This window comes from Leuresthes tenuis, unplaced genomic scaffold, assembly GCF_036924035.1.
Source record: "Leuresthes tenuis unplaced genomic scaffold, fLeuTen1.0.hap1 SCAF_20, whole genome shotgun sequence".
Lineage (NCBI taxonomy): Eukaryota > Metazoa > Chordata > Actinopteri > Atheriniformes > Atherinopsidae > Leuresthes > Leuresthes tenuis.
This window is the reverse complement of record NW_027325374.1, coordinates 23,230,052-23,370,284: the sequence shown is the minus strand read 5'-3', so window position 1 is coordinate 23,370,284 and position 140,233 is coordinate 23,230,052. Positions and strand designations below refer to the sequence as shown.

Below are 140,233 nucleotides of genomic sequence, written 5' to 3'. Positions count from 1 at the left end.
AAAGGGATCTGATTCAGACCATCAGGGGTGGAGCAAGAAGTGGTGATGGTGTAGCTGCAGCTTTCAGACCATCAGGGGTGGAGCAAAAAGTGGTGATGGTGTAGCTGCAGCTTTCAGACCATGAGGGATGGAGCAAGAAGTGGTGATGGTGTAGCTGCAGCTTTCAGACCATGAGGGGTGGAGCAAGAAGTGGTGATGGTGTAGCTGCAGCTTTCAGACCATGAGGGGTGGAGCAAGAAGTGGTGATGGTGTAGCTGCAGCTTTCAGACCATCAGGGGTGGAGCCGAAGCAGCGATGGTGTAGCTGCAGCTTTCAGACCATGAGGGGTGGAGCAAGAAGAGGCGATGGTGTAGCTGCAGCTTTCAGACCATGAGGGGTGGAGCAAAAACTGGTGATGGTGTAGCTGCAGTTTTCAGACCATCAGGGGTGGAGCAAAAACTGGTGATGGTGTAGCTGCAGCTTTCAGACCATGAGGGGTGGAGCAAAAAGTGGTGATGGTGTAGCTGCAGCTTTCAGACCATGAGGGGTGGAGCAAGAAGTGGTGATGGTGTAGCTGCAGCACCATAACAATTTGAATTATTTAAAACAGCAATCAAATATACATTCCTGCAAGTTTAAAATGATTATCTGCAGATAGCAGCTCAGTTTCAAAGGTATATTTTAAAACTCCTCCATATAGCCCACAACAGGCTGAAATGTCCAAAAGAGTCCAAAAGCATGAAATGTCCTCATTTTGGGTGTAAATTAGTTGAGGTAAGTAAAACCTCAGGGTCAGCTCCATTTAAAGAAACACTAGAAAAGTTTGTGAACTTTAAAACTATGTAATCTGCCCAGGAGCCACTGTGTTTTAGATTTCCTCAGACATCATCTGTTTTTGACCTTACCAGAGAACACCCTGACCTTACTCAGGATGGACTGTACATGGTGGGGATATGATATCAATTACATATTGTTTAGGGTCGGAATGTTTTCTGTCCAGACAATGATGGAGAAGATGTTGCAGCAATCTCAGACACAGTGGTGCTGGACAGAGATTGGGTTTTGGCCACGTACGCACAGAATGACATCAGGAAGTAGAAGAGGATCTCACAAACTGTTGTTGTTGGGGATTCTTAGAAGTATGTGTAAAATGTTTCTGTTGTGTCTGTTAATGAATTCCTCATAAGAGGCTGAAAAGGTGAGTCCGACTACTCTTTTCTCCCCAACATAATGGTGACCCTGACAAGTGAATTTGACTGCTGAACTCAGCTGAGTGAGTCCTCTGTGCCATGGCAGCTGAGATCAGTCGTGAAAAGCTGGCCAGCAGGTATGTTTTCTTTAAAGTGGCAGATGTTTGCTGTAGAGGTTCAGTGTGACAGCTTCTGGGCTTTCTGTAAGATGTTGTGAGTGCACTGTGAACTGCGAATGAAGGACTAGTCGCTTGGCCCCGGCCGGATTGTGTTAAGACAATGAGCTTATAACTGGTATTGTGGATAGCTTTAGGAGCGAGTAGAGTGTAGTTAGAGGACGTGAAGCATCCGCTCATGCTGATGTCTTGGTGCCAAAGGCCAACCTTTAGTGCACAGAAGGGTGATAATCCACAGATCAAGGCGCACACCAGTTATTATTTATATGTGGAAACTATTTTCTCTAGTCAAGGAGGAGACGGGTACTGATGATTGATTGACCTGAGAACAAAAAAGCTTGAAGGTGGAATCAATAAGTATCTCAAGAAAACTGAAAATACAGCACAGTTCTATAGGGTTGTGTTTTAATATGTGTGTTAATATACATTTTGTATCTGCTCATAACTTTTTGGAGTTATCTTTGACCTCAGTATAGAAAATATTTTAAGAAGAAAACTCAAATTTGATCATGAATTGGCTACAGGAGATATTATAGGAGGTCACAGGTGAGGCTGATAAATTGCACGCCATCTTCTTCTGATTCCCTGAATAAACCACAAGGCTTATAAAAAGAAATATTTCAAATTTCATATGTTGTCTATGACAATATCTCCTGAAAAGTAAAAGAATAAAATCAAGGAACTAAACAATTTAAAATTGCAAAGAATTGAGGAAGGACTGACTACTGACTGACTGCTGACTTGGTGTGTGTGTAAACTAAATTTGTGCTGCTGTGTGTGGATCTGAAAAAGGTATTTTGTGTGAAATGGGGGTCTTTCCTGACAATCCCTACTGGAAGTAGTACATTCCATGCAGGGGATTTGAACCCAGGTCTCCCACATGGAAGGCGGTACTCATACCACTACACTATCCAGTCCCTTATGTCTTTATGTCAGTTACTGTAAATTACAGATAGGAGAAGCACTTTTTCAGAGTTGTTGTGAGACAAGAGTGCAGGACTCTAAAAGAAGGATTTTGTAAGTGGAAATTGGTTTAACAAAGCTGTGAAGCAAAAATTTGAAATAGTGTGGTCATAGTGATGGTCTATGTGCTTTTGAATTGTATTAGACTGAATAGATTTCTTTGAAAACTGTAAAGCTTTGCTGTTCTTCCTCTGTTCTTCAAACAGGGAAAAAGGCTGGAAGGTCTTGCATAGGCACAGCAAAGACAATCTGACAAGGAGTGAATGAACTGGGGAAGCTTAGATACTGGTTTGCTTAGAGAGTAGAAGACGAATGATGCACAGGTGAGCTGAGTTGGCTGAAGAGGTAGGCGTGGTTGGCAGTACTGGAAGATGAGTAGTACTGTGAAAAATGCCAAGCATTACATATTAGTTATTCAATATAAGGACTGAAAACCTTTAGAGCCTACATACACTAATAGCCCCTTTCTTTAAAAAATATAGATGCATGTGCATTTAGAAAAAAAATTAAAATGGTGAGTGTACCTGAAGTATTGATCTAATATCCTGTGCAAAAGTGATTTACGTGTGTTCCTCAAATGTCCACTGAACATGAGCACAGCTGTCTAAGTCTTCAACACTGATCTGTGTCATGAGTTTTGTGTTGTAGTTATTTCCTGTTTTCCTGTTTTTTGGTAAATCCTGTTCCTTTGTTGGTTTCCTTCCTTTCCTGTGTTGCACAAGGTTTCCATTAATGATTATTCTTACCTGTTTTCAATCCTATCATTTGCTCCCTCTGTCTATATTCTCCTGTTCCCCTGTGACTCTCTCCTGATTCGTTATCTTAAATTTTGGATGCCATTTTGTAGAAAGTCTTTTGGACTTCTGTTTGGACTTTTTGGATTTTCTTTTACACTGTGCCTGTTTTTGGAAGGTGTTGTACCCTTTAAGTTCAGTTCCTGCCTGGCTCCTGTCTACTACTGGGTCCACTTGTTCCATGAATCCTGATAAACTGTACCTCGGTTGTGATAAAGCATTTTGATAATTAAACTGTTTTAGGCAAGGCAAATCAAGTTTATTTGTATAGCACAATTCAATGACGAGGTGATTCAAAGTGCTTTACAGAGACATTAAAACATTAGAGATGAGCAGCATGATTTAAATAAGAACAATAGATAAAATCAGAACAATATCAGTAGTTAAAATATGATTCCGTTTTGAAACTCAAGATTATTTGGAGCTTTATTCAAATGCAGCTGAAAATAGATGTGTCTTCAACCTGGACTTAAATACACTGAGTGTTTCAGCTGATCTGAGGCTTTCTGGTAGTTTGTTCCAGACATGTGGAGCATAGAAGCTGAATGCAGCTTCTCCATATCTGGTTCTGACTCTGGGAACTGATAAAAAAACGGATCCAGATGACCTGAGGGATCTGGAAGGTTCAAAATGGGTCAGGAGGTCACTGATGTATTTTGGTCCTTGACCATTCAGAGCTTTATAGACCAGCATCAGAACTATCAGAAGTTTATCCTCTGATGGACAGGCAGCCAGTGTAAAGACTTCAGAGCTGGACTGATGTGCTCCATTTTTTTGGTCTTAGTGAGGACTCGGGCAGCTGAGTTCTGAATGAGCTGCAGTTGTCTAACTGACTATTTAGGTAAGCCTGTAAAGATGCTATTACAATAATCAAGCCTACTAAAGATGAATGCATGGACTAGTTTTTTCAGGTCCTGCTGAGACATCAGATCTTTTAACCTTGATATATTCTTAAGGTGATCGTAGGCTGACTTTGTTATTGCCTTAATGTGTTTTTCCAAATTTAGGTCTGAGTCCATCACTACACCCAGATTTCTGGCCTGGTTGGTAGTTTTTAGGTGTATTGATTGAAGCTCTGTGGTGACCTGTAATCATTTCTCTTTGGCTCCAAAGACAATTACCTCAGTTTTGTTTTTGTTTAACCGGAGAAAGTTGTGGCACATCCAGTCATTAAGCGCTTTTTATTGTTTTTTATAACCTGTGCCAGTGGGAGCGTGTAGATGTTAAACAGAAGAGGTCCCAGGATGGAACTCCACATGTGATTCTTGTCTGCTCAGATGTAAAGTTACCTACTGACACAAAGTACTTCCTGTTCTCTAAATATGATTTGAACCAGTTTAGTACAATTCTAGAAAGACCCGCCTGTTTCTTCAGTCATTTGAGTAATATATTTTGGTCAACTGTATCAAAAGAGATCCAATAAAACTATGACTGACAAATTTCCACCGTCTGTATTCAGACATGTCATTAAACACTTTGGTCAGAGCAGTCTCAGTGCTGTGGTGCTGTCTAAAACCTGACTGGAAGGTATCATAACAGTTATTTTATGTTAAAAAGTAATTCAGCTGTTGAAAAACCGCTTTTTAAATGATCTTACTTAAAAATGGGAGATTTGAGATGGGCCTGTAGTGGTTCATCTATGTCTTGTCAAGATTGTTCTTTTTCAGCAGAGGTTTAATTACAGCTGTTTTTAGTGGCTCTGGAAACACACCTGACATTAAGGACAAGTTCACGATCAGTAACAGGTCTGACTCCAAAGTCTTTGAGACCCCTTTGTAAAAACCTGTTGGCAGGATGTCTAAACAGCAAGAGGAGGAGTTCAGGTGACGTAAGATGCCCTCCAGGTCTTTACTGTTAATGGGTTGAAACAGTATCATGGTGTTTAAACCGGTTTTCGGTGGACACAGTACATATGCTGAACCTGCTGCTGATGTACCAACTGTTTGTCTAATATTTTGGACTTTGAAGAATTTAGCAAAGTCATTGCAGGCCATGGTGGAATGGAGTTCAGTTGCCACTGACACAGGAGGGTTTGTTAGCCTGTCAACTGTAGCAAATACGGCCCGAGCATTATGACTGTTTTTGGTGATGATGTCAGAGAAGTAGGATTTCCTTGCATTCCTCAATTGTAAATTATAAGAGTGAAGTTTCTCTTTATAGATGTCATAATGAACCTGGAGATGTTTTTCTCCATCTGCGCTCAGCTTTCCGACACTCTCTTTTCCCATTTTTCACCAGTGTGGAATTTCGCCATGGAGACTTCTTCCTTCCAGAGATAACCTTCATCTTAATGGGAGCAATAGTATCCATAACATTTAACATTTTAGTATTGAAGCTACTGACGAGCTCACTGACTGAACCCCTGGACAGGGCAGCTGTTAAAGAGAAGACCTGGTTAAAGGTCTCACAACTGTTTTCAGTTATACACCGTTTTGAGATCACTGCTGTTGACACATTTGTGTGCACTGAAATCGTACTCTCAAAGAAAACACAGGAATGGTCAGACAGGTCCACATCAGACACAGTAATCTTTGAAATGCTCAGACCCTTAGAGATCACTAAGTCTAGAGTGTGCCCCCTATTGTGCATGGCCTCTGTTACATGCTGAGTCAGCCCAAAGTTGTCCAGAGTGTTACTCAGGTCTTTAGTCCCTCTGTCCTGAGGGTTGTCCATATGGATGTTAAAATCACAAACAACAATTACACAGTCAAAATCAGCACAGATCATAGACACCAGTTCACTGAGGTCATCAAAAAAGTCTGCACAGTTGATTTAATTGATTACTAACCTGAAAAAACAAATGACTGTCATGAATACTGACATTATGAATTTCAGTTTTCATATAGTCAAATACATATTTATATATTAATAAGATAATAAAGAATAATATAATATAAGTACAAAAAGACAACAGAAATAAATTTTTATTTTAAATCAACAGACGAACGTTTTGTCATGTGAGAAACTGACATACAAAACATGATTGTCTATACTTTTGTCACAACTTGGGCAAAGTTGAGTAGATTAGGACGTATGTTTTTTTTTCTTCTGCTTTTTCAGACCAGCAGACATTATTGTGTGAAAAATAAAGGACACCCTCGCTATTTAAGGTTTTCCAAATTAGGACATACAAAAATTAACAAATTAGTCAAAATTCCAAGGCAGTGCATGAAAAAGTCAGCACACCCTCATTGCTGCCTTTGGAATTAAGGGGATAAGTAGCTAATCTAGGACTTTGGGAGGGAAGCAACTTCTTCCTAAATGGAACATGGGAGTATACATATGTTTGCACAATTGCATCTGAACAAACCACAATACTTTTGGAACAATGTCCTTGGGACAGTCGAGTGTCTGGGTATCTTTTGTGTCTGGGAAAGAATCCAAATATAGGACCTAAAGACTGAAGACAGGCAGGTGAGGAAAACTGTGACTAAAACTAACTGAAGGCACTGCCAAGGAAGGAAAAGCACTGAGCTAATTGTCAAGAAGTAACTCAAAAACTAAACTTTTAGCAGTGCTGACAATCTCGTAAAGAAACAACGGAAACCAAGGAGTATTTACACAGAGGTAATAAACAACGGCAAAACGAATACAGGTGAAACAAGAACAGGAAATAAGCTTTGCAGAAAACACAAGGGGGCAGACTCTACAAAACAAAACAGGAAGCAAAATTAACTCAAATCTTAACTAAACTATGACATGAGACAAATCAGAGCAACAAAATGCAGAACCAAAAACGCAGCCCATGGAAACTGTTATAACCTGACCATTTCAGGTGAATGATGCATGCAGTAGGACGACTGAAAACACTGGTTTTCAGATTTCGACAAAGTTGCGAATCCTGATCAGGACTGTCGTGGTCGCTGGTTTGGTCCCGGCTTTGAAGCTCGGGTGTGGTGCGTTCTTTCAATTTGAACGTGGCCGGCTTTCGTCTCCATCTGGAGCAGGTCGGGTAACCAGCTCTCAAAAAACTTTGTTGGGTTACTTCCCTCCACGTCTTCTGGTAGACCAATAACCCGGGCATTTTTCCTCCTTCCTCTGTTCTCGAGGTCGTCGATATGCTCAGCCATGCTTTGTATTTGGTTTTCCAGCACTTGAACCTGCGTGTCCACTGTCTCACAGGTGTGTTCAGCCGCAGCAATCCTATTCTTTGCCTCGATGGCTCTCTGCTCGATCTCTTTCAGCTGCTGGGTGTGGGCCTGTACAGTTTGGGATAATGGCCCCAGTTTTTCATCAATCACCCTGGTTATATTTGCCGTTATTTCCTGAATAGTTAGGTGAAAAGCGGGGTCAAGGACAAACTCGTTGTCAGCTTGTATCGGTCATTGCTCTTCCTCCCCTGGGGGAGTCAGTCTGACTGCTTTGTTTAGCCTAGCTCTTGTTGTTCTCAGGGCAGCTGTGTCTCCAGATTTGAAAGTGGGATCTCTTGATCTCAGCAGGTCTCGCACCTCCGTAGTCATTCACGGTTTCTCATTTGCCCTTAGTGTGATGTGTCTTGTTGCATGGACATCTTCAGTGCATATCTTTTTTTTATTAACTTTTCTTATTGGAAGTAATTTCACTAAATACAATAGAACAATATAACTGGGAATACTTACATCCTTCCATTTTTCCCCATCTTTTTATCCCTCTGTTGGAAAAATTATATAGTTATACTATGACAGAAGAGTCCCTCCATCTTTTCCTCTTTTATGATTCAAGCAAAAGTGTTTTGACTCTGGTACTAGTCTTTCCCATAATATTAACTGGTGAGAAGCACCTTTTATGTTCCTTCCCATAACAAGGAATGGGGAGAGAAGCACCTTTTCCCATAACATTGAATGTTCCTTCCCATAATAATGAATGGTGAGAAAAGCGCCTTTTCTCATAACATTGTGTGATCAGCAAGCATAAGCAACATAAATAGCTGCAGCACCATTTTGTCGGGAAGACAACTCTGAGCCATCTTCCCGTCAGGTTGTGTGGATTTGTGCGGACTTGTCTCTTTCTTGCAAGAAATAAATGTTTTGTGTTAATCGTATCCAGTGACTCTGAGCCTAATTTTACAGAGAATTTTTCTAACATAATGGTCCTTCAAGCCAGATTCTAAGTCCTTTCCACCTTCCAGGATCGGAGCTGAAACCGTGCACGGGGGAGTCCAGGATTCCTAACTGAAGTCCTCTCAGCAGAGTTTCTGATAGAGGCCGGCTGCCACTGGCTGGAGGAAAGGTGACAGAATCTATTTTTGAATCAGTGGACAGACTCGCTGGATTCTTCGTTGTTTAACTTACCAGTGGATTTATGGTAAGGAACCCTTTGTGTTACTATTGTTGGCGAGAAATAGTGTGATTATTAGGGAAAATTTTGATTAATTAACTAACAATTGGTGGAAACTGGAGGCCTTTAAATAAATTGGGGCGTTGCTATTTTCCTAAGAATATTACTATTTCGAAAGCAACCTAGTAAAGAAGCCTTTTAACTGGTAACTGTGTATAAGTTATGTTGGAACACTCACAATTGAAGCAGTCAGAAAAGTCATCTTTTTAACTGGTAACTGTGTATAGGATTAACCCATAAAAACCTCATAACAGTCAGAAAAGGTCAGCCTTTTAACTGGTAACTGTGTGTAGGTTTTGCTGGATTAACCCATAAAAGAAGCAGTCAGAAAAGGTCAGCTTTTTAACTGGTAACTGTGTATAGGATTAACCCATGAAAACATAATAGCAGTCAGAAAAGGTGAGGCAAAGGAAAAAAGCCTTTTAACTGGTAACTGTGTATAGGATTAACCCATGAAAACATAATAGCAGTCAGAAAAGGTGAGGCAAAGGAAATAAGCCTTTTAACTGGTAACTGTGTGGAAGTTGTGCTGGATTAACCCAAAAATGCAGTCAGAAAAGGTCAGCTTTTTAACTGGTAACTGTGTATAGGATTGACCAAGGACAAAAAAAAATGCAGTCAGAAAAGGTTAGTCCATAGTCTGTGTGAGAAGACTACAGGAATAAATAACTCTGCGCTGCGCGTTAAAAACAGAATCTTTCTTAAGAGAGTTTGCGATGAAATATCGTAAAAATTAAATCCATTTTAGTTTTGTTTGTGTCATACGTTTGATAGTTTGTTTGTTGAACGTCTGGTTGTTAAAACATTTGTTTGCTAAATGGGCTGGTTGTTGAATTGTTGCCCCCCATCTATGGTGATTTGTTAAAATTGTTTATCAAATTGTTTGTTAAAGTCTTTGCTGCAGTGTTGTTTTATTTGCTATGTATGTATGGGAGTAAAACAGCTGTGTGTGTGTGTTGTTGCTGATGGTAAAGGGCCTGGTTTTTTAATTGTTTGTTTGTTAAATTGTTTGTTTCATTGTTGAATTGTTGCTTTGTGACAGAATTGTTTGTTTTGCTAAGAGGGCTGGTTGCTGAATTATTTGTTTGTTAAATTGTTTTTCCTTCTTTGCTGCAGTGTTGGTTTATTTGCTATGTATGTATAAGAGTGAAACAGCTGCTGGTGTGTGATGTTGCTGATGGTGACGACAGAAAAATGTATTACTGACTAATTGAGTTGAAGTGAACATTGGAATCTGGTTGTTGCTCGTGACATAACGACAGAAGTAGTGTTTCATTAATTAGTACTCAAAATAACTCCACTGAAAATTGATTAGCTGCAAGAGTACAGTATGGGAAATAACTGTTTTAAAGCTAACCGGGAGTTAAGTGGGAGTGCTAAAATCGTGTTTAAAAAAAACCCTGAAAATATTAAATATTTAGACAGATGGGAGAAAAAATTTGGGTTTGAAGAGAATTTCAACGTTGAAAAGTGCACAGAATTAGTAAAAGATATAGAGAGAGCAGGCCGTAGAAATAAAGATAAAAATAAAAAGAACGGCCTTGTGCAAGCTAAGGCCTGGCTCGCTGAGGCACAGAGGAGAAAATCAGAGAGAGAGAAAAAGGAGAAAGATAAGCAACAAAAAGAGGTGTTGACGCTGATAGATGAAGAGGCTGTGTATGCAGTTTATCAGAGTAAGCATCCAAAACTCCACTTAAAACTCCACACAGGCCAATACAGGAGAAAGGAGACAGGAGAGAGAAAGGGAAATAAAAGAAGAGGGGCATGTCGGCTGTGTGGAAGTAGGGGGCATTGGGCAAGAGACTGCAGGAGCAAGAGTAAGATAGAGGAAGAGTTTAGGAGTCAGTTATGACTAGATAAGAAAAAAACAGGAGCTGTAACCAGGATAGAAGCAGAAAAGCCAGAAAAAGTGTTAAACTTAGAGGGAATTGAACTTATCTTATAGTATGACATCAAACTGAGATTACATTGAATGTTTCCGGGACGGAGGTAACTTTTCTATGCGACACAGGTGCAACACGAACTGTAATCCATCCTGATGACATTCCGGGAGTTGAGGAATCCAAAGAAATTATTTGGGTCAAATCAGCAAATGGTAAGAGCCATCCTGAGCGTTTATCAAAACTCTTGACAGTAACAGATACACGGACTGGAGTGAGTGCTGATTGTCAAGTTGTCTTGTCCACTCTGTGTCCCTGTAACTTACTGGGAAGGGATTTACTCCATTTATTCCAGCTAAGAATAGTTCCACAAGAAAAAGGGTTAGCTGTAGTTCGAATGAAGTCCGCTCAAACAATGATTCAGCATGAGACCACCTTCATACTGGTATAGTTTGGATCTTGTGTCTACAGGCCCCAGAGCTATCACGCTTCCTCTCCTTAAGAAGGCAAAAGAACACGTCTCAGGAGAGCTCACCCTCAGGTCACCACATGAATTACACTGCACTATGTATTACAAATATACTCAAGGGGAGGACATATTTTTTTGTTTTAAACAAATGAGAAACGTTTTTTTCAGAGAAAAACAGACCATGTTAAAGTTAAAACACTTATACTGGAATAAAGAGTGGTGTTGTGCAGTCAGCTGCTTACTCTCCCACAGCATGAGAAAGTTTTTAAGATCATGTTATGCACCCCATGTGTCACTCTCCAAACCCACAGATGACCACTGGAGGCGTTTAGGGGTGTTTGTGACTGCATGTGAAGGAGGAGGTGGAGCCAGGAATAGAGTATTCTGAGAAACTGGATGCATATACTAGTCCATTCAATTGGACCATGGATGCAAAACCAAATGTACACTTACAAGGACAGATCTGGAAGAATAAAGGTGCCATTTACTATGAAATGTAGAACTTACACTGCCAAAGACTTTGTTTAAATATGCTGCAGTATTGAGCCATGGACCACGTCATGTCTCTACAGGAGGGATGGTAGCAACAATGAACAAGGTTTTTGCAGCGTATGGTTTTATCTATAATAAATGATAATATCATAATATGATAATAAAGAATTTTTGTCTAACATGTCAAATATGTGCAAAATATGATCCATACATATGGCCTAGGACCGGGGTGAGGACAGTTCCCGAGGCCGGAGGACCCTTTTCAACACGTTTGTATGGATTTCATTGAATTAAATAAAGGCGTCTCCCTGGTGATTATTGATGTTTTACCAAATGAGTTGAAGTATTTCCATGTGCACAGGCAGATGCACTCTCAACACTGGTGAATTAAATGTTACTTAGATTTGGAATTCCTGAAAAAATCTACAGTGATAATGGGACGCACTTTGTAAACAACATTATGATGGAAAAAACTTAAAAAAAAGGATCTCAGAAACCACTGTGCATATCATCCACAATCAGCAGCAGGTTTGCTGGAGAGACACAATTGAATAATTAGGTCAAGACTGAAGAAACTCCAGTTGAGATAATGTATAATATATGACCATTTTTACTACCACAGAACTATTCACCGGACATGATGAAGAAAGAGAAGAAACCTTAGCAGGATACATGGTGAAAATGTTAACAAGTAGAGAGATCTCTTCTGTCTAGTGTCTGTTCCAGGTGACCCTGTGGAGGAATCTCTAAAACCCGGAGACTGGATCCTCATCAAAGTGATAAAGAAAGAGAACTGGTCCAAGGTGGGAAGGTTCATAGCAGGTACTGCTTACAGCACCCACAGCAGCTAAAATAATATATCCTGGATTCACTTATCACACTGTAAACTAGTAAGGCCACGACCTGCAGAAGTAGGGAAAGATTAGGTACCCACCACCGTTCTCTGAGGCATGAGTCTGACTACAAAGGGGAATTCTCTCAAAAGGAGGGGGTTCGTCTCAACCTCAGTGAAGAAAACAACGGCTAAAACAAGAACATAGGGTGTGGCTAAAATAAGACAGGGATAGACAGACAGCAGCCGTGGCATCCATTTAAATTACCAGGATTTGTAGGTTAAAAGGAACCAGTTGTGTATTGTTAATCATTATTCTTATTATCGTATTCCTAATTCTATGGGATTAAGCACAGATTAATAAAAAACTAAAAGATAATGCATTACAATGAATCACCCTCAGACCCATGACACAGACTCTGACCACAGAGATAGGAGGTCCCTCAGGTCCAACAGACAACTTGTCAACCTATTTTTTGTTGCAGGAATATATGGGGTGGCTGACATTGACTTATGCTCAATTATTTTATGTAAAGACAACCAAAAAGCCCATGTGTATTCTGAAAAGTATATATGTGAAATGTATATTAATACAAGATTTCTGAAGAGTCGTCGGTGTATCAGTTGGAATTTTGTTAGAATGTATACAGCATGACAAAATAACCAATCTAATTGTATTGAATATGCTAAAGCCAGAATATAAATCTAGAAATGAAGCATTACAATTGCATTACAATTGTATAATGAATCTTTTGTACCTAACACAGAGCAATGTAAAACTCTCTTTATTGTTCCCAGCAGTTAAGAAAAGAGACAACTGCCCTCAGCGTTGGCTTATAAGGGTAATTATACATGTTTCATCCACAGGGGTACAGGTAAGAATGTGGGTACACTCATATCAGATTATTGTCAAGAATCCATCAATATCACTCAGGACGCAGGTAACTACTCAGCATCTTGGTTTCGGAACCAGACTTCCATGAGAGCAGACCTCTGGTGGCTGTGTGGGGAGATGAAACTGAGGTCCATCCTTCCGCCTAACTGGCAGCTGCACAATAGCCCAACTACTGATGCCTTTCCATTTGTTCCCTGTGGGGGACTTTAAGGCCTTGGGTGAGAAGCTGCAACGTCTCAAGCGTTCAAATGCGTCTGGAGGTTCATTTGACAACAGAGTGTACCTGGATAGCATTGGAGTTCTGAGTCCCAGATGAATTTAAAGCTAGAAATCAAGTAACTTCAGTTTGAATCTTTTCTTTTCTGGTGGGCAACAATAAATAAAAATGTTTATTGGATAAATTACATCTACAAGGCATTGCTGAACAATTAAAATGTTTGGAACTTTTTCCTGTTCCTTTATTCCTAACAATACTTCCGCAGATGGCAGAATCACCAAGACGGACTCACATCACTCCCTGCAGAGCTGACATGACCCTTCACTGATATGATGGAGAAGTGGTTTGGTCTCTGTCTATTGTAAGAGCCATAGTAGCCACCTGTGCTTGATGTTGAATCACATGCTTGAGAGGACTGTCCCAAAGACTGATTGAAACCACCCTTACTGCATAATGTATCAACAGGTAGAGATGATGACAACAAGCTACATGTGGATGATGGAGACGAGGATACAGATAACATTTAAAGTTCAAAGTACTTTGAATGACCCCGAGTGAATTCTCAATGATTTGTTTAATGATTATTTTTGCGTTCATATGAAAGACCAATGAACATGGGAATTGGACCTATTAAAAGACAATTCCTGAATGTAGAGCATTGTAAAGATGATATGTTGCTTTTTCCTGCTAACATTTGTCCACAGGTTAAATTAACTGCATCAGCAGCAGAACCACTACAGGACATGCCAAGATGATGGCGGAACAATCACAAATTTTTATCCACATGTGTACAAAAGGGTGGACGGCGAAGCTAAGCGCTCCACCCCAACTGAATGAAAAGCTGATTTGAAGAGTTCATTCCACCAAGTAACGTCTAACAATCTACAGCCTCCAACCACTGTATGGCTGAATTATATCCTGAAGTGTCCTAAAAGAGGATTAGTTAGGGAATAAGAGGTGGTAAAGACCTCTTCCTGGAAGTGAAGTGCTAGTAACCTCTCCTTCCAAGATAGCTTAGCAGTTCCAGACCCAGCCGGACTGATGTTCGGCCAGAAGCAGACGATTGCAGAGTGGACTGAATAAACTGCATTGTATTATTATTATTATTGTTTGACTATTCTTGATTTTCATTTATTATTATTTTTCATTTTATTAATTTTTTCATTTTATTAATTTTTCCATTTAATATCAATTTCATATTATTTATTAATTGCATATAATCATATTTTCATTTATTATTCATTATTCTTATTTTCATTTCATTAATTTTTTGTTTGTGTCATATTTACATTTTTATTATTCCATTGTATTAATTTTGTTCATTAATCATTTAGTCATAGTTTTATTGATTTTTGTCCATTCATTAATCATTTAGTCATAGTTTAATCATTTAGTCATAGTTTTAGTGATTTCCATTTTTATTGATTTTTGTCCTTATTTCCATGTATTTTTGGTGGTGTATTCGTTTTGTGTTTGCTGGTCACACCTAGGTCCATCCCCATTCATTGAAATTAACGGTTCGGACTGCAACCTTTGATACTGAGTGAGTGACTAAGCGGTCGGTCGCCAAGGAGAGAATGGGGCCATAGGAGAATTTTCCCGTAAATAAAGCAAATGGGTTTTTCGCTCCTATGCACTGCGAACGGTAGAAATACATTCAATGTTAATTGTACGGGGTGCAGGAGTTTTAATACTTCATAGCATAAACAGGAGGGAATGTTGGAAAAATTATATACTTATACTATGACAGAAGAGTCCCTCCATCTTTTCCTCTTTTATGATTCAAGCAAAAGTGTTTTGACTCTGGTACTAGTCTTTCCCATAATATTAACTGGTGAGAAGCACCTTTTATGTTCCTTCCCATAACAAGGAATGGGGAGAGAAGCACCTTTTCCCATAACATTAAATGTTCCTTCCCATAATAATGAATGGTGAGAAAAGCACCTTTTCTCATAACATTGTGTGATCAGCAAGCATAAACAACATAAATAGCTGGAGCACCATTTTGTCGGGAAGACAACTCTGAGCCATCTTCCCGTCAGGTTGTGTGGATTTGTGCGTACTTGTCTCTTTCTTGCAAGAAATAAATGTTTTGTGTTAATCGTATCCAGCGACTCTGAGCCTAATTTTACAGAGAATTTTTCTAACACCCTCCCACATTTCCATCCCATCCCAAGCATACACAACAAACCCATAAACAAGAAAAACAATCAAAAAACAACCAAACAACAACAACAAAAAAATTAAGCTTAGGCACATAGAGATATGAAAAGAATATTACCATCATAATCAGAACAAAAAAGATGGTGATAACTTAACATATGGCATACACTCTGTACACTTGGAAGTAAACGGAGTCCCCAACATGGCAAAGCAAAATACGAAAAGTCCACATCTCTCCTACAAGATAAGGGTAAACCATAAACCGTAAATACATCTCACGCGCCTACCCGTTTCCATGGTTACCATGACTCTGGTTGAAGAAGACCGCAGGACAGCAAGTCCACAGGGTAGCACACAGTGATATCTAAACAGGTGGGGGTGAAACCCACCAGTGTGGGCGGCAGCCAGAAATATCCTGATGTGCTGTACTTTCTGTCCATCACTCGCTCCTTGTAAAATGCGTACGCGTCCTCCAGTCTCGAAAGTGAACATTTCATCTTCATATGATACTTGCAGGTGAAGTCTGAACTTCACGCCTTTCTGGTAAAGGGCTTGCTTGGTTTTGTTGAAAGCCACTCGTTTCTTCGCAGTGATGGCGCTGCCATCTGGGTACACCTGTAGCGCTGTACTTAAGCTCGTGTTGTCTGGTCCAGCGAAGCACTATCTCCCTCTCCTGAAAACGATGAAAGCTTATCTCAAAGGGCCTGAGTCTGCCTCCCGGTCCAGGTTTAGGAGCTAGGGAGCGGTGCGCTCTCTCGACCTCCGGGGGTTTGGAAAGGACGTAAAGGCCAAGGTTATCCATCAGCAAATTAGGTATGAACTTGGTCGGGTCCTCCCTTTTCACTGCCCTCAGGAATATTTATACTCCTGAGGTTAACTCTACGGAACCTGTTTTCAAGATCGTCAAAGCGGTCTTTAAGAGACTTGTTCTGGGCCTGTAGTATCTTCACTTTTTTTCCCGTGCTTGTTATGTGCTCAAAGTTGTCCCCGGCCAGGGATTCTGCAGCAGCCAGACCATTATAGTGATTCGCTGTCTTACAAAGTGCATCGACTCAGGTCTGTAAGGATTTAACGGACTCCTGGATTAACACAGACATGTCTTCTCGAAGCGAGACTCGTTGCTTCCCAAGTTCAGAAACGAGCTGGCTCACTGAAAAAAAAATGTCCGGTGCGCTTTTGACGAGACCAGGTGTGTTGCTAGCATCAAAGCTTGCGGTTGCCATTTTAGCAAGTTTGCTATCTACAGTAGCCACACCGCCCCGAGTAACTGGACAGCAGTATTACTTGCTTTAGATTTAGAACCACTAATTTCATGGCTGTGATGAAGTTATTGTCAGTTTACCAGGGGACTCAGGACACAGACGCAGGGTCGTGTGGGATTCAAAGGTTTTTATTATTTAAATGCAGCACACAGAGTACAGCAATGCAGGGCAATCTCCTGGCAGCGCAAAAGTAAAAGGCTATGAAAAAACCTAAGCGCTCTCCTCAGTAACCTAGCGGAGGAAGAGCGCAGCTATGAAAGGTACAAACGGAAAACTCTACAACTGGGAGAAAAACAGAAAAGCTATGAACATTAAAAAAAAAAGTCACGCTCTCAAAACGAGGTGGAATAAAACAAAAGACACACTCTGACCAAACAGAGGCTCTATGAACTTTAACGATAAACTTAAAACTCTCCTTTAACAGAGTCGACAATGAAAAGTTACAACAAAATCACTCCTTACAAGCGGAGGAAAAACAAAGCTATGAAACTTACTGTGTTCAATAAATAAACTAAGTCTATGGATAAGAATAAATTACAAAACAAGAAAGCACTGCAGGAGGATCGCTCACTGCAGGCTTGTGGAACTATGGATCAAGGTTCTAGACAAATGGCTGGTAATGATGCTCATGGGGAGAGACAACATACTGGCACAAGACAAGGGAGACGCAGACTATTTGAACACATGAGGGACCAAGGGGAACAGGTGGAAACACTTGGGAATCAGGGAAGACAATGAGAAGCTTGACACGGGAGGAAGGGCAAGATACCTGAAACGAGAGGAGACAGTGATTTCAAAATAAAACAGGAAATGACGAGACAAGACATGGAACAGAAAATAAACCTTGACAGTTATAACTGTAATCAATCCCTTTCCCAAATCAATTGTGGTATTTACAATTAAATAATAACAAATATTATTATAAATATATTATAAATATGAATAGTTCAACTAGGAGACCTCTTTCGAGCGGCTTTCTCCTACATCGTCACCACCGGAAGTCTTCAGTGCATTTCTGAATGTAGCCCAATACAGTCACAGCATACTCCTCAATATCAACCTGCCCATCCTTGGTGGCAGCCCCTTTGAACACAGACCAGTCAGTGCATTTGAAGCAGCCCTGCAGTGCAATCCTCCCTCTGACCATACATTCATCTGTTTTGAGGAGGGCCTTGTTCTGGTGAGCAGAGGTCTGGATGCCGGCATCAGCATGACAGAGATGTGGTCTGATGAGCCTAGGTGGGGGCGGGGGGCTGCTTTGAGGGCTGCTGGGAGGGGTCTGGCTGCAGACCTCCAGTGTGAGGCTGCTTCCGTTGCAGGCTCCACTCTCAGGCTGCTTCCAGTGTCAGGACCGGAAATAACAAACTTTTTGCATGTCTCTTACAGGACTCCGGCGTATAAATATATTGCGACTAAAAAGAAAAAAAGGGAGGAGAAGAAGAAGATTTTGTTGCCACCGATTGACTACTGTTGGGACAACAGTAAGTAACAACATATGTATATATAGATATAGACATAAACACACACCATATGTTTGCCGTTTTACCAGCAACCTTACGCACGCAAATTACCGAATGCTACTAACGTGGCTGGTTGTAATTTTTTACGCTAACGGTGGCTAACAGTTGACTGACGGTTGACTGACGGTCAGGTTATATGTTATCTAAATGAAAATGACATGAGGATTTTTATTTTTTCAATGCTTCACTCTACTCGTTTTATACTTTTACCAATTGAAATACATATATTTTAACGACACTTTTTCTGTGTTATGTAGATGCATCCTTCAATCCATGAAGAGGGTAGAGGGTTTAAAGTGGAACGCTGCACAGCTTGTTGTAAGCTGTTCCACTGGCCCCTTTGCCCCAAATACAAACCCAGCCAACAAGCCAAACTTCAGCAGCACCTTGATGTTAACATTAAAAAATGCTATTATAGTCATAGGTATGAATTTGTGTGTCTGTGTCTTTGTGTACCCTCATGTCTTGTTATTGGCTCATTTAAACTTTTCTTTACTTGCTCTTAGACAAAAATAATTGAATGAGTTCTCACAATAACAAACTTGCTGACGATGATATAAAGCTGGGTCCTGGAAAAACAGGAATGAACATAGTTGGTTGTGCTTTTTCTTTGAGAATACTACTACAGTGGCATTTTTAAATCAATCTCTCAGTCAGCAATGTTTACAGAATCTGAACTTTAATAATGTTCAGTATTTAGATCTATCTTAGATCCATCAAGATGAATGATCTAAAGAACTAGCCCTGATGGGATCATTGTATTTGACCTTACAAAGGAGGATTTGTGTTTTTTCCTTTTAGGGAGAGGATCAAGTACATCCTGTATTGCAGCCTCCTGAAGTTAGGGATGAAAAAGATGTTGAGATGGTAGGCATGCTCTGTATTAACAACTATGAACAGATTTGACACAATTTTAGCAAATGGTGGTCTATAACTTAAGCTAGTCTCTTAAGAATAAGACAATCATAATTTTCATGTCCCTGATTCCGTTTCTAATGAGAAGTTGCTGGATGATGGTTGACTGTCCGAAGTGGAGGAAGCGACGGGAGCAGGAGAGTGAGACAACGTGTCAAACACAGTACACTCGTTAATTTTTATTCCATGCCGCATGCGAAGCTGTTTTGTCATGTTTGTTGTGCATCCTCCTTTGGCAGTAATAAGTTTATCACAGGTGTTGCACTGTGCAAATTTTTTAATTAAAATAAAGCCAGACTTTCGAGCGGTGTTTGCAGTCCATGTTCAGACAAGTGATGCTTAGCGGAGCACGCCAGGCGGAGTAATAAAAACCTCGAAAAAAAACGGAGCACGGCAGCACGCTGGGTGGAACAAACCCCAAAAACAAACTAGTGCGGGCATTTAGGAACCGAAAAAAGAATCGAAATTCAGATCTTCTTAGCGGTTCTGGAACCGGACGTCAGGAACCGGACGTTAGGAACCGGTTCCTATTTAGAACCGGTCCTCGGTGCCCAACCGTAATTATCATTCCGCAACTCGTGGATTCAGGGTGTTCAGTCATTTAAAAGTTTGTTATTTCTGGTCCTGACATCCGAGGCAGCCTGAGAGTGGAGCCTGCACCGGAAGCAGCCTCACACTGGAGGTCTGCAGCCAGACACTCCAGGTGCTGCTTAGATGTTTGTGTATGCGTGGTCCAGGATGTTGTCACCTCTGGTCGCAAAGTCGACATGTTGGTAAAAATGAGGGAACCTTTCTCATGTTGGCCTGAATGAAGTCCCCAGCAGTAATGAAAACTCCCTCAGGATAGGTGCTTTGCAGATCATTGATGTGGTTATAGAGGGTATACAGGGCAGCTTTAGTGTCTGCGTCAGGGGGACTATAAACAGCAACCTTCCATGGGAAGGTAAAGGAGGCGGCATTTGACTGCTAGAAACCTCAATGTGGGGTGAACATTATGAGAAGGTATTATTTGTGTCCTTGTACCAATCATTATTGATGTAGATGCATAAACCTCTGCCCTGCGTCTTGCCACTGAGAGCTGCTCCGATCAGCCCGGTGTGTTGTTAGCCCCGCTATGCTAATAGCGTCTTCTGTAACTGTGTCGTTCAGCCAGGTCTCAGTGAAAACTAGAATGCTCTACTCTCTGTCCTCCTAGCTGCTTTCTGTCCTTCTGCCTACTCTCTGTCTTCTTGTCCTTCTTCCTGCTCTCTGTCCTCTTGTCCTCCTTCCTGCTCTCTGTCCTCTTGTCCTTCTTCCTGCTCTCTGTCCTCTTGTCCTTCTTCCTGCTCTCTGTCCTCTTGTCCTCCTTCCTGCTCTATGTCCTCTTGTCCTCCTGCCTGCTCTCTGTCCTCTTGTCCTTCTTCCTGCTCTCTGTCCTCTTGTCCTCCTTCCTGCTCTCTGGCCCCTTGTCCCCCTTCCTGCTCTCTGTCCTCTTGTCCTCCTTCCTGCTCTCTGTCCTCTTGTCCTCCTTCCTGCTCTCTGTCCTCTTCTCCTTCTGCCTGCTCTCTGTCCTCTTGTCCTCCTTCCTAGTCTCTGTCCTCTTGTCCTCTTTCTGCTCTTTGTCCTCTTGTCCTCCTTCCTGCTCTCTGTCCTCTTATCCTTCTTCCTGCTCTCTGTCCTCCTTCCTGCTCTCTGTCCTCTTGTCCTTCTTCCTGCTCTCTGTCCTTCTGCCTGCTCTCTGTCCTCTTGTCCTTCTTCCTGCTCTCTGTCCTCTTGTCCTCCTTCCTGCTCTTTGTCCTCTTGTCCTTCTTCCTGCTCTCTTTCCTCTTGTCCTCCTGCCTTCTCTCTGTCCTCCTTCCTGCTCTCTGTCCTTTTGTCGTCTTGCCTGTCCTCCTTCTTCCTGCTCTCTGTCCTCTTGTCCTTCTTCCTGCTCTCTTTCCTCTTGTCCTCCTGCCTTCTCTCTGTCCTCCTTCCAGCTCTCTGTCCTTTTGTCCTCTTGCCTGTTCTCCTTCTTCCTGCTCTCTGTCCTCTTGTTGTCCTTCCTAGTCTCTGTCCTCTTGCCTGCTCTCTGTCGTGGGGTGAGGAGTGCGGTGGCTGGTGTGCTGCTGGCCCCCAGATATGCCCTCTGTTTGTTCAGCTTAGTTAACACTAAGCTATTAATGCATTTACCTAAATGTATGGCACTGGTCTGTGGAAAGAGGGGCTGAGAAACTCCCCCAAAATGCTTTCATGGGCAAAGGTTGTTGTAAATCTGAGGATATCTGGTGCTTACACACAAAAATCTCCACACCGGAATGTGGGAGATTTCCAAAGTCTTAAGTTTGAATTAAATTCCACACTTGAGTTTGCTACAGTAGGGAGATGCCGGGTAGCAGCCACTACTTGAGGGAAGGAGCGAGTATATTATAAGTCCACAATCCAGAGGCAGGGTCAAAGGCAAGAAACGGTTAAAACACAGGTAGGCAGATGTCAGGTACTTAACAAGAAGGCTTGGCGAGGGTCGGTGGTCCAAAGGCAGAGTGTGGGTCGATTCAGTTTTTTATTTATATAGTGCCAAATTACAACAATTGTCAAAGTGCCTTGAGATGACAATTGTCGTAATCTGGCGCTATATAAATAAAATTGGATTGAATCTCAAGGCTCTTAAATAATATAGTCCAATTTAAGACAATTGGAATATATTCATTCTAATCATAATCCAATGAAATCCAATTCATTCATATTGAGCAAATTCAAAAACAATATCCTAGCTAAGGAAACCAACAGATTGCACCGAAACTTGTTGTCAGTCCAATTTCCCGTCCTGAGCGTGCCTGTGGCGACTGTGGAAAGGAACGACTCCCTTTTAACAGGAAGAAACCTCTGGCAGAACCAGACTCAGGAAGAAACCTCTGGCAGAACCAGACTCAGGAAGGGTGGCCATCCGCCTCGACCAGCTGGGGTTTGAGAAGACAGAAAAGAGGGGGGAAAAACACCATAACACCATTCAAAGGATACCTGTTGGAACAGGGAAACACAAGTTAATAACCACAATAATGTCACGTGTACATAATATCATTTGAGAAATTAAACAGGGGGGAAAAGAGAGCAAAGTGAGGAAAGGTGTGACAGATGAGGTCCCCCAGCAGTCTAAGCCTATAGCAGCTTAACTATGGGATGTTTCAGGATTACCTGAGCCATCCCTAACTATAAGCTTTATCAAAAAGGAAAGTTTTAAGCCTAATCTTAAAAGTGGAAAAGGTGTCTGGACATTTACTGGCAGCTTATTCCACAAGAGAGGGGCCTGATAACTGAAGGCTCTGCCTCCCATTCTAATTTTAGAAACTCTGGGAACAACAAGTAAACCTGCAGTTTGGGAGCGAAGTGCTCTGTTAGGAAAATATCTTACAATGAGATCTTTAAGATATGATGGAGCTCGGTCATTAAGAGCTTTATATGTGAGGAGAAGAATCTTAAATTCTATTCTGAATTTAACAGGGAGCCAATGAAGAGAAGCTAAAACTGGAGAAACATGATCTCTCCTGTTAGTTCTCATCAGAACTGGCTGCAGCATTTTGGATCAGCTGGAGGCTTTTCAGAGCATATGTGGGACAGCCCAATAATAAAGAATTACAATGGTCCAATCTTGAAGTAACAAATGCATGGATTAGTTTCTCTGCATCACCCTGAGACAGGATGTTCCTGATTTTAGCAATATTACGAAGGTGAAAGAAGGCAGTCCTAGAAACCAGTTTTATATGCGAATCAAAGGACAGATCCTGGTCAGAAATAACCAAGGTTCCTCACTGTAGAACTAGAAGCCAAGGAAATACCATCCAGAGTAACTATATAACCAGACAATTTCTCGCTGAAGTGCTCAGGTCCAAAGAGAACCACTTCAGTTTTGTCTGAATTTAGAAGCAGACAGTTCTGAGTCATCCAGGTCTTTATGTCTTTAAGACATGCTTGTAGTCTGACCAACCTATTGGTTTCATCTGGTTTCATAGATAAGTACAGCTGAGTATCATCAGCATAGCCATGGAAATTTATGACATGCTGTCTAATAATGTTACCCAATGGAAGCATGTATAAAGTAAAAAGAATTGGTCCAAGCACAGAACCCTGAGGAACTCCATGACTTACTCTGGTGTGTGAGGAAGATTCTTAATTTACAAGAACAAACTGGAATCTATCAGATAAATATGACTTAAACCAGCCAAATGCAGTTCCTTTAATCTCAATAACATGTTCAAGTCTCTGTAACAGAATGCTGTGATCGACTGTATCAAATGCAGCACTGAGATCCAACAGGACAAGCACAGACACAAGTCTGCTATCGGAGGCTAAGAGGAGATCATTGGTAACTTTCACCAGTGCTGTTTCTGTGCTATGATGCACTCTGAATCCTGACTGAAACTTTTCAAACAGATTATTTCTATGTAAATGATCACAAAGTTGAACTGCAACTATTTTTTCAAGAACTTTAGACAGCAGGTGAATTGTTACACACTCCTTAGGTGGAAACACTTTGGAATCAGGGAAGACAATCAGAAACTTGACACAAGAGGAAAAGCAAGTTACCTGAAACGAGAGGGAGGTTAATATTTCAAAATAAAACAGGAAATGACGAGACAAGACATGGATCAAAACGTGACAATTGCTGTTGTTAGCTCAGAGAAATCAAATGGGCAGAAGCCGTATAAATACAAATAAGGTTCTAAAGATACTTCTAAAGCTGCTCTACTTGATGATACATCAGTGATAATAGTGGGAAGGATTCCATTAATCTTCTCTCTTTTATTTTACTGATAAAGAATCTCATGAAATCATCACTGCTGAGAGTTAAAGGAACACATGGCTCAACAGAGCTCGGAGTCTTTGTCAGCCTGGCAACAGTGCTGAAAAGAAACCTGGGATTATTCTTATTCTCTTCTATCAATGATGACTAATAAGCAGTTCTAGCTTTACGAAGGGCTTTCTTATACGTTATTAAACTATCTTTCCAGACTAATTGAGACTCTTCTAAATTAGAAGAACGCCACTGTCTCCCCAGCTTTCTTGCAGTCTGCTTTAACGCACACAGCTGTGAATTATACCAAGGAGCCAACCACTGATTACCTTCCTTTTCAGAGGGGCAACATTGTCCAGTGTTGTACACATTGAAGCTATAGTGCTGTAAACAAGAGAGTCAAGTACTGCTGGAGTAAAGTTTAGGTAGCCGTCCTCTGTCATATCTGCACATGGCATTGAAGAAAAGGATGATGAAATCAACTCTTTAAATCTGGTGAATCTTCTATATGTAAAATTCTTCTCAGAAGCCGTATAGTCAAGTAATGTAAATTCAAAAGTCATTAAAAAATGGTCAGACAAGACAGAGTTATGAGGGAACACTGTTAACTGTTCACTTTCAATGCCATAAGTCAGCACAAGGTCAAGGGTATGATTAAGGCAGTGATGCAATACGTCTTACCGCAAAGTGAACACTTTGAGAAAATCCAATAGAGTCTAATATAGAATTAAAGTTAATATTTAGGCTGTCATTTTCAACATCTACATTAATATTAAAGTCACCCACTACAATGACTTTATCTGTACTCAGCACTAACTGGGATAAAAACTCTGAGAATTCAGACAGAAACTCAGAATAAGGGCCAGGTGGACGATACACAACAACAAACACAAGAGGTTTTTGTGATTTCCACTTTGGGTGGGAAAAACAGAGATTCAAAAGAGCTAAAACTAATCTTGGGTCTAGGACTGATTAGTAACCCTGATCTGAAGATAGCTGCCACTCCTCCTCCTCTGCCTGTGGTTGGAGGAACGTGAACATTTAAATAGTTAGAGGCAGTTGAATCATTAATGCTAACATGATCCTCCTGCTGCAGCCAGGTTTCTGTAAGACAAAATATATCAAACTGATGATCACAGATCAAATCATTCACTAACAGAGACTTCGAAGGGAGAGATCTAATATTCAGCAAACCACATTTAATAGTTTGATGTTTTTGTTCAGTTAAAGTTTTAGTTTTAAATTTTTTTTGCACAAGAGGATTTGCTCCTTTTGTGTTTTTTGATTGGGGGGGAGCAGCATCAGGTGGGAAGCCGCAGAGAAGTGTGTAAGACTACAACTCTGCATCCTGGTCTCAACCCTGGGTTGTCATGTTTTTGGATGACTAATAAATTCGTCCATATTTCTAGAAATGAGAGCCGCTCCTTCCAAAGTGGGATGGATGCCGTCTCTCCTCATCAGACCAGGTTTTCTCCAGAAAGAATGTCAATTATCTATGTAGCCCACGTTGTTTGCTGGACACCATCTAGACAACCAGCGATTAAATGAGGACATACGGCTAAACATGTCATCACTGGTCAGATTTGGCAGGGGTCCAGAGAAAACTACGGAGTCCGACATTGTTTTGGCAAAATTACACACCGATGCAACATTCATTTTAGTGACGTGAATAATTATTTTACCGTATTTACGCTTATCCTTAGCCAGCAATTTTAAATAGGATTCTATGTCGCGCACTCTGGCCCCTGGAATACATTTGACTATGGTCGCTGGTGTCTCTAATGCCACGTTTCTGACTATAGAGCTGCCAATTACCAGGGTTTTGTCCTCAGCGGGTGTGTCGCTGAGTGGGAAAAATATATTTGAAACGTGGACAGGTTGATGGTGAACCACGGTTCACCATCAACCTGTCCACGTTTCAAATATATTTTTTGACTTTAGGACTATGACTCCTCTTTCTGACAGTCACCCAGCCACTCTTAGGTCCCGGCTGCTCGGGATCTGCTAGGGGACGACTAACAGAGCTAACTAGGCTAGTTGGCTCCGCAATGGCTATAGGGGCCTGGCTCGCTATTGGGTGGTTTTCAACGGTGCAGAGCCGAGATTCCAATTCAGATAACCTCGCCTCCAAAACTACAAAAAGACTACATTTGTTACATGTATCATTAACCCTAAAGGAGGCGGAACATCTGACACACGGAGCAGGTGAAAGCAGGAGATGGAGGAAGAGAACTGGTAGCCATGCTAAGCTAGAGAACCAGACACACCGCTAAAAAGTGAAAAATAAAGACTAAAAATCTGTAAGAGTGAGCGTTAGAATATAACAAGTATGTGATAGAGTTAACTCTGCAAAATGTGTAAATTATAGGGAGAAATAAGGTGATTATTAGTAGTTCAAGAGGAGCAAGAAATGTCACAGTACACACACACAAGGCAGTGATGCAATACGTCTTACCGCAAAGCAGTCATGGTCGATATCCAGAAAGGCAAGAAATGTCCGTCATGGGCAAGACAGGTGGAATAATCTGGGGACGTGAACGTGGTCGGCGACAGAGCTGATTGTTGGTATAATGCTGGATTTCACTTGGCAAATGGCTGGTGATAATCTGGTAGGGAAGCAGAGCCTGGAAAGAGCTTAAGTAGAGCTATGAACAGGTAAGCAATTAGGCAATACCCAGATAAGGCTGGATAAGGCTGATAAGAGAGTGCAGGTATGGCAAAGCAGAGAGAAGAGACATGACAGAAAGCCATAGTTAGCATTTGTCTGATGCATTTGTCTGACTTTGACAGACAATGAAATGGTATAGTCCACTTCAGGGGTGTCTGACATTTTACTACAAGCATCTTCCTGACATAATTTATTATTCTATAATATTTCAGAAAGTTACTTATTACTCGCTTACTTATGATCAGATTAGCATTCATGAGGGCTCCAATCTGAACATGAGCTTCCATGCAAATGTCCTCTGGTTTGGCCCCTTTTTGACAGCTTGTCCACTGTTTGGATTAAAGTTTTCTTGTTGATCTTGACAACATTAACAATCTCTGGACTCATCATCTCTTGTTGTATATCTGCAGTCCTGGGTGTTGACTGAAGAGGAGTCATCATTTTCAAGCAGGTCAGGTCTCATCAATTCCAATAACTGAAGGTTTATCCATTGATGGGGTCCTCTTTAATGCTCCACCAATTCTGTGGATGCAGAACAAAAAGCCCATTCCATTATTTTCCACTTATCCAAGGTTGGGTCGCAGAGGCAACAGGTCCAGAATGGAAACCCAGACATCTCTCTCTCCCCCGCGAAACTCTGTTTTCCATATACAATACATCCTATTTAGGGTTGAGGAGGGGCTAGAGCCTGTCCCAGCTGCCACTGCATGAGAGGCAGGGTACACCCTGGGCAGGTCACCTGCCACTAACAGCACAGAAGATGAAAACATGTGAATATCTGTGACAGACCACAAACTAATTACAAAAAATAATAAGTAATAAACTGATAATAAACTCGATACAAATTGGTGGAATATACTTCACATCAAGTATGAAGTGTCCTGCTCTTCATATCTGTTATATGTAAGAAAAAGCCTTCATCTGCCCAATTAGTTCTGTGAGAAATAAAAGAAAATAACTATAAGTAACATTTACTTTTAAAGGGCTCATTGATAGCATGTTCTTCCCCATCATCAGTGCATGTACCATCCAAGCTTAAAAAATAAAACAAAAATAGAAACATAAACAACATGTTTTTATTCATTTTAATTCATTTTAATTATTTTATTTCTTTCTATTTATATTCTTTTACATATTTTTAATGCTTTTTCCGCTCCCCATTGCAATGCTTTTATTCTATGTAAAGCACTTTTAATTGTTTTGTACATGAAATGTGCTATACAAATAATTTTCACTTTGACATGCTCACACTCACTCCGAGGGACATGCATCTTTTTGGGTGGTGGGAGGAAGCTGGAGTACCTGGAGAGAACCCACATGGGGGGTACACAGGGAGAACATGCAAACTCCACACAGAAAGAACCAGCCAGGAATTGAACCTGGAACCCTCTGCTGTGAGGCAATGGTGCTAAGCACCACACCACCATGCAGCCCAAAGTTGAAAATGCATACCTCAAAAACCACTGAATACAATTTCACCTTATTTTGTGCACACGGTGTGGGGGTGAGTGTGCAGCAAAATATGAAATATTATAATGATGGAAGTGGGTCAAATTAAAAGCAGGCTGAGTGGGAACATGTGAACATTACAACTGCAAACTGCTCTCTACATAGAGATGTATTTGAATTTAGAAAAGTCCAGCACACACAACAGTGCAAAACAGGAAGTAACACAATGCAGCTAAAATCAGTAGGGGCCAGTTTAAAAAAAACAACCAGTGGTCTATGAACTGCAAAGCAGATTAACTTATTTCTGTGTCTCTCCCTTCATTCACTTTCTTGCTCATCTGACCACAAAAAAACCTTGCAAATAGCTGCCATGTCACAAAAACAGTGAATACTCAGATCTTTACACTGTAAACACTATTCCTTTAGTAAATTGCCGATATCATTTCAGCGAGCATGACTGAAGTCCCTTTTTAAAAAAATTCAGTTACATCTTACAGGCTTTGTTTCTGAGAGGCACTGATACAGAGGCTCCACAACTATTCAGTTCTAATATTAATATTATAATCATTGTTATTATCATTATTATCATAATTATTGTTGCCACTACTATCATTCAAACAAAGCAGCATCATCCCAACATGCCTAAAATAATGTATTTGTTGATGATTTCAGCTTTTTCATGTCCCTTTTTTATTCTTGGTGCTTTTCATCCAGAATAAATAAAGCCCTGTCTTGCTTTTACTGAACATGCTCTGTGGAGCAGGAAGAAAAGAGTGGAAACAGGAACAGATGCAGCCAAACATTCCTCCTTTGGCTGTGCCTCAGCTTGTACACAACATATTGATGCAGCTCAGCTAACTATTCCAGCCATGCCAATGGGACAAGGCTAGACCTAGGGGGTGTGTCACTGAATCATGGAAGGGCTTAGCCTAGGTGGAGTCTAACTAATGTTTGGCATATGCTGGGAGGAGATAAGGGAGGAGTTTGAGGAGAGGAGAGAGTCTAGTGGAAAAAATCGGGTTGGAGAGAAAATAACCAGTAGACTACAGCTTGATTGCAGGGTTTTCTGACTGGTGTGGCATTCAGAACGCTTATGTGGTCACATCTAGCATCTTTTGTCTTTCCCTGCTAACTGCTCTGTCTCCAGGGACTTGAAGAGAACAGCACAGAAGAAATAAACAGTGTCTATATGCTGGATAACTTTTAAACAGGAGGGGGAGGAACAGAAGTCCAAAGAACAGAAGAAAGGAAGAAGCAGGAGGGAAGGCAAGTACTCAAAAAATTATCTTGAAAAACCAGGTAGTGTAGAAAGATTGATCAGCTGTCAACACACCACAAATCCACTGACATGGCAGCCATGGAAGCACTGGAATCATCAAGTGCCCAGCTGGAGCCTCAAACCCTCACTGAAATCTCAGATGATGAGGTCAACCTCCCACCTTCAGATGATGAAGATAATGCTGTTGGTGCAGCCAAGAAAGATCTTTCCACCATGGGCGCAGAGGGGGACACCAGCGAAGACAAAGATGAGGCAACAAAGCTAGACCCACAGGTGAACGGGGTCATGGTCCTGTCTTTGCTTGACAAGATCATTGGGGCGGTGGACCAGATCCAGCAGACCCAGAGCGGGCTGGAGGCCAGACAGCAGGATATGGAACGTTCAGTAACCAACATCCAAGGCGAGCTGACAAAACTAGCCAAAAGCCACAGCACCACATCCAACAGTGTCAATAAGATGATGGAGAAGGTGCAAAAAGTAAGCGTCAATGTGAAGACAGTTCGGGCCACACTGGAGAAGCAAGGAGGTCAGATCAAGAAGCTGGAGAACAATGAGGCAGAGCTGCTCAAGAGACGCAACTTTAAAGTCATGATTTACCAGGTGAGACTGCTTGAGTGAACTAACACCTGTATCCATGTGTAGATGTTGTTTTTCTGAGGTATGATTTTGCTTCAAGTACGTGACAGTTTATGAGGGATGGGTGTGGCACATGGGTGAATTGAACATGTTGAATTTATGGTTTTAAGTCCAGTCTATACAACACCACCGTTAAAAAAGCTCCACTGACAATAATATAGCAGCAGTTTAGTGAATGGGAAAGTATTGGATTACTAAAGATGTTGTTCACTTTGCTGAGATGCTAAGGATTTCAAGAAGCAGTTCAAAGTTCAAATATTTCTGGCAAGGGATCAGGTGACAGGCTGTGCTGTCTCCAATCACACCAACAACAAACACTTGACATAAAGAAAGCATGCTTAAAAAGGTTCTCTTTCCTCTCAATACTTACCTGCTGCTTTAACATAATCATCATCTAATAAAATCATGAAAGAGTCTCTGGGACAGTTTGGAATTTTGAATCCCTGATGTTCACGTGAAAGACAAAATGCATTTATTAACTTCCTGTCATATAAGATGCAGTTATATCTGGCAAAGCTCTTCAGTAGTGCCTGGTTAAAATGTGAGCAAAATGCACATCATACTCTATTTTTTGCAAATTGTTCAGAAACATTTATACGTATGGAATTAATAACCAAATACTCAAACTTATAATAAGGAAAATGCATTTTCCAGTTTGTGATATGTTATATTATTCCAAGAATTTGTAAATAAAAAAGTAGCATCTGAACAGAAATTATATCAAATTCCAAGCAATGCTGTCTGACTACAGTAACTGTAAATTCTGAAACACACTATGGTACTCTTGGACAAAATGCAGGATAGGTCTGTGTTTGTGACTATTGCTCCTAAATGTAGTTAAACACCACCTCTGTTCCACCTCCAATTCATTATCATATGATTGAATATTCTCTCAGATGGCTTCAAATGTTTTCTTTCATAGCACACTATGTCCAAGCCCAAGAATACAAGCTTTTGTTAGCTTGCTGGCTCCACTCAGAAATCCCATCCTTTCCCCCACTTCCTTGAAAAAGACTTTGAAAATATTACAATAAAAGTCATTGTCTTAATTAAAGCAGAGGTGTGGTATTAAGTAGGATAACTTAGATGGGCAGATATGTTTCCCTTTTGGGTTTTTTGGAGAGAGAACAACCTTTTTTGAAGGGGAACTGAAGAATATGAATGTGCTGCCACAATTCTTTTTTTAGTCTATGAGGTTGTAGTGTGTAATAGCTTTCAGCTTTTTGCACAGTGGCGCAAGAACATTCAGAGTTTCCACCCCTGACTCAGACTTTCATGGCTTGGGCCGAACTCACTCTCTCTGTTTCCCTCACACATATACACATTTGGTCAACCCACACTATCTGTCACTGCATATGAATACTATTGTAAGATGATCATAGGTTAAATTTGGCTTCGCTGTCTTGTCATATCAACTTAATATTCCTTGTATAACAATCTGCAGATGAGCAGAGTAGAGCTCTAAGCAAGAAAAGATGATCTCATCATTGCATCTGAAGGAATTTGGTGACTTAACTGTTTCTCAATCTGAGAAGATCATAAATCTACTTTTTAATTAGTATCTAAGTAATTCTGGAGGCTGTGGGTTGCAAGTTTCCAGTACAATCTACTGGAAACATCACATAGTGAAAAACAAAACAGGCTGAGATCTTGCTAGCGTTGGCCAAGTGCAGACGCCCTGTGGCAAGAAAAACTCCCCCTGAATGCCTGTCTCTGGCTTCCTCACTCACTCTAAACACTGTTTTTATGGTTTCCAAACATGACATAATATCATAATCATCTTCATTAAAAACACACACAATATGTGGTTGTGCTTTTAGTTTCCTGTGCTCTACTGCTGTCCTCTACAAGGGGATTGAGTCTAAATCAGCAGTGGGCAGACGCTTCCAACAGGTCTCACTCTGAACTGTAACATCCTTTATCTGGTTGGACAGAAGACAGAGTGGCAGCACATTCATACTCTGATAGGAATTACCATGACTATATGCTATTCCTTCAAGCATAATCAAAAGTATTCTCATTATATAAATATCGGTGACCAGAGGCTGATATCCAGGGATTGCCCTTCAGAGTTAAAGTAGTTTTTACAGTTTCCATGAAATCCAATCCCATTTTCATGACTTGTATCAATTTATATTTCATAAAGTCAACAAGCAAAAGGGAAGGAGTACTAAACTGTAAAGTGTTACCTTTGTGGCATGTTTTTTTTTTTAAAGTCTCATTAGCTTTCTTTTATTGTTCCATACAGAATCAAAAGAGCATAGTTCAGCTGTAAAATAAATCGATATTAGGAGTGGGTTTACATATGCCTGGGAGCGACAGATTTTAGAATGTTTCTTTGTAGGCTGTGAGCCAGTGTTACAATTTAGGTACCAGTCCATGTCTTCTAATGTTGATGTCCAATCTATTAAAACCCAGATAAATTAATGGTGTAGCTCCAAAGTAGAGCTCTTAAAGATAAGTACATTCACAAAAATAAGGGAGAAAGCGATATGGTTTTTGTTTTATAAGAGGATCATACCACAAAAAATATGCTCTAAGCACATGTGAGAATATACAATATCTTCATGTGGAGCTCTTCTCTTCTTTTTTCAAATTTCATGTCCAGTAGGAAATCAGGGATCTCATCATGCTTTTTTGGCTTTCTAGGAAATATGCTTTCCATGAAATAGCTGAAGATAACCTGATCTGAAGTTTCTCAACTGAGACATTTTTTTTGTGGCAATTATCTAAAAAGTTGGAAGGCTTGAGGAAAAATGTTGTTATATATTATATACATAGGAGTTCATCATCTGAAACCAATCCAATTTGTTTGTTGCACATACACTAATCAGCTACAACATGAAAACTGCTGATGGGTCAGATTAGTAAAGGGCCCAACATAGATCTCTGTATGGTCTCTGTACATGCCTTAAAAATTCCTGCCTACATGTTGCAGCATTTTGCAGTCACTTAAACTCTCATAAATATGTGAAACTGACTGAGCTTTTGGTTACTCTTGATTGTGTTGGTGCTGTTGTTGGTCCCTTATCTTTGTTCTGCTTTTGAAAAGAAAGAAGTCAGCATAGACAAAGATCTGCTGTCTGATTTTTACTTGTGCTGTTGTAACCATAAGAAAAGGCCTGGCCTCATACTCTGCTGATTAGAAAACACACAGTTACAGAATGATGTTTCCTGAAACAGAGAGCCTGCTGGCTCACACAGAGAAGACAAAGCATGAGGGCTTTGTAGAACATATGGGTGCTTCCTCCTGTGAAGGAGCTTTGGTTGACGGCTTTGAGGACTTATTTTATTTTCACGTGAAAGAGGAATGCACAGCACCTTTGGTACAGTAAATTTTGAAAAGCATTTTGATAGAATGTATACCTCTGAAAGCATCGCTGTAGTCTAGGGAAAGACTGTGACATAATTCCACACAGAGATGAAAGAATGTCATCCTGATGGGTGTTTTTTCTTCTATTTTTTCTTTACATAATACATAAATTAAATCATATTATAAAGTGTTGGGTAAAATGATTGGCACCACTAAACCGTAAGTACATGTTCCATGTCATTTAAGACATCTCAGTTTAAAATGCAATGCTCAATTTTGTCATTTTTTTCTTTCCCTTGATAAATACAATGACTCCAAAGTCAACTGGCAGCTAATCAAGGCCACAGCAACAAACCTCTGCCATGTTTTATATTTGGTAGATGGGGTATTCTTATACTTGTACAGTTTATGTAAATGTTCACATTATATATCATGGTGTTTCTGTCTCTGTTACAGTCCTTATACACCAAGCTGATAACTGGCTGTTTGGAATGTTGGGATCATCAGTAAAGCTCTGTCTCCATCCTTTTTTCATCCTTACTATTTTTCAGACTTCAGTTGTTCCTACAAGAGGCTCCTCTTTCTTGTTCATTTCCTGTGTTATTTTGAAATTCTTTCTACATTGTGCATAGTTAATGCAAAAATGTTGTGTCCTAGTTAATTTAGTTCCTATAATATATAATAGTTCCTAGTTCATTTAGCTTTTTGTGCATCACATGTGTTCTGTTGATCACCCCTGCTACTATGTTCCAACCATGCACACCTGGTTGCATCACCTCCTTGACTGTATTCATACTCCTTGGTTTGCCTTCCTGGATGCTGGATCCTTGTCTTTGTTTCACTTGATTCCTTTTGCCTAGTTAGATGCTGTTCCTGCCATACTTTGGTAAGATCTGCCTCAGCATTGACTTTAGTTTTGTTCAAAGGTCGCCTCATTCACACAAACGTTCATTGTGTAATATTAGGACCTGTTAGGATCATGAAACTATTGGGGCTTGGATTATTTAAATATGGTGTTTAGATTTAAAATTTCGTAGTTATTTAAGTGTGAAATTAATGTAAGTTGTGCTTTACCAGACAATTTCACTGATTTGCTTTACAAATTAAACTCAAAATTAAATGTGTGTTGTTTTTTGTCCAGATGCTAGCAATGTAAGGTGACACAACAGGAGGCTCTTCATTGCTGCTGGCTCTTCACATCAATTTGATGTATAAAAGCCCCTCAGTATGAACAGCAGGGCTTCTATTGAAGTGTGTGTTGTGTGTATGTTTGTTTGGCTCAGTCAAGACTGAAAATCCAGTAAGATTTACACCCTTACATCTGTGTTCAGTTCCTTGACAGTTGAGGCCACATGCTGCCAAAGAACAGAGTTTACTGTACTTACTGCATGACTCGGGCCAGGAATATTACTCTAGTACCCCACAGTGTGCGCATGAGAGGCAAAGTTAAAGCTGCACTGATCAGTCTTTGCATACACCCATACCTTTTGTTGATGACTAACCACACTCCACGTGGCAGCAGCTGTCACAGCAGCCTCCCTGAGCAGGACAATGCACCCTGCCCCTAGCCAATGTTTTAAGCCAAAACTCCCAATATTTCCCAGCCTTTTTCCATGATGTGCACTAGAACAAATCAGCCCACTGCAACCCACAAAGCCTAAAGAATCAACATCTCAGTGACAAACACTATCAGATTTTCTGAGAGGTCCAGTGTCCATGTGTAAAAGCTGTTTCACACCAAATATTGTGATGTTGGTTGCGGAACAAGTTGAGAACAGCCAGCTTAAACTGTGTACAAAACTTTGTACCAAAGCCCAGAAGCATGCCTGCTGTCATATCTCTAAATGTGTCTCTGCATGTTATTACCAACAATGGTATAAAGATTGTGTGTTGAGAAAAATACATAATGTTTGGCTAGTATATGTAGTAAAGCTACCTAAAGTGCATCCTCCATCACTATGAGGAAAATTATCCAGTATATGTAAGAATGAGAGCAAAGAATAAACTGAAAAAGAGAAGCTTTCCCTCAGCTTCATGCAGGGAGTAGATGGGTGAGTTATTGTGGGGACCATATTTAGACTGCTGATTCATAGCAAAGGAATCCCCAGCTCTTTTAACCTCCTCCTCCCTCCTTCTTCCCACATGGAACCAGTCACAGCAACGCTCATGCCTCTCCCACACTTCTCCACTCACCATAATAATTTACCTAACATTTTTGTCTTCACCTCTTTCCCTTTTAACCTCCCTCCCTTCAATATACTTTCCTTTCATTCAGCTGTTCCTAACTTGATTAGATTATTTTGACTAATCAGGCCATCTTACAGAGTCTGAAATATTTTGTTCAATCGTTTGAACTCTGTGTTTAATGCTCAGAATGCGTTGATGACCTCGTCTGCCCAAACCGCTGTCTGTAAGTTCACTTTGTGACACTCGTTTTATGCCATGAGTAGTCGTCTATGTGGAAGTAAGAGCGGAGCAACGTTTCATGTTTCTTTACTTTATGTTTCTTGGTATGTCTCCCTTTACAACTATTTGTGGACAACATAGTTTGATACTTTTGATCTCTTCCTCGAGAGATTTTCTGTAAAAGGGTGCTGCTTAAATCATTAAGCCGGACATTAAGCTTGGCCATCGGGTTATGTATGCCAGCATGTTACCAATTAGATTCATTTGTGACTTCAGCCCTCCTTACTTCACATGATTCTGTTACATAACAAAATCCAAAAATAATTATCATCTGTCATCAAGCAATGATTTCAACATTAAAACAGATCATGAATAAAGATAGTTTTTCGTTACTATGCCACTAAACTACTTTAATAGGTTTTGTTAATTTGTTAATCAAGTTAGGGCTAAAATACATGATCTTGACAACACCATAATTATATTAATGGAAACCATTTTGACACTTCACATGCAGTGGATTTCATGACCACTAGAGGTCGCATGTTCTTGAAAAGTGCTCATGGGTTGCTGTGTGCTACCTTGCTGTTGCTGTTGTCTTTTTGGGAGAAGGACTGTCTCTTATAAACAAATTTTTAGAGGGCAAAAAGGTTGAAAACAACATACTGCATTCAACACATTTTTTGTTCAAATACTTAATTAGAAATACAGTCATGCAAAAAAGAACATACTCCCTCTTTCAGTTCTAAGACTTTATGAGATCCAAGATGGCGGCGCATGTACATGCTGCAGCTATTCTCTCTCCCAACGACACAACATTTTTGTATAAGTCCTAGTGTTTTTGTATGTTGACTACAGTCAATCACAGACTACAAGCTCCCACCGTAGACCTGTGACAGCTCCACCTCACTGCTGAATGAGCTGAACGGGTTCTTCGCTCGCTTTGAGGCACAGAATACCACGCCTGCACAGAAATCCCCACCTTCTCCAGGCGACCAGGTGATTACAGTGTACAGACAGTGTAAGAAGAACATTCGGCAGGATCAATGCCCGGAAAGCATCTGGTCCCGACAATATACCTGACTGCGTACTGAGGGACTGCGAGGGAGAAATCACAGATGTCTTCACAGACATCTTATTTTTTATTTTTTTTTTCCCTTGTCCTGTTCAGCATTATGGCAGCAGAATTGTAGTCTGAATACCTTTGATGCCAAACAGATTTGCTTTTCCAAGGGAAGTTTTATAAATGTAAAGCTCCCCTTGATGCCCATTTATTTATTTCTGTTGACAATATATGACATGTAATAGAACTGAACCGGACCGGGGGACAAGGAAAGAAGAAGAGGAAAGAAGAGGAAACAGAACAAAAATAGAAACAAAAACCAGACATCCAGTTGCTACACCTGTAAAAAGCAAAACAGACAACAATCCATGGCCTCTGAGGGGAATCCAGCCTTAGCGCCACCAGGAGCACCTGAAAGCAGACAAGCAGAAAAAAAACAAACACACAAACAAACAAAAACAAGCACAAGAAGCGGCAATCGCATACAACACAGCTGTGGATATAGATGACCTGAGACGACATGATAATACATCAACTACTTAGCGAGCATGCTACTGGGCTAATAAATGTGTGTGTGTGCATGAACATGCAACCCCCATGGCACAGGACCTACATGATAACCGTGCTTAGTTATGAGTGTATAAGTGTACAGAGCCACAATCCACAGCTCCCCCAAGCAATCAGAAGCAGGCAGAGAGGGCCACAAGACCCAGGCCACCAGCAGCCCCCACGGAGCACAGAACCCAGGAAGCCCACCACAGGGGCAACCACGCATCCACCCAGAAGACTGCAGAGGAAGCCCACGGACAGAGCCACCATAAGCATAGGGCAGAGGCCCTCCGGGAGCCAGGGGCAACAGCCCACCGACCCCGCCAGGCCCCAGCCGCCCAGACACGGGCTGTGCACTGGACCCGGGCCCCAGGAGCCCGGGCGCCCCCAAACCCCCCGGCAGAGGCCCCACCCAATACCCAGGAAGGCCAAGCGCCCCAGACAGCCACACAGTGGGTCAGCGCCTGCCCCAGCGCCCCTGGCCAAGTGCCCTGGGAGTCAAGACGTGCCCACAGGTGGGTGAGGTCACGAGCAGCGGGGAGAGGCAACGCCGCCCCCCCATCGGGAGAAGCACAGGCAGGCCAGGCAACAACAAGTCCCAGATCCAAGCCCAATCATTACCACACACACTTTCATGTCCCATACATCCACACGTCCTCCCTCCCTCGACTCCGCTGGGGTGTAGTGCAGCGGGCACACCAGGGGGCCAGCAGCCCCCCAGCCACCACAGACCCCGAACCAGCAGAACAATTAATTAATCCTCTTGGCCCCTCCCGCCCCGAGCAGCAACCAGGAAGCAGGGGTGTGGGAAGAAGACCCCTCCCCTCACCCTTCTGGCTCTTCAATATTTTCTAATAGTGAGCGATTAAAATTGAGGGGCAGCCAAACCTGTAGAACTTGGAGCGCGGCCCTCTGGGCAGCCTACATAGCCAAAGAGCCCCGCCCACCAGATGCCACTCAGTGTAACCACCCCCCAAGACCTAATGTGTGTGTGTGGGTGTGTTTGATAAGTAGTAATGTCTAAGGTGTAATTAAAACAGGGGCAGGGAACTTCAGAGTGCAACCAAAGGGGACCACCTACGTGGCCCCATCCACTACACCCCACCGAACACACACGCCCCCAAAACCCTTCATGTGTGAGTGTGTGCTGTGTACAGGAGCCAGAAGGGAGAGGGGAATGGGGATATACACCGGGGGAGAGAGGGCAGCCAGGGACTGGCTGCAATAGGCATCCCCGCTACCTGGGAGCCAACCCAGGGCAGGAGGGGCTGATATCCACCAGGCTCAGGGCCTGCAGCGACCATAATCCAGGAGCTACTGTACCCCCAGAAGGTACCCATCCCGCCCCACCCCACCCCGGAGGACCTCTACAAAAAACAAACAAACAACAACAAAAAACAAACAAACAAACCACCCGGTCACACCAGTCGCAGCAGCCTGGGCCTGAGACCCACCATCACCCAGGCCCCCCCAGGCCCCCCCCCAACAGGGGAAAAGCACCGCCCCTCCTCACCGCACGCCCCAACACCCTGAAAAAAAAACAACCATCTGCGGACACCTGGGAGGTCCCAGAGCAACAAGTCCGGCACCAGGACCTGCACCAACCCACCCATACTGTGGCGCGTCCAGGGCAACCCAGCCCCCCCAGGCACAGACAGGGCCCCCCCCCCCCCGGGCGCAAGGCAGCGCCCAGCCACCAGGGCCCAGGCCCAGCACCACAACCCACGCCAGAGCGGCCCGGCCACCCGGCATAGAGCCAGCAGCCACCACCCCAAGGCCCCTAAGGGACCCCGCCCCACACCGCAAGACAGCCCCACCCGCAAGCCCCCAAAACTGCCCTCCAAGCCCGACACACAGTCCCCCCCAGCAATGACCAACCCGGTCCCCACGACCCGAGAGACCACCAGACGCCCGAAGCCACACAGCCCCCCCCAGCGCACATCCAACCGCCCAGAACGACGGGACAGCAACCCACTACCACCACTATGTGATAAAGCTAATCAGAGGGGACCAGAAAGAATGAAATTCAGCCAATTGATGTTTTGACGAGGCAGACATTGTTTCCATGCTAATATAATCTAAAAGAAAATTTCTAAACTGGTTAATACACAGATTGTTCTTCGCTTTCCAGTTCATGAGAATAGTTTTCTTTGCGATACATAACACTGTGAGAACCATGTGTGCTGAGTTAATTTGCATGTTGATGTTGTCTAAGTCACCCAGTATGCACAGTGTGGGGCAGGCAGGGATGCTACACTTTAGCCATGTTGATAGGTCCTCACAGACTTCAAGCCAGAACATCTGGACAGGCGCACAGAACCACAAAGCATGTGCATAATCATCAGGTGTGTTATCTGTGCAATGTGAGCAGATGTTTGAGTGTGTTAGACCCATCCTGAACATCCTTTGTCCTGTATAGTGTGTTCTATGAAGGATTTTGTATTGTATGAGCTGTAAATTTGGATTCTGAGTCATCCTGAAGGTGTTCAAACATATTTGTGGCCAGAAGCTATGACTAGAACTGATGGATAAATCTGCCTCCCATTTTGAGGATGGAAGAGACATTGTGTCATCTATTTTAGACAATAATTTATATATTTTTATATAAATTAGTTTTAGTAGTTTTGGGGTGCAGATGCTTAGAAATTCTGCTACCCTAGTCGGGAGTTGTAAGTCTGGTTGGTGGAGGATATATTTCTTTGTTATTATAGACTTAAGTTGTTGATATTCTAGGAATTTATTGCTGCCTATCTCATGTTGTGATATGAGCTCATCAAATGAAATTAAATTTCCATTTTGGATTATATGTTCCAGATGTTTGATTCCTTTGATCTTCCACAGAGTAAAGTTTAGCATTTTTTTGTTTTGCAGTATGTCAGGATTGTTCCAGATGGGTGTAAGCTTACATGGGACAATTGAAGACTTTGTTATTTTAAGAAATTCCCACCAGGCTGTCAGAGAGGTGCTGATGTTAATGCTTTTGAAACATTTGTGATTTTTTACGTTTTGACTAATAAGTGGCAGGTCAGAGATTTCCAGATTATCACACAATGCTTGTTCTATATTTATCCATGGTTCATCTATTGGGCTAGGTTTAAACCATTTTGATATATACTGTAACCTATTGGCTAAGGAATAGTGCTGAAAATTAGGTAAATCTAATCCACCACAGTCTTTGGTCTTCTGTAGGGTTTTTAAACTAATACGTGGTGGTTTGTTTTTCCACAGAAATTTGGAGATGCATGAATCTAGTGACTTAAATCAAGTAGCAGATGGTTTTATGGGGATCATTGAGAACAAATAATTAACTTTTGGTAGTATCATCATTTTAATGGTTGTAACTCTCCTCATAAGTGATATAGGTAAGGACTTCCAACGAGAGAGATCGTCCTCTACGGTCTTTAATAATTGCACATAATTTAGCTTTGTTAGCTCTGAGAGCCTGGAGGAAATGTTTATGCCTAAATATCTAATATTTCCTGTCTGTAAAGTGATCGCAGGTATATTCTGGACTCTGCAGTTAATGGGCAGAACTGTGGTCTTAGACCAATTGATAGAGTAGTCAGAAAGTGTTGAGAATTTATTTATGAGTGTGATCGTGTGAGTGAGAGACGTTTGAGAGTTCTGAAGGAAAAGTAAAACATCATCAGCATAAAGACTTATTTTATGCTCAATATTTTGGGGTTGGATGCCTTTAATATTTCTATCTTGTCTGATAGCAGCTGCTAAAGGTTCAATGAAAATAGCAAAAAGTGAGGGAGAAAGTGGGCAACCCTGTCTTGTACCTCTCTGCAGACTGAAGCTTGGAGAGGTTTGATCATTTGTCCTGACACACGCATTTGGGGAGCTATATAATATCCTTATCCAGTTGATGAAGTGTGACCCAAACCCAAATTTGTTTAATGCTGCGAATAAAAATTTCCAGTTCACTCGATAAATGCTTTTTCTGCATCTACAGAGACTATTGTGGGTTCCAGGTTGTTGTTGTTAGAATAGTCTATGAGATTAATTAGCCTGCGAGTGTTAGTGGATGAGTGTCTACCCTTTATAAAACCTGTCTTACTTTTTGTTTAAAAAGTGGAGTTATTTTTTCCATTCTTTTGGCAAGGGCTTTACAAATTATTTTGAGGTCTGCATTTATTAGAGATATTGGGCGGTAGCTGGATGGAAGTATGGGGTCTTTTCCTGGTTTCTGTAGCAAGATAATGTTAGCAGAGTTCATGTGTGGGGATTCTCTGCCATTCTGCTTAACTTGTAATACCATTTTGTGAAATGCAGGTGCCAAAACAGTCCAAAATTCTTTGTAGAACTCTGCTGGAAAACCATCTGGTCCCGGGGCTTTGTTACTAGGCATATGTTGAAGGGCTTCATGGAGTTCTCCTATTGAAAGAGGTGAATCCAGAGCCATTGCCTGTTCGGTTTGTAATTTTGGAAGGTTGATTCACAGACATCTTCAACACGTCGCTGTGTCAGACAGTCGTCTCCACGTGCCTCCACCATCATTCTAGTACTGAAAAAGTCCTCACTATCCAGCTTCAATGACTACCGTCTGGTTGCACTCACCCCAGTCCTCATGAAGTGCTATGAACGGTTAGCCATGGAGCACATCAGGTCAGTGCTCCCCCCTCCCTGGACCCCTTCCACCTTGCATACCAGTCAAATCGCCCCCTCCACCCAGCCCTTAAACATCTGGAAAATAAAGACTCCCACGTCAGAATGTTGTTCATTGACTTCAGTTCAGCATTCAACACAATCACCTCACAACAGCTGGTCATCAAACTTGATTGGCAAGGACTGAACACCTCCCTGTGCAACTGGTTTCTGGACTTCCTGACAGGCAGACCACAGGCAGTGCAGGTCGGCAGCTGCACATCCAGCACCATCCCCCTAAATAAGGGGGGCCCCCAGGGATGTGTGCTGAGCCCCCTCCTCTTCACCCTGCTGACCCACAACTGCATGCTGCTGAACAACTGCAACTCCATCATCAAGTTTGCGGACGACACAACTGTGGTGGGTCTCATCAGCAACAACGATGACACAAACTACAGGAGTGAGGAGAGCCATCTGACCTCTTGGTGTAGACACAACAATCTCTCCCTGAATGTGGAGAAGAAAAGAGAGATTGTTGTGGACTTCAGAAGAGCGCACAACCAACACTCCCCTCTGACCATCAACGGTGCTGCTGTGGAAAGGGTGAGCAGCACCAAGTTCCTGGGTGTGCATCGTGAGAGCAGCGGAGAAGATCATAGGCACCTTTTAATATTTTCTTATATTAAGCCTTGTTTGTTTTTTTGTTTGTTTTTTTATTCAGTGTTTATTGTTTTACTTTTACTGTGTTGTTAGGGAGACAGAAAGTCACAGAATTTCAATTCCAAATATGTCTGCATATGTATTGCAGAATTGACAATAAAGCTGACTTTGACTTTGAATTTATGTGTCAGCAATGTCATCTGGTTGTTTCCAAGCAGAGAGTGAAAAACTAAGTCCACATGTCCACATTGCTTCCACATGTCTGACGTATACAGAGTGAAGAGAAACAGTAAGAGTACAGTCCCCTGTGGTGCTCCTGTGCTGCTGACCACCTTCTCAGACACACAATCCTTCAGTCTCACAAACTGTGGTCTGTTTGTCAGGTAGTCAATGATCCAGGGGGTTGTGGAGGCATCCACCTGGATTTTCTGCTGCTTCTTACATAATAGCGCAGGCTGTATTATCTGCAGTTTCTTATATAATATTTCAGGCTGAAGTGTATTAAAAGCACTGGGAAAATCAAAGAATGGGATCCTCACTGTGGTAGATACGACAAGGTTGTGAGTTCAGTGTTGCTGGAGGCAGGGAAGGAGTATGTTGATCCGAGCTGAATCTATTGAAATGGATGTTCAGCTCATTGGTTCTATCCAGGCCTCCATCAGTCTGATCCTCTTTCACCTTGAAGCCAGTGATCTTTTTCATCCCTGACCACACATCTCTCACATTGTTTTGCTGGAGCTTTCTTTTCTTGCTTTTTTCTGTACACCTACTTGCACTCTGGTGTCTTCTTATTCAACTGTTTTTGGACAGTCCTCAATAACTTCCTTTCTTTCTTTTCTTTTTATGTTCAGCAGCTTTTTCAGGGTTTGTTATTGTGGAAGAACCCTACTGTCCTTATTATGGGAATAATACTCTCCACACAGAAGTTAATGTAATCTGTCACACACTCAGTCATGGCATTGGTATGTGGCTGACAGAGTGCATTCCAGTCTGTGACCTCAAAGCACTTCTCAAAGTTTTCCAGCACCATCTTCTTCTACGAAGTCATGCTGTTGGAATAGATGCAGGATGTGGTTTAACTTTGCCCTGAAATATGCAAGGCCTTCCCTGAAGAAGATGTCGTCTGGATGGGAGCAGATGTTGCTCTAAAACCTGTATATACCTTTAGCATTGATCCAAATGTACAGGTTACCAGTTCCATAGGCACTAATATCCATTTTCTATTCCCACTATACTGTCCTTGAGGCACAGCACAGCTCAAATCTTGGGATCATCTGCCCACTCAGGACCCCAGTCTCCACTACTGCTGAATCCCTCATCGCGTTCACAGCCCAACAGAGATTTTGCTCATAGCTATTGTTAGACTCATTCTGAATTCAAACCTTTCAACTCTCGTGACTTCAGCTTTCTTTTGATTATCTTGCCTCATCCACATTGCAAAGCAGCTGTTGCTTGTTTACTTGATTGTAGCGTAAAAGGTAACATTTCCATGTCCACATTTTAAGACTCTACAGACACTCCTACAGGTCTTATTCACACTACCTCTTGGTCAGCTGTGCCAACACTTCCCATGCATGGGCATGTCATCTAATTTCCCTGTGGAACTATTAAAGTATTTTTTCATTCAGTTTCATTAATCGCCTATAGTCCATGGTACAGGTGAGGTTGACAGTCAGTGGAGATTAATCTAGTCTACTGTCTAGTTGATCTGCTCAGTCCATACAGGTACAAATGTTCGGAATGCTGTGCAAAAACACGGCCCAGTTCTCTGGACACCAGCTCATCTCAGATGGACAGAAAGACAGTGGACACGTGTTCTGTGGGCAGATGAGTCCACGTTTCAGCTGCTTTTGGGGAAAACTGCCATCTGCTTCTACAAAGATGAGAAAGAGCATCCAGGTTCTTATCAGAGAAAGGTTTAAAACCAGCATCTGTGATGGTCCTTTGCAAGAGTTTTGGAGAGCCATGTGCTACCATCAAGGTGAAGTCTTTTCCCGGGAGGTCCGTGGTTATTTCAGCAGGACGATGCCAGACCTCATTCTGTACGACTTCCAACAGCTTGGCTTCATACACACAGAGTGTGTGCTTGACTGGCCTGCCAGCAGTCCACATCTGTCTCCTACTGAAAATGTATGGAGCATCATGAAGAGGAGAATCAGACAACAACAACAACCACGGACTGCTGAGCAGCTGAAATCTGGGATTCAGCAGGAATGGACACAGATTCCTCTGAAAAACTGCAACAATCAGTGTCCTCAGGTCCCAAAGCATTAAAAAGTGTCAGATTACAGATTTGTTCCATTTTCAAACACAGGGAAGAAGGTCTGTGGAAATTCTTTATTTACATTTACATTTACATTTCTTTATCATGAATAAACAAATTACTGATTTATTTCTTGTTATATTAAAAAAACAAACTTCTTAGCTCCTCTGGAAATGAGGCTTGCACGCAGGTGATGCTTTTGTTACCTTTTTGACTGATTCACTTCTGAAGTAACTCTTTTGGGGGATTCTGTTGATTGTAATATAATTTCTGCTGCTATTGTCACAGTATTCTATACACTGGATTTTTAAGGCTGGCCTTATCTTTAACTGACGTACATTTTTGTGCAAAAAATATGTAGAGGAAACTATGGAGAATCAGTCAATAAATGGTCTTTCTATGTCAACTGTTCACTCAGATGCTAACTTTAGCAACCGGTAAAATCTACAACTTTGTGTATAATACTTGTGAGAAACAAACAGCTACAACAGCACTAATGACTGTATTGTGCTACACTAATAGTATGATTTTTACCCACACATGAATAAAATTTATATTTATGCCAGATCCATACAATTAGAGTAACAAGAGAGAATTAAAACATTTCAGATCCTGAAACAGGAGACATGGGCTTGAGAAGTGAACATTGCACCACAAGCTTTTAAAACAATATAAGATTGATGTATACAAAGCCAGAAGTTGTTATATGAAACATATTTTTGGTTCAGAAACACTGACATTATAGGCATATCTGGGTTTGCACACATGTCAATGCTAATAGTTTATTTAGGAAAATACATGCTAAATGGACTGTTCTTATACAGTACTCTTTAGTCTAGTTGATCACTCAAGGCACTTTTATACTGGAAGCTATTCACACACAAACACACACTCATACAGCTCTTCTTATTCTTTACAGGGTTACATTCTGTTCAGTGCTTTTTCTCAATCACTCACATTCAAGTACAAATGGACATGACAGAGGCAACATCCAGTGTTGACAGCTCAAGTTCCACAGCACCCTTATTAATGACGTGTTCACAGCGCTGTTCATAAAGTCTACCCATTGGGTTCATAGGCCCCCTGAGGCAGGGGGTCCATTTAATGATGGACACCACTCTGTGCAGCTGATGCAAAGACCCGTTAGCATGTAGCTCGAAAGTTATGTCTGACCTAGCTGCGACCTACCACAGGACATGTTTACTACAGAGGGACTAAAACTGGCATAATATTTATAATAATTAATTATTGAATAATAAATATTAATTTGGCCAAATATCAAAATTTCTCTCAACAAATTTTCAGTTCAAGTTTATTATTGCCATTCTGATGGACAGTTAAATCCTTCTATCCATCCATTGTCTATACCCGCTTAATCCTATTCAGGGTTGCGGGGGGGCTGGAGCCTATCCCTGTTGTCATTGGGCAAGAGGCAGGGTATACCCTGGAGGGGTCGCCAATCCATCACAGGGCTGGACAATTAAAATAAACTCCTAATCTCCTAAATTGAGGAGGTAAAACAGGAAAATGATGATAAGAAACCACGATAAAGGGGCAAAAAGTTTCTATTTTCACTGTCTCATGACTCTGCTGCCATATAACATGAGCTGGGTGTGTCTGAGTTGCCTAGAGGGAACAGTGATGTAGGTCATACCCTCTAGACCTCGTGGTCCCACTGCACAGTCCCACAGTTTGAAGAAGTCTGGAGCTAATGTAGTCGTCAGTTCTCACTCTGAAGATCTCCAGAACCTCTCAGGACTCTTGTGCCTGTGTGAAAACAGCTGCACAGAGCAAAAAACTTATGCTCTGTGTTTAATGCTCTTTATCACAAGGACCGTTTTGTATAAACAACCCATGAGTAAAAACACCTGCTGCTGTCCCATCGCTTTCATTTCTGTTAGTTGAATGTTTTCATACATCCATCTCACTTTTGTGTGATATAAAGAGTACATATTGGCTCAGCGACCCAGCTTTATTAACATCTGCCAAGGTACATTTGGCTGCTCATTAATAATTTTGTACATTTTCATATTGAATCAGTAACTCTTTCTGACTCACTCTCACACACACACATACACACACACACACATCAACCCTTTCTCTTCATGCACACACTGAATTAAACATGATCACTGGCAGCAGGCAACGCTTGTTGGGTTACATGGTTGCCAGCTTCAAATTTTTGTTCTTAGATTTGCTTACATTCATTGGTTCAAGTGACCCTGAAACATCCCATAGCTATGCAGCTGTAGGTCAAGACTGTTGGGGGACCTCCCATGATGCACTGAGCATGTCTCTTCATAATGCTCTCTTTACTCACCATGTGTGTAAATGAGATCAGCCAGTCAGTCATTAGTAAGTTGATATATACCCGTCATTTACATCATGGTGGCTGCTGCACATGGAAGTCTTAAAGTTGATACTCTATGATGTGGAAATCACATAGTCAGGTAAACGTAGCACAACCTCCTTTACTCCATCCATCCATTTTCTATACCGTCAATCCGTTAATCGGGTAGCGGGTGGGCTGTAGCCTATCCCAGCAGTCATCGGGCGAAAGGCGGGGTACACCCTGGACAGGTCGCCAGTCACACAACCAGTGTTCCGAGACACACAACCATGCACACACACACTCACTCCTACGGACAATTTGGAGTCACCAATTAACCTAACATGCATGTTTTTGGATGGTGGGAGGAAGCTGGAGAACCCGGAGAGAACCCACACATACACGGGAGAACATGCAAACTCCACACAGAAAGGCCCCAGGCAGGGATCGAACCTGGAACCCTCTTGCTGTGAGGTGACAACCTCCTTTACTCTCACCAAAGATTGCCAAAGATGATAATATGGTTGTGCAATTAAATTGAGGAAGTAGTTATGCCCCCGCCTTGATCACAGTCTGAAGACTGAGTGGCACAAAAGATAAACAGAGCAGCTGACATGGGAGTGGATGTGTGTTAGAAGACGTTCTCTTGTTTCTGCTGCAGATCACAGACACTTCTCACACAGGTCTATCCAGGTCCATATATGAATATCTGAGCCAGAAATGTTTCAGCCTTGTTTAAAAGGCAGATTTCACACTGGGAATGGATGGTGTAAATGTTAGGCTGCATAGAAAACTCCTCATTCAAAATAGCTTATTGAAATAAGAAGAAGATGGAGAAGCAGAGAACAAGGGCAAGAGGGAAAACAATTAAAATAAGGAGAACAGTAGAACAATCTAAAAATAGCAACAATTATATGTTTCATTCTGAGAAGGGAATGACCTTTGAAACACTGTGTTTCTGCTTGGTTTGAAAGAGTTGTGAGGCTGAGTTGTGGTTAAGTTTGTATGAAACATGCAGATATTCATTATCAATTTTCTGCTAGATTCTGATGTCTTCCCCCATAACATAACTGTGTCTCTGGCATGGTCATGCTTCCTTAGACAAACAGTCTTGATAGGCATCAGGGAATTGTAAATCTAGTGAGGTGCTAAAAACACATCGTGTGTGGAAATTGGATTGAGCAAGTATAGAAAATGGATGGATGGATAACCCCACCACAAGAACATTATTTTTTTCCCTCCATAACACAATTCTTACTCAAGGATCAACTTCATGCTGTTAGACTCTAAACTGGTTGCAAATGTTGTAACCTTGCATTACATTTTAATAAGCGACCATGCTACAGTGTACCTTGATATCATATTTAATCACCGCAAATGTGCTTGCATTTGGAGATTTGACAACACAATCCTAAAAGATAAAAGCTTCTTGAAATACATGTCAGACATGTTGCCCGATATTACGGCAATAAATGACGCAGGAGAGGTCAGCGACTCAATATTATAGGAATCTATGAAGGATTATTCACTTCTTCATTCTTCACTTATCTGTCCTTTGTTCAGAGCGATGATCAGATTATAGGTGGGTGCAATTCCATGTCGAAACACTAGTGGCGCTAATGAGCCAAATGAGAATGCCCAGCGTGAATATAGCTTACAGAAGAAGAAGATTTGAACGATCTCGAACTATGTTTGGCAAAGACTTGGCCCCTATATGAATATTGTGGCCCCTTGATGGCCCCTTACCCAGAAAAATCCTAGCTCTGCCACTGATGCCGTCAGAGTCATTAATTGTCTGAATTGTCGACCTGCCTGAAAAGACGAGTTCTGGTCACAGGATCCAAGGTGTGGATGGCTGTGAAACTGCCTGGGGAGGAGAGACAATGCTGCATGGTAGATGCTGGGAAGGTGATACCTGAGACCATCTCCTCTGTTCAGCAATCCTTTTTCAGTTTAACATAGATAGCTTCCTCATCAACTTTTAATATCAGTTCGGCCTTTGACCAGGTTGAATAGCCGTACATGTATGAGACCCTGAAAGCATTCGGCTTTGGGAATGCTTTGGGAATGATTTTACAGACCAGATAGATTTTGCATGCTCATCCTATGGCAAATCAATTTATTGATGCAGCGCAAAATCCAACAAATGTCATCTCAAAGCACTTCAATAATACGGTCCAATTTAAGCCAATTAGAATCCAATTCATTGTATTACAATCATAATCCAATCTAATCCAATTAATTAAATTCAAAATTAGTCCTATCCATACAGAGCCAATTAACAGAAAGTAGACTAGCTACTAAGAAACCTCCATCAGAACCAGGAAGGGCGGCCATCTGCCTCGACCATCTGGGGGCTGAGAGGACAGGAAAGAGGAGATTGAGAGAGAGAAACACAAGTGAATGACAACAATGATGTCCTATGTACATGGAGAGTAAAGAGAGCGGAGGGAAGAGGAGAGGTGCATCATGGGAGCTCCCCCAGCAGTCTGGGCCTATAGCAGCTTAACTGTGGGATGGTTCAGGATCACCTGAGCCTAACTATAAGCTTTATCAAAACGGAAAGTTTTTTAGCCTAATCTTAAAGATAGAGAGGGTGTCTGCTTCCTGAAGCCTAACTAGCACCTGGTTCCACAGAGAGGGGCCTGATAACTGATTTCTACTTTTAGAAACTCTGGGAACTCTGGAAAGTGCTCTGTTGGGAAAATATCCAACTATGAGATCGTTAAGATATGATGGAATCTTACATTCTATTCTGAATACACAAAATACACAACCATGATCACATGTAAGAATTCCTCAGCAGGTGATGTGTCATCCTAACAGCTGGCAGCTCAATGTCCTGGTAGCACAGATGCTCCTTCATTATGATGTATCGAGGGTTACACCACTGATCATTCACATACAATGCCAGACCTCCTCCTCTTACTGCTCTCTGCTGTTCAGTCCACCCAGACAAGCTGGAAACCATCCAGAGCAGCGTCAACATGCAGCCTCGCAGCCTTTAGCCATGTTTCCGTAAGCACACACACACTGTTCTCCCAATATTCCTTCTGGTGCTGGGTTATAGCTGCCACCTCGTTGATCTTGTTTGGGAGCGATCTAACATTTCCCATGACAACCAACAGGAGGACTGGTCTGAATCTTCTCTTCCTGGCACAACGCTGCATTCTGGCTCGACACCCACATCTACACTGCCTGAGCTTGCAGGGAACATCGGCTCTGTCTTTCACAAGCACCTCTGTGTTATAGATCGCTAACAGCTGGTCTCCTGATGTAAACAATGGGGCTGCATGTTGTGTGGTAATAACTAACAGAGAATGTAGATACGAAGGTTAAGTAAGAGTTGATGTGTGAAGCGACAATGCCACCCTGGGAATTTCACTCTGGAATAATTCAGTGGTTACACCAACCACGGCACACAAACTGGTTTACAGAAGGCAGGAGATGTGGTTCCAGTTAAAAGGAAAGATTGATTTTATGAAGAAACCTAATTAAAAACAATAAGAACTAACAGGCACACAGGGATATGGGGGATGTGAACCTATTCAGTGCTAAAGCTTATCAGTTGGGGAAATGGATCCAAAAGAAGGATGGTAGTCCCCAAAAAATACAAAATGAAGGTCACCCCAATTACACCTGGCAGACACACTCAGTGAAGAGAAACCAAAAACCCAGGGGACACCACCACCTTTGATGATCAGCAACTGAAAGGATAGAGAATGGGCATTAGTGCAATTAGGGCATTGCAATCAATGTTAAATAAACCATGGAATTGACTGCGACTGCCACATTACAGGAAGCCAGGAGCGAGACGACCCGGAAGTAGACGGGACCCATGACCAAGGGACGTTGAAATAGGCTCCATCCCTTTTCATAGCGTGTCCCAGGTGTCTCTTGTCACTGTCTATAATGTTTGCGTCTATGGTCATCGGTCAGATTAGTTGAAAACTTTCATATGGTCATTTTAAGTATTTTAATTTCTAATGAAAATATCACATAATGTCATTATTAGAAAGAAACACAGAACATGAACCTGGGCTCAGAGGGACAGAGACCATCAGAGAATCTCAGGTCAGGTTAGCGATTAAAACGTGAACACGTTTTACATTTGGATGTAGGTTTTATATGTCTTGGTTTTATACTTAATCACGTGTTTGGTATTTCTCAGTATGGAAAGCATCCTACATCTCTCACACCGTCCAGATTCAGTGAGAGGATTATGGGACTTTAACAGACAGTACAGGGGACAGAAGCACAGCAGAGGATGATACACCTGCTGAAGGAAGTCATACTCTCAATATGTGCCACAGAATGTTTTTTTTTGTTCACTGAAAGGGAATATCTGCCTGTTGACTGCTTATATATTGTAAAAACATCCCACCATTTTGGTGATTGAGCAGATGGACAGTTTCACCTGGTATGGTGGCATTATCTCCTGTATAATGTTAGCCATTTTCAGTTAGTTTTTTTATGCTTATCTCAAACAAAACCAAATGCATTTTAACAGTTTAACCTAGGTTTTATCCACACAGTTCCTAGTGTAACTGCGACCTAGCTTGGTCAGGGTACGAGAGCGTGCAGGAAAATGCGCTATTTATTTGTAGGGTAAGTGCGTCCGATTCAAAATGATAAATGATTAAGGTAACAAACTGAGCACTGAAATTAATAATCTTTTACTTGAGAAGCCCCAGCATTGTACAGAGTGTTGCTCCAACAAGTTTAAGTATTTCTGAAGACTCCTCTGAGTCTTCAGAGGGTTCAGAGGAATAATAGCAAAGTTCCAAGTTCTCCACAACCCTTTTTCCCAAATAACGGATAAGAACCTGTGAGCTTTTTGTTTGAATTTATTAATTATTAAATCTCCATAGATGTGCACCTTAAAATAAATACATAAAAACAAATGTCAAAAAGGTGATTATATGAATATCACTAATGTTGCTTCTCCTTGTGAAGGGAGTGACTTAAATGTCATCTATAACTCAAACTTTTCCAGTATTATGTTTTTTGTCCTTATGTTTTGAATTATGCTGCATTATATCGTAGACTGCTTGTATATTTTGTTTTATTTTCTTTTTTCAATTAAGCCTAGTCAAAGATCAGTTAACAATGAAAATTATCTATCACAACACCTAAGAATCCAAACTGAGCTAATCATATTGGTTTGGTGCTCAAAAACCTCATAACATTTCTTTGCAAAACATGATGTTCTGGAGAAAATTTGTGTGATTAGTCATTGCAGATTTAATGTAATGCATGTTTCTAGCTTGTTGTTCCACAGTAAATAGCCTCCACAAACCTAAGGCCTGATATAATCTTGTGGTCTAGGAGTAGAATGAGAGTCTATTTCATAGAGTTGACTGTTCCTTGGGAGGAATTAGTGGCAGAAGCATATGAAAGGAAAAAGCTAGGGTATGTGGAGTTGGGAGCAGAAGCAGAGCAGCGAGGATGGAAAGTTAGGATCTGTCCAGTGGAAGTAGGATGTAGAGGATTTCTTGCAAAGTCTGTTGTCTCATTGCTGAGGGATTGGGTGTAAGTGGACAGAGTGTAAGGAAAATAGTTAAGCAAGTGTCAGATGAGGCAATAAAGTCCAGTCAGTGGATTTGGATTAGAAGAAGCAACAGCAGCTGGGGGCACTCAGGGTAAACAGACTCTTGGAAGAAGCAAGGAAGAAATCCAGGATGTATTTAAGTGGAGGGTGTGGCCCACGTGAGCCTTTTGAAACCAGACGGCCATTTTAGGTGTTAGCCGGTATGGCCTTGTTTTTGCTGGCATTTTTAGTGACTTGTAGGACTGTTTAGGTGAGTTTGTCTGCCGAATCTGCTATTGTGTCTTGTCCTGTCTCCATATCTGGCACCCTCTATCATTACCCCCTACCCGAACCAGGGTTTGTATCCCATTCCTACTTATCTTTACCTCTTCTATTTCTACCCCCTACCTGATCCAGGGTTTGTATCCCCACCCCACTATGACTGGTGTGCAGTTGGTGAGAGGCTGGTGTAGCTTGTAGTTGTGGAAGAAAAGATGGTTGCTGTGGTGTGAGGAGCAGTGATGGCTGGCATTAGGGGAGTGACTCTGGGACTCTAGTGATCACTGTCTTGCCTCCTGGAGGTGTTGTGTGCCGAACTCAACGAAACACTAATGTAAGGAGGTTCCCACCTGATGACCCCAATGGCATGTTGGTCAGCACTGCTCACTGGTCTATATGGGGACGATATAGATTATTCACTGAGTCTGGTCCAATTTTTTCTTTTGCATAAGTTTCTTGTGTTTACCTTGAATCTATCAACAGCAGAGGCTGTGAGTGGTAAAACAAAATGGACTAGAGGTTAAGGAAACTTGAAATACATACTTGAAACACACCATTGAGACCAACATGCAGCTGTTTGTGCTCCCATCTGTTTTTTTTTATTTTTATATAATATGCTGTACGTCGTCCTGCATGATAAAAATAGACTAGTGTAACACTGCATAAAATTGGCTCATCACATCTTTTTAGTACCCAACAAACTTGTTGTAATGCTTGTCATTTGACATCAAGTTATCTTTCAGATCCTTGTGTTACACTTTTTTATGATTATTATTTCTAAGCAAAAGCTTTCCTACATGAGTCATACATCAGTGAGTCACAGTCAGAAGATTTGGTTACTTAAAACATTCTCTTTGTTTCCTCATATGATCCTCTACAGCATGTGATCTCAGCTTTGAATGGGAGTTCCTTTATTGACCTTGAACAGGGGAACATTTGTGAAAAGTTACATTCATCTACTTAAAGAAACACACGAAGGTTAAGCTCGCTTTCTTAGACTGAAGAGTTTATTCAGTGTTTAATAACTGCAAATGCCTTATCTGTGAAACTCTGTAGCGATTCTCTCAACAGACTGTCTTTCATTTAATTTAGTCTTTTTTTCTAAACCGTGCTCTTCACAGGAAGCTAACATCTTTAATAAATAGCATTAGATCCGTTGTCCTGTACTCTCACCACAGCAAAACTACTTTATTTAAGGCTTTTTAACCTATTGAAATATTGACTGGTTGGTTCAATGTGACAAAATAGGTTATTGCAAGTCAATCAAATCTTATAACAATCTGTCCAATAACTGATAGAGTAAAACACTAAAAGACTTTTAACACAAAACTACACATATAAACCTCATGGGGTTTCTAAAGTTATGTCGTGAATCTCTGAGTTCATCCAAGATACATACATCCATCCATTTTCTATACCCACTGAATCCGTCAGCTGGGTCGCAGGGGGGCTGGAGCCTATCTCAGGGGTCATTGGGCGAGAGGCGGGGTACACCCTGGACAGGTTCCAAGAGACATCATGAATGTTATTACGCAATTCTACATCAGTTTCTCCAGGATTTTTAAACATTTTTGGGATTCACATATATGTTTACCACTTCCTGAAAACATTTCACTCTGGACAAAAGTGGTGAACTGACTAATAATAAAATACAACCATTATCCGTGTCTGTCCCCTGAATTAAAATCAGATATGTCCAGTTTTCTATCAGTTATCTATGCAATGCAATTTTTAGATCCTTTGATTGTCAGTTTAAATGTGGATTTTAAGAGTTGGCCGCAAAGGCCTTCAGGAAGCAGCGAAACCAGCAACATTTTTGGGAAGTTTGCTGACGCCATTAAATGATATTAAATATTGTTGGCTTATCAATAACCATCTGACAACCACTGTTTTTCTATCAGCCACACATATCGATGCCACTTTTCAAGCTGTTGTAGTTAGTGTCAATTTGTAATGTAAGATTTTAATCAGCAACAGGTATGTTTCTGTTGGAAATAAACCAGTTAACTGTTAACATGAAGCAGAGGATACATTCTCATATGCAGGAGCAAACCTGAGAGGAAGAGGTCACTTATTCTGCAGCTTCATAAATCTCTCAATAAACATCAACCTGCTACATTGTTATTGGAAAGAGTTTTAAAAAAAGGGTTGCCATGGGGATGGCCTCTGTCATTCTCACTGTCTGAATGTCTTTCAGTCAAGCATGGGGAACTGTACATAGACCCTGAGAGGGACAGAGAGGGGGGAGACAAGCATCAGCCGCTTGTCCCATCGTAATTAACTTCCCTTTTTAGTAGAATCCTGCAAACAACTGTGATTGAAACTTCACAGTGTGCAAGTAAATCCTGTGAATTTACGTAATGTTCCTGTGCCCTTGGATACAGCAGTGGAATAGTGCACTCATCGCATCCAAATGAAGGTTTTAGTTAGCACATTGTGTTTTTGGGTTTGCATTTCATCAACTGTGAACATGAAAGTACATGGTCAGAAAAAGCTGAAAATGGCAAGCTGTGTCTTGCTCTGTGCAGCTTTCAGCTGCCTCACACACACATGCCTGCAGCCTTGGAAACACTCGTATCCTAATTTGAGCCTCATGCAAATTCACAGAGCTCTTATGTTAAAAAAGACGAGAGGTTTATGGTCACTGTTGTGATCTAAATTACAATACTTACAATAAACAAAGAGACATGCTGTGCTGCCTTTAAGGACCAAAGGAAATACTGTCATCACGTGTGCAACACAACATAATGAAGCACAGAGAAACGTATAACCAAAATAAGAAATAGATGAAAAATAGAAATAATGGATGTGATAAATAGAATTTAAAAGAATAGTTTGACATTTATTTGCTTTGTTTCTGACAGAGATGTTCAAATTTTATAATCATGGCATGTCTGTCATATTCTGCACTTGGGACACACTTTCCTGAGGTCTTGATGAAATGTCTGTGACATGCTTTGGTCACAATCCAGTGTGAAACTATAAATTGGACACAAAGTGCATTCAATAACTCTGGAATCATGTTGCTCCTATGAGAGCGCACGCTGTACCTAAGCCTGGTAAACACACAGCTCACATTTACACTCAAACTGAATACTTCAGTGGAAGTCTTATTCTCAAATACTTCATTTTCGCATATCTGCAGCACAACCACAGTACTGATCACTCTTTAAGACAGTATCAGCTCATGAGTTACGTGTTGAACTTTTCCAGATGGTTAAAACACAGATAACACAGTTAAAACTACAGATAGTTTGTTATGACACTAGAGGCTGAAAAAGACACCTTCTGAAGCCACCTGAAATGTCAAGACACAATCTAGGGTAATGTTACAGGACCTAACAAGAGTGAGACTGTATACTCTTATAGGGTATTATAGCATATTGGGAAATGGATAGATGGAGTTCCCATGATGCATTGCAAATTGTTGTGCAGTAACTGCCTTTAATTATGTTCTAAAATGCTATAACTTGGTGTTAGTTCAGTACAGTAATCATAGCTGTTCTGTTCTTGTGCCCTTTAGTTCGATAGCCATTCCTTTTTGACATTGTGAGGATAGCACCATGAGCATCATATTCATTTTCATCACTTGCCCGTTCTGCCTGTGTTTGATGATCATTGTGTACTTGTCTGATTTATGCTAGTAAAAGAGCACTTTTCCTTGTTTCTGCCTCGGTGTGACACGTGTGATGAACAAACATGCTCACAAGAAGAAAGAACAACAAAGAAAAATGTCCTTGTTGATCTGAGTTTGCTTTTTCTGAGTTACATTTTTAAAGAATGTGAACGTGTGAAATCAGCACATGTGCAACACAATGAACGTTGTATAAATTACAGTGTCATGTACTGTCAAATAGCAGAGAACATTTGATGAAGTTGTCTTAGTAGAGTGCCTGTGCATAAATCCCTCCGTTAGCTCTCCTATAGCTGCAAGTAGCCACATAACAGCACCTATGAGCTAACAGAGCTATAGTACACGTTCGTTCATTCATTCTTTTTAAAGTATTGGTTAAATAAAGACAGATAATGCTTTATTTAGAGGCTGCATCGTCCCTGCCCTGTTCACTCCACTATATGGATATACCTGATCGCGAGTTTTCTAAATAGCTTCTGAAGGACGCCGACTTTTGCCAAACTGTTCTCAGTGAGTAGATGAACGTATTTCATGCCAGAAATAAGGTCTAGGTTTAAAAATACCAGAGTTCCACTTTAAAGCAAAACGGTGCCATGCCAGTTGAATACCAAAATATAACTGCCTTATCTTAGCCAACAGGCGCTTCAGAGAAATTTAGTCCTGGGAATGAGCATAACTAAGGTTGGAGGCACATCATTTCAAAGCTCACAAACTTCTCGAGTGTTGTGTCACATGACTCTGCAGTAGTCTGAGGTATTTATCAGTTCTAGCTCAGTACTGCACTGATAGGAGCACAACATCCAGGTGTTCAAGCTAATTTTCGAGGATGCTGCAATCGGCTCTGCAATAGTAGGCACAACTTACGTTTTCTTTGTAGAAACACATTTTTTTTTATCTAAAGGCCTGCCCCTTCGAGGGTAGTGGTCGTTATTGGACCAATAAGTTGTAAACCTCAGAGTACTAAGGGTAAACATGTAGCTCCAGGCAATGGGAGCAGATTCTATTGGCTTAATTTAGCAGGCTTATGCCCATGTTAATAAAAAAGGTTTAAAATGCCAGTGTGTAAACATACCGTATTTGCCATTTGGAGGACCCAGAGGTAGAGGTGTGGGCAGAGAGAATAAATGGAAGAAAGTAAGATAATCAGCAGAAAAAAAGATAGAAAGCAATTGACAAAGTGGACAGAAAGATGTTATGATATTGAGGCAGCTACAATGATATAACATACCAAAGAAGCTTATTGAAATGATGCTGTGAACCAAATTAACATAAAGAGGCCACAGTTAATTAGATTCTGGTTTTTTTTGGGTGTTAATGGAAGAATTATTGAGGAGGTGGAACAGAGAGTTGAATGAACTGTCCAGGGAAAGAGCTGTAAAGTATTAATTTTATCGCTTAATGTTTTCATGACTGTTTATTGTGTTCAGTCATGTGAAAAAGAAAAGTAAACCCTAATAAGAAGCACTCTAAGGTTTTACATATTATCTTGTGATGGACTGGCATCTTGTTCAAGGTGTCCTGCCACTTGCCCGATGGTAGCTACGATTGCCTCCAACACCAGCAAACTGCCAAAACTTCTGCTGTTATAGAGGCGCTCACACTTGCTTAATTAACTTGATCGGTTGATTAAGTTAATTTGATTAGTAGCACCTAGTTGCTATTTACCCTCTGAATTTCTGTGGAATCAGTAAGGATGAACTCTTCTGTTGTTGTTCATCTGCAATCATATTAATCTCTTTTCAACACATTTGTAAGGACTAGGTGATTTTCTTTTGTCCTGATATTTGACTACATATGGATTTCATAAAGATAAATAGGCTCCATTTGAACCTTTACCAGTATTCTCAGTTTAAGCAGCAACTGTATGGCTATTGCAGGAATAATGGACTTGGTAAGGACAAATATTGTATTTCACATTTCATACAAACAAAGTCCTTCATTTCATACAAACAAAATTAAAAGATGTGATTCAAGTAGCAGGATACCCTGTGCCTCTGTAGAGCTGAGCATCTAGCACTACTCCTGGTTTCACGTTGTTGACCAAAATTAAGTCAAGCGGAATTAAGTGCTGATATCTGGCACAGAAAAGACACATGAATGTTTGTTCTGTTGCCATGGAGCTGTAACACACTGATGTGGTTCATTCTTCCGAGATTTAACAACCAACATTTACCCTCCTGCTGTAAGGGAACTACAGCAAAAAAAAAAATCCAAAGGAGACTGAGTAAAAAAAGAAATGGAGTGAAAAAAGGAAAAGAAGGGTCAGCTTCATCTTGAGACTCATCTTTCATTCCCCTCCCTCAGGGACCAGCATGCCATGACTTTATATAGAAACCTCTCTCTCTCATTCTCTCCAGTACCGTGTCTCTGATTAAAGGGAACGAATGGAAACAAGAGGAAAGTAGGGAGTTGTTTCCCCAAAGCCTTTTTCTGTGTACAACCCTTACAGTTTTTCCCATGGCACACACATGAGAATGCACTCACATACACAAACAGTCTTTGACTGATTGGATCACTGCATGCCTACACATTCAACATCCAAAGGAGACAGTGTAACAGGGTGGCCATTTGGGTGAGGCTAATATGTGTAGATCATTGGCTGATAGTGACTTTAGTTGTAAATCAATATCAAGCAGTCAATGTAAATAAACCTTTGTATGACACAAGTTAGGATATCATAAAACTAAGAGACAACCTTAAAAGCAATGGTTTATGAAGTTTGCAAGAAATTTCTGTGTGATGAAAAATAATCTAAATGTGATTGTGAAAAGGCAGTTTAAAGTTTCTATATATCACATTAAGTAAGTTGCATACAGAACTCCTATTGGTGCAGAATGGATGCTTTACTTAAGCGAATGCTTAAGGATGAGTGGATGAGGGAGGGAGAGAAAGAGGATAGATGGATAGAAGAGAGGGAGGACAATGAGACAACAATACGGGTGACGCAGGTATGAGTCTTGCCAGGTGATTAGAGGTGTGATTGAGATCAACAAGTTAACTTCATGAGTTTTCACAGAAAACAAAAATATCTTTATTTCTATTACAAGTGATATGATTAAAGGAGACACATTATGCTCTTTTTAAACAATTTTATACAATTTTATACAGGCTTGGATCAAAATACCTGTTGGTTTAAGCACAATGGCCCTTCTCTGACTCCTATTAAAACAGTTCTGCTACAGCACTGTTTGGAGAAGCAAGTGCTCAAACCCCCTCTTTTAGTGAGATCAATAGGTACTTTAGCAAACTAGCTACACCTTGGCTTGCACTGGAATAAAGTTTCTCTAACAAAACCGTGTATTTCTATAAGTTTGAACCAGAATCAAATGCAAACAAGTAGGTGCTCCCAGAAAAGTTCAACCAACAAGGCTTCAACGGGACGTTGGTGAAGTTTACGTATATTTGTACGTTAATTAAGGACAAACTGTCATGCTGCTGTGGAGAGTTACAGTGTGTTTAACCTGGATATCTGCTGTGTGATTTAATGCCGTAAACATGATGAAACTCTTCGTCCAGTCATACGAAAAACACTCCATCTCTATATATAGATATAGATAGTTACTCTATTGATCCCAGAGGGAAATAGTTCAGCAGTGTAGCTGTAAGTTAGCAGCAGATGCTAGCAAACAATGCTTTCTCATCAACAATAATGGACCAAGCCAGATATGTACACAGCGTAACTCGAGTAATGCATGTGTTCCGTTAATTACTGCATTTCAACATTTTCTATATATTAACCTCGTGTTAACCTTAATGTTAACACACCGAGAGCAGTACCCAGCGTTCAGTGTAGCAGCGAGAGTGAGGAGAGGACCGGTGTTGTGTTGGAAACACACCTTATCCACACAGCTGCAGGTTGTCTGAGTTACAGAACGGAACCGTTCAACTCGAAAGCTTCAGTTAACAAAGTAATGTGGGAACAATAATGTTCATCTTTCAGAAAGTAACAAGACAAACAACCACACACATGCTCACACTGGTGGTGTAAAATCATTAATTATCATCATTATGAAATAAAAAACAGGGACAAATACTTTTTCATGTATTTTAACCAGCTTTTATTACACAAAATGTTGCAATCAACCATCCATCCACTGAGGAAGACAAAAATATCAATATAAGTTAGGATGGATTTTTTTGGTCAGAAGGTTCTACTGACAACTGAATACTGAACTGATATTTATTACACAAAAGGTGGCAATCAAAAAAAAGAGTGACATTCCAGTTATCTCCTCATTCATCCACCTCCACCTCAGGATCCTGGGTAGAATAAGAGCAGAGGAGAACATGAGACAAACATGTCATCACCTGGTAATCTCATGCTAATGTTAACGTCACAGCTTCACTAATGACGGATATGAAAACAGTGTCATAATGTTAACGTTCACTGATTTTTATAACGTTACGCTAGGTCTTCAATTCAGATAAACAATCATCAGAGTACCTGGAGAGAAGCCACACATACACGGGGAGAACATGCAAACTCCACACAGAAAGGCCCCAGCCGGGGGTTGACTTGCAGGTGACTTCAGACTATATGCTCCGGAAGAACAGGAAGAAGGGATTTTTTTCTCTTTTTTCAGTTTAAGAAGCTGTTTCAATCCAAAGTTCTATATGAAAATAATAGGGTCCATATTTCTTTGTCAGTCTGCTCTTGTTTTTACATTTGCACCTGTATAAGGAAGATTCCCCTTTTTCCTGAATTTGCTGGAAAACCTCCCCACTGTGAAGGTGAGTAATGGAATGCGAAGTCAAAGTTCATACAGTTTGCATGTTGCACACACTTACACTCACACACACACACACGCACGCACACAAACACACAGAGTTCCATAACAGGGAGTAAACAGAGAGGGGTGTGTTCCAGCAGGATTCCTCTCTGCTTGTGCATCTGCCTGATGAGAGTGTGAGAGTGGAAAGCTTCCATGGTGTCCCACATGCACACGCACATGCATACGCACACACACCTTCATCATCAGTCATCAGTGAACACACAAATTTACACTTCTACAAAAACACATGTGCAGTTACAAGTCAGAACACATAAACATATCTGTATGCCTAACAGCACCCATCACCAGATTCTGCAGACAAACACGCTTTGACTCAACTGTTCAGTAAAACATTTTTGGTTTTCTCGAAACATTGTTGTTCCAGTCAGGCTAACCATTGTTACCATGGTGACAAACAAAACAGATTATTTGGCTTCTAGACATAGGTAATGAATCTGAAAATGGTCCTTTATAACATGATTTTTATTTGTAGATAGTTCACTGGAAAAATTATGACATGAGAAAGAGAACATGTAAAAGTTTTTCAATGTGGGCAAGAAGTGATGCAATTACAACTGGCTGAGATAACTGCTCTGGCTTTGCTCATGAAGCTTCACTGTGCTGGCTGACAGAGTAGTTTACTATTGGCCACACCCAGAAAGTCCAGCAAGGTCTACATGAAACCTGCCAAAGTGCTTGATAGGTGACTCTCTGGAAAAACAAAGAAAATAACATTTTATTTCAACCAATATTGTCAGCAGCACTGCCAGCACTGCTCTAAGGATGGTTCACAACTTACTGCTGAGCAGGTAATACTGTTAAGATTGTGCTCAGTAGGTATTTGTGTTTGAGTGTTCATGCATTAGTGCATACAGATGGAGTGAGGCGTGGGCTGTCAGAGAGGAAATTCAGAGCGAAAGCACTGTAAACACCTCATGAGTTTTTATGGGTCAACCACTGACAGACAGAGGAAACGAACAAACAAAGATTCTATTTTAACATAGCCTTTTTGTTTAAAGTTTATCTGCCCTGTAATCAGAAACACTGTTATGAATTAGAACAGATAAAACAACATGCAGCAAAGAATCTTCACGAACTGAACACAACACATTCTGTACTAACTATAGGTTATAGTTAGGCAAACCTACAAAACACCTTGGAAAAAGTGAGGGACTGAAGAAGAAAAATTTCATTTCACCACCAAACTCCCTGCAAGCAGTTCTAAAGAAAGACAGATCAAGACATTACGTGTGTGTATCTTTTCCGAAGTGATTCACACGGACACTCACTGATCAGGATTAGACATAATAAGACATAGAGATGAGTTGTGCCCCATCAGCCCCATACAGGGATCAAACAAATCATGACACCGCTGACTCTCTCTTTCCCCTGCCTCTCATGCATGCACACGCACACACACACACACACACACACACACACTCACATAGTAAAAGTGTGGTCTACTGTGTTTTGCAACAAAATTCCTTCCCAGCAGTCATTTTGTAATCTAAGTGCAAACTAGATATGGAAATTATCTCCATGTGCATGTTTTGCAAGAGCTGAGGGTAAACCGTTGTGTCACCGCCTTGCCTCAACAACCACATTCACACAAACTTGAAACCATTACATACCTTGTTCCTCTATTTTCCATGGCTCAGTTTACCTTCCTGTCTTTGGAGCAACAGTCTCATAGAGAACAATGTCCCATTAAATTAGGAGGGTCAGGAAGTCAAATCACCAAGGTGGATGTCTGAACTTCCCATAACTCTTTCCATGTACTTTGAACACATACATACAGAGAATGTGCTCTTGTTCCACTCCTTAATTTGCAAATACAGTCACCAATGACCTATTCTCTGTGCTGTCAGACTGGACTCTAGGCACATCAATGATGAAGAAACAGGTATACCTGCAGTAACTTTAAAGACTAGCAATTTTGAGATGCATTGGCCTTTGGGTAGAAGATTCCCTAAAGCCTAAAACAGCTTCAGCTCATTGATGTTTGCAGCATTGGTTTCTGCACAGCTCTCTTAAGGTCCCACCACAGCATTTCAGTCAGGCTGAGGTCTGGACTCTGACTGGACCATTGCAACACCTTGATTCTTTTCTTTTTCACACATTCTGCTGTAGATCTGCTGCTGTGTTTGGGATCATTGTCCTGTTGATGAGCCAGTTTCAGCCCAGCTTTAGCTGTGGGACAGATGGCCTGAAAAATATTTGTAATATGGAATATTTACACGGAAATGTAAACATTCCACTATTAATTCATACACTCACAATGCAGGCGTAATTCTGACTGCCATCACTACGGGTAGGTAGTTTTTTTTTATGGAGGTGCTGCCATGTGTATTTCTAAGTTTGAAGGTGTTTATTGAAGGTGAATATTTCTGAACTCATTACAGAGTTGTGGTTTATTTAAATGTTCAATTTGCCCTTATGTTAAATGTAAGTGCAGATTGTAAACATACTGAATATTCTTTAAGATACAGCTTCACTCCTCGAATGTATCCACGTAGGAGAAAGGCTGCATGCAATCACACAGCATTAAAATCCATCCATCTTCTATACCAACTTAATCCAATTCAGGGTTGCAGAGGGGGTGGAGCCTATCCCTGCTGACATTGAGCGAGAGGCAGGGTACACCCCGGACAGGTCACCAATCCATCACAGGGCCACACAGAGACCACTCACACTCACTCCTAGGGTCAGTTTAGACTCACAAATTAAAACGGAGTACCTGGAGAGATCCAATACATACACAGGGAGAACATGCAAACTCCACACAGAAAGAACCAGCTGAGATTCCAACCAGGAATCCTCTTGGTATGAGGTGACATGCTAACCACCACACCACAGTTCAGCCTCATTAAAATCCACCTTTCACAAAAGCTCATAGTAAGGCCATATCAGAGACTTGGTGAAACAAACCACAACACTAATCTTGTGTTAGACACATTTGAGTTTGGCAGGTACTTCCCTGAACTCCCTCCTGTCAACACAGCTGTTCAGGAAAGCCAAATCTCCTCCAGCAAGGTCACATTTACCCAGGATATTGCTGTACAATACCTCCATAAAATGACCGTCATCACACTGCAAGTGAACACAATAGATATGCCCCCACCCTTAACATTTATTCGCATACCTTCCAGCTAACACTTTGATGCTATCATCTTCCTGTTGGGCAGATGGTTTTCCAAGAGCCTGAAGAATCCTCCCACTTGTACTGTTATTTGATTCATAAAACAGCAGAAAAACACATCCATTTTCCACACTTAACCCCAGCCCCTACCCCCACCTCAGGACTCCTTTGTTCTGGCTCTGTGGTGTTCCTGTTTTGACCATTAAGGCAGTGCAGAGGGAGAGCAAAAGACAATACGTACAAGTAGTATATGTAGACATTCAGGAACCCAACTGGAACCCCTCCCCTTGTCCCTTCTTCATATCTCTTCATTAACAAGAAGAGCATTGTATTTATGTGGTGAAAAGGGAGAGAAAAGGGTGAGAGAGAAGACCTTACAGAAGTAAGGTCATTTGGCAAGAAAATAGGAAAAGTTAAAAAAAAGTGTGAGTGGGAGGCAGAAGAGTCTTGCCTAAGGGCCCCTACTCCAGAGAGTACCTTTCATGCAGGGGATTTGAACCCAGGTTACCCACATGAAAGATAGCAATCTTCTCACTACACTATCTAGACGATGTCATGTATGTTGTCGTTGTTGTAAGGGAGGAGTAAAACCTGGAGTGTGCAAGATATTTATCCATCAAAATGTCCTAATCTGAAAATACTGGCTCTGCAGGCTGAAAAGCTCCTGACATTAAAATTAAAACTAAGAGGCATGAGCTCACTGCATTAAAAAAGAAGTTTATATTGCATGAAATTCTTATGTGGAAGTTAACCTCTGGTCATGTGGGTTGTGCTAAGGGAACATCTATGATAAAGTGGTTCTGTTCTGTGGGAAGGGGGGAGCATGTTTATTAAACTTCATGTGAGTTTCTTATTTCACTCTGAGTATGAGGCTATGTTTGGTGATGGCTGGGCTCTGATGAATAGGTCGCATATTTCTCTCAACCTACAATTACAGATTTTTTTTTCCCATCAACAAGCACTTGTGTTACTTTTGAGCCCAGGCTCCATAAAGTCTTCATTGTACTATCCTCACTGATACTGTGGAGCCTACACCTCTGTTATTTAGCATGTCAATAACAATCAATCTTGTTCAGGAACTTGGAGCCCAGGAGAAGTTCAAATTGAGAGCTGTGCACTGCAAGGTTTAACCTTGTAAGGTCTAAGTGTCAGCTGTATGGCCTTTGTTCTGCTGCTCATCCATTTAGAGCCATACATGGTTCATTAACGTGGCAAAAGCAGCATTTCTGTGATATAAATGGTGTGATGAATGTATAGACAAATTTACTGTATTTACAAAATGAGTCTGTGGCTCTCATGCACTCTGTTTCACTAAATAAAATAAAGTGGGATAAGTATTAAAGAAAATCATGTTTTTAGTCACATTTTGATAAATGTAGAGAAGTGCATACATTTGCTGGGATGGCCACAGTGCTTATGTTCCAGCACTGGACTTTATAACTATGAGTACTATATGAGGAGATTATTTCGGAGGAACAAGATACTGTTTATTTTGGGACTGTGTACTTTATTCAGATTCTCAATCTTCAGATTGTGTACTGAACCAGTTTAGACTCTTGTTAAGCATGAACACTGTGAATATGTACACCGAAATGATTATTTATTAGAACAGTGGTGTGGTGGTTAGCACTGTCGCCTCACAGTGAGAGGGTTCCAGGTGCAAATGTAAAAACAAGAGCAGACTGACAAAGAAATATGGACCCTTTTATTTTCGTCTAGAACTTTGGAATTGAAACAGCTTCTTAAACTGAAAAAAGAGAAAAAAATCCCTTCTTCCTGTTCCTGGGAGCATATAGTCTGAAGTCACCTGCAAGTCAATTCCTGGCTGGGGCCTTTCTGTGTGGAGTTTGCATGTTCTCCCGTGTATGTGTGGCTTCTCTCCAGGTACTCTGGCTTCCTCCCACTGTCCAAAAACATGCATGTTCATTGGTGACTCTAAATTGTCTTTGGGAGTGAGTGTAAGAGTGTGTGTGGTTGTTTGTCTCATTTGTCTCTGGGTGGCCCTGTGATGGACTGGTGACATGTCCAGGGTGTACCCCACCTCTTGCCTGGTGACTGCTGGGATAGGCTTATTCCTCAAGATGAATGTCTGGATTCATATTAAAATAAGCCCTGTCAATCAACACTTTAAATGTTTGTGTTGCATATCTGCAAATGGATGACATTTTTTTTCTTAATGTGTTGTGATGCTGCATGGTGGTGTGGGGGATAGCTCTGTGTCCCTGCAGGACAAAGGTTCCTGGTTTAAATCTCAGACTAAAGGGCATCAAGGTCTTCTTCATTGGTGTGTAAACTTCTAATACCTTTTTGACAAAACTTCATACACATTCTTTATGTTTCATTCTCCACAGGATGAAGTTAAGGTTCCCTCAAAACTCAGCGTCTCGAAATCCATGAAGCTATCTGAGTCTGTGTCAGGAAGCAGAGGTGGTAGTCTGCTGGAGCTCAAAGAAGCTGTGGAGGAACCTGGAGAGGAAGGAGGAGACAGTGAAAAGTCAGACAAACCCCATGTAGACCTTTCATCAGATGAGGAGGGTGAGGATATTGAGGAGAGCATTGAGGAGTCCCGTGCAGAACGCATCAAGCGCAGTAGTCTCCAACGTGTGCAAAACCTGAAGACCGTTTTCTCAAGGGAGAAGATGGATAGGACCAGAGCAAAGACCAAAGAGAACCTGGAGAAGACCAAACAAAAGACCAAGGAGAACCTGGAGAAGACAAAGCAGAGGACAAAGGAGAACCTGGAGAAAACCAGACAAAAAACCAAGGAGAATTTAGAAAAAACCAAGCAGAAGACAAAAGAGAATCTGGAGAAGACACGTCACAACATTGAGAAAAAGATGGGAAAACTTGGTACACGCATGACTGTAAACCCTGAGCGCAAACAAAAGATGAAGACATCCAGTGACAAGATGAAGAAGGCCTTCACACCAGACCATGTTGTTTACGCCAGATCCAAGACTGCCGTGTACAAGGTGCCCCCCTTCACCTTCCACGTCAAGAAAATCCGTGAGGGTGCTATTGAGGTGGTCCAAGGAACCGAGATGGTGGAGGTCTCAGGAGATGCCGAGCCCTTCGGTGGGGTGGATGGAGACGTAGACAACGTTGAAGTGGAGGTTGAGATGGAAATGATGAATGGAGGTGGAGATGAAGAAGAAGTTGAGGAGGATGAAGAGGAAGACAATCATGATGCCTTGCAAGAGAATGAGGATGGAGACAGAGACAGCGACTAAATGTAGAAGGAGGATATGTCAACACCAAATCCTTTGCTTGTACCCTGAGGTTCTTATTAAAACTAAATAACATTACTCCAAAGTAATTCAGGCTGGTTTTACTTTTCCGTTTGGCCATTAGTCCAACTATTAATAGAAATTCACTGACCAAATTATTTTCTGAAAAACATGGAAATGCTGCAAAAGGTTTGATGGATCCGTCAGATGGTGAGCAACATTGGTTCAGTGGTTAATGTACTGCCATGCTGAGGCCTGGAGTTCGGCATTTTGGCCCCACTAAAAGAAAGAAAGACAGAAAAGACCTAAAGATGATTGTGATGTTTCCCTGTACTGGTTTTAGGGATGCACTGGCACAAATGTCAAAGAAGATCATAATCTGGCTAAAGGTTGCTGACTGTCATTTTCTCTATGATACCATGGAGAAAAATTACATATGAAAAAAATGAAACGGTGAAAATATTCCAGCCCTTCATCACAATGTCTTTGAATGTGCAGTGATTCATTCAAACAAATGTCACATGAACGCTGCTTTTGCTTCAGACTGAAAAATCAACAACTGACGGGCGACAAGTTGTTTTTTGTGTCCGCAGTTCACTCAGTTTTACCATTATAGTTGGAATAATGGCCTAAACAAGACAGATAAAAAACCAAGGTGGGATCATTTTACAAGGAATTTCTAAACTACAGGCTGTGTGCTTAAGAATGAATATTTCAATTAATTTAAGACCGTCTTTTCACAGTTGTAAATGCATAAAGAGTCAGGGCTTGTTAAGTTGTGTACATGATCAAGACTTGAAATCAATCTTATTCCCCAAGAGCCACAGTATAGCCACAAGCCTCAAATATCACATATCCTCCATGGAAATCATTCCCTCCACCTTCTATGCTGTTTAAATAAACTACTTCAGTATTATCTTATGTTTATGTTTATGCATTTAGTAGATGCTTTTATCCAAAGCAACTTACAAATGAATCTTACTTTGCTTAATTCACACTATCTAGAGGCACAGTGACACCAGGTATCATTCCAAGGATTTGATGAGCACATGTATTTGTATATGATTCTGCATGTAATCACACCTTCTGATGTCATATCTTTATGATTGCTGTCAGACTGTAGCTTACACATTGTCTCTTTGGCACACCTTCTTTCTTCTATGACATATTATTGCCATTGCTCTTAAGAAATAATCAGTATCCAGTATAATTAAGGTCTGCAAAACAGCTCATTAACTATGTCACTGTTTTCACTAATGACATTTATTTTTATTTCTTGATATTTTCTTCAATAAAACCTTTGATAGATCCTTTAAATATATCTCATTCAAGTAAGCTGTGATAAGGATGGAATGTCTCAAAAACCTTTGCTGTAGACCAACATCGTGCACACCTGTTGATTCAAAGCTGTGGTCTGACACTGACCCCCAGTGTTCACAGATTTCATTAGAATGTTAACTACTCCAGATTAAAGGTGCCCTTCACCACAACTGCCAACTGTTCTTTTTTCATAGTCCATGTCATTCACATATGTCCACCACTGTCCACACACACATAAGTACAGTACATATATTCGTACTTATGTGTGTTTAACAGGAATTAGAAAAGATTTACAAAACTTAAGGTCACCTTAGGAAATAATACTGATAAAGTAAAGTTTCAAACTATTGCCTAGGGTTGCCATAGTAACTGTAATACCTTTGTTTGTTTCCAGGTCAGACCCTTTCATTTGTCTCATTCTTTTACATAATAAAAATAACAGTCCATTCACTGCCTGCACTTGCTCTGCATTTAGTGTGCAGGCTAACTGCGCACCACACAAAACTACATGTAAGAAACACATTAAATGTTCTGTCCTTTTTTATAGACATAGGTGTGTTTAGGACTAGGAGTGCAGTGTTTTCTGAAGAAGAAATATGTCAAAACTAAACAGAACTGTTCCAGACATCCATTGAGGACTAGAAACAACATGAGCTGTTTGCTCAGAAACTCAAGCAGGCTTTGTTTCAGTCTCTCTGTAGTTCTTCCACACAGCATCTGTTTCTCTCCCCTGGCACCTTGCAGAGGGAGAAAGTACACTGTTGGCGGAGGTGGGGAGAGATGCTTATGCAGCTAGTCTGGTTCAGGGCTTTAGTAACAGGACACTCCTTTGGAGACAGTACACCGATCATCCACAGCATGAAACCCACTGACAGGGAACACCCCCTGTAAGACATAAGTGGTCGTATCGTTATGGCTGATGGGTGCATTGTTGAGCAGCTGTACTGATGCAGCTTTGCATTACTAAATGAACATTAACTGTCTCTGTGCTTCATTTTATCTGTAACTGTTTAACCACTAATGACTTCAATAATAAAACCAGTTTGGTTCACAGTTTCTGTGCTTTATTATTGTCTATCCTCAATAAAAACTATGCCAGAGTTCCACTTGAAAAGGCAGGATCTTTTTATTCATTGTTAGTGTGATTTATATTACAAAACCTACATGTAAGCTATCAAAATCAACCGGTAACATTTTGTGTCCAGTACTAATGTCTTGATGACATTGTCAGGAAACAGTTAGATGATCATCCCTATTCCCTCTGACTGCCTCCGTATCACAGATCAGTTCACTGAATCAGAGCAGAAGCAGTTACAGTCCACAGAGCCCAGCTGTTCACGGGAGGCAGGGCGGGACACTGCAGCCCAAACCCGGCTGCAGCTCCACAGCACACCCGGAAATAGATCTTGTTGCCGCAAAATCCGAACGTCGAAAGAGCTGGACGTCAACTCATTCCCTGTCATAATTATAGTTTTGAAGTCATTTTTAAAAAGACATTTTTATCTGCTGAAACCTGAGGTCGGAGGCTGTCTTTAATTATCACTCCTGCTTCTACAACTGGCCGACACCTGAAAGCAGAGGACGAGGATGGCAGCCGAGCTGAAGAGCATTTAAAAGTTGTGTGTGTTGTTCGCTGTTGCTCCGTGGTGTAGCTGGAAGGTGGAGCAGTGTGTGGAAGGGTGAGTTGAAGATGGAGGAGCAGTTCATCACCTGTGGCGTATGAAAGTGAACTTTTGTTCGAGCTCGGCTCCCCCTCTCTGCTAACAAGTCAGATAGCCTTTCAGGCTAACTTGCTAACGTTACGTTTCCGTACATTAAAAGAATGAGAGGAGTCCTAAATTCATCACTTTCCCATTCAACACGGATTAATCTTCTCAACAGTACTGACACATGGCCATTAGCAGGTCCAGTCAGTATGGTGCCAGGGGTAGCTCCGGGTGTCGCTAAGCTAAACTACACCATCTGAAGTTTGAGGAGACCTGTCTGTCGGAGCCCAGCAAAGCGAACAAATATGGCACAAAGCGAACAAATATGGCACAAAGCGATCAAATATGGCACAAAGCGATCAGATATGGCACAAAGCGAACAAATATGGTACAAAGCGAACAAATATGGCACAAAACGATCAAATATGGCACAAAGCGAACAGATATGGCACAAAGCGATCAGATATGGCACAAAGCGAAAAAATATGGCACAAAGCGATCAGATATGGCACAAAGCGAACAAATATGTCACAAAGCGATCAAATATGTCACAAAGCGAACAAATATGGCACAAAGCGAACAAATATGGCACAAAGCGATCAGATATGGCACAAAGCGAACAAATATGGCACAAAGCGAACAATTATGGCACAAAGCGAACAGATATGGCACAAAGCGATCAGATATGGCACAAAGCGAACAAATATGGCACAAAGCGATCAGATATGGCACAAAGCGAACAAATATGGCACAAAGCGAACAAATATGGCACAAAGCGATCAAATATGGCACAAAGCGAACAAATATGGCACAAAGCGATCAAATATGGCACAAAGCGATCAAATATGGCACAAAGCGAACAGATATGGCACAAAGCGAACAAATATGGCACGAAGCGATCAGATATGGCACAATGCGATCAAATATGGCACGAAGCGATCAGATATGGCACGAAGCGAACAGATATGGCACGAAGCGAACAAATATGGCACAAAGCGATCAAATATGGCACAAAGCGAACAAATATGGCACAAAGCGATCAAATATGGCACAAAGCGAACAAATATGGCACAAAGCGATCAAATATGGCACAAAGCGAACGGATATGGCACAAAGCGATCAGATATGGCACAAAGCGATCAAATATGGCACAAAGCGATCAGATATGGCACAAAGCGAACAAATATGGCACAAAGCGATCAAATATGGCACAAAGCGAACAAATATGGCACAAAGCGATCAAATATGGCACAAAGCGAACGGATATGGCACAAAGCGATCAGATATGGCACAAAGCGAACAAATATGGCACAAAGCGAACAAATATGGCACAAAGCGATCAAATATGGCACAAAGCGAACGGATATGGCACAAAGCGATCAGATATGGCACAAAGCGATCAAATATGGCACAAAGCGATCAGATATGGCACAAAGCGAACAGATATGGCACAAAGCGATCAAATATGGCACAAAGCGAACAAATATGGCACAAAGCGATCACACCTCCACTGTTTATCTCTAAAAAGATTTCTGACAAGACAAAAATCCCCAAACTGCATGAGGCTGAAGTTAAAGGGATGGCCATATAGAGCTGAAACACTTTGTCCGACCGACAGTCCCGCTCCATACACGCAGCATGGTTTGTACTGAACATCCTGCTTGTCATTTCAGCTTCCTTGTTAACGGATTTGAGCATCCTCACTGGCTACGTGACATTGAACTTAATTATTGTTTTTCTTGTGTGATGTCATTGTGATGACTGCAGTTTCAGTGTGCAGGCAACGTGTCACCAGCTCTACAAATACAGCCTACCTGTTCTGATGATCATTGATGATATCTTCTGATATCACACCGGGTGCTCATGATCTCTGCCTTCACCAGATTGCAGAACCTTTTACAGGAACATTATCGTTCTAGGTTATGAGAGTTCTTTGGAGTTTAATGGTAGTCGAATGAGACATAATGACAATACTTGGGAACATATTGTTGCCACAAGGCTGGATATTCAGTGATGATTTTTTGCAGCCAAGTTGAATGCTTTCTGTGTGTTCTGCAATGCCTCTTAGAAATGTGAGATTTATTGGATTGTGAATATGTACTATCTCTATCTTAAATACATCATAATATTAGTCTTTTCACTAAAACAGCTAAGTGTTCTTTATCATGGGTGTTGCTAACTGTTGATGAACTCCCCCTATCTCTCCTGTTGCAGAGCAGTACCATGGCGATGTGGATTCAGGCCCAGCAGCTTCAGGGGGAAGCGTTGCATCAGATGCAGGCGCTGTATGGCCAGCACTTCCCCATTGAGGTGCGACACTACTTGGCTCAATGGATTGAAAGCCAACTCTGGTATGCAGTGAACTTCTTTCTGATTTATCAATGGCAGCATATGTGTCTTTAGAGCTTGGATTAAGGTGCGTACTGTCTGATTGGATCACCAGTGCACTGCTCCAAGCACAGGTGTGAATGAACTCCAGAAGCTTTGAGGATGCATTGAAATTCAGTAGCTCAGAACACATTTGGTTGGGGTCTGAGAGGCATGTGGCCACATTCGTATAACAGTGCAAGCGTGTCCATGTCCACATTGAAGGCCCACCTGCTCATCTGATGTGACTGTCCATAAGTGAGACTGGATAATTGCATGTAATCTGTTTTTTTTCCTCTCTTCCAGTTTAGGAGGAAAAAGATTTAGCCGAGAAGCATGCAAAGACATTAGAAGTATCACAGCTAACTGATACTTTTCATTTCTGCGGCAACAGTAAACAAAACAACTATGTCTATGTTTCATCTATGTCTCAACTCCACCACCACTGTTTAGACTGTGGAGGATCCTATTCCTACATCCTCCCTTCATTCGGGATTCCTTTGCTTAAATGTTGCTGCTCATTGGAGTCAAATGTTGTCATTATATATGCCTGCGTTTTGTAAAGCACATAGTCTCTGCAAATGATCTCCTCTTTATTTGAATATGCTTAAATTATGTTGTTCTTTAATTTTTTTCTTCTTCTCAGGGATTCAGTGGAATTGGAAAACCCAGTGGAGGAGACCAAAGCCAAGCGTCTGCTGGACAACCTGGTGGCTGAGCTACAGAGGAAAGCTCTGCTTCAGGGAGGGGAGGACGGTTTTCTGCTCAAGATTAAGCTAGGCCACTATGCCAGCCAGTTTAAGGTATCAGTTACCTACTGCAAGACCAGAAAAAAACTTGTGGTTCAGAAATCGTATCAGTCACTGGGGCATTAGCCAAAGGTTTCCTGTGATAACATTTCTGCTACATTCACAAGGCTGTTTAGCCACTTGTAAAGAGAGCGGGAGGAGTATCAGTACAGAGAGACACTGACAGTGTTCATTTAAACTGCATCTTAGGGCACTTTCATTCTAGGATAGGGCAGGGAATTTCATCTTAATTTAATTCAGTTCACTTTCACACTGCCCTTTTGAAACCCTTTGGATAACATCACGCAGTTACAACAGCTGCTTGTCTGAGGCATTTCTGCTCGAAGTAAGGAAAAAAGCATGAGGAAGAAGAAAACGCTGCTCATTGATTGGCTAGGACCAAAAACAGAAATCCATCCCCTTCAGCCGGTTTTTCACAACAAGCAATAGCTCTAGCCACAACCAACCACGATATATAGTACTCTGACCATATACACACGTGAACAAAATTGTTGGTACCCCTCAGTTAAAGAAGGAAAAATCCACAATTCTCACTGAAATCACTTGAAACCTACAAAAGTAACAAATAAAAATTCATTGAAAATTAAATAATCAAAATCAGCCATTACTTTTGAAATGTTGATTAACATAATTATTAAAAATAACAAAACTAATGAAATAGGGCTGGACAAAAATGATGGTACCTCTATAAAAGATTGAAAACTATTTGACCAGAGTGACATGATTAACTCAGGTGTGTCCTTTAATTGACATCACAGGTGTTTCCAAACTCATAATCAGTCAGTCTGGAGGGAGACAAGTAGTCACTCTGCTGTTTGGTGAAAAGGTGTGTACCACACTGAACATAGACAACAGAATTGTCCCAGGACATCCGAAAAAAAATTATAGACAAACATCTTAAAGGTGAAGGCTATAAGACCATCTCTAAACAGCTTGAAGTTCCTGTGACAACAGTGGCTCATATTATTCAGAAGTTCAAGACCCACGGGACAGTAGTCAACCTCCCTGGACGTGGCCGCAAGAGGAAAATTGATGACAGATTGAAGAGACAGATCGTTCGAATTGTATCCAAAGAGCCCAGGACAACCTCCAAAGAAATTAAAGGTGAACTCCAAGGCCAAGGTACATCAGTGTCAGATCGCACCATTCGTCGTTGTTTGAGCCAACGTGGACTTCATGGGAGATGACCAAGGAGGACACCACTGCTGAAAAGAAATCATAAAAAAGCGAGACTGGAATTTGCAAAAATGCATGTTGACAAGCCACAAAGCTTCTGGGAGAATGTCCTTTGGACAGATGAGACCAAACTGGAGCTTTTTGGTAAGGCACGTCAAATCTCTGTTCATAGACTCAAAAACCAAGCATACGGAGAAAAGAACACTGTCCCTACGGTGAAACATGGAGGAGGCTCAGCAATGTTTTGGGGCTGCTTTGCTGCATCTGGCACAGGGTGTCTTGAATGTGTGAAAGGTAAAATGAAATCTGATGACTATCAAGGCATTCTGGAGAGAAATGTGCTGCCTAGTATCAGAAAGCTTGGTCTCAGTCGCAGGTCATGGGTCTTCCAACAGGACAACGATCCAAAACACACAGCCAAAAACACCCAAGAATGGCTGAGAGAAAAGCGTTGGACTATTCTAAAGTGGCCTTCCATGAGCCCAGATCTGAATCCCATTGAACATCTGTGGAAGGAGCTGAAACATGGCATTTGGAGAAGACACCCATCAAACCTGAGACAACTGGAGCAGTTTGCTCATGAGGAGTGGGCCAAAATACCTGTTGACAGCTGCAGAACGCTCATTGACAAATACAGAAATCGTTACAGAATTGCAGTGATTGCCTCAAAAGGTTGTGCAACAAAATATTAAGTTATAGGTACCATAATTTTTGTCCAGCCCTATTTCATTAGTTTGTTTTTTTTTAAATAATTATGTTAATCAACATTTCAAAAGTAATGGCTGATTTTGATTATTTATTTTTCAATAAATTTTCATTTGTTACTTTTGTAGGTTTCAAGTGATTTCAGTGAGACTTGTGGGTTTTTCCTTCTTTAACTGAGGGGTACCAACAATTTTGTCCATGTGTGTATCAATAAGCGCCTGCACCTCCTTACTACTCCACATTTTCTTTGTCTACCTCTGTTTCTTTGGTTTGTTTTTTTTTTTCTATCCAAAGTGCACTGCACTCTACGTTACTTCCTCTTTTATGTTTGCTGCATAGTCGGTGGGGTTAATTTTCCAGTCTAGCATGAAATTATGAATTCATACAGCGTGAAAAATGATGTTGTATATGAAGATGTATCACTCTGCACGGTTACATGTAATCACATGTAAAAGTGGAGTGGAGGAAAGGTTAGAGCTCAAATGAGCCGTTTAAGTGGGCCACCATCCTTGGTTTAGTATCAATGTACGTGAGGATCCCAATCCTAATCAGCTGCTTTAATGTGCAAACAAATTTGCTATTGCCGTTGTTACGCATAATAACAGATGTAAGGGCCTGAAATAGCAGCAGACATCCTTCCAGCAGCCCAGCATCAAAAACAGTGTAGAAAAAGGGTTTAAGAAACAAGTGTTTTCACTGAAAGCTGCAGCGGGCTGCAGTGGCACCATTCTAAATCTGAATAGAATGACAGTAAACGGTAAGAAACTAAACCTAACTGGACTGATGAATGTATTGTTTGTATCTGTCTCCTCTGTAGAGCACTTACGACCGCTGTCCTCTTGAGCTGGTGCGCTGCATTAAACACATCTTGCACTCAGAGCAGAGGCTGGTTCAAGAAGCAACAAATGTAAGTTTTGAAGGCTTTGATCATTGTACCGGCATTGAAATCGTTGAAAAAGGAATAATGACATTAAACAAGAATAGTATAATTTGATTTAGTTTGAGTTGATTTAGTTTTTGTCTTTATGTTTTAATTGAAGAGGATAAACTAAAGCTTTGATCCCTTTCTATGGTTTATGTGTAGACAAGCTGCAGTAGTGGAGGGCAGGCCATGGACACCCTATCCCAGCGGCATCAGCAGATCAACCAAGCCTTTGAGGAGCTCCGCCTGGCCACACAGGAAACTGAGAATGAACTGAGAAAGCTGCAGCACAACCAGGAATACTTCATCATCCAGTACCAGGAAACTCTGCGCATCCAGGGTGAAAATAAGAGACAGATGCACACAGACGCATCTCAATAATTTAGACAAATACAATCAACATTATAGAAGCTGTGTTAAATTTTTCTAAATGGTTGTTTAAATGTTTCCAGCTAAAAATTATGCGAACTAAAGATGCATGTGTAAAGGCAAACGGCATAGAACTTTGATCACTTATTCAGTGGGGTTACATGGCACTGTAAAGAAACGGATTATTGGCTAAATTACAGTAAAACTGAGTTATTAAGTTCATGTAGACACCTTAGTCTGACTAAAAATTGGACCAGATTGGGTTACTCGTGATCAGATTAAGACCCTGAGATAACTCGATCCAAATGTACACTGAAAGTGCATGTAGACGGCAGAAGCACTTTGTGGATCGGATCGAGCGTTCTGCGCATGCTCCAGATTTTTTCCTGCGATCGTCATCAAAGGAGACGATATTACTGTTGTTGTCACCGCTGTCAGAAACAAACAAACAACACGATTGAGAATGCGCCGTTGTGCATCGTTTGTGCCATAACCAGCTCATCACAGATGTAGAGGGACGCAGCTTCATCTCGCTCTGCGTTCGCCATCTTTCTGAATGCTTGAGTTTGTTGTCGTTGGTGGTGAAGACGTCAACAGGAAGTTGCTCTATTAGGATAGTTGAAATGGGTACAGCGCCACCTATCGTACCGGGGTATGACATGTTTTGTGCCAGTGATTCCATTCATTCACTGCCATATATCCAAGGATAATTACCCTCAGATAAGGAGCAGAACCCAACTGTAGCTGTAATCCAGTTAATCTCATCATGTAGACCCACTGAGTCAGTGCAAGGGTAATTATCCTTTGTTACAGCAGCTACATAGATGCCCGTCTCTAGACAGGTTAGTATCAACAGCAAACAAAGACTCAGTTAGTAACAACATACAGTAGGATGTAAGTGTATTAAAGAAATAAATATGAAAATGTGCTCATGTGCAAACAGTTCTGATATGCTGACATGAGTATGGGTTTAAGCATGATCCTCCCTGGCCACCCAGTGAAGCGTTCTACAGTCTTATGGCCAGGGGGTCTGTTTGTGGAGCAGCTCAGGGACAGCAGCCTGCTGCTGAACCTGCTCTGTCTCATCAGAGTTTGCTGGAGTGGGTGTTGTGTGTTGTCCAGGATGGACAGTCTTCTGCAGAGAGTCCAGCTCTGTGCCCACCCCAGATCCCCAGTCTGTCCAAACGTCCAGCATCCCTCCTTCTAATACTGCCCCCCCAACAAACCACAGCATAAAAGAGAACACTCGACACAACAGACTGATCAAATATGAGCAGCAGGTTTTTTTTACTTATGTTAAAGGACCCCAGTCTTCTCAGGAAGACTCTGTCCTTTACGGTCGATGCTGTCTGTGTTAACAGTCCAGTCCAATTTGTCATCCAGCTGCAGTCCCAGCTGGTACTTATAGGTCCTGACCACCTCTACGTCAGAGCCCTCGATGGAAATGGGCTGGAGATGGAGTCTCTTCCTCCTGAAGTCCACCACCATCTCCCTGGTCTTGGAGGTGTTAAGCTACAGGTGGTTAGACCTGCACCATCCCACAAAGTCCCACCAGTCCCTGTACTCCTTCTCTTGTCCATCTGTAGTACGTCCAACAATCGCATTGTATTTCTGCATGTGGCAGAGCTCTGACTCGTGCTGGAAGTCGGGTGTATGTTAAAAGTTAAAGTTTTAAAGGTAAACTTTTGGACAGAATCAGTAGCAAACGGCAGTCCTTCAAGAAGACTTGAAACGGTCACATTATAAAAGTTGCTTTAAGCTGTTAGCAACGGTCCAAATTTTTAGATTTATATACCAGTTTTTTTATTTTTAATCTATCAATAAAACACTGTTTCTGTTTGTTTTGTCATTGTAGAGTGTGCTGTAGAGCTGGATTAGAGGATAAATGAATCATTTTTAGATGTAACTAACTGTGGAACTTTAAAGGCTTCACCAAATACAGAATATGAAAAAGAAAAAAAATCCCTCCAGTTATGACCAAGGAAAGCTAAATTAATTGCATTTCAAATTTGGAAGAGGACACTCCTCCCTCTGTTATCCACAGAAAGGTCTCTGATGATCTCATCTGTAACCAGTAGCTGGTTGAGAGTTACCACAGCTGCGCTCTTCACATAGAGTGGAAGACGTTTGTGACGGCCGGTGTTTGTAACATCCCACCTGTTTTTCTTAGCCCAGCTGAGCAGCTTGTCCTCACTGCCTGCAGCTGAGCGCACCCAGCGAGAGACCGCCCTCCAGAGCAAGAGAGCCACTGTGGAGGCCTGGCTCACCAGAGAGGCCAGCACACTTCAGAAATACAGGCTTGTATGAAGCCGCAGCACACATGCATCATACAAGGACACCCAACATATGCACAAATATTTGAAACCTCAACTCAATTTCTTGGTTCAGATGAATGTTTAAAGTGGACAAAGCACAATCATTTCCAGTCATTCAATTCTTAATTTTGGGCACACTTCATAACTCCAAACAGTTTGTGATTAGTTTAGAGTAGTGTTGTCATGACACCCACATTTTGGTATCGATACAAACATGATACTTTTCCAAATAAAGAGATAACACAAAAAATATCATTAATGACTTTATTTTAATAGAAAATCTTAGAACTAGAACTATGAATCAGTAAATACGGTGGAAGTTTCCACCCTTGGCCAGACATGTTTTCTAACACCATGGCGCTTCGGTGTTAATGGCTTCACTGTGCTCATTTGTTTTAAAGCCAAAGTAATTCCATATAGCACTTTCGTGCACCTGAATCTGGTCAATGTAGAAAGACTTTTTGCATCAGTGACACTGGCTGAGAATGATGACAGTAGTGCCTGGAGTTTAGTTAGATCTGCAGGATCATTTCCTTTGGGCAGCTCTGAAGCTGGTGCACAGCGATCAGAGAGTATCATTGAGCCAAGGGTGGGACTGGGAGGATGGAAGCCAGTTTAGTGGATAGAGGACACAGACTGTCAGTGTAGAGCAGAGGGACTCTGCTGCCTCCTCAGGGGAGGAGAACCTGTTGGAGGTCGGAAGAGCGGGGGCAGCGAGGGAGGAGAAGTGGGTGGGATGTTCCTAGACTGGAGACACATTCATTTTTAAACCTTTTTGATGGAAGGATGCAATGCTGGAGGCTTTCTCTGAAAAGTATGTAGTGCTGAAAGACAAACTTGACACTTTCTATGCATTCCTTGTGAGATATGTGAATTTGACAGTGAATCACCTTAAAGGTGAGCAAGTTCGCTCTCACAGTCAGTTTTCATGCTGGAATGTTCAGAATTCATTGATAAGCTTCTGTCAGTGTTGTTGAGACTTCCTTTCCTTCCACTGCATGTTCTTATGCTAATTGTTTAGATTGCAGAGAACTTTTTGTAGCTGCTTTTTTTTGCCATTTTCCCACTTTAGTCCTTGGACAGTGTGATTCAGGACCCTGCAGCCACTGTCCACACAGTTGTAGGTTGTGTTCTTTCAAGAATTCTTTTTTTTCCTCCAATGACTCTGAACTGCTGATGCTGTGTTTTTGGACGTCATACTATGAGGGGTGGGTTTGGTTGTGATTGGCTGAAAATGCTGTAAAAGTTGGTCATTTGTGACCTAAAGGGAAATGAAAGTTGAGGAAAGACCAGGTGTATGATTGAATTGCTCCCTTTCATAGCTCCTTTGAGGATTTTTGTTCCATGATTAGTCATTGTCTAGCAGTGAACTGAAAATGGTGGTGAGTCACGAAAGACGCTGCGAGGGCTGGCCAAGCAGCCATTGACAGAAGCAGGGGGCTCGGGCTGGAGGGTGGAGATGACTCTATCATTGCACCTGACAGCCTTGCTCCTCTTATTATATGCATGGTTCTGGATGTTCCTACACCGGCGAAACATTTATTTTTAAACCTATTTGCAGAGCAGGTCAGTGTCCATGACACCTGCAGTTCCATAAAACACAAGGACTTTTCCATGTGACAACCAGCGTATCTGTGTGAGTAGCAGCAGACTTTTGATGATGCAGTTCATTTGCTATCATCATTTAATCCCATGTGAGTCAGCCCCTGGAAACAGTGGTTTTTAAAGTACTTTGATTGGCCAAAGATTTATGTAGAAATGCAGTCCATTCAGTTCATTGCACAAAATAAATTAAAAAAAAAGCCTGATGCAAATATTTGTACTCTAATGGTAAATCAAAGCAGATGTGGTCCATATCCCAGTTTAAATCTACGTGGAGGTTTCCACAGCTGAATAACACAGATGTCACACAAATGATAATTCAACAGATTTAATTTCACTCTGGAAGTGTAATTTGTTAGTATATATTGGCAACACAAATGTTTGTGTGCATGTGACGGCTTGCAGGACCTGTCAGAACAGCACCAGAAGACCCTGGGGCTGCTGAGGAAACAGCAGACTCTGATCCTGGATGAGGAGCTCATTCAGTGGAAGAGGAGACAGCAGCTGGCTGGCAATGGGGGCCCACACGAGGGGGGACTGGATGTTCTTCAGTCCTGGTATCTACTGCATGTATTTATCCGACTGTTAAATTGACATATTATATTCATTTTGATGAGGGGCACAGCAACCTGCTGGTTTTGAATGAGTGGATGTCTGATGGAGGATGGAAGAATCGGACATATTTTTGGCTTCTTCTCCCAGCATTGTCACCCTTTCTATGCCCAATGGAGTTTTTTCTTCCTCCTCTCCCGGATCCCTCCCTGAAGGTGCGAGAAGCTGGCTGACTTGATCTGGCAGAACCGGCAGCAGATTCGGCGCTGTGAACATCTGACCCAGCAGCTTCCTCTTCCAGGCCCCATGGAAGAGCTGCTGAGCAAGCTCAATGCTGACATCACAGACATCATCTCCGCCCTGGTTACCAGGTGGGAAGCACAGTCAACCTTTAAATGTTTACACTCAGTCTCTCTCATCGCTGGTTTTTACTTTTTCAGAGGCTCACGTGTGCATTGGAACAGAAGGCATACCCCTGTCATGTCTTAAGGCCAAGGAAAAATATGTGTTAGGCCTTTTTCAGACATTCCGAACCTTTTGAGTTTCACATTGTTCACACTACGCAGGGTGTTTCTCTTGTGTTTAAGACATTTCAACTTGCAGCGTGCTCATACCACACGGCTGATCTGCTACAGGAGCTTATACGATTCCAAGTTTTTCCCCAGACTGAAGCCCCAACTTATCTGACTGATATCAGCAGTTACGGCTTTTATGTAGTCAAATCTCTCTACAATTACAATACATTACCCACAACACAAGCCGCTTCTGGGTACTCAGTCTGTTCTGTTCACCTGCTTGTGAAGTAGAAAGTGTTTCTTTCTCTCTGAGTTAAGACATCTCACACAGGGAACATCAGGAACTGGCTGCTCTCACCAACATTTACCCAAATTCTGCTGAATTTCCTGAATAGACTGTAGTTTCTGCATCATGATCGCCCTCATATTGCTATATGTTTGCATATTTGCCTTTTCTGTGTTTACCCTTGACCTTGTGTCACCTGACCTGTAGCTGTTCACTTACAGCTCACTCACAACTTCTCCCCTGCAGACTGTTCCAGAATATTAAACATGTTAGATTTCATTCCTGGACTGGAACGAGCCTCACAGATCTGATCTGAAGAGCTTTCGCACACAGCGATCTGTTCGAGCTGCCGAGTTGCCTCAGATCTGGGGCAATTTGCCTGAGACTTCCAACATTTGTCTGGGACATGACAATCAACCTTAAATTCTCGTGGCGTCAACGAGGCTTAAGTTAATTTCTCTGCTGAGTCTGAGCCCTATGCTTGGGTTTTGGGGTGATTTGGGGCTGTAACCAAGGATGTGTAGACACCAAAAAGTATTAGTGATTGGTTTAAATCTGTGTTATACCTTACACACAACAGAAAGTGGACAGCAGCTTATGACTGGTCTCACATCTTTATTGTTATTCTATAATGTAATCGTCAGTTCTGTCTCTCTATCCTGCCTAATTCCTCAAGTGATGGTTGGCTATGTTTTCTTACAGGTAATGTGTTTTTAAACTCGACTCAATCCAAATACAGACTCTGTCTGTATTGGCTGTCCCATTATTAGTCTCTGCATTCTAATGGATACTTCAGCAATAAATGAAAAGATGAAGGTCAGGAACAGAAAAGGATTCTGCTTAACTGGAAAATTAGAACTACTTTCAGTGTCACAGGTCGGAAAAATGTGCTCATAGAACTTATTTATTTGGAAATCCATTATATAACCAATGCTATGGATTCTGTTTGATCACCCATTATTGCCTAAATAGCCACATTCTTCACCTCAAAACCGATCTTTACTGCATATATTTTGAGTCATTATTTAATTAAAAGTAAACACAAGAAACTTGTGCTAAACACAACCAGTATTTGAAGTTTTGTTTATTTAATTTATGGTAGAAAGACTGATGTTATCGTGAATATGAATAATTTAAGACAGTTACAGCAAAACTGTCTATACCTGAGGCAGGGGAGACTAACAACTAACAAAGACTCGCAGCTCTGGGTGCCTGTCTGAGGAGGTACACTGGATAAGCTGAGGCCAGGAGAGTAAACAGGATGTTCTCCACTGAACCATCCAAAGCATACACTCAGTGGCAGGGTGATGGATCACAACAGACCCACTCAGAACTGATCAATTCTAGAGACGCATATTTGTATGCACACCAGGACAGCATGGCCAGTGGATCTGAGAGCTGACTACAACAGTCTCCCAGAACAGGAACCAGTGACCATCACAGTGGCAGACATTAAAGAGAGAGTCTCAAGTATGAAGAGTTGGCTCCAGTTAGGCAACATTGTGGATAAGATAGGTAGTCACATGACTAGCAGCGGAGTATCGGCGGCAACACCAGGGAAGCTACTGATCAACAGAACTGTCATTCAAAATTTAAAAATCAAACCTACAAATCTGTGCACCTCATGGATTGACAACAAGAAAACCTTCGACTCCATGCTGCACACATACATGTTGAAGACCCAGCTCTTCAGAGAGCATCTCCTATCTCCTATCCTAGCACCTGCTCTACGTAGCTTATTGTTAGCTTTGACGTTAGCTGTAATGTCATATCCTCATTAGTAAGTCACTTTGGATAAAAGCGTCTGTTAAATGCATAAACATGACATGCATATAGAACCAAGACATCGGGATGTCATTCGGACTAGATAAATGCAGTCGAATGATCAAAGAGAAGCAAGGTGATCATGACTGAAAGAGTTTAACAACCAGAGGGCAACACAGCAGACGTTTAGGACAGCTGCAAATACTTTGTGATTCCACTGGCAAATAGCAACCATGAAAAGGCTGCAAGGAAGTCAACTACAACCAAGTACCTACAAAGAATGAGGCAGGTCCTGAAAAGTCAGCTGAATGGAAAGAACAAAGTCCAAGCCATCAACACATACCCCCAACTGGTCATCACTACCCTGCTGGCATAATAACATGGCCAAAGGGGGAGAAAGAATCTCCTCACACTGCATGGAGAGTTTCACTCCCAAGTCCAGGACCTTTGCACACATCTCCTCCAAATGATGCATCTTCATTTTCTAATGAAAAGAACAGAGGACACGGTCTCTTTTCTGTAATTGGCTAAATATTTCAAAAGCTTCCAGTATAACTCCCATTGTAACATTATATAGAGAGGCTTTAGTTCCTTGACACAGCTAGCCCAGGTTCGAGTCCTGTGCCCCCACTCTTCCCCCTTTCCTGTCTAGTCACTGTAGAATAAAGACCACCAGTGTCAAAATACCTTTTTTTTAAAAAAAACACCAGAGGCTGAATACAGGGAACCGGTCGACCACCCTGTGGCATGGTGTGGAACAGTCGCCTGAGCAAAAACTCCCTGTGAAGTCTCAAATGACTGACATAGTAAAGCTGCTACTGCCGTCTACTGGCAAACACGAGTATAGTATAAAACAGACCAATTATTTAAGCAGCTGACTGTTATTGTTCACAAGAGAATCTCTAGTTATCACGATTATTATGAAACAATAGTAACAATAATAACCAAAAACAGCACAGCAAACTATTCTGCCACACGTCTCATTTCAAGCTGAATTAAAAAAGATATTCTGATGCAAGCCGTTACTGTTATTCAGAATTTCATATTGCCAATTAACTGTCATATATATTCTGTATTGCCAACAATGCCACAGAGCTGGGCAACACGTTAAATCTGTACATATTATCCAACAGATCCATATTTCTCCCAAATATGGTCAAATTGAAAACACAAGTTATTTCCACAGTGATAAATGAAAGGCTTTAAAAATAGGATCAGTGTGTACCTAACGTGAAGATTTTTTGTTAGACTCGCAATGAAAGGTTATAGGAAACTAATCATAATGTTAAATGTAAAGTATAGTCAAATGTCCTGGCTCTCTTTTTGGTTGTAAAATCAACCTGAAAAAATCCAAAAGTGTAGTATGAACAGTAGAAGTAGACCAAACATAGTGAGACATCTGTATTCTTTTGCCTAAAGTCATATTCGTCTTTCTCTGTAGACCCCCGTGTTTAGATCATGCTTGCATTGATAGTATATTTGAAATTTTCTAAGTAATATTTGCCAAAATATTATCTGCCCATGTTTGTTCAGCATGCTCCTAACTGGGCGGAGCCCAGCTTGACTGGATATCAGGGGGTCTGCAGAATAGGTCGAGTCTTGTTTAGGTACAGCTATAACGTGTATGGTCTGCCATAGTGATTATGTGACCCAAGGAGATCCAAGGTCACCTGGCTGAATCTCTTCTTTACCTGATTAGCTATTTAGGGGCTAGAAATCCACTTCCCATTGACTGGAATCAGCCCTATCCCACAGGTGAACACATTTGGGATCTGTCATGTACAGTCAGCCAGTCTGTCCAGTGTCATGCACTGTTTAAAAGAGCTGCAAGGCTCTTAATTGATGTGTATCTTGGCAGACTGGGTGGTCATGCAGCCTTTGTGAACCACTTTTTCATGACAACAAAAATGTTAGTTACTTTTTCTCTATCAAGAGACCTGGCGTCTGCCTTAAAAACGCTGATGTCAGACTAACAGTGGTATAGTCGACTCATACTGCTCTGTTTCCAACCTCAGTCTGATAGCTTAACACAGACCGAGGCTGAATTTACAGTCGGTAAACACAAATGCAGCCGCTTAATGTATATCTCATTTTAGATTGGTACACAAGTAGCAAACTTGATTTGCAAAAGTGTATCCACTCTAAAACAGAAACGCAAGATAAAACCACAATGTAAAGCGTAGTAAAAACTAGCTGAATATGTAGTATGTATAGTACATACTCCTGTATTTGACGGTTGGAAGCCAAGACTCCGTAAAGCCGCAAAGGTTCAACCTAGAAACCACTGTTTCAAATCACAACACCAGAGGAATCAGCCTTTTAATGAGAAAGATTGAAAAGCCTGGACCCAGCCAAAACATTTCTGCTTGTCTCCCTGGGATCCGATTTAAAAAATTAAATAAATAAATTATATATATATATATATAATTAAAAATAATAATAAAATAAAAAAAGTTTTGAACTGTTTTGAGAGCTATTGAAACCTTATTGCGTTTAAGAGAAAACTAGAAACTTTTAAGATATCATTTAACAGTTCTCCTGTTCAGACCACAATGATTCTGCTTTGAATAAAAAAAGAAAACTTTACAGGAACTTATCAGACCTATACTTTGTGTTCTATAGCTGTGGAACATTAATTAGAACTTTGAGTCTTAATACATGTGTTAGGGTGATCTTAAGTGGACGTTTTATTGATGACTTTCATTGACAGAATCTTTAATCATAACCCACTTCATCATCTCATTACCTCCTTTTATTCCTCAGCACCTTCATCATAGAGAAGCAACCACCCCAGGTGTTAAAGACCCAGACCAAGTTTGCAGCCACAGTCCGCCTTCTGGTGGGCGGGAAGCTCAATGTCCACATGAACCCACCGCAGGTCAAGGCTGTGATTGTTAGTGAGCTGCAAGCCAAAGCTTTGCTGAAGAATGAAAGTACACACAGGTGAGGGACAAAGACTTACAACGGGACATTTGCTGGATATTAAACTGTCTTAAGTGTGGTAAATGTGGATTTGTTTTATGTTGAAAATGTCCCCTTGGGCAGCCGGATTTCACAAATTGGCATTATATACATACAATTGAATAGAATTAAACTGATTTAGTATTAATTGAGTTGGATTAATTTGAATTGAAATTAGCTTGGATTAAACTTGAACTTAAAGTTGGCAGCAAACCACAGTTTTACTTATTATGTTGTTTTTAAAGTGCCTCGAGGTGACTACTCTTATTTTTTCCTGTCTTGGTAGTGAAAGCAGTGGAGAAATCCTCAATAACAATTGTGTAATGGAGTACCATCAGGCCACTGGCACCCTCAGTGCACACTTCAGAAACATGGTAAGCTGTACCATATTTACAGTACCAACTACTGTATTATCAGAGTATGTACAGTGTTTTCCGTCCTGGAGATGTCCTGGATATGTACCCCTCCATACAGTCTCCATTGATGTAAAGAGGAGCAGGAGGAACTTTGTGCCTTCTGAAATCAATGACCACCTCCTTAGTCTTCTTGGTGTTGAGGGACAAGTTGTTAGTGACACACCAGTCTGCCAGCACCTCACTTCTGTAGGCCGACTCATCCCCACCGTTGATGAGCCAGACCAGGGTCGTGTCATCTACATATTTTATTATTGTGGTGGTGGGATAGGTGTGAGTGCAGTCATGGGTGTAGATAGTGTACAGAAGAGGGCTCAGCACGCCGCCGTGTGGAGAGCCTGTGGTGAGGGTGAAGTTGGAGGAGCTGTTGGTGACAGTCTGATAGAAAGCCCTTAATCCAGTAACAGGCGGCAGAGGGGAGGTCCAGAGCAGTTAGCTTGTCGACAAGGATGTCCAGGATAATGGTATTAAAAGTTGAATTGTAATCGATGAAGAGCATCCAGACAGGAGTCCCTGGGTGTTGGTTGTGATACCAGTCTCTCAAAGCATTTGGCTACAACAGCTGTTAAGGGAACTGGCTTGTAGTCACTGAGGTTGCTGATGCATGGATGTTTGGGGATGGGGATTATGGTGGTTGACTTGAGATTTGGAGGAACAGTGGCATATAAAGATCCTGGTGAAAATTTCTGAGAGCTGGTGCGCACACATCTTAAGGACCACGCCAGGTACTCCATTAGGCCCAGCAGCCTTCCTGGTGCTCACAGATCTGAATTCACAACTCACTTGATGTTCCTGGAGTGTGAGAGTGTCTGGGTGAGCAGATATTGGTGAAGCTGTGAGGGGCAAAGAAGTTGTTTAATTCCTCTGGCAGCGATGCATCTTCGATGGTAGTCCGGCAGTTGTCTGTGTAGTTGGTGAGGTCTTTGAGCTCTTGCCACTCTTGATGGGGGTTGTTATTTGCCAGATGGTTCTCCACTTTCTTTTTGTTGGCCTCCTTGCCTCTCTCAATGCAGATTGTAAGTAAGATTTTTCCTTAAGTCTTATAAAACTCCATAAGTTCTGCCTTTATTATTGTTGCTGGGAGACTGAGCGCATTATTCCTGGTGTTTATATGAATCAGCTACACAATAATATTGTGTATTTCTTCTTTTCTTTCATTTTATAGATGAATGGCCTTGAATCAAATCACAGTGACAGAGCATAAACAACGTTCCATTTACAGTTAAAAAAGATGGAATGTTTTCCTGAAACAAAAGAACAGAATGAGTTGTTGCACAGTTGTTCAACATCCTATAGCAGTTTACACCTTCGTACAGCAGCTAGCAACGTGTTGTTATGTGATGATATATTGGTGTATTGATGTCCTTATTAGTGTGTGCAGCATCATATTCCCTGCTCATAAGGTCTTTGTTTTTAAATTCCAGGACTGCCATACATATATGTTCTTGCATATAAGTCTATAGGTTCTCCTTCACCTCACTGAATGACCAACCCTCTGAAAGAAACTGTTAAACTTTGAAATTACAGTCACCAGGGAATCATGCCTCCCTGGGCATTTCTTTCTTTCTTTCCCTGTTGTGGCAGGGACAAATGTTCATGCTTTTCTGCTGGGGTTATCCAAGGACCCCTTCTTGAACCCCTGTTCTTTGCAAAATACACCTTTTCCTTGGGCTTGGTCTTCCACTTCCAATGGCTCCTTGTATCACTGTAATGCAGATTACACTCAACTGTGTATGTCATTCTTGTCTGATTAACCCATATTTTCTCTCCGAGATATCCACGAGGATGAAAGACTAAGCTTTAGGTCATCCCAGCCGGTCAGCCCAACATATTATTAACATAAATTGCCTCTTCAAATCTCTCTCCAAAAAAGTTTGTAAGAAATCTGGATGATTGATGACCAGCTCTCCTTCTTTGGCCATGTTGATCTGTAGCTCAAGAACCCACCTGCTGGTACAGGTCAAGGTGATCTCTCACCACTACTACTACAGTGCTCTTTTAGGAGGGCTTAGAGCAGAACGTGGCTTGTGTATTGTTTTTTGTTGATTTGTTGGCTCTGGTGGCCTTTATTTACACTGGAAAGAGAACAGGAAAGTGGGCAGTTAGAGTTGGAGGACATCCAGCCACTGGCCAGGACTTGAACCCATGCCTACTGTAATGATGACTTTTTCCCTGTGTATGTAATGTGCCTGCTCAACCAGTTGGGGTGCCTTGCATCCCAAACACACTAACCAAAAAGGTCATATGTCCCTCCACTACTCGTTGACTTCCACTGGTTGTCTGAATCAAATTCAAGTTACTAATGCTGCCAACAGAGAGACTTCTGGGTCTGAGCAGATATTTAAGCCATATTAAACTCCCTCTGGACCGCTGTGTTCTGCTCAGGAACATCATCCAGTACTGCCATCCCTACAAACAAGGTAGTCTCAGTCCAGACTGTTGTAATTTGTGACTCCATGATGGTGGAATCAGCTACCAAATGCTATGAGAGCACACCTCTCTACCTTTAAGAACCTCTGAAGCGGTTGATCTTTTCAGAGTAGACCTGTCCTAACAGCTAAGCTGGAGAAGCCTCAAACTAAACAGACTGTTGTTTTGACTCAATGTTAAGAAGAGGGCTATAACTTGTGCAACTTCTTCTTTTTTTAAATCAGCTCCAGAGCAGTCTGCAGCACAGAGCCAGCCTTCTTTATAATTTTCTTTAGTTTCTTTGAGTCTCTGGCTCTAATTGAGTCTCTGGCTCTAATGATGGTCAAAGTAGATTGTACTCTCCGCCACAGACTGATAGAAGATAGAAAACATCTTGGTTCACGTACTGAATGACCTTAAGGCCTTAGGAAGTTTCCTTAAGAAGTACAGTCTGTTCTGTTCCTTCATATAGACGGCCTCAGTTTTGCATATACAGCCCACATTTTCCTCCTAAAATCCACAATCATCTATTTTGTTTTGTTTGTGTTCAAAATGAGGTTATTGTTCTCACACCATGCCACAAAGTGTTGACCAGTTCCATGAACCCAGCCTCTTGTCCATCACTGCAGAGTCATCAGAGTATTTCTGGAGATGACAGGACTTGAGTTATAAGTTAAGTCTGAGGTGTAGAGAGTGAAGAGAAACAGCGAGAGTACAGTCCCCTGTGGTGCTCCTGTGCTGCTGACCACCTTCTCAGACACGCAACTCTCCAGTCTCACAAACTGTGGTCTGTTTGTCAGGTAGTCAATGATCCAGGGGGTTGTGGAGGCATCCACCTGGATTTTCTGCAGCTTCTTACATAACAGTGCAGGCTTATTGCACTTATAAGTACACAGCTTATTTACTCCGGTAAGAACATCCATCTTACTCAAAGTTGTCGTCCACGTCGTCAAAATCTGATAAATATCCTGCCATGTTGCACAAAACTATCAGCAGCAAACTCTGTGTGAAGTTAGCCGACTGTCACAGAGCACGGAGTGAATGAGCTGTGCTGCAGCGGCGGGCGTCGATGACATCATCCCAGTAGACGAGTGTGTAGAAAGCCCTCTATAAGCCCCCCGATAGCCCCCAATAACAACAACACAGCAGCTATGAGCTAACAGAGCAATAGTACACGTTCATTCATTCATTCTTCTTAAAGTATTGGTGAAATAAAGACAGATAATGCCTTATTTAGAGGCGGCATCGTCTAAGCCCCGTTCACTCCGTTATATGGATCTCGAGGAATCTAAATATCTTCCGAAGGACGCCGACTTTCACCAAACTGTTCTCGGTGAGTAGATGAACGTATTCCATGCCAGAAATAAGGTTTAAAAATACCGGAGTTCCCCTTTAAGCAAACTGTAGTGGGTTCTGAATATTTAATTAGATTCAATTCTTTTTATTTATATAGCGCCAAATTACAACAAATGTAATCTCAAGACACTTCAATAATACAGTCCAACTCAAGACAATTGGAGTTCAATTCATTGTAATCATAATCCAATCAAATCCAATTAATTCATTTAAAAATTAATCCAATTAATTTATACAGAGCTGATTCCAAAACAATTTCCTAGCTAAGGAAACCAACAGATTGCACCGAAACTTCTCTTCGGTCCAATCACCTGTTTAATCAATATGGGCTCCATTTTAATGTTTATGCATTAACTTTTATCCAAAGCAGGGGGAGGTCAGGATTTGAACTCCGGTCACCCGCATGAAGAGCAGCAGTCTTACCTTGTATTCTAATATCTGTATTATGTCACTGCTGTTTGTCTGTTTACAGTCACTGAAGCGAATCAAGCGTTCAGATCGTCGAGGTGCAGAGTCGGTGACAGAGGAGAAGTTCACAATTCTGTTTGAGTCACAATTCAGTGTTGGGGGCAACGAGCTGGTTTTCCACGTCAAGGTAAATCAGATGGGGTGATCTTTTGCACTTGTGAATAACAGCTGAACAGCAGTGAGGTTTTTTTGCCTTCTTATTGAGAAGTCTTTGGAATTCAGCTGGAGTTTTATGGCTTTGTCTAAACCTAATACATTTCAGGATTACAACATTGTTAAAAATTGATGACTTGATTTTGCCAGACTCTTCTTCATCTGGTACTGTTCCTCTTGGTTTTTCTGTCACCTGCAGACCCTGTCCCTGCCTGTGGTTGTGATCGTTCACGGCAGTCAGGACAATAATGCCACAGCAACAGTCCTTTGGGACAACGCCTTTGCCGAGCCGGTAAGTCGACTGCTCCGGGACAGTGTGTGTTCACAACAGCTTTTAATGCTTCATCCGGTTTGCCTCCATTATTTCACTGAACACTGTTAGGATCAAGCAGGAGCTGGTTTATTTATTAGCAAATATTAATAAATGCGTGTACAAGTTCAATAAAATTATTAGTTAAATGTACTACTACTCAAAATATTTTGGTCAAAACGTGTCAATCTGGTACAAATATGACATGTACAGGACAGATTTGAAAGCTAAGAATCTGAGCAGTGACATTTGCAACCAGCAGTTATCACAGTGAAGCATACACAATGACCACAAAGCAACTTCTTTAAAATAGTACCGTTTCAAATTGGTTAAGTCAGTGGTACTTTCATTAGTAAACACAATTGTCTTCTAACCTAACACTGTACAAAGAAAACAATGTGGGTGGGTGTGTGGACCTGTGTATGGGAGAAGAGGGAGGGACCATGAGACAAAATGTCAGCCGTGATCATGTGATGGTGAGGGCACAAGATGGCGGTTGTGACCATGTGCTAAATAAGTCATGTGTTAGCCAGAGAAGCTACAACAATGGGGGACATGTAGCCCACATGTTATTTGGAGCTCTCTGCTTTGTCTGTGTGTACCAGCATGTGAACGTGAAAGGCAGCCATGCCACCTCATGACAAATCCACTTCTGGTTAACATCCATCCATCCATTGTCATCCGCTCATCTGAGATCAGGTCACAGAACCAACAGGTCCAGGAGAGAAACCCAGACACCCCTCTCCCTGGCGACACTATCCAGCTCCTCCTGGGGGATCCCGAGATATTCCCAGGCCAGAAGGGATATATAATCCCTCCAGTAAGTCCTGGGTCTGTCCCGGGGCCTCCGTCCAGTGGGACGTGCCCGGAAAACCTCCAAAGTGAGGTGACCTGGAGGCATCCTAACCAGATGCCTGAACCATGTCAGCTTACTCCTTTCTATGTGGAAGAGCAGCGGCTCTACTCCGAGCTCCCTCTGAATGGTGGAGCTCCTCCCCCTATCTCTAAGGCTAAGCCCAGCCCCCCTCTGAAGGAAACTCAGTTCAGCCGCTTGTATCCACGACCTCATTCTTTGGGTCAGAACCCAGATCTGTGACCACAGGTGAGGGTTGGAACAAAGATGGAGCAGTAAATTGAAAGTTTTGTCTTCCAGCTCAGCTCCCTCTGTAGAGGGAGAGCAGAACAGACCGGAGCAGCGCCCTCATTACTGCTGATGAAGCCCCAATCCATCTGTCCATCTCTAACTCCAACTCACCATCACTGAGAACAAGATCCAGAGATACTGAAACTCCACCAGCTGAGGTAGAGACTGAAGCCAACAGAACCACATCCACAGAAAGCAGAGATGTGACCCTGAGGTTCTAAAACCAGACGCCCTCCTCTCCACAACTACGCCTCCAGATCCTGTCCATGAAAACCACAAACAGGATCGGTGATGAGGGGCAGCCCTGATGGAGTCCAACATGCACCAGAAGCCTTTGGTTTTAAGCTTTGGTTATACTGAGACCGGATAGTGACCCCGGTACCCCATACTCCCTCAGCACTCCCCACAGAATCCCTTGGGGACCACGGTTGTAAGCCTTTCCCAAGTCTACAAACACATCTGGACTGGATGGTCAAACTCCCATGATCCCCTCAGTAACTCTGCAGTGATAAAGATCTGGTCCGCTGTTCCCAACCTGGCTGAAAAACACACTGCTCCTCCTGAACCTGAGGTTCAGCAATCCGCTGGAGCCTCCTCTCCAACACCCTGATGTAAACTTTCCCGGGGAGGCGGAGTAGTGCGATTTATTTTTTTCTTGTTACGACGGCCATGGCTCAGTGGTGAGTGTGGGTCGTCCAATAACCTGAAGGTTGGCAGTTCGATTCCCACTCTCACCGCTCAAAGATTGTCCTGTCATGGCTGCCCTTGATCCCCGGGCTCTGTGAATGACTGCTCCAGTGTGACCCTGTGCATGTGTGTGTCAACAGGTGCCAACCTGGATGGGCTAAAAGCGGAGGACAAATTTCATGTGTTTGCATGACAATAAATCTGATCTTAAATTAATTCTTCACTTTTTTTGCCCACCATAGCTTGTGTTGTCGCTCCCCAGTTGGTTGAAGCAGTCATTAAAGTTCCAGTGTACATTGTGGTGATTAGCCCCTGATCCTGTACACCCCCCTTCCAGAAATGACTCAGTACTCACAGGGATTGACACACAGTGTGTACATTGCTCCCTGGTGATGTGGTAAAAATCACCCTGGCATGGAGAGCCACTGCATTCTACAAACGCATCTCTTGTTGATGAAAATGAAGACTTGGGAGCCAACACAGTCTCTACCAGATCCCACTGGTCAAAGAGAACCTCGGTACTGGAGCAGAAGTAAATAAAATACTAAGCTGTGTTGATATTTGGAGGTCTCACTCCTCTCAGAAAAACATTGAACTGAATGGAAGAAGTAACTAAAAGGAGAGGGACATCTGGATAAGAGACTGCAAGAGCACTGACTTTGGGTCTGAGGGAAACGTGTAAAATTGCATTATTGTTGATTTATTTATTTTACACTCTTGTAAATACACTGCAAAACTCATATTGTTGTGTTGAGTGTGATTTCTTGTTATTTCTGATGTGCAAGGATGGGGGAAAATCTTAAATGTACAGAGGGTTTCTGCTTTTAATCTTCTTCCAGAAATGGTCCCCTCACATTTATGATCGATTACATCCTAAAAATATCAGAGGGCAGCTGTTTTAATCCAAATATCTTCAGTAGGAACCTTTATTTACTAACTCATTTAAAGTTGGAGTGCATCCAGTTATTTAGATCAAAGTATTATTTTGTTATTTTCTCCGTTATTAATTTTAATCTCCAAATAGTGAGAATGTTTATTAGAATTTAACACAATTTAACAATTTCTGTTTTGTCCAAGCAATAGTCCCAAACTCTAAATTGTCCCAGAAGAGCATACCTTGGCATTTAAACATCTGTGATCAGCAAAGCTTGACCCACACTTACCTCATCACACTGTCATTCCGCCCCAGGGTCGCGTGCCATTCATTGTGCCTGACAAGGTGCTGTGGCCTCAGCTGTGCGAGGCCCTTGATATGAAGTACAAGGCAGAGATGCACAGTGGGCGGGGCCTAACAGAAGACAACCTGGTTTTCCTGGCACAGAAGGCTTTTACAAACAGCAGCAACAACCCTGAGGATTACCACACCGTGACTATATCCTGGGCCCAGTTCAACCGGGTGAGGCCTGCACATCTACCAGCTAAGTTCCCACACATGTTGTCAGGCTTGAAAATCCGACAGATGGCATCATTAGCCTCATCCTGAGGAAACATCATTTACTGAGTTTTGTTACTTTGTCGTTCATAAAACAGATCATTAAGAGTGAAATATTTTCTGAAATTGTGAACAAACAAAGTATTGGAGTTGGAACTGTAGATACAGCCAGTAGAAACAGTCTGATAGCAAAATGTAGAACAACCTTTGGTTAGTGAGAGGAATAAAATGATGGAATGCATTAACATCTGAACACGCACACAAAGAAATGGTTGAAACTGAAACACTCAAACATACACACACACACACACACACACACACACACACTGTATTTTTCTTTCCAGCTGGTGCTACTTCCTGTCTTTGATGTTTTTACATTTTCTAACAGTCTGTTTTTAATCCTGGAAGTCTAACCTGGGCGGCTGTAGCTCAGGAAGAAGAGACACTGGACAAGACACTGAACCCCACTGAACCCCACGTTGTCTCCCAGTGTATCACTGGGGTATGAATGTGGGTGAATGATTAGAAAGCACGTAGTTATGAATTAAGATGTGCTGTATGAATGTGTGTGAGTGGGGTGAATGTGGCATGTAGTGAAGCGCTTTGAGTAGTCAGTTAGACTAGAAAAGGGCTATACAAGTACAAGTCCATTTACCATTTAACCAGGGAAGGGGGTTCCATATTAGCCTCGACCAGAAACCTGTATGCATTCCTATGCTTTATGCATTTGTCCCTGTTAGACAAACATCTAAATGAATATCTGCACACACACTTTCACTTGTTTAAGACCTTATCTATTTGATGTTATTAGCTGATCTTTTTGTCCTGATTTGTGAAACAGACCACTTTAACCATTTTACTGTTTTTAAAGGATTTTTCTTGTTTTAATGCTTTTAAACATTTTCTCATTACCTGCGATTTTTAACATGTTTTGGTAGATATATGTTGTTGTTTGTCTGGCTGCAAAATTAATAAATTAAAACCTACAGGTACAGATGTACATATTCATCAGAGATTGAAACACAATTTAGAACAATGGATGCACCGATCCTACATTTGGTCCAGATATTGACAAAATATACGAATCGGTTATCGGAAAGTACAGTCGATCCATGGGACCGATCCATTTTTTTCATTTTTTAAAATTTTTTTTACTTACTTCTCAACAAGTACATTAAAAAAATCACAGAGAATCACACAGCTTATATGAGAGACTGCACTAACTATTGCGGGTCCCCGCCCCCCTTGAAGAAACGGACAATCTGGCCTGCTTGTTGTCTGTTTCTCTGCACTCTGTAGGATGCTATTTACATTTTACACCTTTCATTCAAATAAGCTAACATCGCTGCCACAGATGTTTATTTTCATCTATGATATCTACATTTATCTTCCAAAATGAAGCTATCCAGCCCGCGGTTAATCTCCAAAAAGCTGCAGGTAAATTAATTAGTTACGGCGGCGGAGTTACGGGGAGAGGGGGGTTGGGCGGGGGGGTCACTTCCTGTTTAAAAATAAAAGCGCTAATTCTATTCTTATGGTTTTGTTTATAATAAAAAAAACGGGTGTTTTATTTTTGTGACCAGAAGTGCATTATTCACTACGGCTGGCTTGGGTAGCAAAAACTATCAAATCAAACTCTTTTTCAGAAAGCTAAGGAAAATCAAGTGCTCTGACCACAGATGCACAATGTGCCGTTGAGCCCAGTCCAGCCCAAGCAGGTCCTGCCCTTCCCAGCCCAACCTGTCCTGTCCAGCACAACCCCGCACAGCCCAGCCCTTCAATGAGTGTTTCTGTTTTTATTGTTCTGTTGTGTTTTAATTAAATTAAATTGTTCTATTCATTACCTTGAGGTTTACTTTTAGCTCAGTGTACAGAGTTGTTGAATGTACATTTTCAATGTAAAAGCTTTTCTGAAAAAAAAGATATTTATTCTGTTTCAGTGTTCTGTTCTATTTATTCAAATTTATTTCTTTTCTTTTCTTATCAGCTGGTTCACACATTTTATTAACAAATAAACAATGGTTCATTCCTTATATGTAGATCTATTATTTTGTTTCATTTTCGGATTAGTTAGCAAATATTTAAGTCAAACCTGAGGCCTTCCACATAGTGAGGTATACAGTTTGTAAATTCAACAATGGTATCAGGTATTGACCGTTATGTAAGACCCAGATATTGGAATTGGTATCGGAATCAAAAAAGCTGGATCAGTGCATCCCGACTTAGAGCCGTATGATTATCATCTCTGTCTCACAGATGAAGCCTCAGTTAACTCCTCAGTTCTGTTTCACACCAACATGGAAATAAGTTATTATCACATAAAAATGTTTGCTCAGTTTTAGCAAATTTCACAGCAGAATGGAAGTTTGTAGCCTTCCAAAATGTTCTGTTATTTATACAACGTGCATTATGTTGCACCTGTGCTGATTTCACACGTTCACATTCTTTAAAAATGTAACTCTGTGTTACAGATCAACAAGGACATTTTTCTTTGTTGTTCTTTCTTCTTGTGAGCATGTTTGTTCATCACATGTGTCATAGAGTGGAAAAATATGTGGTCTTATTCTTGTTTATTCATTTTTGGTGGCTTCTGAATGAGTTGTCTGTCAGCCTCTACAGCGTGACAACAAGTTCACGTTTACAGCTGTGCACGGTTCAGACTGGGTTTGATGTAATGAAAGGGTTGGTACATACCACAACTGTAGGGGAGCCAAAGAGAACAAGAATTGCCAATTTTCTTTGTAATATTAAATACTTGTGAAGCCCACTGGGCTGCTGGCCTGAATAAACTCTGCAGAGGAATGTTTTTCCTGTCTTGCTTCACACTGAGGCGGTATGAACGTGACCTGTCTAAGTGAGTTGATGTGTGTGTAACACGCTGACAGTGTTTGATGTCTACAGGAAAACTTGCCCGGACGCAGCTTCACTTTCTGGCAGTGGTTTGATGGAGTTGTCGAGCTCATGAAGAAGCATCTTAAACCTCACTGGAATGATGGGTAATGAATCATGTGAACACTGGCAGTATGTTTCATTTATTGAAATAGAATTAGGATGCAGCTTGCACCGTTTTTTCACTGGCTTCATAACTTTTAACGTCTGAAAAGGGTTAAACGTGATTAGAGAAGGTTTGCTGTAGACTTTACCTGTGATTAAAGTGTGTGTTTGTGTGTGTGCTCGTAGGGCCATCCTTGGTTTTGTGAACAAGCAACAGGCACAGGACATGCTCCTGTCTAAACCAAATGGCACCTTCCTACTGAGATTCAGTGACTCAGAGATTGGAGGCATCACTATTGCCTGGGTGGCTGAAAATCCCAACAAACAAGGTGAAAACTGTTCTGCTGTCAGCTCCTTTTCCAGCTGTTGCAGAAGAGCAATCTGCACACGTGTGACTACTGGCCTCTCATTGAACACCCGTCGTCTTTATTGATCTCTTCAAACGTGTGCACAGCAGAGAACAGACTAGGGCTGCATGGTGTATCAGTTGGGTTTTGATGGTGACAGCAGCAGACTTTGTGGTGGATGAGAACTGCTGGCAATATAAGAGGCAGAGTGTCTGTAGGACACACGAGTGCGCTCAGAACAAGCTGACCTCACAGGAACATCTCAGAAAGGAAGAGTGGTCCACTACCAATCGGCTTCCCCGACCCACATGTTGAAGTGTCTTTGGTTAAGACACTGAACCCCACATTATCTCGAATGTGCCCATCAGTGTGGGAATGTGCACAGCCTGGAATGCTTTCTTTCAGTCAGTAACTCCTGAACTAGACGGATCTCACAGCTTTGCTGCTGCAGAGCTCAGTCATGTCAGGGAACTGTGTGCGAGTTGCCTGCAGCTACATCACCAGCAGGTCTCACCCAGCACAAAGTCTGCTGCTGGTGTAAGACTGAATTCACCACTGATGTCATCATGCTGCATTTCTGCTACTAACATGGAAGTAAACTGGTTGTCATTTTCCATCACAATCTCGGAGGGAAGTCTATTCATTTCCTGTTTTTTTAGGCCTCTTTTTTTAATACGGAGATGTTTAAAACTTCCTTTTTAAAACAGACACTGTTGCTAATGAGTGACATGCATCCTCTGCATATTTGGTTGCATGAAGAAAGGCAGATGACTGGAAATATGACTTAGTTTGTTTTTCTGAGCGATAGCAGAGCCACCTGCTGCATCAGACTAGTCTCACTCGGTCTGAGTCAGAGGAAGTCTTCTCAGCCCTCTTGCTGTCCCCATCTGTTCAAGGGTTCATCATCAACCTTCATCTTTCCCTTCATTTACTGACCATTACCCCGAGTCTGTGCATCTCTGCCACCTCTCCCGTCTCATGTTTGACACAACACTGAGAGTGAGCCACAGTTGGGCCATTAGGCTGCAGTTTTGTCCCCAGTGGGGAAAGATTCTGAGGATGCCTCCATCAGAGGCACGGACGGGGCTTCTCCTCCAGTGTTCAGTGAGTTAAAACCACCTGTACAGAATTTTGATTTATAAGTATTTTTGTAGTGTTAATTTTAATGCGGCTGCACCACACTATGCAGATGATATTCAGTTATATATTTCTTTTAAACCCAATGATGTTTTAAAGGTAAAGTTCTTGCTTAGGTGCTTAGATTCTGTCAGAAGTTGGATGGCTGACATTTTTCTTCAACTTAATGCAGAGAAAACTGAAGTCCTGATAGGTTTTTACCTAAAATAATGCAGACTCTCGGCCCTCTCGCTTCATTTGTTAAACCCTCAGTTCGGAACCTCGAGGTAACTCTTGACCCAGCATTGACTTTGGATGCTCATGTTAAATCACTGATTCGCTGTTGTTTTTATCATTTAGAAAATATTGCCAAGCTAAGTCACACTGTGTCACGCTCTGAGATGGAAATGATCATATTTTGTCACATCTAGATTATTGTAATTTTATATTCACTTGCCTGAGTAAAAAAATCACTGGAACGTCTTCAGGTTGTACAGAACACTGCTGCCAGGCTTGTAACAAAATCTTCCAAGTATTCTCATGTCACTCCGTTGCTAACTCAGCTTCACGGGCTTCTGCCCACTACAGAGTACATTTCAACATGTTGGTTTTAACATTTAGAACTCTCCATGGACAAGCACCAATCAGAGACCTTTAACAGCCTTATGTCCCCAGCAGGTCCCTGAGGTCATGTGATCAGGGTCTGCTGGCTGATTGTGGAACTCCCCTCCACTGAGCCTGAGGTCCGTGGACTCTGTGATCTCTCTCAAAAAGCAGCTGAAAAGCCATCTTTTTAACTGGCTTTTGTTGTTGTTTTGATATTTTTCATGTTTCCTGTATTTCATTGTCAAACACTTTGTGATTTTTGTTTTGAAAGGTGCTGTATGAATAAAACTTGACTTTACTTTCCAACATAAATCCAGTCAGTGAAAACGGTGACATTCTGTGCATATAAACATGTTACTCAGTTTTATGTCACAGGAGTATTTGTGAGCTGTGAGGAGCTCTAAGTCAGACATCTTACTGTATTGCTCCATTGTTCATAGATAATTGTTTGTTTAAGGTGAGAGGCTAGTCTGGAATCTGCTGCCCTATACAACCAAGGACTTCTCTATTCGCTCTCTGGCTGACCGCATCAGTGACTTGAACCATCTTCTGTTTCTCTACCCCGACCGGCACAAAGATGAGGTCTTTGCCAAGTACTACACTCCTCCACTTTGTATGTATTAACTTTCCTCTCAGCCTTTCATTTCCATCTGTAAATAAGATGCTTTGTCGCCCCTCATGGAAGTGAATAATGACTTTTTCTATGAAATGCAGGGACACCTCTAAAGGCTACTGAGATAAGCTTGTTAGATGAGTGGCACTGTAAAGCTGAAGGTTCTCTAACTAAAGCCACTATTTCTCTCTGACAGCAAAAGCAGTGGATGGATACGTAAAGCCAGAGATCAAACAAGTTGTGCCAGAGTAAGTTGTTGTTTTTTCTCTACTTGAGGGACTCTAGTATCACCGACACTGATTAGAGTGGAAGTAAAAAGTTGAATGTGGTGTGTGAAACTGTATACAATGACAACTTCAGCTGTGTAAAATGCAACCTCATCAACCACCATCACTCACAATCGAATATTGTGACAGTTTGACTTGGCATTTGCTGTTTCTTGAAGTGAGATGGCCGCCAGGTCTGACACAGAACATCGTTGACTGTCTTGTCTTTAGTCTCTTTACTCAGAGAAATTGAAGTCTCCACACATTGAACAAAATATTAAACCCAACAAGCACAAATGTTCTTATATTACAACTGAAAACCCACAGAACACTCATCTCAAAGTTCCGGTATACAAATCTTCTTCAATAAATCCACAAGGAACATATCTCCACAATGTTCAGTAAGGTTGAAGGGGGTACTCCCTGTGGCACTGCTGAGTCAGACACCATTTTCCTGGGAGAGCTGCAGGCTTCTCAACAGCTCCTGAGGAGTATGGCTAATGTCAGATGGATCCTTGTGAGCATTCACCTCCACTCATGGTGTCAGTAGTAGATGAACGATGTCAGGACTGAAATGGAATACAGAGTCCTGTTTCCTGCACTGCTCATCTGAACGTGGATGAATAGAATGTAGCAATATGAATGAGATGCAGTGGTGAGGTGTGGAGCTGGCTGTGAATGGGGGTATTCCCAAGGGTTTTGATAACTGACAAGTATTTTTCTTTTTGGAAGCCACCCACCAGCTTCATGTCCACAGTGGAAAGATGATCAAAACACAACTCATCACACCAAATTAACAGAAACTCTCAATAGAGGAGATGCGCTTCTGACATTAGATGACACGATGCAGTTCAATTATTCATGTGTATATGAGAAATAAAGATGGGCAAAGGTTCCACAATCTGTAAAAAACTGTGGGGTGATTTCAGGAAAATGTTCCTCAATGTAAAACTGTGAAGACTGAATATTCCATCAGTAAAAGATTCAGGGAATCTGGAGACATCTCTGTGCTGAAGGGACACATCAGTCCTGGATGTCTGTGACCTTCAGGCCCTCAGGCAGCACACCTGATTCTGTCCTGGAAATCACTGCATGGGCTCAGGAACACTTCCAGGAATCACTGTCTGTGAACACAGCTCACTGTAACATCCACAGATGCAGGTTAAAGCTCCATCAGGCAGAGAAGAATGTGAACATGATCCAGAAACACTGCTGTCTTCTCTGGACCAAAGCTCATTTAGAATGACTGAGACAAAGTGCAAGATTTAAGATCTTTTTGGAAATGATCCTCCAAACGAAAGAAGGGAGGGTTAGGGTTGGGGATTATCCGGCTTCTCATCAGGGTTACATCTGATTCAACAGCATGGCTTGATAGTAGCAGAGTCTGGGTGCTGGACTGACCTGCCTGCAGTCAAGTGGTCTTCTTAAGTCTACACAGCTGTTTGGTCCCAACACGTTGATTTCTCTTACTGTCACTACTAAACATCGCTGTGAGTTCTGCTGTTGATTTTCTTTGATTTCATTTCACCAACATTGACGTAATCTGATTTTCTTTTTGGAAGATGATGGTTCACCATCTATAAGAACACATGAGGAGCGTTGTGGGGGGTCCAGAACACTTTGACACATGGAGGGCTGCGTCAGCTCTGAGCCCTGTTGTGCCTTATTTCTAAAACAATTCAAACGACAAAGCATCTACATTTTTAAAACAACAGTCCAATGCTTGTGCCTGTCAGGAGGTTCACCGTTGGGCTTGTTCTACACCATCAGAAACCCTAGACATGAGCTTTTCCACCGTACAGTGGTTATTATCAGTCAGTAGAGCTGCAGTAAATGGGAATGATTTTGGCCAGTAAAGAGAAGGCTGAGGTAATAGCACTGCTCCGTGTGTCTTGCAGATTCACCAGCCCCAACCCTGAACCCAGTGGAGGCGCTTCTGCGTTCATGGAGCACACGGCTTCTCCTTCTGTGAGCCACTCCAGCAGCTTCCCCGTCTACCCCTCCATGTAAGCACGTCCTCGCTCCTTCAGAAGGACTGCTGGTGCTTTTTGTTTCCTTTGATTGCATGAAGCATTTAGTTGAACACACATGAGGGCATTGTAGAAGTACACTGAGCTGACTTTCATCAGTAAAAACAGTATACAGAAGACGCAGAGACTCTGTCAGACATCCTGAATGCTATCAAAAAGGTTCTGGGTAAACACAAATGTTTTTTAATTCACATATTCCATAATTCTGCAGTTATGACAGACCTCTGTAATATTTTCCCAGAATGCTTACAGTTTGACATTTCCAGAATATGTTTGGTTTACTTCCTCAATCCCATATAGTATGTTGCCATGGTGATGCAATCAGAAAAGGTTACACCTCAGTTCTGTAACAGATGTGCTGGGCTCTGACACTGAGTGAGCTCCATCATTAAACTCCTCCTCTGCTGTCCAACTGTTAGCACCGACAACATGCTGGATCCAGACGGGGACTTTGACCTGGAGGACACGATGGACGTGGCTCGTCATGTGGAGGAGCTGCTTCGCAGGCCCATGGCCAACCAGTGGAGCGGCCAGCAGTCCTGAACCTTTCCACACATCAAACCTCTTTACTCGGGCAGGTCAGCTACTGTGGCAGATCCACATCACAGTGAACTGTTAATGTGGAGAGAAGAATTGTGGTATGAACAGTAACCATCATCACTTCCATGTAGCAGAAGTCCTCTCAGGCTTGTTGTGGTTCCTCAGGGCTGCCATCTGGATCAGATTGGTGTTTTTCTAGAAAACTGGGACATTTTGAATATATGTGCCTGATGAGTTTCAGATGGCACCAGGAGACCTACAGAATGGATGTTTACACCACCTCACATCTGCATCACACAGGGTTTTGTCAGAATAATGTGTGCATGCTACACTGAGCTGAGAAAACAGACAATAAAAAACTGCTGTCTGGTGCAACTGATGAGGGCTGAACATCCAATATAGAACAACAATATAGTTTTGGCACAATGCAGTCAGAACGTTTTGAGGTTCGAGTTTTAAATGGTGAAAATGTACTCTCCTGGGGCCAGATGTTTAAATCAAGTGTACATCTAAATCTGAATGTCATTTTATTTGTTGGTTGACATAGTGTGTATAGACCATGTGCTTTTTATCTATATTCCTATACTGTCTGTCAACTCTGTAAATTGTCTTAATATCTTCCTCCTCTCTGCCTGCAGCCTCAGAGAAAAATGGATTTAACAGGCTCAAAGGTTGTGTGGGTGCATACTAAAGACAGAGACAGAGGGGGTTGGAAGGGTGCACTGCACACAGTTCCAATGTAAAAGTTAAGAAAAAAAGACATTAGCTCAGCATTTTGGGAAGATACTGTGAGTCCCAGTCTGCCCCCATCAGGACGGCTGCCATGTTTTCATGGGGAGGTAGAGACACTGGCTGTTTGGGCCATGGCTGAAAGTGTGAATGTCTAACTGTGACATGGTTTTATTGGCCGGCCCTGCGTACACCTGGCATGTCTACATGTTTTACAGCAGTGTAACCCTTTTATATTTTCACAGAGCTTTACTAGTATGATTGTGATTTTTTTTCTTTCTGATTTTGTTTCTTATTTTTCATTTTTGTAATAAACTTTTACTCATGACTGTGATGGCTGTAGAATACGTCTCTAATGAGGCTTTGGAAAAGAGAATAAATGTTAGGATGTTAACCTGATTTTCTGCCACAGTATTGGCTCAACCATCTGAAGCCCCCTCCACATGGTCTGTGTGTCCATCTGAAGCCCCCTCCACATGGTCTGTGTGTCCATCTGAAGCCCCCTCCACATGGTCTTTGTCCATCTGAAGCCCCCTCCACATGGTCTGTGTGTCCATCTGAAGCCCCCTCCACATGGTCTGTGTGTCCATCTGAAGCCCCCTCCACATGGTCTTTGTCCATCTGAAGCCCCCTCCACATGGTCTGTGTGTCCATCTGAAGCCCCCTCCACATGGTCTGTGTCCATCTGAAGCCCCCTCCACATGGTCTCTGTCCATCTGAAGCCCCCTCCACATGGTCTGTGTCCATCTGAAGCCATCTCTACATGGTCTGTGTGTCCATCTGAAGCCCCCTCCACATGGTCTCTGTCCATCTGAAGCCCCCTCCACATGGTCTGTGTCCATCTGAAGCCCCCTCCACATGGTCTCTGTCCATCTGAAGCCCCCTCCACATGGTCTGTGTCCATCTGAAGCCATCTCTACATGGTCTGTGTGTCCATCTGAAGCCCCCTCCACATGGTCTCTGTCCATCTGAAGCCCCCTCCACATGGTCTGTGTGTCCATCTGAAGCCCCCTCCACATGGTCTTTGTCCATCTGAAGCCCCCTCCACATGGTCTGTGTGTCCATCTGAAGCCCCCTCCACATGGTCTGTGTCCATCTGAAGCCCCCTCCACATGGTCTCTGTCCATCTGAAGCCCCCTCCACATGGTCTGTGTCCATCTGAAGCCATCTCTACATGGTCTGTGTGTCCATCTGAAGCCCCCTCCACATGGTCTCTGTCCATCTGAAGCCCCCTCCACATGGTCTGTGTCCATCTGAAGCCCCCTCCACATGGTCTCTGTCCATCTGAAGCCCCCTCCACATGGTCTGTGTCCATCTGAAGCCATCTCTACATGGTCTGTGTGTCCATCTGAAGCCCCCTCCACATGGTCTCTGTCCATCTGAAGCCCCCTCCACATGGTCTGTGTGTCCATCTGAAGCCCCCTCCACTTGGTCTGTGTGTCCATCTGAAGCCCCCTCTACGTGGTCTCTGTCCATTTCTAAACGAGAATCCTGCCTCCACACATCTTTAGTCATGAATCTCCACACTTTTATGCATATGCTCCTTCGTGTGTAATTCTGCCAGCTGTTGAGGCAGCATGAAAGGAGAAATGGAACAAAATAACTTCTTAGCTGTTGAGCAGTTCAAATAGTAGATCAAATGTTGAGAACTTCCGTGGTTTCCAGAGAAGTAGAGGCACAGAGGTAACCACTCTCTCAAACATGAGGCCATGCTGTTTTTGATATCATGCAGTCTCATATTTATGCCCATTAAATAATAGCAAAGAAAGTTCTGTGTGATTACACAAAGGATCGGTCATTCCTAGATCAGGGCTGTACGGTGTGACATATATGTGGCGCCTGCTACATCAAAACATGCCTGTGCTAAGACTTGATCTGCCCTGGGTGCTATGGGCAGATTTAGCCACAAAAAAAAATTTGTTCCGAATCTCGATTTAAAAAAAAAAAAAAAAAATCCTTCTGTATGTCTACGATGGTAACACGATTACCCTTCCTGGTAGTTGTAGTCTGTGATTAACGTTATGTCTTGTGTATTGAACACCAATTCCTCACGGTCGCAGCTTCGCGCTCTGACCCATGCGGCTGGGTTGGCACAGGTACACAGTGGCTAACTTAACTTAACTCCCACGAGCCAACAAACACGAAGTGATTTTTTTCAACCTGTTCGCATTGATAAACACGAAACGAATGAAAGACACCCCGGACGACACAGACAATAATGTAAATTAAGTTAACGAGGACCCACCAGCACCGACCAAAAAAAACGCGCCAACAACAAAAGTGAAAGCTAAAACGTGTAGCTACAACACCGAGTGTGAGCAGGAGTTCGCCTGCTCAGGCCCGGGGTGACTAATCGGGAGGGCCGGGACAAATTCCCAGTGGGCTGGTCTGATGTCAGGGCCACAAGGGCCGGTCTTCAGTTATGGCAGTGGGTTGACTAAGTGCTGCTACAGCTGTCCCTGGGCCGTCTTTGTTTGTTGTTGTTTTTTTTACAGACGCATCCTGACATAACGCGTCAGTGGTGTTTGAAAGATGGAAAATACGCAGAAGGCTGGAATTAAAAAGAAGAAAGCTCTGGAAACGGACGCAGTTAAATACACAAATATTTGCAACTTTTTCACTAAAATGAGCTCGCGGTTTCTAACGTCAAATGAGGACGATGAAACGGGTTAAGGCAAACCACTTTATCTGCAAACCACTGAGGGGCAATTTAGAGTCACCAGTTAACCTGACATGGATGTATTTAGATAGATGGTGCGAGGAGTTCCCGGAGAGAACCCATGCATAAACAGGGAGAACATAGAAACTCCACACAGAAAGAACCAGCCAGAATCTGAACCAGCAACCCTCGCGATGTGAGGAGACAGTGCTAACCACCACACCACCGTGCAGCCCCTGTCCATAACTATACTGAATTAATCATTCATTTTCGGACCAAAATAATTTTATTCATGAAGATTTAAAAAGGCTAACTCTCACAAAACGTTTGTGGTTTGCAGCGCTAAAAGAGAAATTTATCAGGTGCCACCACTGAAATATGAGATTGCTGAGATCTATCCACTCGTATATTTTCTCTCTTCTGAATGTTTATGTCTCCAAACATGACAAAGGCCCATCTTGCCTCATAAGTTTCTTAACTCACTTCTATCTCCATTGTATGGGACACCATCTGTCCAAGTGGTCAAATATTACACACTTGTAATATAACTAACTGTCATAGTATTAATCTCCTCCCTAGAAAATAATGACAGTATTGTTTACTTTATTGTTGGTGGCCTAGATTTTTTATGAAAATATATTGAATTTGGTCATTATCAACAATGCGAATAATTTATCTCTAAGGTGACAAATAACCCAGCCTTTAAAGGGGAACTCCGGCATTTTTAAACCTAGACTTTATTTCTGGCATGAAATAAGTTTCTACTCACGAGAACAGTTTGGCAACATTTAGATTATTTGAGATCCGCTTATATCCATATAACGGGAGAGAGCAGGGCATAGACACAATACAGCCTCTAAATAAGGCATTGTGTCTTTATTTCACTAATACTTTAAGCCAAATTGATGAACGAACGCGTACTAATGCTCTGTTAGCACATAGCTGCTGTTATGTGGCTACTTGCAGCTATAGGAGAGCTAACGGAGGGAATTCTACACACACTTCATCCACACGCAGCCATCGGTAGGCTTATGCTTATTCTGGCATAAGCATTCAAATGAACTGTCGGAACGAACTCCGGTTGTCACCGCCATCATCTCTCTTCGTCGTCACACGCATTTTTTTCGCCGTAGCGTAGGTCAGAGTCTGGGAGTCGCAGTACGGAAAAAAACTATCGCTGGCTCCTCATGTAGCTTTAGCAATCCTAAACCTTCACGCATTTTACTTAGCAGTCGGGGATAAATCTCCTGCGCCCCACAGGCGTTAAATTTGGCGACGTTGATAAGCCAATGATTCATAATTTCCCCCTAGCAACCATAACCCAGATTGGCTGTTTAGCTGCAGGTCTGGGGCTATTTGCCGATAGCCCCATGAGAGAATGATACACTGTCTGTCAGTGGAAATTCACTGTTTAATGAGTGTCAGTTGGTGGAAATGACGTTTAAATTATTTAAATTGCATATAGGCACACACACTAAGTAAAACTGACACTGATTTTAAAAAATAAAATGCTATTTACTTTTTCCTCTCAACAGCTGGTGGGGCTGAGCCCCAGCACCCCCTATGGGCCAGCCGCCACTGATCATCGTAAAGTAATACATGATCGACATCACGTGGATGATGTATTACTTTTCCTCTAGAACTCACAGACATCTCTCACTCACACGATCACACTCCTAAATAAATTCTCTGCACTTTCTGACTACTCTAGTAGCTGGTCCCAGACCATAGTTCTTCCTATTAACTGTAGTTTCCATAATATACCTGCTATCACTTTACAGTCAGGAAATATTAGATATTTAGGCATAAACTAAGGGTGCACCGATCCATCGGTCGGCCGATCGATTTGAATCTAAATGAAAGGTAGAAAAGAGTAAAATTAACACAAAGTTCCTATCAGGTGCACTATCTCAGGCCCCGATTTACTTAATTTTGGGTGATCGGCCGATATTTGAATGTGAATACGATCTTATCTACCTCCGCAAAGGTCTGAAAATCAGCCACTGTCCCTTTAAGTTGTTTTGTTAGTTTGTCCTCAACTGACCTCAAACCTTTTTTATTAAAGCAAAATGCTGCTGTGCACTTTAGTTTTGGTAAACGGGCTCAAAACAGGTCTGTAGTCTAAACTGTTGTGCAAGTTTTGTTTGTTTTTAAAATGTGAAAAATGAAAGACTAAAGGAACTGATTTCTTTTAGTTTAGTTGATTTAGTAGTTTGAACAGAAATGCTCTAAACTTTTCATTTATATTTGAGAGCGCTACCTCGTGCAGTTAGAACAAGTTTGTATTGTTTCATGTTTCAGTAAAATAAGATTGGGACTTTGAAGGTATATGCTGTCAGACTGACCTTATAACAACACCTGACAGTGTCAGTTATAAAAAATTAAAAAATCGATATCGGCTGGTCAGGCTTTTTAAAGATCGGTGATCGGTCAGAAAACTGCAATCGGTGCACCCCTAGCATGAACAATCCTGACATCCTGCAAAGAAATAAAACATCTTGAACATATGATCCAGAATGGAAATCTTATCTCATTCGATGCTCTTGTATCACTAAATGGGATCAGCAGCAACAAATTTCAATATCAACAACAACTCAAGTCTATAATACTAAGCAACTACTAAGCTAACACAATGTACAAAGTAAACAAACAATGAGAGACAGACCATTAGTCTAAAAGCACTGGAGAAATCAAATAACACGATCCTCACAGTGCTGTTGTGGATCCTCAAATGTGCTTACAGGTGACTAGCGATGAGGTGAGCCAACAACAGTCTCTTCAGGACTTTCATTAAGTGGAATGTAGAGCCCTGCTAGTGACTATTCTTTTATATCCCACTCCCACAGAATTTCTGACCAATTATCACCTCTGCCCGCTCCTTCAATATTTGCATCCAACCGCACCTGCAGACCCATTAATTTATATCATATACAATTAAATAAGTTTATATACACTGAATGTTTTATTTCAATCGAACAAGAGCAGAATAAATTAAAACATATTCAACAAAAATCTCTCAGTTTTGAATCACAAATAGTTTATGTTTATGTTTATGCATTTGGCAGATGCTTTTATCCAAAGCGACTTACAGGTAGGCAGGTAGGGTAAGGGGGTCTTGCCTAAGGACCCCTACTGGAGGTAGTACCTTTCATCTACACTTGAACCCAGGTCTCCCACACGAAAGGTGGCAATAATACCACTACACATAGTCATGTAAACTGAGGCCAAAAACTAATCAGATGTCCAAATACCTGATTTTCATATTCTTTTCTTTCATACTTTCCAGCCTTAATTTTATTACCACCCTCAGTGGCACGATCCACCCTACAAACAATCTTGGAACCCACTGTCTATTTTTAGTCATCCCGCTCCTGCCGATAGCAATCTTAAACCTTCCCACTCATGTAAGATTTGCATTGGGTCCCGCGGGATTAGGGCTCTAGTGGGATGTTATGTGAATCCCACATAAATGTTCTGCAGAGACCTTCAGGATCATGGGGCTGACACCACCTTGGCCTGCAGCGTTGTTATAGTGTTGGAGCCTATCCCTGAGACAAATAACCATCAACACAGAATCAGAATCAGAAGCATTTATTGTCAATCAAGCATTACAACATTACATTGCACGCAGATTGAAATGGCGTTTATCCAACTCCAGTGTGTGAAGAAACATACAGGAGTTAGAACGGTCGCAGCCATCGAGGGCGCCACCGGTTAACACTCACACAGTTTAGAGACCATGAAATACATGTGAACTTAAAACTAAACAAATTTTCAAATAAATGTACTCACTTAACACTGATTTGATCCACACTGGGTTCCAGCATTTGTGTTGCAACAAAAAACAACAGGAATATTTTGAAGTGGCAGCTTGTTACAGTATTTTCATTCTCTTGTGATTTTCTAGAGTGCTTTTTTCCATTACAACACATGATTTTTGAAAAATTATTTTCCACACTAGTTAGGATGTTCTGCTGCTTAATTTCTGTTGCTTCTTCTGGTAACTATGTCAATGAGACCAAAGGTCAGCATAGATGGCCCCTCGAGTGCAGAGAAAAAGTCCCTGGCAGAATGGAACATTTGCCTGACTTTGCATGGTAACTGTTGTCTGCAATTCAATTCAGTTTATTTATATAGCACCATATACTGTCCAATTCAAGCCAATTGGAGTTCAATAGATTGTATTACAATCATAATCCAATCGAATTCAATTATTTAGATTCCAAATGATCACATTCATACAGAGCCAATATTTTTAAAAAATTGCCAAAAGAAATCAACAGATTGCATGAAAACCTCTTTGATCCGATCCCCCGTTCTGAGCGCGCATGAGGTGACTGTGGGAAGAAACAACTCCCTTTTAACAGGAAGAAACCTCTGGCAGATTAAGGAAGGGCGGCACTCTGCTTCAACCAGCTGGGGTTGAGAGGACAGGAAAGAGGGGAAAACAAGCACCATGACATCAGGCCAGAGATACCTGCTGAGAGAGAGAAACACAAGATAATGACAACTGTCAGTGCGGTTACATGCGGGCAATCGGATCTGATTAATGGCTAAATTACAATAAGATTGAGTTATTCAGTTCATGTAGACACCTTAATCTGACAAAAAAACGGATTGGATCGGATCGGGTTACTCGCGATTGAATTAAGACCCTGAGTTAACTCGATCCGATTGTCCACTTAATGTGCATGTAGATCGAGCGTTCTGCGCATGCTCAAGATTTTTTCCCGCCATCGTCACCCGGAAGTCAAAAGGAGACGATATTACTGTTGTTGTCGCCGCCGTCAGAAACAAACAAACAACGCGATGGAGAATGTGCCGTTGTGCGTCGTCTGTGCCATAAGCAGCTCATGACAGATGTAGAGGGACGGAGCTTCATCTCGCTCTGCGTTCGCCATCTTTCTGAATGCCTGAGTTTGTTGTTGTTGGTGGTGATGAAGACGTCAACCGGAAGTGGCTCTATTAGGATAGTTGAAATGGGTACAGTGCCACTTATCTACTGTGGTATTGCATGCTTTTTGCCAGTGATTCCATTCATTCACCGCCATATATCCAAGGATAATTACCCTCAGATAAAGAGCATAACCCAACTATAGCTATAATCCAGTTAATCTCATCATGTAAACCACTCCATGTCATATGTACATGGAGAGTAAAGAGAGCAGAGGGAGGAGAGGTGCATCATGGGAGCTCCCCCAGCAGTCTGAGCCTATAGCAGCAGAACTATGGGATGTTTCAGGGTCACCTGAGCCATCCCTAACTTTATCAAAAGTTTTAAGCCTTGCTTTAAAAAAAAACATGCCCTTAAGATTCTGCTAGCGTGCAGAGAAAAGTGTGCGCAGCATCGTTGTAGAGGAATTTCTGACGAGATTTAAAGATGGCTTTTAATAAACTTGTTGATAAAAGTTTTTTTAAATCACCTCAAAGCAGCAAATCACAGCAGTGTGCATGTGTTACACAGTCAGCTGCAGTGGAACAGAAAAACAATGAGATGTTTCATCTGTGAGCAGGTTCAACTGGTTTTTCTTCACCTTGGACTTTTATGCGTTAGTCGAGAGGGAGAGTTAGTCACGAGACATCACGCACTTTATCGGTCAAGCCACTTCCGAAATTGTAATGTCACATGATAGAATGATCACATGTATCAACGTGAAAGAAACTGCGTCCTCTCATTGGCTGACATTCAGAATAGAGGTGGCAGTTCTCTCGCGTTGATTGGCCAGTGAATATCGTTTCCTGGTTATCAGCAAATAAAGTGTTTTTTTAAAACCCCTTTCAGAGTGGTTTCATCTGAGCTGGTCTGAAAATGTCACTCAGATTCAGCTGCTGCGTGGCTCTGCTGCTTACCTTTTGTTTCACAGTAACTGCACACAGTAAGTTTCCCACTTTGGACCACATCAGACCGAAAGCTAGCGACAAGGCGCAGGGGAGAGCGGTGGTCGGGCTGCTCAAACGGCTGCTCGGTCACAGATCGACGGAGTTCATAGTTTCAGTCAACAGGAGTCTCTCCAATGACAGCCTCGATGTGTGTGAGCTCCGATCCACCAAAAATGATAAGATAGTCGCCACAGGCAGTTCAGGAGTGGCCGTGGCTTCTGGGATTTACAACTATTTGAAATATTTCTGCAACTGCCATGTTTCCTGGTGTGGAAACCAACTGGATGTGCCCAGTCCGCTGCCGAAGCTCAGCGGCGTCCTGCGCATTAACACACCGCACAGGTGAGCAGCCCAGCCTCCCTGGAGCAACTCAGCTGTTCACCACTGATGTCGTTTACAGGCAGGACAAAAATAAGCCCCATTCTCTTTGATTTTACACAAAAAAGATATTGATAAAAGTCATCTTCACCTGAGGAGAATCCAACCTCGGACGAACAACATGTGACATATGTTTGATATGTCTACCTATCTAATCTAATGACCAAACTGCTGAAAAACGTTCAAATTAGTCTCTAGGTAATCAGTATATTGACATTTTAAATGTACATACATTTCAGCTTGTATTGTAAAACAGTTTAAAAGCAAAGTCCCAGATGCTTTGCCTGGGTTAATAACCTGTTTCTCGGTTCCTTTCTACTCTTTGTGAGCAGCTCAAATCAACAGGAAATAGTCTTTGCTCCCCTCACAGGATATAAGGTTGTAGAAGAACCCTGGGGTGTAAAGGCAGTCTAACCTGTTCTATGCTGTCCTGTGACAAATAATAAGTGTGTGTGACTGTTGTAAATGTGAAGCTTTCATTTACTGTTAAATTTTACTGACCTCAGCAAAACTGCTTATTTGAAATAGTTTTCCCACCAAATCATTTTCAGGCTGGTGTACGCCGGATGTTGGGATGAGGTGTTGAGCTTTTTTAACAGCATCTGGGAACATCAAAAGATTTAAGTATTGTCATAAGAGCACTATGAACACTTGTGCTGTGGCCAGGCCCTTTTAAAGGATCCTTTCCTAAAATGATCTATTGTGCATTTGACCTGCATTGGCTCACCCCCGCTTTGACATGTGCGCAGTTATTAGATGTTACTGGCAAGCATGGCTCTGGATGGTTTTCCCAAGAACGTGACTCAGTGATTGATTACTTGATGCTTTAGTAAAAAATGGCAGTTAAATGCTTGGTTGAGACTTTGTTATATTGTGAAGAGATCAAAATGGATGATGTCAGGAGTGTTGTGACTTTTGGCTTGGGTCAGACTGGATGTCATTACCAACTCATCTGCAAATTCAACACAGCCTCTGTGTATTTGTACAACAGGTTTGGTTTGTGTTTTTGAAATGAAATTGTCACTAAGCTTTAAGGATCCTCAGGAGAACTGAAAGTCAGAATTTACTGGAGAATCAGATGTTAGATTGTCCACTTTCTTATTGATTGTCCTTTTATGCCCCTTTAGTGACATGATTATATATGCAGTAAGTCACAAAAAACATGCAGTCTGCTGACATGCAAGAGCAAAATACACTGCTCAAAAAATAAAGGGATTTTAACCCAGGTCTCCCACACAAAAGGTGGCATTCATACCACTACACTATCCAGTCCCAGTTAGGAAGCAACACTGGGGGAGCTGGGGGAGCTCCCATGTTGCACCTCTCCTCCCTCTGCTCTCTTTACTCTCCATGTACATATGCCATTCAGAGGGTCTACAAAATACATGATGAGATGAACTGGATTATAGCTATAGTTGGGTTCTGCTCCTTATCTGAGGGTAATTATCCTTGCTTGATATATGGCAGTGAATGAATGGAATCACTGGCACAAAGCATGTCATACCCAGGTACGATAGGTGGCGCTGTACCCATTTCAGCTATCCTAATAGAGCCACTTCCTGTTCACGTCTTCAGCAACAACAACAAACTCAGGCATTCAGAAAGATGGCGAACGCAGAGCGAGATGAAGCTGCGTCCTTCTCCATCTGTGATGAGCTGCTTATGGCGCATTCTCCATCGCGTTGTTTGTTTGTTTCTGACGGCGCCGACAACAACAGTAATATCGTCTCCTTTTGACTTCCGGGTGACGATGGCGGGAAAAAATCGAGCATGCGCAGAACGTTATCTCGGGGTCTTAATTCGATCACGAGTAACCCGATCCGATCCGTTTTTTTTTGTTTGTTTGTTTGTTTTTGTCAGATTAAGCTGTCTACATGAACTGAATAATTTAGTTTTAGTGTAATTTAGCCATTAATCCGATCCGATGGCACGCATGTAATCGCACTGACTGACTGTGAATCAGTTTCACCTGCTGTTGTGCAAATTGAACAGACAACAGGTGGGAATGAGAGGCAATTAGCAAGACAACCCCTATAAAGGAGTGGTACTGCAGGTGGTGACCACAGATAATTTCTCTGTCCTCATCCTTTCTGGTTGATGTTTTGGTCACTTTTGTATTTTGTCAGTGCTCTCACTCCTAGAGGTAGCATGAGGCGGTGTCTACAACCCACAGAGGTTGCTCAGGTAGTGCGGCTCATTCAGGATGGCACATCAGTGCGAGCTGTGGCAAGAAGGTTTGCTGTGTCTCTCAGCACAGTGTCCAGAGCATGGAGGGGATACCAGGAGACAAGCCAGTACACCAGGAGACTTGGAAGGGTCCGCAACAACCCAGCAGCAGGACTGCTACGTCCTCCTTTGTGCAAGGAGGAATGGGAGGAGCTCTGCCAGAGCCCTGTAAAATGACCAGCAGGCCACTAATATGCATGTTTCTGCTCAAACTGTCAGAAACAGACTCCATGAGGGTGGCATGAGGGCCCGATGCCCACAAGTGGGGCTTGTGCTCACAGCCCAACACCGTGCAGGGCGACTGGCATTTGCCAGAAAACACCAAGATTGGCAGATTCGCCACTGGCGCCCTGTGCTCTTCACGGATGAGAGCAGGTTCACACTGAGCACATGCGGCAGAGTCTGGAGATGCCGTAGAGAACGTTCTGCTGCCTGCAACATCCTTCAGCATGACCGGTTGGTGATGGGTCAGTAATGGTGTGTGGAGGCATTTCTTTGGAGGGCTGCACAGCCCTCATGTGCTAGCCAGAGGTACCCTGACTGCCATTAGGTACCAGGATGAGATCCTCGGACCCATTGTGAGACCATATGCTGGTGCAGTGGGCCCTGGGTTCCTTCTGATGCATGACAATGCTAGGCCTCATGTGGCTAAATGTGTCAGCAGTTCCTGCATGATGAAAGCATTGATGCTATGGCCTGCTCTGCCCGTTCCCCAGACCTGAATCCAATCCAGCACACCTGGGACATCATGTCTCGTTCCATCCACCAACACCACGTTGCACCACAGACTGTCCAGGAGTTGACTGATGCTTTAATCCAGGTCTGGGAGGAGATCCCTCAGGAGAACATCCGCCTCCTCATCAGGAGCATGCCCAGGTGTTGTAGGAAGGTCCTACAGGCAGGTGGAGGCCACACACACACTACTGAGCCTCATTTTGTTTTGACTTGTCCACTGAAGTTGGATCAGCCTGCCAGGAATGTGATTTTCCACTTTTATTTTGAGTAGGATTCCAAATCCAGACCTTCAAGGGATAATAATTTGATTTACGTCGGATCATTTTTGTTATTTTGTTGTCAACACATTCCAGCATGTAATGAATAACGATTTTCAACTGGAATATTTTATTCATTGAGATCTAGGAAGTGTTATTTTAGTGAACAATATATATATATATATATATATATAAAAATGGAGCTGCTTGAAACAACAGAGGATGAAGCGTACTGGCTTCATTAGGACTGTTACCCTCACCCTCAGTTTTTAATATTTCTGAGGGGTTGACCATAACTCGGTGTTCTAATCTGAAGGTTAGTATCTCAATCCCCAGCCCCTCCACATGTCAGAGTGTCCTTGGGCAAGACAATGATTTCCTAACCCAAAGTGCTTTACAGAGCAAAAGCAACATTTAGAAAAAACAGTTATCCAAATAACTTTCAACACAGCACAAGCGTGAACTGACAGTAGTCACATTAATAGAAAGACACAGAGCAGAGGTGAGGTGATTTAACTGAAGTTAAATAAACAAATCTCAGTATTGAATAAATAAAGACATTTCCCTTAATAAGGTTTTACTTATCATGATCACCTGGAGCACTGAACCAATTTTATTCTGAGCCAAATCAATGAGAGAAACGTGTTGGTGGTCAACTGGTGGTCACAGCATTTCCAAACTAATAAAATCCTGATTTTTACAATCGTCATCATTCAAAATCACAATTTATTATATATGAAGCAGATGTTTTGATCAAAATTGACATTGATAATTTAAGAACACACTGAGAGGCAATGTGGAGATCAGTACCTTGCCCAAGATTACCCTCCAATTTGAAGACTTCCACTACCTTCTGAGCTGCAGCTACCCCCATTAAAGTAACTTAAAGGCAGCGTCCGTGCAGTGAATTTAGCTGTACTTACATTTACCATGATCTCCCACAGAGGAAGTTTGAGGCAGCAGGGTGTCTGGAAGGTTTTCTCTCGCAGTCCAGTGTTGCCGTGTTGGACGTACTGTATACTGGGAGGGCAGTGGAGCTGCAGGAATCTTTAACATTCGTGTACAGTAGATCTAAAGTCTTATTTTCTCTCGTAGCGCATTTAACAAACTGGCATCAGTTTGATGTTCAGATACATAAGCTAGAGACCAGTGAAGGTCAATTGATGCTAGGAAACACATTTTATCCCATCCTTCAAGTTTATCAATTCAATCCCAGTATTGCTCGTAAGTAGTGACATTATAGACGGGGTTGGAGGATTCTGAAATGTTGCATGTAATTTATTAGCTGATACAGTACTCTGTTGATAATTGATGAACAATAGAGAATGATGCTAGGTTTCCGTTCTTAGCCCATTTTTTGACAAACCACAAATAAGAAACATGAATCGGACATGTTTCCGTTGATGGTTTGAAGTGAATAAATTTGACTGAGGCGGTACAGGTTATGTTAGTGGTAGTGTTAGGGGTTGTAATTCAGCAAATGAAGTAGCTGTCCGAACTGGAAACAAACCTAAAAACCTATCCACACAAGGAAAATGGAAATTGCTCTTCTTCAGAAAATGTTTTCATCTCTGGGAGATCAAACAGACCCAGAGGACCTTAAGGAAGCACATAACTTTTTTCCACAGTAATGCAAGTTATTAAAAATATTTTTTTTCATTTCCTTTCACCTTTTCTTATTCACATCTTCTAAATGTAAATAAGATAAATGTTATGTTGTGCTTTTATACATCATGTTGAAAGCTTACCTGTGTGGTAATAAAACTTACCAAGAAATTTCTGTTTCTATATTTAGATTCCGGTATTACCAGAACGTTTGCACTTTTAGCTATTCCTCTGTGTGGTGGGACTGGGTGAGATGGGAAAGAGAGATTGACTGGATGGCACTCAATGGAATCAACCTGCCACTTGCTTTCACTGGCCAGGAAGCCCTGTGGCAAGAGGTAAGAATGATGAATATATCTGGCCTTATAAAACAACCTTGTTTGAAGTGCTAAATGTCAAAATAGTGACACAAGCCACATACAGTGCTACTGAAAAATTGCAAACCCCTTTTCTCCCATGAATATGAAATACTGAAACATCTGATTCACAAGTGTGTAAACTTTTAAGGTTTTACTTTGAAAGTTACCTTCAAAGTTAGCTTACAAATAATAGAAACTGTAAATTGATATATGAACAGTTATGGACAGTCCAAGTTAAGACAAACCAAAACATAAGACGCTGTTGGGTGTCTATAAAAAGCTTTATCTAGCTCTATAAAGGTGGGTATTTAAAAAATATTTTAAATATTCCATTGACTCACCTGATCTGATTTATAAGAGATTATTCCGAAGGTTTGCTCTGAGAGAATAACAGCACAATCGCCATTTGTATTAAAGTTTGAGTGGGAATTAAAAAAAAAAAAGGGATGTGAAGATCAGAGTCATCAATTGGACAGTGGGGGTAGCATTGGTTGTATGATTGTGAAAGACTGTGATAGCCTTACCAAATTTAAGAACAACCTAGGACCGAAACCTCATTCTTGAGACTAGGGGTTGATAAGTGTTTGCACAGCAAACTGGCTCGTTAGACGCGGTTTTAAATTAAAGGTTTTCAAATATATTTGGGGAACCAAAATTGAATGCAGTACATTTTAGATTGTTCTTAAAAAGTGAGTAATGCCTCCAGGGGCAACCTAAAAAACAGAAAATGAGAGCTGAATGGGTAGAGTTGCACATAATTCTAAATTGACCATAGGAGTGACTGTGAGTGTGCATGGTCGTTTGTCTCTGTGTGATCCTTTGATGGAATGGCGACCTGTCGAGGTTGTACCCCGCCTCTTGGTCAATGGCAGCTGGGATAAGCTCTAGCCCCCCGTGACCCTGATTGGATTAAGTGGGTATAGAAAATGGATGGGTGTATGAATCCAATCACTGTAATGGAAAGGAAATCGAGATAAAACTGGATCCTAAACTATAAAAGATTTCCCAGACTTTAACTGAGATGAAAAATATTAAACCCTACACTGGGAAACATCTGGTGCAGTTGATAGTGGGATTTAAATATTGTGTTTGTTCTTGAAAGGAATACTTTTAAGGCCATGTTGTGCACTGCACTTTGGTCAACTTTGGTAGTTAAAATGTGCTTTTAAATGTGGGTAAAATGTTATCTATTCACCACTTGTCCCTTACATACATTGATCTTGTCCATTAACCTCTATTGTACATTTGCTAATTTTTGCTTTATTTTATCATTGCCATTGTAATCTTGCTACAGTTACTATCCCGAGTTTGTTGGTGTTGGCAATGTGTTAAAGTTGTCATTAAGTAGGTTTAGAGTAAGCGCATAGTCACAAGTTAATTCAGTTACTTTCATTGGGTGTTGGATGTTTTATTTCTTTGTTCATACTTAACATTAGCATCTAGGGGTGCGCATGACTAATTTATTAGTCTGAATGGCGCACATAGTCAAGAATTTTTTTATTAATTTTTTTAAAGAGTTGACTGATTTTTGTATGGCATGGCAACATTTCACTCAACTGGGCAACAAAGTCAAATGTACATTTTGCAGGCTGAAGCCAGTGTGATGAAACTGTCACAAAAATGTTGCGCTTCAGACTAGACGAACAAAAATGACTTGTAACTAAACGCTTGCGTAACAGCAAACAACTAAAACTTTTAACTGCTTTGGTGATTAATGTTAGTTTGATGATGATGTCACGATTAATCGACTTTAATGTGCTTGATTGGCGACCTCAAAAATCACTTATAAAGCCCATCCCTAGTTTGGACCCACCTTTGAGGATTGTTGTTTGGGAGAGGCCAACCCAGCACTTCCTGACTTCAGGTGTTGGTGACATCCTAGATTACATGAGAGGATAAAACCAAGTGGAGGTATTGGAACGGGTATATTTTCCAAGTTGTTTGGTTAGTATTTGAGTTTTGAATGAGTTTATTGATGTTGTTGGATTTGTTTGGAAAAAAAAAGTTACTGTGTAAATTGACCTTTTGAGAAATGGTAGTCCAAAGCAAAACAGGTGTGCATTCAATTGTGTATATTGGCTGTTAGATTTTGAGCTTTTTTGGACTTAAGACATGATATGTTTTAAATGTGTTTTACAACTACATTTTGGCTTCTTGAGGTTGGGAGATTTTTCCAATCGTATGATGGAGAATACTGGAAATTTATGCTCATGTAGCGCTCTAGATATGAAATTCATGTAATTTTCATTTACCTTGAGGGGCACCACCTCCCTTCCAAATTGGGAGGAAACAGGATCAGAAGTTATAAACTTATTAGCTTATTACTGAAGGAGAGAGTTCTCATCTGAATTGACCAGAATTACTTAAGAAACATAAAACACAGCTAGTGATTATATATGGTTATTTATTTAACATTAACAGAAACCTTAAGATTCGCTCAGGACATATAGTGATATAATGACTTAACACTACAGTGTTGGTTATTAGCAAAGGGCTGGGATTAGAGAGATATGGGACCTTTTGTCTTGATATCACTTCTAATACAGGTCTCGTACTAAATAGTGGGATAGCTTATTAACGGTGGGTAAAGTATTGGTTAAATCAAATCGGCACCTGTGTTAGCACCAACCACAGCACAAAACTTAAAAGGGGCCTGCAGCCTTACTGTGAGTAGAGTCACTGGCGAGGTCTGCCAGGTGGTAAGCCCTCAGGGTTTCTAAACACCCTTTCTTTTAGGCGGGGACTTTAACCTCCCTAATCACTTCTTTTATTTTTTGTCTTTTATTTTATTTTCTAAGGTTGGGACTTAAACCCACCGTACTTTGGCAGGGACTTTCAACCCTCCTTCCTTTTTCTAAGGCGAGGACTCAAACCTCTCATATATTTATAAAAATGTTACTCACGATTCAGCTGTTTTTTCTTTTTCTTGGTCTCATCCACTGTCCGTTGTAGAACTGCGCTTGGATGCCGTCATTCGCAAAGAGTTTTGCCAGAAAGGGCCTTCTCTGGCGAACGGAGAATTTTAGCCCCGTGCGTCTTTCCTCCGACCTCGTCGGGCTGTGCACAGTCTACAGAGTTTCGGCCCTCCCGGTAGAAACCCTCGTACAAAGTGTTCGCGTCCGGCTCGAAGGACCAAAATGTTAGAAAAATTAACTCGCAGACAACGGCATGCAACCAAGAAATCCCTCAGAGGCCTCAGAATTTTACTTGCAAGGGGAGAACAACACACGAACCTTCTCTCTGCAGATTCACAAGAGTTCTCCAACGAGTGGTTGCCTCCCTTGCTCTTTTATTAGGTGACACACACACACATACATACAATCCTCTATGTGCCCAGGTCTGGTATATCTCCTGAGTTTGGAGTCATCCCCTTATTTGGGGAGCTATAAAGATAACGATCCGTGGGGAGACAACATTCCTTCTTAAAACACAGTTCTCTTTGTCTCCCAACTTCTCCTTGTGAAGTTTTGACATGAAATGGCCTCTCTGGCTGTGACTTTTATATAATGATAATATGCAAACTTTTCTGACAGTCCGCCAGGTGGTCAGCCCTCAAGGTTCTTTCCGTGGTCAGAACCCCAAGCTGATATTTCTGGGTCCCGGCCGGTTCCACTGGTGTTATAGGCGCTTTCTTGCTTCCTGCTAGTGATGGGAATTTCGGCTCTTTTTAGTGAGCCAGATCATTTGGCTCAGTTCACCAAGAAGATCCGGCTCTTTCGGCTCCCAAATGGCTCTCCATTTTACCACTAATACTTTTAGAATTAAGAATTCATTAACTAATTCAGCATTCTACATTTAAAATCAGCTCCAGGGACTCCAGAGCAGTCCCCAGCACAGAGCCAGCCTTCTTTATCAGTTTGTTGAGTTTCTTTGAGTCTCTGGCTCTAATGATGCTGCAAAGTAGACTGTACTCTCCGCCACAGGCTGATAGAAGATAGAAAACATCTTGGTGCAAACACTGAAGGATCTGTTTCCTACAGTCTTTTATGTACCTAATTGTTGACAGCTTCAGTGTCTGTTGTCCAGGTGAACACAAAGTATTTGTTGTCTTCCTCCACATCCAACTCTTTTCTCAGGATGAAAATGGTGTTAGACTCATTCCTGGTCTTCTAAATATCAAAATTAGGTTATTGTTCCCATACCATGCCACAGAGTAATTGATCAACTTCCTATGCTGAGCAAGAACTGCAGAGTCAGAGTATTTCTGGAGATGACAGGACTCTGAGTTATAAGTTAAGTCTGAGGTATAGAGAGTGAAGAGAAACGGCGAGAGTACAGTCCCCTGTGGTACTCCTGTGCTGCTGACCACCTTCTCAGACACACAACTCTCCAGTCTCACAAACTGTGGTCTGTTTGTCAGGTAGTCAATGATCCAGGGGGTTGTGGAGGCATCCACCTGGATTTTCTGCTGCTTCTTACATAACAGTGCAGGCTGTATTTCATTAACAGCTCCGGAGAAATCAAAGAACATGATCCTCACTGTGCTGCCTGCTGTGTCCAGATGACAGTGGCTTTATCAAAGTAGATAGATTATGGCATCTTCAACACCAACCCAAGGACAATAAGCAAACTAGTGGGTCAAAGGTGTTCACTTGACTTCTGAGGCAAGCCAATAACAGTCTCCACAGGACTTTCATGATGTAAGATATTAGGACAATGGGTCAGTAGTCCCCGAGGAAAGATTGATGAGACATTTTTGGTACTAAAACAAGGCAGGATGTCTGGGACATTCTCCTGACTCGGGCTTAAAGAGGTGCTGTAGAATCCCACCTAGCTGTTTTGCACAGGTCTTCAGGACCATGAGCTGACACCATCTAGACCTGCAGCTATGTTCTGGTTCAGTTGCCTCTTCATGCTGGTGGGGGAGGCAGAGGAGGTTTCAGTCAGCATGGTTGCATGCACCCTGGAGTCCAGCTACGGTTGCAGCTAAACTTGGCCAGTCGGTTGGACCTCTGACCTTGTCCCACTATATATGCATGGGAGTGGAATTGAGCTTTTAACTTACCCATTTCTGATGCCTCAGCACTGTGGAATGTTTGAGGAAATCCTCAAACTGACACTCTGAAGGTAAAATGGCAAAAGAACCTGTTTCTACACACAGACTGTTACAATGTTTGTTTTATATTTTATTGTTTGTAAGGTGGCTTTATAAATAGTCATTTAAATTCAGAAAGTCCAACAGAAATGATAGAGGGCATTGACAGAGGTAGATGGTCTATTCATGTTTTAATACTGTTGTGCAGCTGGATGTATCTATAAACTAATGAGTTCTTTATTTCACCTTTAGGTGTACCGTGCTCTTGGACTAAACCAGTCAGAAATTGAAGAATTCTTCTCTGGACCAGCATTTCTTGCCTGGAACCGCATGGCGAATGTATACAAGTTTGGTGGGCCTCTGCCACAGTCCTGGCATGTGAACCAACTGCACCTCCAAGTATTGACAGCTCCTTGAAATTCAACACACTAAAGTTAGCGTGTAGAATCAGAGCTTCCGTAATGAGAAAATCATAGGCTGTGACTGACAATGAAAGGGCTACAAGCACTCAGTTTTACAAAGTGTGTTTTCTTTCCAAATAACAAAGAAAAAGCAGATTCCTTGAAAGATATAATCATATTTAGAGATGCATGATTGATTGGTCAGTTACCAGAATCATCCTGCTTTCACCCTGATCTGTCTGCCAGTCTCATATAGTAGATACCACCGTGCGCACCACTCCGCGTACACGAACGCGTCGCGTAGTTGTTCTGTGTTCCATTTTCAGATGCAGATGGTGCAATCGATCCGATACGAAATGCAGACATACAAGCTTTTGCATGACACGATTCGTTTGTTCACTGAGGACGGAGAAAGAGTTCTGTTTCTGTTTTTTTTTTGCTTTCTCACATAAGACACAAAGTCAATGACAAACATTTGTAAGTTCAGCATCAGAATCTGCATGTGTGTGTGAACAACATTTGTCAAACAGTGACAGACGCGCACACGCTACTTCATACGTACTTCATGTGTTTGCAGCAGCGCACACCAGCACACTTCGTTGTTTTCTGAGGAAAGAATTCTTTGCATATCTATACACCAATTTACAAATCTTTTGGTATGAAGTTATGGATATACATATGAATGGCATATCCATAGCCTTCATGTCTTAAAGTGCAACACTCAGATTAACCCCAGTAACTAAAAGTGGAGGAACATCTAGCAAGAACTAGCTTTTTAAAAAGTCTGTATATGCACTAAAACAAAATTTTGTGCTGTTTTGATATTAGAGTTTTGTGCACCTTAAGAAAATCTGTACTTAGCAGTGAAATAGGTTGAGGGAATTGTTTATGTTTGTGCAAGGCAACTTACACTGGCAGATAGGGTAGGTGGGTCTTGCACTACTGGAGGTAGTACCTTTCCTGTAGGGGATTTGAACCCATGTCACCCATATGGAAGGTAGAAATTATACCACTACACTATCCAGTCCTGACAGCCTTATCATGATGAGCCAGCCAACAACAGTTGTGTGACGAGAACCAGTGGAGGTCGGAGCGAGATTGCTGCTGAGTTAGTGATACTTGCTAATGATTGCTAAGGTTGTTTTTACTGTACTGCAATGTTTGCCATCACATATTAGAATGTAACAAACTAGATGTGGTTGTATACTACTGCAGTATTAAACAGGACGCAAAACAGAACCTAATGGATTATTCGGCAGTATTAATCAAATCACAATGTCTAAAAAAGCAAAGCTACATTTTACAGAGAGTCAAAATTAGGGAGTAAATCAAGGGATACTTGAAAATGAGCTATTCAATTAAAAAAGAAATTTAAAAAATGACTTGTACAAGGCTGCGATTCCCTCTTCTGTTACTTTATCTTGTTGCTTCATCATTGTCAGTCACTTGTACACCAGTGCTAGGAGGAAGATCACCACCTTTCTTGGTTCTGGTTCTGTGGGAGGTTCTTTCTTTTATAAGATAATTCTCCTCTCCACTGTCACCCACTGGCTCGAGTATGCTCAGGAGTGTTTTGAACTGTTAAATTCAGTTCAGTTTCATTTATATGTTTATATGTCAAATTACAACAAATGTATTCTGAGTTGACTTCAAAGACACAGTCAAGAAAATTCTTATCCAGTTCATAGTAATACAACCATAATCCAAACAAATCAGATTAATTAAAATATAAATTAGTCCAATTCACACAATATCAAATAAACAAATTAAAAAATCTTTTAAAAATCTCAGCTGACAGATTACGCAGAAATATCTCTTCGATTCAGCCCTCTGTCCAGAGCATACATGAAGAGACACTGAAGAGAAAAACTCCCTTTCAACAGGAAGAAACCTCCATCAGAACCAGAACCAGCAAGAGCGGCCGTGAATGTGGATTAGGCCTCTTTACCCATTAAGAATCTTTTTGATATTCCAGTTTTCATCATGTTCAGATATGTAGACGGATGACCTTTGGTTGATAACTTGTTGTGCAGTGAATCCTCTCATCATTTCTCCTCTCTCCTCACAGTTTCAGATCTTAGCACGAATGAGGGCTTTTGGCATGATCCCTGTGCTGCCAGCCTTCTCTGGCAACATTCCCAAAGGAATTCTCAGGTGACTCATACTTTAAAGTCTGTCTTTAAAAAAAAAAAATTAATATTTGTGATCTTTTCTCAAATAATTCAAACTTATAGATAACTGGGGACTGATAGCAACATTGACATTTAAACGTTTAAAACACTATAATCTTGCTTGAAGATGGACATTAAAGAATTGTGACCAACCTGTGCACTAAATCTTTAGACAAGTTGTCTAAAAATCAACTTGTCGAAGTTATCAGGTAGACAAGCTGTGTCATATTTCTCATTGACCTCAAACATGTCTTTAATATTTTTGTGCTGACACAGCTCTTGTCAGCCACCAGATATGATGATATGCTTGCAATAACTGGCCCGTCTGAGATATGTCTAAACAGAAAACATTAGAGCAGTGCATCCCAACCATCTTTTCCAAAAAGCTTCCCCGCTCTACAAAAAAAGCTACGTCCCCAACGAGCTGCCACAGCTTTCTGCCAAGTGTAGAGGACTTTTTTTCTGCTTGAATGATTCATAGGTCAGAGTTCAGTGGCGGTTAACAAAGAAAAACACATTCCTCTGAAAATGCTCAGATACAAGGACTGAAAGAGAGTAAAAAAGCAGAAAATGTCCAAAGAAAAAACTTCAGAAAGCTGGAGAACTATTGATCAGGACTCTGGGTCGACACTGGATCAGGATTCTGGATTAGGACACTGGGCCTGAACCTGGACCTGGACTCTGGACCTGGACACTGTATCAAGACTCTGGATCAGGAGTCTAGATCAGGACTCTGGACCTGGACACTGGATCAGGACTCTGGATCAGGAGTCTAGATCAGGACTCCGGACCTAGACACTGGATCAGGACTCTGGACACAGACACTGGATCAGTACTTTGGACCTGGACACTGGATCGGACTCTGGATCACACTGAATCTGGATTCTGGATCAAGACTCTGGTTCAGGATACTGGATCGGACTCTGGATCACACTGAATCTGGATTCTGGATCAAGACTCTGGTTCAGGATACTGGATCGGACTCTGGATCACACTGAATCTGGATTCTGGATCAGGATACTGGATCAGGACTCTGGATCAGGACACTGGATCTGAACCTGGACTCTGGATCAGGACACTGGATCACGACTCCAGAAGCGGACACTGTATCAGGACTCTGGTTCAGGATTCTGGATCAGGACACTGTATCAGGACTCTGGACGCGGACTCTGAAACAGGATTCTGTATCAAGACACTGGATCAGGACTCTGGCTCAGGATTCTGGATCAGGACTTTGGCTCAGGACACTGGATCAGGATTATGTATCAGGACACTTGATCAGGATTGTGGATCACACTGGAACAGGATTGTGGATCAGGACACTGTATCAGGACTCTGGATCAGGACACTGGGTCAGGATTGTGGATCAGGACACTGTATCAGGACTCTGGATCAGGACACTGGATCAGGACTCTGGCTCAGGACTCTGGCTCAGGACTCTGGATCAGGACTCTGGCTCAGGACTCTGGATCAGGACTCTTACTCAGGATTATGTATCAGGACACTGGATCAGGATTGTGGATCAGACTGGATCAGGATTGTGGATCAGGACACTGTATCAGGACACTGGATCAGGATTGTGGATCACACTGGATTAGGATTGTGGATCAGGACACTGGATCAGGACTCTGGATCAGGACACTGGATCAGGACTCTGGATCAGGACACTGGATCAAGATTGTGGATCACACTGGATCAGGATTGTGGATCAGACTGGATCAGGATTGTGGATCAGGACACTGTATCAGGACACTGGATCAGGATTGTGGATCACACTGGATTAGGATTGTGGATCAGGACACTGTATCAGGACACTGGATCAGGACTCTGGATCAGGACACTGGATCAAGATTGTGGATCACACTGGATCAGTATTGTGGATCAGGACACTGTATCAGGACTCTGGATCAGGACACTGGGTCAGGATTGTGGATCAGGACACTGTATCAGGACTCTGGATCAGGACACTGGATCAGGACTCTGGCTCAGGACTCTGGCTCAGGACTCTGGATCAGGACTCTGGCTCAGGACTCTGGATCAGGACTCTTACTCAGGATTATGTATCAGGACACTGGATCAGGATTGTGGATCAGACTGGATCAGGATTGTGGATCAGGACACTGTATCAGGACACTGGATCAGGATTGTGGATCACACTGGATTAGGATTGTGGATCAGGACACTGGATCAGGACTCTGGATCAGGACACTGGATCAGGACTCTGGATCAGGACACTGGATCAAGATTGTGGATCACACTGGATCAGGATTGTGGATCAGACTGGATCAGGATTGTGGATCAGGACACTGTATCAGGACACTGGATCAGGATTGTGGATCACACTGGATTAGGATTGTGGATCAGGACACTGTATCAGGACACTGGATCAGGACTCTGGATCAGGACACTGGATCAAGATTGTGGATCACACTGGATCAGGATTGTGGATCAGGACACTGTATCAGGACTCTGGATCAGGACACTGGGTCAGGATTGTGGATCACACTGGATCAGGATTGTGGATCAGGACACTGGATCAGGACACTGGATCAGGACTCTGGATCAGGACACTGGATCAGGATTGTGGATCACACTGGATCAGGATTGTGGATCAGGACTCTGGATCAGGACACTGGATCAGGATTGTGGATCACACTGGATCAGGATTGTGGATCAGGACACTGGATCAGGACACTGGATCAGGACTCTGGATCAGGACACTGGTTCAGGACTCTGGATCAGGACACTGGATCAGGATTGTGGATCAGGACTCTGGATCAGGACACTGGATCAGGATTCTAGATCATCACACTGGATCAGGATTGTGGATCACACTGGATCAGGACACTGTTGTATAATCTCACTCCTAAACAAACCAGGATCATATGACCATCCTGTTTAGATAAAGTAATTATTACCTGCGACTATTTTACTGTACTTTAATATAGCTGTGATTGGGTACACTTTGGAAAGGGTAGGCACTCTCATAATTACTAAATGTACCATCTATCACAGAGACAGTTTACTAATGAGGAAAAACTGTTATATAACTGCAGCTACAGCAGCATCAGTGCTAACGCCTGACGACCGTTGTATTTTATTCTTAAACAAAATGTTCCATTCAAAACCAGGAAACAAAAATGGAATTACTTCCGTTGGATCAAGCATTGCACTCAAACTTGAACACCAGTGGAAGGCCAACACATCTGAAGACACACAGATACACACCCTAACCATTAAGAATGACATTTTAATTGATCAGTGAGCAGTAAAGGATACTAGATCAGCTTCCTGCTGATAAATGATATCCAGCAAAAAACATCATCCTAGATTACTGTAAATGTGACTAATAGTTATTAAAGGTTCCTTCTCACCTTTTCAAGATTCTGATGCCCACCTGCTTGGTGAATATCTGATTTATTTTATAAATATAGTGGAAAATATCAGAACTCCATTTTGGTAGTTTCAACAGAGCGTACGTTCTCCCAGATGACCTCCTCATTCTGCATTCTAGATATTGTTCCCACTATGCTGCTTAAAGGTCAACCCTGTTATCTTTGACATGTGTTGTCCAGACAGTTTAAAAAATGCAGCTACTTATCACTGCTAAAGGAACCTAATTTGGACCTTTTATCTATAAGCGACCACAGACCAGACTAAGTTATGGAGAGAGTAATTTCTGCACCAATCAGCTGCTGCTGAGCACAGATGGAGGAGATAATGCCGATTACACCATCCTCCGACATAGTTTAAGGACTTTGCTTTAGCTTATTACACTCATAACTCTTATACCTCTATTCAGGCCAAAGCGGTTCAGAGGCAATTGGTTCTGGCTCAGTATTTCTGATTTTCCACATCCACTACAGAGCCACCCCATCTGTCCTAACACATGCTTGACCCTGCCTCTGTCCCTGTGTCTGGCTCATTTTCTCTTCAAACAGTGTCTTATAGTCACCAGTCTGGTTTTAGATGCTGTTTTAGTCAGTAGTTGGAGTTAGTGAACACTGTCAGTGAGGCCTACTTCAGACACTAACCGATACTGAAGAAGAGCAGTGCAAACAGGATTTCTACATGCTGTAAGAAGTGGGATCAACAGCAGCTACCTCCTGTACTCCCTGCTCTGCTGTTTGCTGGAGCACATTCTTCAGGTGACTGGACTGTATCTTTGTGGAAGTAAACTTGTCTGAGTTAACTTTACCACTTCATTTTTGGGATGGAATGCTGAATTAAAAGTACATGTTATTACATGATTTTTTTCCAACTTTGATGCTTTTACCACCTCTAAAATTTGTGGGAAAAAACAAAAATTTGATTCTAATTATTATCGCACCGAGTAATTGGAAAAATATGAGATGTACATTTTTTCAGTGAGGACATTAAAGGGGGAAACACTTGACAACAGTGATAAACATAGCCTTAGAGACTGTTGAGCAAGGCAGTGGCAAACTGAGGTGAATGCTGCACAGGTCATTGGTAATTGTTCCAGGTGCGACTGGACCCAACCCTAAATAAAAGGTTGGACAGCAGGAATAACACACTGAGCATGTTGCAGCTTAACCCCGCCCCCAGCCCCTGACATAAGCGGTTCTTTGCTCTGGCCCATCAGAGAGTTGGTGCCACAGTAATGTTTTTATTTCATATTCACTCAGCCATATTCATCACTTTTGTTCTTGAATTATAGGGTTCCACAACATAAATTACTATAAGACTGAAAAGATTTGCCCTTATCCCTGTTAAATGGTGACTGCATCACTCCTTTCCCCTTGATGGCAGGTTTATAAACCCACCTTTTAATGCACATATTCCGAAACAGAAGCCTGTTCAGACATCACTTTGCATGAATCCGTTTTCAAACAAATGATATAAAGTTCAAAATAAAAGTTTAACTAAATCTTTCTTTCCTAACACTGTTTTTTTTTTCACACTCTCTGTCCCCTGCATCTTGTCTCTTTCAGTGTATTACTGTGTGGCCTGAGATTCTTCACTAATGTGCTACTTGTGTTCCAGGCTTTATCCAGAAGCCAATGTAACCAGACTGGGGCCTTGGGCTCAGTTCAACTGCAGCTACTCATGCTCCTATATCTTAGACCCCCGTGATCCACTTTTCCTCCAGATCGGCGCACTCTATCTGTCCCAGGTGGTAAAGATATTTGGCACGGATCACATCTACAACACTGACACCTTTAATGAGATGACTCCACCTTCTTCTGAGCCCACCTACCTGTCTGCAATCAGTCGCTCCGTCTTTGCCTCGATGACTGCCGGTGGGTATCTGAGTGAATAACATGCTGTCCACGTTTTAAACCTGCCAGTCATGCAGTGCTGATCAACTGTCTTAATGCTGATTTTCTTTTTTCTTCTATACAAGTACAAAAAGGGACCTAGTTTGATGGCCCATGGATGACACATTACCTCAAGCTAACAAAAGAACTGTCCTGTTTTTTACTCTTGTTCTTTGTTTGTTTTCCTCCTCAGTTGATCCTAAAGCAATATGGCTGATGCAAGGCTGGCTGTTCTTCAGTGATGCCAAATTCTGGAAGCCTGCACAGATTCAGTCACTACTAAATGGAGTGCCCCTCGGGCGAATGATTGTGCTTGATCTGTTTGCAGAGACTGAGCCAATTTTCTCCAACACAGAATCTTTTTATGGACAGCCCTTTATTTGGTGTATGCTGCACAACTTTGGGGGCAACAGTGGTTTCTTTGGCACCGTTGAAAGCATCAATTCAGAGCCATTCAAAGCCATGCATTTCCCAAATTCGACCTTGGTAGGCATAGGCATGACACCTGAGGGTATTGAGCAGAATCCTGTGATTTATGAGCTTATGAGCGAGCTGGCTTGGCGCAAGGAGCCAGTCAACTTGGCCAAATGGGCTTCACTATATGCAATGCGCCGCTACGGCAGCACACAAGAGAACCTGACTGCTGCATGGAAGCTCTTATTCGCCAGCGTTTACAACTGCACTGTGCAGCATTACAGAAACCACAACCACAGCCCCCTGGTGCACAGGCCTTCCTTCCACTTGAATACTGGCCTTTGGTATGACCCTGCTGACTTGTTTGAAACTTGGAGACTGTTTATGGAAGCAGCTCCTTCTCTGATGTCCAAGGAGACCTTCCGGTATGATCTTGTGGATGTGACTCGGCAGGTCCTACAAGTCCTGACAACATCGTTTTACCAGGATATCGCAGACGCTTTCCAGAATAAAAAGATGCCAGAGCTGCTGACTGCAGGTGGTGTGCTGATATATGACCTCTTGCCTGAACTAAGTCGTTTATTGAATAGCAACCGCTACTTTCTGTTGGGGACATGGTTAGAGCAGGCACAATCCATAGCTCTGGATGAGATGGAGGCACAACTCTATGACATGAATGCCAGAAACCAGCTCACTCTGTGGGGTCCCAATGGTGAGATCCTGGACTATGCCAGCAAGGAGTGGGGGGGTCTAATGGAGGACTACTATGCCCAGCGATGGGGGCTATTTGTCCAAACACTTGTGGAGTGTCTGGATAGTGGACTACCTTTCAGTCAGAACACCTTCAACCAGGAAGTTTTCCAGGTAGAAAAGGGATTCATTTACAATGGCAGAAAATATCCAACCAAACCTCAGGGAGACACTTATGAGATTGCCCACAGAATCTTCCTCAAGTACTATCCACAAGCCCTTAAGAGACTCCAATAAGTAGAGATTCCAACAACTGTTTCAAGTCACAGCAAGAAGAATGTGTTCCTCCAGCTTGGTTTCCATGTCTTTTCCATCCATAACACGCAATCAACATTAGAACGTGTTGTTTACAAGAACAAACTGGAATCTATCAGATAAATATGACTTAAACCAGCCTAATGCAGTTCCTTTAATCCCAATAACATGTTCAAGTCTCTGTAACAGAATGCTGTGATCGATCGTATCAAATGCAGCACTGAGATCCAACAGGACAAGCACAGAAACAAGTCCGTTATCAGAGGCTAAGAGGAGATCATTGTTAACTTTCACCAGTGCTGTTTCTGTGCTATGATGCACTCTGAATCCTGACTGAAACTCTTCAGATTATGTTTTACAGAAATGATTGTCTTGCATAAATTTAAGGATTGGGGAGTAGGCTTCTTAATACAGTTTTGATGACTGTAATCTTGAATTAATATTGAATGCCTGGTACATAGTTAAACAAGAAGGGCTTACTTATCAGATATCAAATGACGCGTGTGTTTAGAGAGGAATGCCCCGTAACAGTCTGCATGGGATCGTTGACATGTAAATAATTTAGTACAGACAGATGTTTTTGGGTGAAAACAGTCCAAATCCAAATCAGGTCCTACAGCTGTTTGATCAGCTGTACCTAATGATACTTGTGTAAGAAAGCTGGGAAGATTTTTTTTTCTCTCATTGGATCTGCTCCATTATTTAAAAAGCAGATCTACTTAGATTTACTGAGGGCAATTTTGTACATTATCTTTCCAGGTGTTCATGATCATTTTTGCAGATAATACCAAGACGATATCTACATGTGACTGATGAGCTTATTTCTATCTTTCTGTCACATTGGAGAGTCAGAGCTTCAAAAGAGCTCAAACTAATCTTGGGTCTAGGACTGATTAGTAATCCTGATCTGAAGATAGCTGCCACTCCTCCTCCTCTGCCTGTGGTTGGAGGAACGTGAACATTTAAATAGTCAGAGGGAGTTGATTCATTAATGCTAACATGATCCTCCTGCTGCAGCCAGGTTTCTGTAAGACAAAATATATCAAAAATGATGATCACATTTCAAATCATTCACTAACAGAGACTTCGAAAGGAGAGATCTAATATTCAGCAAACCACATTTAATAGTTTGATGTTTTTGTTCAGTTCAAGTTTTTGAGGATTTTATGAATTGCTCCATTGTCTGATTTATTTAATTTGGGTCATTTTTCATCGCAGACAGGACACTCGTGTGGGTTTTTAATGTACATGCCACTTATATTGTTAATGTTGGGGATTATTGAATGAAATGCAGCGCGTTGATGATTTTACTTTCTGATAAATGGAAATTTAGAACATTACTTGAGAAAAGATTTTTACAGTACACAAACATGTAATGTGCCAGACAACATTCAATATTTCATGGTTTGTCTGTATTATTAAAAGATCCTTCTGTTTGTTTGTTTTTTAATTAAAGAGATGTGATTCCTTAAATCAGCGGTCATAATTTTCTTGGGGATTTGTGGGACAATATCTGCTTTGTGCTCCACGCCACCATTATATTAACCTTTGCTGCTCTTTGTGCTCTATGCTGCCACCTGTTGGTCACTGAGGTGAACACACCACATTAAGAGCTAATGCAGAGCTAAGAGCTAAATGCAAATATTAAAGACATCGCTATAGATAAATATTATTTCAGTTTCCATAAAGAAGGCCAACTGGCAGTTTTTAACACCTTAAGATCCAAGGTCCAAAAATGATGTGTAGAAGATAATCGCTATCAAAACAGTTCTTTGAAAGACTTGAACAACCTGTTATTATAACATTAGATTTGAGATGCCATTTTCACATGAGAAACTAAACCTGGTTAGCTTTAACCCTACCCAAACGTTTAGGGGGTCCCTGTTGCATCATATTCTGCTCTGCTTCCGTCCCTTCTGTTATCATTTAAACTTCCCGATAATGTAACGCAGGTGTATATCTTATGCCATTTTATCTTTTTTATTTCAACAATATCAGATATATGAGATGGGCCTGGGAGAAAGGCCAACAGAGGTTTTGATTTTACCACCTGCATAGAGTGAGCAAGTGTTCAACCCTGCCGAGGCCTCTGAACCCCACCCACTCACATCCATCCTGCTAGACCGATGAAGCCAGCTTGAAGCTGGGCGTGGCTCAGAAGTCCAGGCTTAGCAGAGGAGTGGCGTGAACTTCAACTCCAATTTATCAAATAGGCAAATAAAATGCTAGCATTGTGTTTTTTGAGAGATTGTAACTTGACAGTGTCAACACGCACTCAAATATATGATCACAACAGAAAAAAGGGATTTTTCTGTACTACCTCAGCTTTAGGGTAAATGGTAAATGGACTTGTACTTGTATAGTCTAACTGACCACTCAAAGCGCTTCACTACATGCCGCATTCACCCCACTCACACACACTCATACACGTCTTAAGATACACATAACTACGTGCTTTCTAATCATTCACACACATTCATACCCCCAATGATACACTGGGGGGGGGCAACGTGGGGTTCAGTGTCTTGCCCAAGGACGCATCGACATGTATCCTGGGGAAGCCTTCCGATTGGTGGGCAACTGCTCTTCCTCCTGAGCTACAGCCGCCCGTAGAAAAAACATCACCTGTGGCTGAAAGCCTCAACCAACAAAAAGGAGCGCTTGGGTTTTTTTTTCAGCTCCTCAGTTTTACAAAGCAGAGACATTTAAGGTTGGCAGCTGTGACAGGAGAAAACATGTTAACCATACACGAGGGGAGTCTGGGTCTAGAAAACATAGAGACACGTTGTGTATTGGTGTGTAATTCGATGACTGAGAATTCCAAATCAACTTTTTTTTTCGATATATATATTTATTTGCTTTCAAAGTTTTATACAGAATAATACAAACATAAAATAAACAATGAGAAAATTAAAAAGACAGGGAAAAAAAAAAAAATCAAGACTGCCACAAAAAAGAAGGTTCAGTTCCAAATCCTTGCATGAGTTTAACATGTCAGTTCATATAACCTCCAGAAAAGAGTCGGTGGTAAAGGCCAGCCCCGAGATTTAGGTCACAGTGGATGATGTAGAGGAAGCAGACGAGTACTGGGCCAGGTGCACCAGTCAAGTTGAGACGCAGCTGTCCATTTACTTTAACATGATCCACAAAGGGATCCCAAATAGCACGGTGTTTGGAGTGAGCATCCAAAAGTGTATAACACAGACAGGAAACCAACTCATTCAGCCATTTTTTTGAGCAAGGAGGAGAGGCGGACTTCCATTCCCTCAGAATTGTTCGTTTTGCAATAACCAAACCAAACATTAGTGCTTGCTGCAGAGTGGAGGGGAGAGATAGTGTCTGATTGAAGCATCCCAATACTACCAAGAGGCTGTCAGGGGTCAGCTGCTTGTCATAAGTGCAACTAAACAAACTGACTCATCTATCCTGGATCTGCCCAAAGCTGGACAAATTCTGGGCTGATATCTTCAAAGTCCCCTCCTCTGATTTACATTCATCACATAGAAGAAAGTGAAGGAAAGATCCTATTAAGTTTGGTTTTTGAATAATGAAGTCGATGAAGAACTTTAAACTAGCATTAACTAGCATTAACAGCGCATGCTTTAATTCACTTCAGTGCCGTGGACCACAGACGATCTGGAATGTCAGCTCCAATTTCATTAGCCCAGGCCTCCTTATAATTAACTTTTTTTTTTTTATTTAACCTTTACAAAAGAATAAATTTAGATTTTAAATAAAAAAGTTAATTTAATGACTTCTGTCCAGTCTGCAAAAGTGATTGTTTTTAAAAAAAAAAAAAAAGTTACATTAAGATATTAATATTTATTAATACATCCATGCACCCAGGTGGCTCAGAATTATACCAAGGTCAAATACATCTGAGCCCACACAAAACTAAGAAACAGATGAGTTAGTAGGTATCTTAGCTCCACCCATGTTAATTCAAGAAGAAATTGGAATGATATCCATTATTTCATTTCTAACAAGTGAGTTGCAGTGGATCCACGTCCATCCAGTCCAGTGTACCCACAGGGGATCACAGATTCTGTAAACCTATGCACGATAAGGGACTGTTAGATCACCACAATGTGTGTGCTAGTATTATCTGTCAATGTACATCTCAGATTGGAATCAACACTGGGGCTGGCACTTTTTCTTCAAACTTCAAACATCCGTTGGTATTTTGGGAAATATGAGTAAACCATTCAAATAAGAACAAATGATGGTCTGTAAGTGCTTCAGACTGGAAGTTGGAAAGATAGATGCTGTTTATAATACCTTGCCTTGACATCCAGCAGAGGGTGGTGTAGGATTAGCTTCACCGACTGCATTCCTTGGTAACCTGGTTCTCCCTGTGCATGTGTGGGATCTCTCCTCCAGCTTCCTCCAACCATCCAAAAACATGCATGTTAGGTTCTTCTGGTGATTCTAAACTGACCATAGACGTGAGTGTGTCTTGATGGACTGGTGACCCGTTTGTACCCTGCCTCTTGTCCGATTGGAATAGTCTCCAGCATTCCTGAGACTTGTTTCTGTGCTTGTCCTGTTGGATCTCAGTGGTGCATTTGATACGATCGATCACAGCATTCTGTTACAGAGACTTGAACATGTTACTGGGATTAAAGGAACTGCTTTAGGCTGGTTTAAGTCATATTTATCTGATAGATTCCAGTTTGCTCTTGTAAAAAACACATTCTAATGTTGATTGTGTGTTATGGATGGAAAAGACATGGAAACCAAGCTGGAGGAATACATTCTTCTTGCTGTGACTTGAAACAGTTTTTGGAATCTCTACTTATTGGAGTCTCTTAAGGACCTCATAAATCATATTTATCTGATAGATTCCAGTTTGTTCTTGTAAATGAAGAATCTTCCTCACACATTGGAGTAAGTCATGGAGTTCTTCAGGGTTCTGTGCTTGGACCGATTCTTTTTGCTTTATACATGTTTCCATTAAGTAACATTATTAGACAGCATGGCATAAATTTCCATTGTTATGCTGATGATACTCAGCTGTACTCATCTATGAAACCAGATGAAACCAATAGGTTGGTCAGACTACAAGCCTGTCTTAAAGACAAAGACCTGGATGACTCAGAACTGTCTGCTTTTAAATTCAGAGAAAACTAAGTTGTTCTCTTTGGACCTGAGCGCTTCAGGGAGAAATTGTCTAGTTATATAGTTACTCTAGATGGTATTTCCTTGGCTTCTTCTTCTACAGTGAGGAACTTTGGAGTTATTTTTGACCAGAATTTATCATTTGACGCACATATAAAACTGGTTTCTAGGACTGCCTTCTTTCTCCTTCGTAATATTGCTAAAATCAGGAGCATCCTGTCTCAGGGTGATGCAGAGAAACTAGTTCATGCATTTGTTACTTCAAGATTGGACTACTGTAATTCCTTATTATTGGGCTGTCCCACATATTCTCTGAAAAGCCTCCAGCTGATCCAAAATGCTGCAGCCAGAGTTCTGATGAGAACTAACAGGAGAGATCATGTTTCTCCAGTTTTAGCTTCTCTTCATTGGCTCCCTGTTAAATTCAGAATAGAATTTAAGATTCTTCTCCTCACATATAAAGCTCTTAATGACCGAGCTCCATCATATCTTAAAGATCTCATTGTAAGATATTTTCCTAACAGAGCACTTCGCTCCCAAACCGCAGGCTTATTTGTTGTTCCCAGAGTTTCTAAAAGTAGAATGGGAGGTAGAGCCTTCAGTTATCAGGCCCCTCTCTTGTGGAATAAGCTACCGGGAAATGTCCAGGAAGCAGACACCCTTTCCACTTTAAGATTAGGCTTAAAACTTTCATTTTTGATAAAGCTTATAGTTAGGGATGGCTCAGGTAATCCTGAAACATCCCATAGCTAAGCTGCTATAGGCTTAGACTGCCAATGGGCCTTTTTTCCCTTTGTTTAATTTCTCAAATGATATTATGTACATGTGACGTTATTGTGGTTATTAACTTGTGTTTCCCTGTTCCAACAGAATGGTGTTACGGTGTTTGTTGTCCCCTTTTTTCTGTCCTCTCAACCCCCAGCTGGTCGAGGCGGATAGCCACCCTTCTTGGTTCTGGAAGTTTTGATTAGGGGTGCACCAGTTGCAGTTTTCTGACCGATCTTTAAAAAGCCTGACCAGCCGATACCGATTATTTTTATTTTTTTATAACTAACACTGTCAGGTGTTGTTATAAGGTCAGTCTGACAGCATATACCTTCAAAGTCCCAATCTTATTTTACTGAAACGTGAAACAATACAAACTTGTTCTAACTGCACAAGGTAGCGCTCTCAAATATAAATGAAAAGTTTAGAGCATTTCTGTTCAAACTACTAAATCAACTAAACTAAAAGAAATCAGTTCCTTTAGTCTTTAATTTTTCACATTTTAAAAACAAACAAAACTTGCACAACAGTTTAGACTACAGACCTGTTTTGAGCCTCTTACCAAAAACTAAAGTGCACAGCAGCATTTTGCTTTAACAAAAAAGGTTTGAGGTCAGTTGAGGACAAACTAACAAAACAACTTAAAGGGACAGTGGCTGATTTTAAGACCTTTGCGGAGGTAGATAAGATCGTATTCACATTCAAGTATCGGCCGATCTCCCAAAATTAAGGAAATCGGGGCCGATCAATCGGTGCACCCCTAGTTTTGATACAATCAGTTGGTTTCCTTAGATAGCCAGTTTTTTTTTACCTGCTCTGAAGCTATGATGTGGACTAATTTGGAATTTAATTATTGTGATTTGATTGGATTCCGATTTTATTAGAATGAATTGGACTGTAATTGGCTTGAATTTGGCTGTATTTTTTAAGTGCTTTGAGATGACAGTTATTGTAATTTGGTGCTTTACAAAAACAAAAAAAATTGAATAAAACTGAAATACAGTTGGATTAAGCAGGTATAGAAAATCAATGGATGGGTAGACGCTCATAAACCATAGATTTTAATAAGAGTTTTTTTTTTTCAGATGTCTGTTATTGTTACACGCTGCAACTTTACATCACAACTAAAAGAAGAGAATATGCTACTGTGGTACCTAAAAATCTATAACAGCAACAGGATTAACTTTGGTCTTAATACACCTTTACAAAACCTTTGTTACACTTAATTTGACAGTATTAGAATAGTCCAGTGTAAACAGCGTGTGTGACATTAGCCTGTTATTCTCATAAAAATCACGATCAGTCAACCAAAACACTGACAGGTTGACAGATTGGACCAAGCACTAAAGAGAAAGCCACACTGATTCA

The 140,233-nt window shown here is 41.7% G+C and overlaps 3 protein-coding genes across 4 annotated transcripts; all 3 read left to right on the top strand.

Annotated features, from left to right (window-relative positions):
- Positions 1-28,945: 28,945 nt before the first annotated feature.
- Positions 28,946-68,534, top strand: LOC140278552 (caveolae-associated protein 1-like). Its single transcript, XM_072373588.1, has 2 exons — positions 28,946-29,806; positions 66,718-68,534. The coding sequence occupies exons 1-2, from the start codon at positions 29,276-29,278 to the stop codon at positions 67,594-67,596; spliced, it is 1,410 nt and encodes a 469-aa protein (XP_072229689.1). The 5' UTR covers positions 28,946-29,275; the 3' UTR covers positions 67,597-68,534.
- A 1,732-nt stretch (positions 68,535-70,266) lies between these two features.
- LOC140278099 (signal transducer and activator of transcription 5B-like) lies at positions 70,267-104,999 on the top strand. Of its 2 annotated transcripts, none has more exons than XM_072373012.1 (19): positions 70,267-70,592; positions 72,836-72,970; positions 73,633-73,789; positions 76,494-76,583; positions 76,761-76,938; positions 79,138-79,268; positions 81,290-81,441; positions 81,652-81,807; positions 86,765-86,944; positions 87,249-87,336; positions 91,613-91,735; positions 91,961-92,053; positions 95,092-95,298; positions 98,236-98,330; positions 98,515-98,657; positions 100,855-101,010; positions 101,207-101,258; positions 103,175-103,282; positions 103,649-103,741. In XM_072373012.1, exons 2-19 carry the CDS (start codon positions 72,843-72,845, stop codon positions 103,683-103,685), a joined length of 2,274 nt encoding a protein of 757 aa, XP_072229113.1. In that variant the 5' UTR covers positions 70,267-70,592; positions 72,836-72,842; the 3' UTR covers positions 103,686-103,741. The 2 variants fall into 2 exon arrangements, with proteins under 2 accessions (XP_072229113.1, XP_072229112.1); XM_072373011.1 differs by having other exon boundaries at positions 70,269-70,592; positions 103,726-104,999.
- A 7,982-nt stretch (positions 105,000-112,981) lies between these two features.
- On the top strand, positions 112,982-134,455 carry naglu (N-acetylglucosaminidase, alpha). Its single transcript, XM_072373586.1, has 6 exons — positions 112,982-113,456; positions 118,506-118,653; positions 123,962-124,108; positions 126,179-126,264; positions 131,289-131,545; positions 131,757-134,455. The coding sequence occupies exons 1-6, from the start codon at positions 113,044-113,046 to the stop codon at positions 132,962-132,964; spliced, it is 2,259 nt and encodes a 752-aa protein (XP_072229687.1). The 5' UTR covers positions 112,982-113,043; the 3' UTR covers positions 132,965-134,455.
- Positions 134,456-140,233: the final 5,778 nt, after the last annotated feature.

Coding starts and splice junctions, on each gene's coding strand:
- LOC140278552 (XM_072373588.1), top strand. CDS start 29,276: ATGGCAGCCATGGAAGCACTGGAATCATCAAGTGCCCAGCTGGAGCCT. Junction 29,807..66,717: donor TTAAAGTCATGATTTACCAG/GTGAGACTGCTT, acceptor CATTCTCCACAG/GATGAAGTTAAGGTTCCCTC.
- naglu (XM_072373586.1), top strand. CDS start 113,044: ATGTCACTCAGATTCAGCTGCTGCGTGGCTCTGCTGCTTACCTTTTGT. Junction 113,457..118,505: donor CGCATTAACACACCGCACAG/GTGAGCAGCCCA, acceptor TTCTATATTTAG/ATTCCGGTATTACCAGAACG. Junction 118,654..123,961: donor AGGAAGCCCTGTGGCAAGAG/GTAAGAATGATG, acceptor TTTCACCTTTAG/GTGTACCGTGCTCTTGGACT.
- LOC140278099 (XM_072373011.1), top strand. CDS start 72,843: ATGGCGATGTGGATTCAGGCCCAGCAGCTTCAGGGGGAAGCGTTGCAT. Junction 95,299..98,235: donor CCTGGGCCCAGTTCAACCGG/GTGAGGCCTGCA, acceptor TGATGTCTACAG/GAAAACTTGCCCGGACGCAG. Junction 98,331..98,514: donor AAACCTCACTGGAATGATGG/GTAATGAATCAT, acceptor GTGTGCTCGTAG/GGCCATCCTTGGTTTTGTGA.